This window comes from Styela clava, chromosome 9 (assembly GCF_964204865.1).
Source record: "Styela clava chromosome 9, kaStyClav1.hap1.2, whole genome shotgun sequence".
NCBI classification, from domain to species: Eukaryota; Metazoa; Chordata; class Ascidiacea; order Stolidobranchia; family Styelidae; genus Styela; species Styela clava.
Genome location: NC_135258.1, coordinates 15,817,504 through 15,961,682, shown reverse-complemented (window position 1 = coordinate 15,961,682; position 144,179 = coordinate 15,817,504). Strand labels below are relative to the sequence as shown.

The 144,179-nt window shown below is 36.5% G+C and overlaps 10 protein-coding genes and 1 long non-coding RNA gene across 15 annotated transcripts in view; 6 read left to right on the top strand and 5 right to left on the bottom strand.

Annotated features, from left to right (window-relative positions):
- Positions 1-43,395: 43,395 nt before the first annotated feature.
- LOC120338768 (somatostatin receptor type 2-like) lies at positions 43,396-46,607 on the top strand. The gene is made up of 8 exons (XM_039406713.2): positions 43,396-43,659; positions 44,000-44,162; positions 44,323-44,498; positions 44,964-45,161; positions 45,343-45,499; positions 45,631-45,825; positions 46,028-46,137; positions 46,362-46,607. The coding sequence occupies exons 1-8, from the start codon at positions 43,427-43,429 to the stop codon at positions 46,453-46,455; spliced, it is 1,326 nt and encodes a 441-aa protein (XP_039262647.2). The 5' UTR covers positions 43,396-43,426; the 3' UTR covers positions 46,456-46,607.
- Positions 46,608-47,078: 471 nt separating this feature from the next.
- LOC120338773 (uncharacterized) lies at positions 47,079-50,271 on the bottom strand. Its single transcript, XM_039406719.2, has 4 exons — positions 49,874-50,271; positions 49,311-49,515; positions 48,945-49,107; positions 47,079-48,702 (listed from the first exon to the last, which is right to left on the bottom strand). The coding sequence occupies exons 1-4, from the start codon at positions 49,916-49,918 to the stop codon at positions 48,351-48,353; spliced, it is 765 nt and encodes a 254-aa protein (XP_039262653.2). The 5' UTR covers positions 49,919-50,271; the 3' UTR covers positions 47,079-48,350.
- A 2,084-nt stretch (positions 50,272-52,355) lies between these two features.
- On the bottom strand, positions 52,356-56,313 carry LOC120338774 (uncharacterized). The gene is made up of 4 exons (XM_039406720.2): positions 54,859-56,313; positions 54,320-54,524; positions 53,955-54,117; positions 52,356-53,705 (listed from the first exon to the last, which is right to left on the bottom strand). Exons 1-4 carry the CDS (start codon positions 54,901-54,903, stop codon positions 53,354-53,356), a joined length of 765 nt encoding a protein of 254 aa, XP_039262654.2. The 5' UTR covers positions 54,904-56,313; the 3' UTR covers positions 52,356-53,353.
- A 150-nt stretch (positions 56,314-56,463) lies between these two features.
- On the top strand, positions 56,464-57,867 carry LOC120338775 (uncharacterized). The gene is made up of 2 exons (XM_039406721.2): positions 56,464-57,057; positions 57,744-57,867. The coding sequence occupies exons 1-2, from the start codon at positions 56,661-56,663 to the stop codon at positions 57,770-57,772; spliced, it is 426 nt and encodes a 141-aa protein (XP_039262655.2). The 5' UTR covers positions 56,464-56,660; the 3' UTR covers positions 57,773-57,867.
- LOC120338771 (solute carrier family 35 member E3-like) lies at positions 57,866-62,334 on the bottom strand. Of its 2 annotated transcripts, XM_039406715.2 has the most exons (5): positions 61,790-62,327; positions 60,617-60,814; positions 59,786-59,896; positions 59,203-59,358; positions 57,866-58,697 (listed from the first exon to the last, which is right to left on the bottom strand). In XM_039406715.2, exons 1-5 carry the CDS (start codon positions 61,961-61,963, stop codon positions 58,311-58,313), a joined length of 1,026 nt encoding a protein of 341 aa, XP_039262649.1. In that variant the 5' UTR covers positions 61,964-62,327; the 3' UTR covers positions 57,866-58,310. The 2 variants fall into 2 exon arrangements, with proteins under 2 accessions (XP_039262649.1, XP_039262650.1); XM_039406716.2 differs by lacking the exon at positions 59,786-59,896 and having other exon boundaries at positions 61,790-62,334.
- Positions 62,335-67,868: 5,534 nt separating this feature from the next.
- Positions 67,869-91,216, top strand: LOC120339237 (uncharacterized). The gene is made up of 26 exons (XM_078115855.1): positions 67,869-68,828; positions 70,506-70,643; positions 71,078-71,189; positions 72,456-72,591; positions 73,085-73,185; positions 73,476-73,630; positions 74,277-74,453; positions 74,998-75,157; positions 75,587-75,827; positions 76,527-76,663; positions 77,485-77,634; positions 78,818-78,932; positions 80,027-80,243; positions 80,835-80,933; positions 81,587-81,759; positions 82,178-82,373; positions 83,179-83,340; positions 83,981-84,119; positions 84,697-84,800; positions 85,675-85,804; positions 86,605-86,779; positions 87,756-87,887; positions 88,221-88,305; positions 88,884-89,179; positions 89,889-90,173; positions 90,901-91,216. The coding sequence occupies exons 1-26, from the start codon at positions 67,967-67,969 to the stop codon at positions 90,943-90,945; spliced, it is 4,722 nt and encodes a 1,573-aa protein (XP_077971981.1). The 5' UTR covers positions 67,869-67,966; the 3' UTR covers positions 90,946-91,216.
- A 928-nt stretch (positions 91,217-92,144) lies between these two features.
- Positions 92,145-103,056, bottom strand: LOC120338826 (fibronectin type 3 and ankyrin repeat domains 1 protein-like). Of its 4 annotated transcripts, none has more exons than XM_039406789.2 (12): positions 102,901-103,056; positions 102,320-102,434; positions 101,954-102,013; positions 100,866-100,990; positions 99,669-99,750; positions 98,881-98,955; positions 98,458-98,523; positions 97,911-98,076; positions 97,087-97,308; positions 96,044-96,088; positions 95,607-95,643; positions 92,145-94,023 (listed from the first exon to the last, which is right to left on the bottom strand). In XM_039406789.2, the coding sequence occupies exons 1-11, from the start codon at positions 102,983-102,985 to the stop codon at positions 95,638-95,640; spliced, it is 1,047 nt and encodes a 348-aa protein (XP_039262723.1). In that variant the 5' UTR covers positions 102,986-103,056; the 3' UTR covers positions 92,145-94,023; positions 95,607-95,637. The 4 variants fall into 4 exon arrangements, with proteins under 4 accessions (XP_039262723.1, XP_039262722.1, XP_039262724.1 ...); XM_039406788.2 differs by having other exon boundaries at positions 95,615-95,643; XM_039406790.2 differs by having other exon boundaries at positions 95,623-95,643.
- Positions 103,057-104,645: 1,589 nt separating this feature from the next.
- Positions 104,646-106,789, top strand: LOC144427303 (uncharacterized). Its single transcript, XR_013477863.1, has 3 exons — positions 104,646-105,159; positions 105,791-105,885; positions 106,647-106,789. It is a non-coding gene; the product is annotated as an uncharacterized LOC144427303 (long non-coding RNA).
- Positions 106,790-118,914: 12,125 nt separating this feature from the next.
- On the top strand, positions 118,915-120,033 carry LOC120339422 (methyltransferase-like protein 27). The gene has a single exon (XM_039407546.2). The coding sequence runs from the start codon at positions 119,145-119,147 to the stop codon at positions 119,733-119,735; it is 591 nt and encodes a 196-aa protein (XP_039263480.2). The 5' UTR covers positions 118,915-119,144; the 3' UTR covers positions 119,736-120,033.
- Positions 120,034-122,391: 2,358 nt separating this feature from the next.
- Positions 122,392-129,721, bottom strand: LOC120339636 (selenide, water dikinase 1-like). The gene is made up of 12 exons (XM_078116158.1): positions 129,576-129,721; positions 128,345-128,465; positions 128,045-128,164; positions 127,584-127,687; positions 127,186-127,335; positions 126,998-127,110; positions 126,401-126,594; positions 125,567-125,779; positions 125,019-125,123; positions 124,745-124,860; positions 123,948-124,178; positions 122,392-123,195 (listed from the first exon to the last, which is right to left on the bottom strand). The coding sequence occupies exons 2-12, from the start codon at positions 128,415-128,417 to the stop codon at positions 123,118-123,120; spliced, it is 1,497 nt and encodes a 498-aa protein (XP_077972284.1). The 5' UTR covers positions 128,418-128,465; positions 129,576-129,721; the 3' UTR covers positions 122,392-123,117.
- A 12,789-nt stretch (positions 129,722-142,510) lies between these two features.
- The window catches only part of LOC120339011 (haloacid dehalogenase-like hydrolase domain-containing 5), a 13,029-nt gene continuing 11,360 nt past the window's right edge, over positions 142,511-144,179 (top strand). The window contains exons 1-3 of the mRNA XM_039407049.2: positions 142,511-142,853; positions 143,300-143,503; positions 144,012-144,179. The exon at positions 144,012-144,179 is cut by the window's right edge and continues 36 nt beyond it. Of these exons, the coding sequence (XP_039262983.2) occupies positions 142,755-142,853; positions 143,300-143,503; positions 144,012-144,179 (471 nt within the window). The 5' untranslated portion in view covers positions 142,511-142,754. The remainder of the gene's footprint in view (positions 142,854-143,299; positions 143,504-144,011) is intronic.

Below are 144,179 nucleotides of genomic sequence, written 5' to 3'. Positions count from 1 at the left end.
TAACGGCACTATATTCACGACTCGATCGTCAACACGAACTTTACCATCTTGCGACTAACTTCCATGTGTTATACTGGTCGAGTATGCCAATGAGAGGATTCAATCGTACGTCGACAAAACATGATTGGAGGCATTCGTAACTGTAGGCTAGAATCTCAATTGGTAATCAATAACCATAATTAGTGGCTTAAAAATGTGCTACTAATTAGGCTACTGATGGCATCGGGTTTGGAGTCAATGTTTTTAAAATTTTAACAGGCCATTCGATATCGACGTATCTGAGTTCTCTTCCACAAACTCATTCAATGTCGCCTGTATTCCCGTGCAAGGTAAAACGTTGAGGAAATAATCAAATATTTGAACGCATGGTCTTTTTCAACGAATGTTCAGCTATCACCTGCAAATTTTAATCCTACTTAGGTGTATATACAATTTCCATTTACGCCACGGAGAAGACTGAAAAGTCAAAAATATAAGTCGCTCACTCAGTGTAATCCCATCCAAACTATTTTTAATTAAGCCATGAAATGTTTTGTCGTAGCTAGCGTAGTAATATATTTTTAAACTGCCAATCATGGTTATTGTTTACCATTTGAGATTCAAGCCTACATTTACGAATGCCGTCAATCATGTTTTGTCGACGTACAAATGAATCATCTTATTGGCATACATGACCAGTATAACCAATGGAAGTTGGTCACAAGATGGTAAAGTTCAGTGTGGTGATCGGGTCGTGAATAAAGCGCTGTTAGGTCAGGTATTGAATAGTATAGCACTGTAGGTTAAAGATAGGTAAGTTGTGGCAGATAGGGCAGTGGGTCGAGAAGAGAAAGGTTGAGGGAGACCGAGCGGTGGTTCGAGGATGTGGAAAGTTGGGGAGGAGGGTCGAGGATAGGAAGGTTGAGGGTGATAGGGCAGTGGGTCGAGGATAGGAAAGTTCAGGGAGGTCGGGCAGTGGGTCGAGGTTAGGTAAGTAGATGGACATAGGGCAGTGGGTCGAGGACAGTTATCTTGTGACCAACTTCCATTGGTTATACTGGTCATGTATGCCAATGAGATGATTCATATGTAGGTCGACAAAACATGATTGACGGCATTCGTAAATGTAGGCTTGAATCTCAAATGGTAACAATAACCATAATTGGCAGTTTAAAAATGTATTACTACGCTAGCTACGACAAAACATTTCATGGCTTAAAAATAGTTTGGATGGGATTACACTGAGTGGGCGACTTATATTTTTGACTGTTTTTGACTTTTCAGTCTTCTCCGTGGCGTAAAAGAAAAATTGTATATACACCTAAGTAGGATTAAAAAATGCAGGTTATAGCAGAACATTCGTTGAAAAAGACCAAGCGTTCAAATATTTGATTATTTATTTCCTCAACGTTTTGCCTTGCACGGGAATACAGGCGACATTGAATTAGTTTGTGGAAGAGAACTCAGATGCGTCGATATCGAATGGCCTGTTAAAATTTTAAAAACATTGACTCCAAACCCGATGCCATCAGTAGCCTAATTAGTAGCACATTTTTAAGCCACTAATTATTGTTTTTGATTACCAATTGAGATTCCAGCCTACAGTTACGAATGCCTCCAATCATGTTTTGTCGACGTACGATTGAATCCTCTCATTGGCATATTTGACCAGTATAACACATGGAAGTTGGTCGCAATATGGTAAGGTTCGTTTTGACGATCGAGTCGTGGTTATAGCGCCGTTAGGTTAGGTACTGAGTGGTATAGCGCCGTGGGTCGAAGATAAGTAGGTTGAGGGAGGCGGACAGTGGGTCAAGGGTGGGAAGCTCGAGGCAGATAGTGCAGTGGATCGAGGATGGAAAAGTTGAGGGAGATAGGCCAATGAGTCGAGGATAAAAAGGTTGAAGGAGATAGGAAGGTTGGGGGAAATAGGACAGTGGATCGAGGATAGGAATGTTTAAGGAGATAGGGCGGTGGGTCGAGGAAAGGAAAGTTGAGGGAGGTGGAGCGGTTGGCCGAGGCGAGGGAGACAGGCCAGCGGGTCGTGAATAGGAAAGTGGAGGGAGATAGGGTGAATGATTGAATTTTCATGGTTGTGAATATTATCTCGTTTTGTCAGTTTTCGCGTGTTATTTGTTAGATTTTAGTTGTGTTTTGGTAAATATAAGTCCTAAACTCGCAAAACCATTATTGAAATAAGTACCAATAATTTTTCAATGGTAGAGTGTAAAGAGGAAGAATTCAAGAGATCCAAAGTTACTATCTTGTGACCAACTTCCATTGGTTATACTGGTCATGTATGCCAATGAGATGATTCATATGTACGTCGACAAAACATGATTGACGGCATTCGTAAATGTAGGCTTGAATCTCAAATGGTAACAATAACCATAATTGGCAGTTTAAAAATGTATTACTACGCTAGCTACGACAAAACATTTCATGGCTTAAAAATAGTTTGGATGTGATTACACTGAGTGGGGGACTTATATTTTTGACTGTTTTTGACTTTTCAGTCTTCTTCGTGGCGTAAAAGAAAAATTGTATATACACCTAAGTAGGATTAAAAAATGCAGGTTATAGCAGAACATTCGTTGAAAAAGACCAAGCGTTCAAATATTTGATTATTTATTTCCTCAACGTTTTGCCTTGCACGGGAATACAGGCGACATTGAATTAGTTTGTGGAAGAGAACTCAGATGCGTCGATATCGAATGGCCTGTTAAAATTTTAAAAACATTGACTCCAAACCCGATGCCATCAGTAGCCTAATTAGTAGCACATTTTTAAGCCACTAATTATGGTTTTTGATTACCAATTGAGATTCCAGCCTACAGTTACGAATGCCTCCAATCATGTTTTGTCGACGTACGATTGAATCCTCTCATTGGCATATTTGACCAGTATAACACATGGAAGTTGGTCGCAATATGGTAAGGTTCGTTTTGACGATCGAGTCGTGGTTATAGCGCCGTTAGGTTAGGTACTGAGTGGTATAGCGCCGATGGTCGAAGATAAGTAGGTTGAGGGAGGCGGACAGTGGGTCAAGGGTGGGAAGCTCGAGGCAGATAGTGCAGTGGATCGAGGATGGAAAAGTTGAGGGAGATAGGCTAATGAGTCGAGGATAAAAAGGTTGAAGGAGATAGGAAGGTTGGGGGAAATAGGACAGTGGATCGAGGATAGGAATGTTTAAGGAGATAGGGCGGTGGGTCGAGGAAAGGAAAGTTGAGGGAGGTGGAGCGGTTGGCCGAGGCGAGGGAGACAGGCCAGCGGGTCGTGAATAGGAAAGTGGAGGGAGATAGGGTGAATGATTGAATTTTCATGGTTGTGAATATTACCTCGTTTTGTCAGTTTTCGCGTGTTATTTGTTAGATTTTAGTTGTGTTTTGGTAAATATAAGTCCTAAACTCGCAAAACCATTATTGAAATAAGTACCAATAATTTTTCAATGGTAGAGTGTAAAGAGGAAGAATTCAAGAGATCCAAAGTCGGGGAAACATTCGTTACTTAGTTGTTCGCATTGTTATATCCTTCTACGTAGACTTTAAGTTCTTAAAGTGCTCCGTACAGAGCCTCAGGAGACACTTAGGGCCTCCGCGAGCTATTCGTTTACTCGAAAACTGTCCTCGACCCACTGCCCTATGTCCATCTACTTACCTAACCTCGACCCACTGCCCGACCTCCCTGAACTTTCCTATCCTCGACCCACTGCCCTATCACCCTCAACCTTCCTATCCTCGACCCTCCTCCCCAACTTTCCACATCCTCGAACCACCGCTCGGTCTCCCTCAACCTTTCTCTTCTCGACCCACTGCCCTATCTGCCACAACTTACCTATCTTTAACCTACAGTGCTATACTATTCAATACCTGACCTAACAGCGCTTTATTCACGACCCGATCACCACACTGAACTTTACTATCTTGTGACCAACTTCCATTGGTTATACTGGTCATGTATGCCAATAAGATGATTCATTTGTACGTCGACAAAACATGATTGACGGCATTCGTAAATGTAGGCTTGAATCTCAAATGGTAAACAATAACCATGATTGGCAGTTTAAAAATATATTACTACGCTAGCTACGACAAAACATTTCATGGCTTAATTAAAAATAGTTTGGATGGGATTACACTGAGTGAGCGACTTATATTTTTGACTTTTCAGTCTTCTCCGTGGCGTAAAAGGAAATTGTATATACACCTAAGTAGGATTAAAATTTGCAGGTTATAGCTGAACATTCGTTGAAAAAGACCATGCGTTCAAATATTTGATTATTTCCTCAACGTTTTACCTTGCACGGGAATACAGGCGACATTGAATGAGTTTGTGGAAGAGAACTCAGATACGTCGATATCGAATGGCCTGTTAAAATTTTAAAAACATTGACTCCAAACCCGATGCCATCAGTAGCCTAATTAGTAGCACATTTTTAAGCCACTAATTATGGTTATTGATTACCAATTGAGATTCTAGCCTACAGTTACGAATGCCTCCAATCATGTTTTGTCGACGTACGATTGAATCCTCTCATTGGCATACTCGACCAGTATAACACATGGAAGTTAGTCGCAAGATGGTAAAGTTCGTGTTGACGATCGAGTCGTGAATATAGCGCCGTTAGGTTAGGTACAGAGTGGTATAGCGCCGTGGGTCGAAGATAAGTAAGTTGAGGGAGGTCGAGAGTGGGAAGCTTGAGGCAGATAGTGCAGTGGACCGAGGATGGAAAAGTTGAGGGAGATAGGGGAATTAGTCGAGGATAAAATGGTTGAAGGGGATGGGAAGGTTGGGGCAAATAGGACAGTGGATCGAGGATAGGAAGGTTGAAGGAGATAGGGCGGTGAGTCAAGGATAGGATAGTTGAGGGAGGTGGAGCGGTTGGCCGAGGCGAGGGAGACAGGGCAGCGGATCGAGAATACGAAAGTGGAGGGAGATAGGACAGTCGGTCGAGAATTGAATTGGGATGAATAATTGAAATTTCATGGTTGTGAATATTACTTCGTTTTGTCAGTTTCTGCGTGTTATTTGTTAGATTTTAGTTGTGTTTTGGTAAATATAAGCCCTAAACTCGCAAAACCATTCTTGAAATAAGTACCAATAATTTTTCAATGGTAGAGTGTAAAGCGGAAGAATTCAACAGATCAAAGGTCGGGGAAACATTCCTTACTTAGTTGTTCGCATTGTTATATCCTTCTGCGTAGACTTTAAGTTCTTAAAGGGATCCGTACGGAGCCGCAGGAGACGCTTAGGGCCTCCGCGAGCTATTCGTTTATTCGAAAACTGTCCTTGACCGACTGCCCTTGCCCTATGTCCATATACTTACCTATCCTCGACCCACTGCCCTATCTCCCTCAACCTTCCTATCCTCGACCTTCTACGCTATCTCTCTATCCTCGACCCACTGCCCTATCTCCCCAACTTCCCCATCCTCGAACCACCGCTCTATCTCCCTCAACCTTTCTCTTCTCGACCCACTGCCCTACATGCCACATGGTATCTTTCTTTGACCTACAGTGCTATACTATTCAGTACCTGACCTAACGGCGCTTAATTCACGACCCGATCGCCACACTGAACTTTACTATCTTGCGACCAACTTCCATTTGTTATACTGGTCGTGTATGCCAATGAGATGATTCATTTGTACGTCGACAAAACATGATTGACGGCATTCGTAAATGTAGGCCTGAATCTCAAATGGTAACAATGACCATAATTGGCAGTTTAAAAATGTATTACTACGCTAGCTACGACAAAACATTTCATGGCTTAAAAATAGTTTGGATGGGATTACACTGAGTGAGCGACTTATATTTTTGACTGTTTTTGACTTTTCAGTCTTCTCCGTGGCGTAAAAGAAAATTGTATATACACCTAAGTAGGATTAAAAAATGCAGGTTATAGCAGAACATTCGTTGAAAAAGACCGAGCGTTCAAAATATTCGATTATTTCCTCAACGTTTTACCTTCCACGGGAATACAGGCGAAATTGAATGAGTTTGTGGAAGAGAACTCAGATACGTCGATACCGAATGGCCTGTTAAAATTTTAAAAACATTGACTCCAAACCCGATGCCATCAGTAGCCTAATTAGTAGCACATTTTTAAGCCACTAATTATGGTTATTGATTACCAATTGAGATTCCAGCCTACAGTTACGAATGCCCCAATCATGTTTTGTCGACGTACGATTGAATCCTCTCATTGGCATATTTGACCAGTATAACACATGGAAGTTGGTCGCAAGATGGTAAGGTTCGTTTTGACAATCGAGTCGTGGTTATAGCGCCGTTAGGTTAGGTACTGAGTGGTATAGCGCCGTGGGTCGAAGATAAGTAGGTTGAGGGAGGCGGACAGTGGGTCAAGGGTGGGAAGCTTGAGGCAGATAGTGCAGTGGATTGAGGATGGAAAAGTTGAGGGAGATAGACCAAGGAATCGAGGATAAAAAGGTTGAAGGGGATAGGAAGGTTGGGGGAAATAGGACAGTGGCTAGAGGATATGAAGGTTGAAGGAGATAGGGCGGTGGGTCGAGGAAAGGAAAGTTGAGAGAGGTGGAGCGGTTGGCCGAGGCGAGGGAGACAGGCCAGCGGGTCGTGAATAGGAAAGTGGAGGGAGATAGGGTGAATGATTGAATTTTCATGGTTGTGAATATTACCTCGTTTTGTCAGTTTTCGCGTGTTATTTGTTAGATTTTAGTTGTGTTTTGGTAAATATAAGTCCTAAACTCGCAAAACCATTATTGAAATAAGTACCAATAATTTTTCAATGGTAGAGTGTAAAGAGGAAGAATTCAAGAGATCCAAAGTCGGGGAAACATTCGTTACTTAGTTGTTCGCATTGTTATATCCTTCTACGTAGACTTTAAGTTCTTAAAGTGCTCCGTACAGAGCCTCAGGAGACACTTAGGGCCTCCGCGAGCTATTCGTTTACTCGAAAACTGTCCTCGACCCACTGCCCTATGTCCATCTACTTACCTAACCTCGACCCACTGCCCGACCTCCCTGAACTTTCCTATCCTCGACCCACTGCCCTATCACCCTCAACCTTCCTATCCTCGACCCTCCTCCCCAACTTTCCACATCCTCGAACCACCGCTCGGTCTCCCTCAACCTTTCTCTTCTCGACCCACTGCCCTATCTGCCACAACTTACCTATCTTTAACCTACAGTGCTATACTATTCAATACCTGACCTAACAGCGCTTTATTCACGACCCGATCACCACACTGAACTTTACTATCTTGTGACCAACTTCCATTGGTTATACTGGTCGTGTATGCCAATGAGATGATTCATTTGTACCTCGACAAAACATGATTGACGGCATTCGTAAATGTAGGCCTGAATCTCAAATGGTAACAATAACCATAATTGGCAGTTTAAAAATGTATTACTACGCTAGCTACGACAAAACATTTCATGACTTAAAAATAGTTTGGATGGGATTACACTGAGTGAGCGACTTATATTTTTGACTGTTTTTGACTTTTCAGTCTTCTCCGTGGCGTAAAAGAAAATTGTATATACACCTAAGTAGGATTAAAAAATGCACGTTATAGCAGAACATTCGTTGAAAAAGACCAAGCGTTCAAAATATTCGATTATTTCCTCAACGTTTTACCTTGCACGGGAATACAGGCGACATTGAATGAGTTTGTGGAAGAGAACTCAGATACGTCGATACCGAATGGCCTGTTAAAATTTTAAAAAAATACACTCCAAACCCGATGCCATCAGTAGCCTAATTAGTAGCACATTTTTAAGCCACTAATTATGGTTATTGATTACCAATTGAGATTCCAGCCTACAGTTACGAATGCCTCGGATCATGTTTTGTCGACGTACGATTGAATCCTCTCATTGGCATATTTGACCAGTATAACACATGGAAGTTGGTCGCAAGATGGTAAGGTTCGTTTTGACAATCGAGTCGTGGTTATAGCGCCGTTAGGTTAGGTACTGAGTGGTATAGCGCCGTGGGTCGAAGATAAGTAGGTTGAGGGAGGCGGACAGTGGGTCAAGGGTGGGAAGCTTGAGGCAGATAGTGCAGTGGATTGAGGATGGAAAAGTTGAGGGAGATAGACCAAGGAGTCGAGGATAAAAAGGTTGAAGAGAAAGGAAGGTTGGGGGAAATAGGACAGTGGCTAGAGGATATGAAGGTTGAAGGAGATAGGGCGGTGGGTCGTGGAAAGGAAAGTTGAGGGAGGTGGAGCGGTTGGCCGAGGCGAGGGAGACAGGCCAGCGGGTCGTGAATAGGAAAGTGGAGGGAGATAGGGTGAATGATTGAATTTTCATGGTTGTGAATATTACCTCGTTTTGTCAGTTTTCGCGTGTTATTTGTTAGATTTTAGTTGTGTTTTGGTAAATATAAGTCCTAAACTCGCAAAACCATTATTGAAATAAGTACCAATAATTTTTCAATGGTAGAGTGTAAAGAGGAAGAATTCAAGAGATCCAAAGTCGGGGAAACATTCGTTACTTAGTTGTTCGCATTGTTATATCCTTCTACGTAGACTTTAAGTTCTTAAAGTGCTCCGTACAGAGCCTCAGGAGACACTTAGGGCCTCCGCGAGCTATTCGTTTACTCGAAAACTGTCCTCGACCCACTGCCCTATGTCCATCTACTTACCTAACCTCGACCCACTGCCCGACCTCCCTGAACTTTCCTATCCTCGACCCACTGCCCTATCACCCTCAACCTTCCTATCCTCGACCCTCCTCCCCAACTTTCCACATCCTCGAACCACCGCTCGGTCTCCCTCAACCTTTTTCTTCTCGACCCACTGCCCTATCTGCCACAACTTACCTATCTTTAACCTACAGTGCTATACTATACAATACCTGACCTAACAGCGCTTTATTCACGACCCGATCACCACACTGAACTTTACTATCTTGTGACCAACTTCCATTGGTTATACTGGTCATGTATGCCAATGAGATGATTCATTTGTACGTCGACAAAACATGATTGACGGCATTCGTAAATGTAGGCATGAATCTCAAATGGTAAACAATAACCATGATTGGCAGTTTAAAAATATATTACTACGCTAGCTACGACAAAACATTTCATGGCTTAAAAATAGTTTGGATGGGATTACACTGAGTGAGCGACTTATATTTTTGGCTTTTCAGTCTTCTCCGTGGCGTAAAAGAAAATTGTATATACACCTAAGTAGGATTAAAATTTGCAGGTTATAGCTGAACATTCGTTGAAAAAGACCATGCGTTCAAATATTTGATTATTTCCTCAACGTTTTACCTTGCACGGGAATACAGGCGACATTGAATGAGTTTGTGGAAGAGAACTCAGATACGTCGATATCGAATGGCCTGTTAAAATTTTAAAAACATTGACTCCAAACCCGATGCCATCAGTAGCCTAATTAGTAGCACATTTTTAAGCCACTAATTATGGTTATTGATTACCAATTGAGATTCCAGCCTACAGTTACGAATGCCTCCAATCATGTTTTGTCGACGTACGATTGAATCCTCTCATTGGCATATTTGACCAGTATAACACATGAAAGTTGGTCGCAAGATGGTAAGGTTCGTTTTGACGATCGAGTCGTGGTTATAGCGCCGTTAGGTTAGGTACTGAGTGGTATAGCGCCGTGGGTCGGAGATAAGTAGGTTGAGGGAGGCGGACAGTGGGTCAATGGTGGGAAGCTTGAGGCAGATAGTGCAGTGGATAGAGGATGGAAAAGTTGAGGGAGATAGACCAATGAGTCGAGGATAAAAAGGTTGAAGGGGATAGGAAGGTTGAAGGAGATAGGGCGGTGGGGCGAGGAAAGGAAAGTTGAGGGAGGTGGAGCGGTTGGCCGAGGCGAGGGAGACAGGCCAGCGGATCGTGAATAGGAAAGTGGGGGGAGATAGGGCAGTGGGTCGAGAATTGAATTGGGGTGAATGATTGAATTTTCATGGTTGTGAATATTACCTCGTTTTGTCAGTTTTCGCGTGTTATTTGTTAGATTTTAGTTGTGTTTTGGTAAATATAAGTCCTAAACTCGCAAAACCATTATTGAAATAAGTACCAATAATTTTACAATGGTAGAGTGTGAAGAGGAAGAATTCAAGAGATCCAAAGTCGGGGAAACATTCGTTACTTAGTTGTTCGCATTGTTATATCCTTCTACGTAGACTTTAAGTTCTTAAAGTGCTCCGTACAGAGCCTCAGGAGACACTTAGGGCCTCCGCGAGCTATTCGTTTACTCGAAAACTGTCCTCGACCCACTGCCCTATGTCCATCTACTTACCTAACCTCGACCCACTGCCCGACCTCCCTGAACTTTCCTATCCTCGACCCACTGCCCTATCACCCTCAACCTTCCTATCCTCGAACCACCGCTCGGTCTCCCTCAACCTTTCTCTTCTCGACCCACTGCCCTATCTGCCACAACTTACCTATCTTTAACCTACAGTGCTATACTATTCAATACCTGACCTAACAGCGCTTTATTCACGACCCGATCACCACACAGAACTTTACTATCTTGTGACCAACTTCCATTGGTTATACTGGTCATGTATGCCAATGAGATGATTCATTTGTACGTCGACAAAACATGATTGACGGCATTCGTAAATGTAGGCTTGAATCTCAAATGGTAACAATAACCATAATTGGCAGTTTAAAAATGTATTACTACGCTAGCTACGACAAAACATTTCATGGCTTAAAAATAGTTTGGATGGGATTACACTGAGTGAGCGACTTATATTTTTGACTGTTTTTGACTTTTCAGTCTTCTCCGTGGCGTAAAAGAAAAATTGTATATACACCTAAGTAGGATTAAAAAATGCAGGTTATAGCAGAACATTCGTTGAAAAAGACCAAGCGTTCAAATATTTGATTATTTATTTCCTCAACGTTTTGCCTTGCACGGGAATACAGGCGACATTGAATTAGTTTGTGGAAGAGAACTCAGATGCGTCGATATCGAATGGCCTGTTAAAATTTTAAAAACATTGACTCCAAACCCGATGCCATCAGTAGCCTAATTAGTAGCACATTTTTAAGCCACTAATTATGGTTTTTGATTACCAATTGAGATTCCAGCCTACAGTTACGAATGCCTCCAATCATGTTTTGTCGACGTACGATTGAATCCTCTCATTGGCATATTTGACCAGTATAACACATGGAAGTTGGTCGCAATATGGTAAGGTTCGTTTCGACGATCGAGTCGTGGTTATAGTGCCGTTAGGTTAGGTACTGAGTGGTATAGCGCCGTGGGTCGAAGATAAGTAGGTTGAGGGAGGCGGACAGTGGGTCAAGGGTGGGAAGCTCGAGGCAGATAGTGCAGTGGATCGAGGATGGAAAAGTTGAGGGAGATAGGCCAATGAGTCGAGGATAAAAAGGTTGAAGGAGATAGGACAGTGGATCGAGGATAGGAATGTTTAAGGAGATAGGGCGGTGGGTCGAGGAAAGGAAAGTTGAGGGAGGTGGAGCGGTTGGCCGAGGCGAGGGAGACAGGCCAGCGGGTCGTGAATAGGAAAGTGGAGGGAGATAGGGTGAATGATTGAATTTTCATGGTTGTGAATATTACCTCGTTTTGTCAGTTTTCGCGTGTTATTTGTTAGATTTTAGTTGTGTTTTGGTAAATATAAGTCCTAAACTCGCAAAACCATTATTGAAATAAGTACCAATAATTTTTCAATGGTAGAGTGTAAAGAGGAAGAATTCAAGAGATCCAAAGTCGGGGAAACATTCGTTACTTAGTTGTTCGCATTGTTATATCCTTCTACGTAGACTTTAAGTTCTTAAAGTGCTCCGTACAGAGCCTCAGGAGACACTTAGGGCCTCCGCGAGCTATTCGTTTACTCGAAAACTGTCCTCGACCCACTGCCCTATGTCCATCTACTTACCTAACCTCGACCCACTGCCCGACCTCCCTGAACTTTCCTATCCTCGACCCACTGCCCTATCACCCTCAACCTTCCTATCCTCGACCCTCCTCCCCAACTTTCCACATCCTCGAACCACCGCTCGGTCTCCCTCAACCTTTCTCTTCTCGACCCACTGCCCTATCTGCCACAACTTACCTATCTTTAACCTACAGTGCTATACTATTCAATACCTGACCTAACAGCGCTTTATTCACGACCCGATCACCACACTGAACTTTACTATCTTGTGACCAACTTCCATTGGTTATACTGGTCATGTATGCCAATGAGATGATTCATTTGTACGTCGACAAAACATGATTGACGGCATTCGTAAATGTAGGCTTGAATCTCAAATGGTAAACAATAACCATGATTGGCAGTTTAAAAATATATTACTACGCTAGCTACGACAAAACATTTCATGGCTTAAAAATAGTTTGGATGGGATTACACTGAGTGAGCGACTTATATTTTTGACTTTTCAGTCTTCTCCGTGGCGTAAAAGAAAATTGTATATACACCTAAGTAGGATTAAAATTTGCAGGTTATAGCTGAACATTCGTTGAAAAAGACCATGCGTTCAAATATTTGATTATTTCCTCAACGTTTTACCTTGCACGGGAATACAGGCGACATTGAATGAGTTTGTGGAAGAGAACTCAGATACGTCGATATCGAATGGCCTGTTAAAATTTTAAAAACATTGACTCCAAACCCGATGCCATCAGTAGCCTAATTAGTAGCACATTTTTAAGCCACTAATTATGGTTATTGATTACCAATTGAGATTCCAGCCTACAGTTACGAATGCCTCCAATCATGTTTTGTCGACGTACGATTGAATCCTCTCATTGGCATATTTGACCAGTATAACACATGAAAGTTGGTCGCAAGATGGTAAGGTTCGTTTTGACGATCGAGTCGTGGTTATAGCGCCGTTAGGTTAGGTACAGAGTGGTATAGCGCCGTGGGTCGAAGATAAGTAAGTTGAGGGAGGTCGAGAGTGGGAAGCTTGAGGCAGATAGTGCAGTGGACCGAGGATGGAAAAGTTGAGGGAGATAGGGGAATTAGTCGAGGATAAAATGGTTGAAGGGGATGGGAAGGTTGGGGCAAATAGGACAGTGGATCGAGGATAGGAAGGTTGAAGGAGATAGGGCGGTGAGTCAAGAATAGAATAGTTGAGGGAGGTGGAGCGGTTGGCCGAGGCGAGGGAGACAGGGCAGCGGATCGAGAATACGAAAGTGGAGGGAGATAGGACAGTCGGTCGAGAATTGAATTGGGATGAATAATTGAAATTTCATGGTTGTGAATATTACTTCGTTTTGTCAGTTTCTGCGTGTTATTTGTTAGATTTTAGTTGTGTTTTGGTAAATATAAGCCCTAAACTCGCAAAACCATTCTTGAAATAAGTACCAATAATTTTTCAATGGTAGAGTGTAAAGCGGAAGAATTCAACAGATTAAAGGTCGGGGAAACATTCCTTACTTAGTTGTTCGCATTGTTATATCCTTCTGCGTAGACTTTAAGTTCTTAAAGGGATCCGTACGGAGCCGCAGGAGACGCTTAGGGCCTCCGCGAGTTATTCGTTTATTCGAAAACTGTCCTTGACCGACTGCCCTTGCCCTATGTCCATATACTTACCTATCCTCGACCCACTGCCCTATCTCCCTCAACCTTCCTATCCTCGACCTTCTACGCTATCTCTCTATCCTCGACCCACTGCCCTATCTCCCCAACTTCCCCATCCTCGAACCACCGCTGTATCTCCCTCAACCTTTCTCTTCTCGACCCACTGCCCTACATGCCCCATCTTATCTTTCTTTGACCTACAGTGCTATACTATTCAGTACCTGACCTAACGGCGCTTAATTCACGACCCGATCGCCACACTGAACTTTACTATCTTGCGACCAACTTCCATTTGTTATACTGGTCGTGTATGCCAATGAGATGATTCATTTGTACGTCGACAAAACATGATTGACGGCATTCGTAAATGTAGGCCTGAATCTCAAATGGTAACAATGACCATAATTGGCAGTTTAAAAATGTATTACTACGCTAGCTACGACAAAACATTTCATGGCTTAAAAATAGTTTGGATGGGATTACACTGAGTGAGCGACTTATATTTTTGACTGTTTTTGACTTTTCAGTCTTCTCCGTGGCGTAAAAGAAAATTGTATATACACCTAAGTAGGATTAAAAAATGCAGGTTATAGCAGAACATTCGTTGAAAAAGACCAAGCGTTCAAAATATTCGATTATTTTCTCAACGTTTTACCTTGCACGGGAATACAGGCGAAATTGAATGAGTTTGTGGAAGAGAACTCAGATACGTCGATACCGAATGGCCTGTTAAAATTGTAAAAACATTGACTCCAAACCCGATGCCATCAGTAGCCTAATTAGTAGCACATTTTTAAGCCACTAATTATGGTTATTGATTACCAATTGAGATTCCAGCCTACAGTTACGAATGCCCCAATCATGTTTTGTCGACGTACGATTGAATCCTCTCATTGGCATATTTGAACAGTATAACACATGGAAGTTGGTCGCAAGATGGTAAGGTTCGTTTTGACAATCGAGTCGTGGTTATAGCGCCGTTAGGTTAGGTACTGAGTGGTATAGCGCCGTGGGTCGAAGATAAGTAGGTTGAGGGAGGCGGACAGTGGGTCGAGGGTGGGAAGCTTGAGGCAGATAGTGCAGTGGATTGAGGATGGAAAAGTTGAGGGAGATAGACCAAGGAGTCGAGGATAAAAAGGTTGAAGGGGATAGGAAGGTTGGGGCAAATAGGACAGTGGCTAGAGGATATGAAGGTTGAAGGAGATAGGGCGGTGGGTCGAGGAAAGGAAAGTTGAGAGAGGTGGAGCGGTTGGCCGAGGCGAGGGAGACAGGCAAGCGGGTCGTGAATAGGAAAGTGGAGGGAGATAAGGCAGTGGGTCGAGAATTGAATTGGGGTGAATGATTGAATTTTCATGGTTGTGAATATTACCTCGTTTTGTCAGTTTTCGCGTGTTATTTGTTAGATTTTAGTTGTGTTTTGGTAAATATAAGTCCTAAACTCGCAAAACCATTATTGAAATAAGTACCAATAATTTTACAATGGTAGAGTGTAAAGAGGAAGAATTCAAGAGATCCAAAGTCGGGGAAACATTCGTTACTTAGTTGTTCGCATTGTTATATCCTTCTACGTAGACTTTAAGTTCTTAAAGTGCTCCGTACAGAGCCTCAGGAGACACTTAGGGCCTCCGCGAGCTATTCGTTTACTCGAAAACTGTCCTCGACCCACTGCCCTATGTCCATCTACTTACCTAACCTCGACCCACTGCCCGACCTCCCTGAACTTTCCTATCCTCGACCCACTGCCCTATCACCCTCAACCTTCCTATCCTCGAACCACCGCTCGGTCTCCCTCAACCTTTCTCTTCTCGACCCACTGCCCTATCTGCCACAACTTACCTATCTTTAACCTACAGTGCTATACTATTCAATACCTGACCTAACAGCGCTTTATTCACGACCCGATCACCACACAGAACTTTACTATCTTGTGACCAACTTCCATTGGTTATACTGGTCATGTATGCCAATGAGATGATTCATTTGTACGTCGACAAAACATGATTGACGGCATTCGTAAATGTAGGCTTGAATCTCAAATGGTAACAATAACCATAATTGGCAGTTTAAAAATGTATTACTACGCTAGCTACGACAAAACATTTCATGGCTTAAAAATAGTTTGGATGGGATTACACTGAGTGGGCGACTTATATTTTTGACTGTTTTTGACTTTTCAGTCTTCTCCGTGGCGTAAAAGAAAAATTGTATATACACCTAAGTAGGATTAAAAAATGCAGGTTATAGCAGAACATTCGTTGAAAAATACCAAGCGTTCAAATATTTGATTATTTATTTCCTCAACGTTTTGCCTTGCACGGGAATACAGGCGACATTGAATTAGTTTGTGGAAGAGAACTCAGATGCGTCGATATCGAATGGCCTGTTAAAATTTTAAAAACATTGACTCCAAACCCGATGCCATCAGTAGCCTAATTAGTAGCACATTTTTAAGCCACTAATTATGGTTTTTGATTACCAATTGAGATTCCAGCCTACAGTTACGAATGCCTCCAATCATGTTTTGTCGACGTACGATTGAATCCTCTCATTGGCATATTTGACCAGTATAACACATGGAAGTTGGTCGCAATATGGCAAGGTTCGTTTTGACGATGGAGTCGTGGTTATAGCGCCGTTAGGTTAGGTACTGAGTGGTATAGCGCCGTGGGTCGAAGATAAGTAGGTTGAGGGAGGCGGACAGTGGGTCAAGGGTGGGAAGCTCGAGGCAGATAGTGCAGTGGATCGAGGATGGAAAAGTTGAGGGAGATAGGCCAATGAGTCGAGGATAAAAAGGTTGAAGGAGATAGGAAGGTTGGGGGAAATAGGACAGTGGATCGAGGATAGGAATGTTTAAGGAGATAGGGCGGTGGGTCGAGGAAAGGAAAGTTGAGGGAGGTGGAGCGGTTGGCCGAGGCGAGGGAGACAGGCCAGCGGGTCGTGAATAGGAAAGTGGAGGGAGATAGGGTGAATGATTGAATTTTCATGGTTGTGAATATTACCTCGTTTTGTCAGTTTTCGCGTGTTATTTGTTAGATTTTAGTTGTGTTTTGGTAAATATAAGTCATAAACTCGCAAAACCATTATTGAAATAAGTACCAATAATTTTTCAATGGTAGAGTGTAAAGAGGAAGAATTCAAGAGATCCAAAGTTACTATCTTGTGACCAACTTCCATTGGTTATACTGGTCATGTATGCCAATGAGATGATTCATATGTACGTCGACAAAACATGATTGACGGCATTCGTAAATGTAGGCTTGAATCTCAAATGGTAACAATAACCATAATTGGCAGTTTAAAAATGTATTACTACGCTAGCTACGACAAAACATTTCATGGCTTAAAAATAGTTTGGATGGGATTACACTGAGTGGGCGACTTATATTTTTGACTGTTTTTGACTTTTCAGTCTTCTCCGTGGCGTAAAAGAAAAATTGTATATACACCTAAGTAGGATTAAAAAATGCAGGTTATAGCAGAACATTCGTTGAAAAAGACCAAGCGTTCAAATATTTGATTATTTATTTCCTCAACGTTTTGCCTTGCACGGGAATACAGGCGACATTGAATTAGTTTGTGGAAGAGAACTCAGATGCGTCGATATCGAATGGCCTGTTAAAATTTTAAAAACATTGACTCCAAACCCGATGCCATCAGTAGCCTAATTAGTAGCACATTTTTAAGCCACTAATTATGGTTTTTGATTACCAATTGAGATTCCAGCCTACAGTTACGAATGCCTCCAATCATGTTTTGTCGACGTACGATTGAATCCTCTCATTGGCATATTTGACCAGTATAACACATGGAAGTTGGTCGCAATATGGTAAGGTTCGTTTTGACGATCGAGTCGTGGTTATAGCGCCGTTAGGTTAGGTACTGAGTGGTATAGCGCCGTGGGTCGAAGATAAGTAGGTTGAGGGAGGCGGACAGTGGGTCAAGGGTGGGAAGCTCGAGGCAGATAGTGCAGTGGATCGAGGATGGAAAAGTTGAGGGAGATAGGCCAATGAGTCGAGGATAAAAAGGTTGAAGGAGATAGGAAGGTTGGGGGAAATAGGACAGTGGATCGAGGATAGGAATATTTAAGGAGATAGGGCGGTGGGTCGAGGAAAGGAAAGTTGAGGGAGGTGGAGCGGTTGGCCGAGGCGAGGGAGACAGGCCAGCGGGTCGTGAATAGGAAAGTGGAGGGAGATAGGGTGAATGATTGAATTTTCATGATTGTGAATATTACCTCGTTTTGTCAGTTTTCGCGTGTTATTTGTTAGATTTTAGTTGTGTTTTGGTAAATATAAGTCCTGAACTCGCAAAACCATTATTGAAATAAGTACCAATAATTTTTCAATGGTAGAGTGTAAAGAGGAAGAATTCAAGAGATCCAAAGTTACTATCTTGTGACCAACTTCCATTGGTTATACTGGTCATGTATGCCAATGAGATGATTCATTTGTACGTCGACAAAACATGATTGACGGCATTCGTAAATGTAGGCTTGAATCTCAAATGGTAACAATAACCATAATTGGCAGTTTAAAAATGTATTACTACGCTAGCTACGACAAAACATTTCATGGCTTAAAAATAGTTTGGATGGGATTACACTGAGTGGGCGACTTATATTTTTGACTGTTTTTGACTTTTCAGTCTTCTCCGTGGCGTAAAAGAAAAATTGTATATACACCTAAGTAGGATTAAAAAATGCAGGTTATAGCAGAACATTCGTTGAAAAAGACCAAGCGTTCAAATATTTGATTATTTATTTCCTCAACGTTTTGCCTTGCACGGGAATACAGGCGACATTGAATTAGTTTGTGGAAGAGAACTCAGATGCGTCGATATCGAATGGCCTGTTAAAATTTTAAAAACATTGACTCCAAACCCGATGCCATCAGTAGCCTAATTAGTAGCACATTTTTAAGCCACTAATTATGGTTTTTGATTACCAATTGAGATTCCAGCCTACAGTTACGAATGCCTCCAATCATGTTTTGTCGACGTACGATTGAATCCTCTCATTGGCATATTTGACCAGTATAACACATGGAAGTTGGTCGCAATATGGTAAGGTTCGTTTTGACGATCGAGTCGTGGTTATAGCGCCGTTAGGTTAGGTACTGAGTGGTATAGCGCCGTGGGTCGAAGATAAGTAGGTTGAGGGAGGCGGACAGTGGGTCAAGGGTGGGAAGCTCGAGGCAGATAGTGCAGTGGATCGAGGATGGAAAAGTTGAGGGAGATAGGCCAATGAGTCGAGGATAAAAAGGTTGAAGGAGATAGGAAGGTTGGGGGAAATAGGACAGTGGATCGAGGATAGGAATGTTTAAGGAGATAGGGCGGTGGGTCGAGGAAAGGAAAGTTGAGGGAGGTGGAGTGGTTGGCCGAGGCGAGGGAGACAGGCCAGCGGGTCGTGAATAGGAAAGTGGAGGGAGATAGGGTGAATGATTGAATTTTCATGGTTGTGAATATTACCTCGTTTTGTCAGTATTCGCGTGTTATTTGTTAGATTTTAGTTGTGTTTTGGTAAATATAAGTCCTAAACTCGCAAAACCATTATTGAAATAAGTACCAATAATTTTTCAATGGTAGAGTGTAAAGAGGAAGAATTCAAGAGATCCAAAGTCGGGGAAACATTCGTTACTTAGTTGTTCGCATTGTTATATCCTTCTACGTAGACTTTAAGTTCTTAAAGTGCTCCGTACAGAGCCTCAGGAGACACTTAGGGCCTCCGCGAGCTATTCGTTTACTCGAAAACTGTCCTCGACCCACTGCCCTATGTCCATCTACTTACCTAACCTCGACCCACTGCCCGACCTCCCTGAACTTTCCTATCCTCGACCCACTGCCCTATCACCCTCAACCTTCCTATCCTCGACCCTCCTCCCCAACTTTCCACATCCTCGAACCACCGCTCGGTCTCCCTCAACCTTTCTCTTCTCGACCCACTGCCCTATCTGCCACAACTTACCTATCTTTAACCTACAGTGCTATACTATTCAATACCTGACCTAACAGCGCTTTATTCACGACCCGATCACCACACTGAACTTTACTATCTTGTGACCAACTTCCATTGGTTATACTGGTCATGTATGCCAATAAGATGATTCATTTGTACGTCGACAAAACATGATTGACGGCATTCGTAAATGTAGGCTTGAATCTCAAATGGTAAACAATAACCATGATTGGCAGTTTAAAAATATATTACTACGCTAGCTACGACAAAACATTTCATGGCTTAATTAAAAATAGTTTGGATGGGATTACACTGAGTGAGCGACTTATATTTTTGACTTTTCAGTCTTCTCCGTGGCGTAAAAGGTAATTGTATATACACCTAAGTAGGATTAAAATTTGCAGGTTATAGCTGAACATTCGTTGAAAAAGACCATGCGTTCAAATATTTGATTATTTCCTCAACGTTTTACCTTGCACGGGAATACAGGCGACATTGAATGAGTTTGTGGAAGAGAACTCAGATACGTCGATATCGAATGGCCTGTTAAAATTTTAAAAACATTGACTCCAAACCCGATGCCATCAGTAGCCTAATTAGTAGCACATTTTTAAGCCACTAATTATGGTTATTGATTACCAATTGAGATTCTAGCCTACAGTTACGAATGCCTCCAATCATGTTTTGTCGACGTACGATTGAATCCTCTCAATGGCATACTCGACCAGTATAACACATGGAAGTTAGTCGCAAGATGGTAAAGTTCGTGTTGACGATCGAGTCGTGAATATAGCGCCGTTAGGTTAGGTACAGAGTGGTATAGCGCCGTGGGTCGAAGATAAGTAAGTTGAGGGAGGTCGAGAGTGGGAAGCTTGAGGCAGATAGTGCAGTGGACCGAGGATGGAAAAGTTGAGGGAGATAGGGGAATTAGTCGAGGATAAAATGGTTGAAGGGGATGGGAAGGTTGGGGCAAATAGGACAGTGGATCGAGGATAGGAAGGTTGAAGGAGATAGGGCGGTGAGTCAAGGATAGGATAGTTGAGGGAGGTGGAGCGGTTGGCCGAGGCGAGGGAGACAGGGCAGCGGATCGAGAATACGAAAGTGGAGGGAGATAGGACAGTCGGTCGAGAATTGAATTGGGATGAATAATTGAAATTTCATGGTTGTGAATATTACTTCGTTTTGTCAGTTTCTGCGTGTTATTTGTTAGATTTTAGTTGTGTTTTGGTAAATATAAGCCCTAAACTCGCAAAACCATTCTTGAAATAAGTACCAATAATTTTTCAATGGTAGAGTGTAAAGCGGAAGAATTCAACAGATCAAAGGTCGGGGAAACATTCCTTACTTAGTTGTTCGCATTGTTATATCCTTCTGCGTAGACTTTAAGTTCTTAAAGGGATCCGTACGGAGCCGCAGGAGACGCTTAGGGCCTCCGCGAGCTATTCGTTTATTCGAAAACTGTCCTTGACCGACTGCCCTTGCCCTATGTCCATATACTTACCTATCCTCGACCCACTGCCCTATCTCCCTCAACCTTCCTATCCTCGACCTTCTACGCTATCTCTCTATCCTCGACCCACTGCCCTATCTCCCCAACTTCCCCATCCTCGAACCACCGCTCTATCTCCCTCAACCTTTCTCTTCTCGACCCACTGCCCTACATGCCACATCGTATCTTTCTTTGACCTACAGTGCTATACTATTCAGTACCTGACCTAACGGCGCTTAATTCACGACCCGATCGCCACACTGAACTTTACTATCTTGCGACCAACTTCCATTTGTTATACTGGTCGTGTATGCCAATGAGATGATTCATTTGTACGTCGACAAAACATGATTGACGGCATTCGTAAATGTAGGCCTGAATCTCAAATGGTAACAATGACCATAATTGGCAGTTTAAAAATGTATTACTACGCTAGCTACGACAAAACATTTCATGGCTTAAAAATAGTTTGGATGGGATTACACTGAGTGAGCGACTTATATTTTTGACTGTTTTTGACTTTTCAGTCTTCTCCGTGGCGTAAAAGAAAATTGTATATACACCTAAGTAGGATTAAAAAATGCACGTTATAGCAGAACATTCGTTGAAAAAGACCAAGCGTTCAAAATATTCGATTATTTCCTCAACGTTTTACCTTGCACGGGAATACAGGCGACATTGAATGAGTTTGTGGAAGAGAACTCAGATACGTCGATACCGAATGGCCTGTTAAAATTTTAAAAAAATACACTCCAAACCCGATGCCATCAGTAGCCTAATTAGTAGCACATTTTTAAGCCACTAATTATGGTTATTGATTACCAATTGAGATTCCAGCCTACAGTTACGAATGCCTCGGATCATGTTTTGTCGACGTACGATTGAATCCTCTCATTGGCATATTTGACCAGTATAACACATGGAAGTTGGTCGCAAGATGGTAAGGTTCGTTTTGACAATCGAGTCGTGGTTATAGCGCCGTTAGGTTAGGTACTGAGTGGTATAGCGCCGTGGGTCGAAGATAAGTAGGTTGAGGGAGGCGGACAGTGGGTCAAGGGTGGGAAGCTTGAGGCAGATAGTGCAGTGGATTGAGGATGGAAAAGTTGAGGGAGATAGACCAAGGAGTCGAGGATAAAAAGGTTGAAGAGAAAGGAAGGTTGGGGGAAATAGGACAGTGGCTAGAGGATATGAAGGTTGAAGGAGATAGGGCGGTGGGTCGTGGAAAGGAAAGTTGAGGGAGGTGGAGCGGTTGGCCGAGGCGAGGGAGACAGGCCAGCGGGTCGTGAATAGGAAAGTGGAGGGAGATAGGGTGAATGATTGAATTTTCATGGTTGTGAATATTACCTCGTTTTGTCAGTTTTCGCGTGTTATTTGTTAGATTTTAGTTGTGTTTTGGTAAATATAAGTCCTAAACTCGCAAAACCATTATTGAAATAAGTACCAATAATTTTTCAATGGTAGAGTGTAAAGAGGAAGAATTCAAGAGATCCAAAGTCGGGGAAACATTCGTTACTTAGTTTTTCGCATTGTTATATCCTTCTACGTAGACTTTAAGTTCTTAAAGTGCTCCGTACAGAGCCTCAGGAGACACTTAGGGCCTCCGCGAGCTATTCGTTTACTCGAAAACTGTCCTCGACCCACTGCCCTATGTCCATCTACTTACCTAACCTCGACCCACTGCCCGACCTCCCTGAACTTTCCTATCCTCGACCCACTGCCCTATCACCCTCAACCTTCCTATCCTCGACCCTCCTCCCCAACTTTCCACATCCTCGAACCACCGCTCGGTCTCCCTCAACCTTTTTCTTCTCGACCCACTGCCCTATCTGCCACAACTTACCTATCTTTAACCTACAGTGCTATACTATTCAATACCTGACCTAACAGCGCTTTATTCACGACCCGATCACCACACTGAACTTTACTATCTTGTGACCAACTTCCATTGGTTATACTGGTCATGTATGCCAATGAGATGATTCATTTGTACGTCGACAAAACATGATTGACGGCATTCGTAAATGTAGGCTTGAATCTCAAATGGTAAACAATAACCATGATTGGCAGTTTAAAAATATATTACTACGCTAGCTACGACAAAACATTTCATGGCTTAAAAATAGTTTGGATGGGATTACACTGAGTGAGCGACTTATATTTTTGGCTTTTCAGTCTTCTCCGTGGCGTAAAAGAAAATTGTATATACACCTAAGTAGGATTAAAATTTGCAGGTTATAGCTGAACATTCGTTGAAAAAGACCATGCGTTCAAATATTTGATTATTTCCTCAACGTTTTACCTTGCACGGGAATACAGGCGACATTGAATGAGTTTGTGGAAGAGAACTCAGATGCGTCGATATCGAATGGCCTGTTAAAATTTTAAAAACATTGACTCCAAACCCGATGCCATCAGTAGCCTAATTAGTAGCACATTTTTAAGCCACTAATTATGGTTTTTGATTACCAATTGAGATTCCAGCCTACAGTTACGAATGCCTCCAATCATGTTTTGTCGACGTACGATTGAATCCTCTCATTGGCATATTTGACCAGTATAACACATGGAAGTTGGTCGCAATATGGTAAGGTTCGTTTTGACGATCGAGTCGTGGTTATAGCGCCGTTAGGTTAGGTACTGAGTGGTATAGCGCCGTGGGTCGAAGATAAGTAGGTTGAGGGAGGCGGACAGTGGGTCAAGGGTGGGAAGCTCGAGGCAGATAGTGCAGTGGATCGAGGATGGAAAAGTTGAGGGAGATAGGCCAATGAGTCGAGGATAAAAAGGTTGAAGGAGATAGGAAGGTTGGGGGAAATAGGACAGTGGATCAAGGATAGGAAGGTTGAAGGAGATAGGGCGGTGGGTCGAGGAAAGGAAAGTTGAGGGAGGTGGAGCGGTTGGCCGAGGCGAGGGAGACAGGCCAGCGGATCGTGAATAGGAAAGTGGAGGGAGATAGGGCAGTGGGTCGAGAATTGAATTGGGGTGAATGATTGAATTTTCATGGTTGTGAATATTACCTCGTTTTGTCAGTTTTCGCGTGTTATTTGTTAGATTTTAGTTGTGTTTTGGTAAATATAAGTCCTAAACTCGCAAAACCATTATTGAAATAAGTACCAATAATTTTACAATGGTAGAGTGTAAAGAGGAAGAATTCAAGGGATCCAAAGTCGGGGAAACATTCGTTACTTAGTTGTTCGCATTGTTATATCCTTCTACGTAGACTTTAAGTTCTTAAAGTGCTCCGTACAGAGCCTCAGGAGACACTTAGGGCCTCCGCGAGCTATTCGTTTACTCGAAAACTGTCCTCGACCCACTGCCCTATGTCCATCTACTTACCTAACCTCGACCCACTGCCCGACCTCCCTGAACTTTCCTATCCTCGACCCACTGCCCTATCACCCTCAACCTTCCTATCCTCGAACCACCGCTCGGTCTCCCTCAACCTTTCTCTTCTCGACCCACTGCCCTATCTGCCACAACTTACCTATCTTTAACCTACAGTGCTATACTATTCAATACCTGACCTAACAGCGCTTTATTCACGACCCGATCACCACACAGAACTTTACTATCTTGTGACCAACTTCCATTGGTTATACTGGTCATGTATGCCAATGAGATGATTCATTTGTACGTCGACAAAACATGATTGACGGCATTCGTAAATGTAGGCTTGAATCTCAAATGGTAACAATAACCATAATTGGCAGTTTAAAAATGTATTACTACGCTAGCTACGACAAAACATTTCATGGCCTAAAAATAGTTTGGATGGGATTACACTGAGTGAGCGACTTATATTTTTGACTGTTTTTGACTTTTCAGTCTTCTCTGTGGCGTAAAAGAAAAATTGTATATACACCTAAGTAGGATTAAAAAATGCAGGTTATAGCAGAACATTCGTTGAAAAAGACCAAGCGTTCAAATATTTGATTATTTATTTCCTCAACGTTTTGCCTTGCACGGGAATACAGGCGACATTGAATTAGTTTGTGGAAGAGAACTCAGATGCGTCGATATCGAATGGCCTGTTAAAATTTTAAAAACATTGACTCCAAACCCGATGCCATCAGTAGCCTAATTAGTAGCACATTTTTAAGCCACTAATTATGGTTTTTGATTACCAATTGAGATTCCAGCCTACAGTTACGAATGCCTCCAATCATGTTTTGTCGACGTACGATTGAATCCTCTCATTGGCATATTTGACCAGTATAACACATGGAAGTTGGTCGCAATATGGTAAGGTTCGTTTTGACGATCGAGTCGTGGTTATAGCGCCGTTAGGTTAGGTACTGAGTGGTATAGCGCCGTGGGTCGAAGATAAGTAGGTTGAGGGGGGCGGACAGTGGGTCAAGGGTGGGAAGCTCGAGGCAGATAGTGCAGTGGATCGAGGATGGAAAAGTTGAGGGAGATAGGCCAATGAGTCGAGGATAAAAAGGTTGAAGAAGATAGGAAGGTTGGGGGAAATAGGACAGTGGATCGAGGATAGGAATGTTTAAGGAGATAGGGCGGTGGGTCGAGGAAAGGAAAGTTGAGGGAGGTGGAGCGGTTGGCCGAGGCGAGGGAGACAGGGCAGCGGATCGTGAATAGGAAAGTGGAGGGAGATAGGGCAGTGGGTCGAGAATTGAATTGGGGTGAATGATTGAATTTTCATGGTTGTGAATATTACCTCGTTTTGTCAGTTTTCGCGTGTTATTTGTTAGATTTTAGTTGTGTTTTGGTAAATATAAGTCCTAAACTCGCAAAACCATTATTGAAATAAGTACCAATAATTTTTCAATGGTAGAGTGTAAAGAGGAAGAATTCAAGAGATCAAAAGTCGGGGAAACATTCGTTACTTAGTTGTTCGCATTGTTATATCCTTCTACGTAGACTTTAAGTTCTTAAAGTGCTCCGTACAGAGCCTCAGGAGACACTTAGGGCCTCCGCGAGCTATTCGTTTACTCGAAAACTGTCCTCGACCCACTGCCCGACCTCCCTGAACTTTCCTATCCTCGACCCACTGCCCTATCACCCTCAACCCCAACTTTCCACATCCTCGAACCACCGCTCGGTCTCCCTCAACCTTCCCTTCTCGACCCACTGCCCTATCTGCCACAACTTACCTATCTTTAACCTACAGTGCTATACTATTCAATATCTGACCTAACAGCGCTTTATTCACGACCCGATCACCACACTGAACATTACTATCTTGTGACCAACTTCCATTGGTTATACTGGTCATGTATGCCAATGAGATGATTCATTTGTACGTCGACAAAACATGATTGACGGCATTCGTAAATGTAGGCTTGAATCTCAAATGGTAAACAATAACCATAATTGGCAGTTTAAAAATGTATTATTACGCTAGCTACGACAAAACATTTCATGGCTTGAAAATAGTTTGGATGGGATTACACTGAGTGAGCGACTTATATTTTTGACTGTTTTTGACTTTTCAGTCTTCTCCGTGGCGTAAAAAAAAATTGTATATACACATAAGTAGGATTAAAAAATGCAGGTTATAGCAGAACATTCGTTGAGAAAGACCAAGCGTTCAAACATTTGATTATTTCCTCAACGTTTTGCCTTGTACGGAAATACAGGCGACATTGAATGAGTTTGCGGAAGAGAACTCAGATACGTCGATATCGAATGGCCTGTAAAAATTTTAAAAACATTGACTCCAAACCCGATTCCATCAGTAGCCTAATTAGTAGCACATTTTTAAGCCACTAATTATGGTTATTGATTACCAATTGAGATTCCAGCCTGCAGTCACGAATGCCGTCAATCATGTTTTGTCGACGTACGATTGAACCCTCTCCTTGGCATACTCGACCAGTATTTTAGGGATAAATTCGTTATTTCAAGTAAAATTTATAAGAAGACTGAAAATTGCTTATTTCGAAATTCTCCAAATTAATAAATTAGATATATAAAGGGCCCGTTGTAATTATACAACAGATGACACACAAAAATATAATTGGATTGATGACACCAGATGCTAATTAGTATTGCAACCCGAATCGATAACCCTAATCCTAATGGAATCGATATCACCATACGCGCATATGTATATATAAGGTTTCAATTGGATATTTGGGGGAGGTATTGAAAAGGTCTTGTATTAGGAGTCAAGTCGTCTGAATCGGTGTCGTGTCGTCATGTCTTTATCGTTTGTGCTCCGTGTATATCTACAATATTAAACTACATCAACAAAGTTCAACAACATGTTCCTATATGCTACATGTTCTTAACTGGCTAAAATGGTGATCCCGAACAAAGAATAGCAAACCTTCAGATGTGGAGTCGAAATCGATAAAGGTGACCCAACAAAACAACAACAGCGCATATCGAAGAAGAAAAATATCAACAACAGTAAAGATGGTACAGCAATGAAGGTATCACCGCACGAGAGAACAAAGGTACGGAATCGGAAAAGAATCAGACGACGGATAAAGTCCACACAATGAACTTTTGTTTGAAATAAAAAATACAAGTTCAAAAATTGTATCAGGCTAAATTAAACTGATGGTATAATACAACGAACGATAATCTTTTATAAACATACAAAAGAAGCGCACGCCTTTAGATATTCATAAAGATCACAACAAAAAATGATCGAGCAAGACAATCGAATGAAAATATTATTCATCAATTTGTTTTACTTTGTTATATATACATATGATTTTTTTCTTACTGGGACATTTATCGTACTACTTTTTTCCTCAATGTATAGTCCTTCTTTAGTTTTTTTGGCGATATTAATTCGGATCTTAATTTCTATGAATTGCTTGAAAACAGACTTAAGAGTGTTTACTCAAATTGCAAATAATCTTATGGCCAATTGATTATGCAATGAAGGTGAATATTCAATTTCAAATTTCTTGTCATTTATATTAATCAAAATTTGACGGATTCAAACTATTTTGATTAGATAGATTTCATTAACACTGAACTATTTTTAAAAGATGACTCAAATGAGTCACTCTCTTAAACGTTTATAACATCGTTATAAGAACGGTGCATAAATGAGCTCATCAATATATTCGTCAAAACGAGTATATGACAATTTTTTTTAACAAACAAAGCGCTATTTTTTTTATTTTTATTCAATGCCCGAAGCTGGCATTCTCAACATATCGCAACAAGCGAATTTACAATGCGCTATTTTCACCCAACTAGGGTTATTCAAACACATGAGCTATCAGTAATTCAGTGTGACGAAGTATATTGGATTGAAAGATCAGTTTTATCTGTCGAAATCAAATTTAAAAAACAATAAAACGCCTTTTCTTTTCTAATCTACACTCTCAATCTCATCCTACTTCTCTCTCATTCTTAAATCTTCTCGTCCCATATTTTTGAATTTCAGTATGTATATTTTTCAATTGTGTTTTTTGTCATTTTCAATGTTTTTAAATTTACGTATAAACGTTAGGTGACAAATATGCCCAAAACCCCGATTTCCAATCTAAAGGGCGTAGATATATTTAGGGATAAATTCGTTATTTCAAGTAAAATTTATAAAAAGACTGAAAATTGCCTATTTCGAAATTCTCCAAATTCATAAATTAGATCGATAAAGGGCCCGTTGTAATTATACAACAGATGACAACCAAAAACTTAATTGGATCGATGACACCAGATGCTAATTAGTATTGCAACCCGAATCGATAACCCTAATCCTAATGGAATCGATATCACCATACGCGCATATGTATATATAAGGTTTCAATTGGATATTTGGGGGAGGTATTGAAAAGGTCTTGTATTAGGAGTCAAGTCGTCTGGATCGGTGTCCTGTCGTCATGTCTTCATCGTTTGTGCTCCGTGTATATCTACAATATTAAACTGCATCAACAACGTTCAACAACATGTTCCTATATGCTACATGTTCTTAACTGGCTAAAGTATAACACATGGAAGTTGGTCGCAAAATGGTAAAGTTCGTTTTTACGATCGAGTCGTTATTATAGCGCCGTTAGATCAGGTACTGAGTGGTATAGCGCCGTGGGTCGAAGATAAGTAAGTTGAGGGAGGGCGAACAGTGGGTGAGGGTGGGAAGTTTGAGGCAGATAGTGCAGTGGATGGAGAATGAAAATGTTGAGGGAGATGGGGCAATGAGTCAGGGATAAAAAGGTTGGAAGGGATAGGAAGGCTGGGGGAAATAGGACAGTGGATCGAGGATAGGAAGGTTGGAGGAGGTAGGACGGTGGATTGAGGGAGCAGCTGGCCGAGGCGAGGGAGACAAGGCAGCGGATCGAGAATAGGAAAGTGGAGGGAGTTAGGGCAGTTGGTCGAGAATTGAATTGGGATGATTGTATATTATGTATAACTTCACTGGCTCTAAAGTCTAAAGCCGAGGTCGGCAAACTTTTGTCGTTCGCGGGCCAAAATTAAAAGTTGCAAGTCATTCGCGGACCGAACGTATTTTTAGAAAGTTAAAAACCAAAGGAATGGCCAATGAATATCATTTTTCATCCAAATTTCAGTTAAATTTCAAGCAGTGCGCGAAGATAGATCATTTGAATATTTTCAGCGTCATTAAACCATTTGCGCTCAGCATCAACTTTTTTACCTTTCTGCTGCTATTTCTCCAATTATAATCAATTACAACATACTTGCCGATCGTGATTGATAAGTAATAACACGCGAAACCACGAAGACGAGGCAATGTTAACAACCTCCCTGAATATATGTCTGAGCGAAAGGAGAGCCCGGGCGACTAGATGGTTTGCAATTGTTACGTCATCGTCGATTTCTCGCTAATTGTGCCTTGTTACGAAAATAAACAAGTAAATCGACGCTCGGGAAACATCCATTACCGTTTGTTAAACCAGTTAGTTAATTCGTTGAAGTCAGAATTTCCTACTTCCAAGTTCCAACGATGATAAAGTCAACATTTTCCAAATTTTTTTTTTTTAGAAACCCTAAAAAATTGAGCGAGTTGATAGATAGTCATGAGTCAAGAATGATTAGCAATTCCTTGCTATTGAAAAAATCGATACTGACGGATAGGGGGGCAATAATCCACGCATAATATCTACATTGTCTTATGACGTAAAACGGCAATGCTCTTTCACAAAACTGAATAAGCTCAATTATTATTATGTTGAAATTTGATAGTGACGAATAAGGAAGTAATAACCCACGCATATATCTTCAGTACATTATAACACGTCATTGATGAATAAACGTAATTATTCAGCTGTTATTAACGTATCAAGTGGGAGCGTTATAGACTTATGAAGATGTGTTCAATGTTGAGGACATTGTATCTGAATTGAAGCGACCCGGAAGAAAACCTGTATAAATGTATAATGAGTGAGTACACTTCTAATCAACAGCTAGCTAGTCGCTTTAGTTTTAAAGCTGGTCTAGTGAGAACCCGGGTATGATTTAGCGACAAAGCCGCAGCTAAAGTGCGCAGTTTGAAAGCTATAGTTTGCAGGCGGTAGTTGCAGCCTGATTGACTACCATTTATTCAGAATGATAAAAAATTTATTGAACATTTTGTTTATAGTTATATCATCATAACAATCCGATAAAGACGTCTAGTGTGACTCGGCAGTAATTTAGAAAAATGGATCCACTTTAGTGATCATTCCAATTCGAATCGAAAGTTCCGAAATTTTGCGCTCTTATTCTGTCGCGGCATTCCTAAAACAAAATTTTTGGTGTTTTACGTTATATTATATACGTAAATATACAAAAGTATATACGCCCAAAAGTAGGTATACAGTTATTAAAAGTAGGGTTTAGGTCCAAAAGTAGGTTTGTAGTTCTCATTTAGGCACTTTCAAAGTTCAAGAATGCTAGCTATATCATAGACAGAAACTGTTTAATCTCACAAGTGCTCACTCTTCACACCTGTTCAAAACACTTTGGCACACAGTACGGCACAAATTTTGATCTTCATCAATTTTTCTGAATGCGTCATGAATGTAATCTTTTAATTCATTCATTGTTTTGGGATTCCTCTCATACACCTTATTCTTTACAACACCCTAAAAAAGAAATCCATTGGTGTCAGATTAGGTGAGCGTGGTGGCCATTCAATGCTTCTTATTTTCTTCATCTTCATTTTTTTAATATCCATTTTCTTTGTACTTCATTTAAATTATTTGCAATTAACCCTCAAATAAAATAAAGATTTACAAAATGTATTACCTTCCAAGCAGCTAGAAAAGTAATGTAAAATTCACACTAGATTTATTATCTAAAAAAATAAGCAATTTAATAAGTAAATTGCTATTCTAATAGTTGAATATTCGAATATATGCCAATCCCTACTCAGTATCTAGTAATTATTGACTCGATTAATTTTATGTGAAAAAAAACTTGCTTTTTATGTTTCATATAAATTCTAACGTAAGTCGTAACTTGGTTGATGGTTAGGTTTCGCAAAAACGTTTGTGGCCCGCAGTGAATTTCTGGCTTGTTGCGGGCTCATTCAAACGCTCCGCGGAATCATTTGAGACCGCGGACTCGGGTTGGGAAATAGTTTCTCAAAACAAATTCTGGCACGTAAAGAATATATTTGTCAATAAAACTGTTTTGTTAATATAATTCAGTGAAGCGTGGCGGGCCGAATCTGGCCCGTGGGCCGTAGTTTGCCGACTCCTGATCTAAACCCTTCAATGAAAGTTTGATCATGTTACTGTGTCGGCCGATATTTGTCCCATCACTGAATCTAGAAATCACTGATACATTCATGCATAGACTGAATTCGATATGAAGGTATCAAATATAATTGGCTTCATAACTGCAAACTCTCCCTTAAAGACGAAACATTGCGATAATCGTAAGTGCTGAAAGAGCAACTCAAAAACACGATTTCAATCCATTCTTTGCTAGTAGACGGTTTAACAAGTATTTCAGGGTTGCCGTAGTATATTAGTCAACTCAAAGGCGAGCAACGATGAACACAATTGAATTGATTTGACAAGACATTTTAAATTCTTGGGTCGGCCATGGATTGAATATTTTACGCGACAGAAATCTCGTTATCCGCTGAAAAAGACCTTTTTCAAGAAGTGGTCTAATCGCGATAAGTGTTGCTCGGGATTTTTCTATTCTGAACCCCCTCCCTTTTAGAAAACCATGGCTGCTGCGCCCTAGTTATAGATAATGCTATATATGAATCACTACCACATTTCGACACCACCATCGTCAAAATTTATTAGTGACGTTAATGCCTCTTCACAGATACAAAACTAACCAAGTCAGTTTTTCAAGTGAACGAATATCTCGCGGAGCCCTGAGGCTTCGTACGGAGCACTTATAGCAGTGGGGATCAACGCCCGACAAAAGATTCATCTTCTCGCCCTCATCGGATAAAAATACACCACTCAAACCATACATAAAAGCGGAATAACAGCGAATAATTTATAAAAATTGGTTTCACGTGTATTCTTATAAATGATGATTCACGTCCTCAATGTGTTGTTTGTTCCAACGAACAAACGTTACTCATGTTCTTACCAACAAACGCTTGACAGCAGCGATATTGAAACCCCATCGTACAGCAAAGCATCCAAAATTTATTAAAACACCAATACATTTTTTCCCACCTATTAGCGTTTCCATACATAAAATACAATTACAGATCAAGGCTAGAGGTAGAAAAATATCTTCGAGTTGCCGTCTCCCAAATTAAATCTCGATTTGATATGTTGTGTATTATACACAAAGCCTATAATTTGCATTAGTCATAATAAAAGCTATTATTCACAATTTTATGTGCTAAGTTTCATATAATTTTGTGCAAGAAAAATGCTAGTGTCGACAATAGTCTTAAAATCGATAACAGTTCTAAATTGCTCTGCGTGTCCATATATTTGAGCATTGATCTCTTGCTTAGAAAAAAAAGCCAAGGGCGTCGTGTAGTTTCGTACCAAAATACCTTCTAGTGGGCTTGGCGTAACAATTTTTGATATGTCATTACCAACCCCACCTGACTACGTCATCCAAAATATCGTCACTACAACGTCACAGTGAGGCCCGCCAAAATATGCGGATGGTCATCAAAAACACGCAGACGATTGTCCGAAGTCGAACAAGCTATTAGTCTCGTTTTCTCGTCATCATATAAATTATTTCCACATGCCCAAATGCATCATTGTTCTGATACGTTTGAAGCTATTGCCATTTCATAATATTGTATTTGCAATGAAGTCTATGCAGATTAAGGCCGTTTCGTGTAAGAGATTCGTTTACGAACGATCAATTCCAATAGAAAGTTTTTATTTGCTTCATTTAGCCGACTCATGGTGGCAGGCTTTTGAATCGGGTTTGTACGGTGGTGGCTAAATTTTATTGTACGGTCATACTTCCCAGATTCACATACTTTTTGCATGTTTGTCTTATCCACAATTTTTGGTTATACTAACGTTTTAACAGAAGATTTCAAATATAAAAAGCGTTTCGCATGAATGAGTTATTTTGGCGACATCAAATTAATTCGTTTTCATATTTGACCGTAACAGTAGTTTAATATTGTTAAGTAAATAAAAGAATGAAAGTACTTGGCAGAATAGAGAACGAATCGAACACGTCCAAAATGTTTTACATTGCATCGAATCTGAAAAAAATGCCAAGCGTTATAGCATACACAATACAATATATATAAAATATTTCAAATTTGCTACGATCACTATTTACTATACCAGTTGCACAACTTTAATACTGACATCCTCAAATTTGCCTTTGTGCTTTACAGTGGTTCTATTTATTAATAATAAATTATATATACGAAATTTTGTAATTTTTTTTTCCAATCTGAGATTAAATTTTGAAGATCACAACAAAGCTAAAGAAATTGAGATATAAAAGTATGGAGTATCACCAGCCTTTTTTAATAAAATGGAATACAGAATCTGGTTATATTTCATTGTTACGATACGGTTTTGCTACAGGTCATTTTACCGCAAAAGTAATTTGGATTAAACGCAAGCGATAATCGAATGATGGCGTTTGATATATGATCTTTTTTCAAAACTATTATGTCGATTATACTGCATTATTTTATGTATTGCTAAATGACTGTTCTTTCTGATTACAATGTACGCTTACTCATAACCACGTTTGATAAAACGAGTATGTATTGATTTTTATTCCATGAGAATCTAAAAGAGCAAAATTCATATGCATACTTCATATGCACAAAGACATTACAAAATGTATGAATTTGAGATGGACACACATCTTCGCCGCACCTTGCCACTGCTGTCGTCAAATTTTAGATAATTATCTACCAAAGATAATAAACTCAATACGTACAATAGTTCCTCTATATCCCACGAGTAACTTGTGCGTCATTATATAAAAACACACTGACTAAACAATAAGCGTACATGATTTATTGACCTTTGAATGTAATAAGTCACCAATTCTTAGGCGTATCACACCCACCAGAAATATTTTAGAAAACAGCTACAGTAGACAATATACCAGAATCTCGTTACATTAGTAGATAATACATTACATTACAGTAGATAATACATACATTAGTAGATAATTTTCCAAGATGAAAATTATAGAATACGTAATCGCTTTAGTATAATCATCGTTTACTAATAGCTTATAATTGGTGCAAAATCCTAAATCTAGCGGGAGCTGACTTTGATGAACGCATATTCGTATCGCCTCCTCCAGTCTTTACCGGAAACATTGGTCTTACTGCTTTATTATTTTTTATTTTACTTACAACTTTTTTTTCTGGCAAACTTCATAAATATCTCTCCCCCTCCTCGATTTCAAATTGCGAGGCTTCCCGTAACAAATTAATGCACATTTCCTTGACTGTTTCCGTTGAGCTGTTTTGTTCCAAAGGCAGGCCGTCGTATGTAGAATACCATATCAAAAGTTGTATAAAGTAAAATATAAATACAATTTTTTATTAGAATCTCGTGCTTGTGTTTTAAGGTTTCACGTTTGTTATATTATAATATATATATATATTTCTACACATTAATTTTGATTCATATTCCAATTATGGAAGACTTCCATAAACTAATGAAAACGTTGAGGGAGAACTTATCAGATGAAGCTATGAAACGTATCGATCAGAATATCTCAAATCAACTTGCCTCCGATCCGAATAGCAAACTTCCGCCAGAAGAAAATGAAATATTGTCGGGGATAAAGTTGATTTATGGTTCCAGCAAGTCAAGGATTTTTCGAGTTGCAGATAAAATAAGTAATGGAGGTGTTTACGGTGACGATGATATAAATTTCACAGAGGATAAAAAAGTCCCAATTCCGACAACAGAGTACTGGGATTTCAAACTAGGTGACAATGTCAGGATAAAATACCCAATACGAGATTTTAAATCAATACAAAAACGTACACTCGGGTGGAATGTGCGATTAAATACAGTTCATGGCCATATCGGTATCGTGACCGGTATGCTGTCTAAATACAACAATTCTGTCAGTTTGTTTTTTCCAGAAGTATTCAGCGAATGTTCGCTATTTTGTGGTGTATTGGAGAAAGTTGAAAGATATGACTTCCCATCGAAATGGAAACCAGGTGATATGGTACAAACTTGTACAGATTTGGATATAATAATTATGTTGCAGCGAGGACTTGGTCTAATAGCACCAGAGCTTGTTGGCAAAAAGGGGAGAGTTATCGCTACAACCCAAAGAAGCGTTGAAGTAACCTTTGATGAAAAACAAAGCAATCACGTTCACTCGGCATTGCTGACTACCAGTGGCGATCAAACCCCAATCAAGAAAATAGATGTAAGTCATCCACGTGGATTCAAGGTGGGGGATAAAGTAAAAATGATTTCAAATATCAAAAAGCTTATAGAAGACCAGAAAGAATTTGGAGGATGGAGTTCCGACATGACTATGCTCATGGGTAGCCAAGTTACAATTTTAAATATTCAGGAAGATAAGAGTCTGAACGTCCAATTTGAGGACAGTCGAGCCTGGAGAGTAAATCATGAATCAGTTCTTAGCGCTACAGAAAAAGAAAGAGATTTAACCGAATTGCCATTATTACCTAACACTGTTGTGAAAATTAAGATACCAAGGAAACTGAATCAAATTTTAGTTGAACAAAATATTCCGACTGTCTTCATTGAATATCTCAGACTCACGGGAACGATCGGGCACGTTCTTGAAGATTTTGATTATATGGTACAGTTTTTTAACGAGAAATATATCCAGGTGTGCCCCGCTCTTTTGCGCGAAGCTTCTGAAACACAGGCAATAAAGCACAAAAATGTGCTGAAGCGAGGAGCTACACTAAAAACTGGAGACACCGTACATCTTGACGTCGGACCTCCAAATTACGTCCAAACCATTCTCAGCCCACAAAATCTGAATCAGAACATAATGGAAGCAATGACAACATCAGCGACTCTTCTTGGATTTATTGATGGATCATCCACAGCTGTGATACAATACCAAAGTGGCAGAAAGTACAAGATCAATAAGAAATATCTGACTGTTCCCGAAAGGTTTTTCATCGAAAAAGAAAAAAGAGGCATTGATTTTCAACAAGTCATGTCTATTCAAGAAACCATGGGTCGGGCTGTTAGTGCAATACATCAAGATAAAAATAACTCTGAGTGGAAGGTTGATATCATTGGCACCTCAATTGGAAATCCCCCAAGAGTAGACTCTAACATTTTATCATCGCTGGCAAATCATGATCAAGTTATTCACTGGTTACGTGATAACACTGACTGGATAATTGAAGACACTTGCGATGGACAAGTGTTTTTGCGTGGTGTGGCTGGAGAAACGGAAAAAATTAAACTTGGAATATCATTCAATGACGAGATGTATTCAACAAACGAGTCAAGTCTGAACACAAAAACCGACATCACCTTCAATGTAGAAGGATCATCCAGTGACGATAAGGCTACGCCGTTCGTTGACGATCAGTCCATCCAACGTCCGTCATCATATACTCCTGTTGTGCAAAATCTTCAACAGTTCAGATATATGCGGTTGTTCGATCAGGCTTTGGGACGGGATGTATATTTTCCGTACGTTACCCACGGACCAACACGGGAACCGGGGCCAACACCAGATCCCACACAAGTTGCTCTTCATCCGCAAGTTCAAAACCATTTTAACTTTGTAAATTCTCATATAAATAATCTAACGAACACTGGCAATGAATTTCATAGGATGCTGTGAAACCAGCAGTAAATAATTCACTGCTGAATAAGTATACACTATATGTTAGCAAATTGATCGAATTCAAAACCAATTTAGTTACCATTGCTCCTGTTTTGATATATAAGGATATGTTAGATTCAAAGGTAACTGGATACATCTTTTTAGTTAATTTAGTTCAGAAAGTGTCAAATTATTAGCTTTTGTTCTTTAGAAATTTTACAACGTTGAAATTTTCAAATTAATATTTTGCAAATAATTTGTCAGCGACTTGATTGTTCACAATAGCAGGTTGTCGAAGCCGTTTTGAAGATTATGTAAACATGTTTTCGCTATGGAACCTTCGAAGCTTTTGTTTTACAAAGCAAAGTCGTTCAAGTATTCGGAAAAATATTTATACGTCAAAATTCGAATACTTGTTCTATTGCGATTTCTTCTTCTCTCGAGTGTAACTTTAAAATTTTAATTATGTTCTATCTTTTGTATGAACTAACATCATTAGTGTGAGTATTGGGCACGTATTGTGCACGTGAATTGTTTAGCTGGGTGTTTGTTGTTGTTGTTGGACATGAAGTGTACATATTGATCGCTTTTCTAAATTGTTATTGTTGCTGTTGTAAATGAAGCGCTTTCTCCACAACTTATGAAACAATCGATTACAAAATTTTAGTATTCAAGTATGATTTAAAACCACTAGAATTCTTTTATAGCCTTTTAAATTTTTTCGATTTCTGTGTTTTATGAGACCTAATATTTCAATCAAAGTTTTGCTGTTTGGCTTTTTATTATATTATGCTTATTATTATATATGAAATATGGTAACACTTTATTCTGTTACGCACAAGGTAACCATGTTCAAAATTTGTGTTCACTCTTATGTTGATAGATGTACAGGAGGTGTGATTATTGGCCATAATCCATGAACACAAATGGAGCTATCCCAACAACATTGGAACCAAGACAATGGCCTCTCATTATGTACAATCGTAAATTGATTTTAAAATATTATCTTCAGAATTAGATTTGTATCAGCTATGTATGTAGTCTATAACTATATTCCGTTCTATCTATTCTCCGTCTATAACTATATTCCAAAATTTGTGTCCATACTCATGTTAAATCGATGTATAGGAAGTGTGATTATGGTTATGTGCCATAATCCATAAACACAAATGTAGCTATCCCAACAAAATTGGAACCTACACAATGGTCTGTAATTATGTACAAATGTAAATTGTTTTTAAAATGTCTTCAGAATTAGATTTGTATCAACTATATAGGGAATATAGAAAATTATAATTGAATAAAATATACAATAGTGTGATTGTTGCTTAATTTTTCAGAGTTGGATTGATAAGGATGCTACAAGCAAATGGTTGGTAAAGATAAGCATACAACATTCACGCGTGTTTACTTGTAGTCCATGTCAGAGAGTTGGTTTCTTTGTTGAAATCAATGTTGTCTCAATTTCAAAGGTTTATGGATGTCCCATAGCATTTGCGACCAGTGTATCAAACCTGTGATTTTTCCGTGTTGGGGCAGTTGTTTTATTGAATTTCAGTGGAGCGCAACCGAACGCGAAACTTTAATACAAGATCGGGCAAAAATATCTGCCAATTTTCATTTTTTAAAGAAATTGACAAGGTAAGTCCGTGTGAAGTTTTAAGTACATTCTTAACAAGGCATTCTATTGCAATTTTGTGCAAACTACTTTTTGAAAACGTCTTCAAGATGGCCTCATACAGTTGCAATATATTTTTGTAAGCATAAGCAAGTTTTTCTTTCATTGTTTTGAAAAACAAGCTTTCGGCCCATCAATGATTGTTGGTCTTGGTCGATGCTTGTAATCACAAGGTGAAAGGTTAAGCGAAGGTGCTGGCCCTACCATATCACTATACAAAAAAATCATATGCGTTGGAATGGGACCTGGAAGAATATCTATTGATATTTTACCGATTACCGTATGAGCTATTTTTTCAGTTTTGCGCGTAACGATCGGAAGCAATCGTAACTGCATTTCCCTCCTCCTCGACAAAGCAAGGATCTTGAACTCCAAAACTCACAAATATCACCACACTATTACTCACTCGCTATGGTGAAGTTTTTTATGTAGGGTTACTTCCTGCCCCGTACCAACAAGTTTGTTTATTGTGAAAAAAACAGATGAATGAAAGTTGACTTCGTCTCTGGTAATCAGAATTTAATTTTCAGTTAGATATTCATTTGTTACTTTGTTACTGAGAACACATTCCACAATGAATTAACGGCGTTTGTCTGACCAAACCATATTTATGCATCAGAGATTTTTATAAAATTTATGATATCTTGTTGTTGGAATCTCTAAAAATCGAAAGACGAAATGGCAGTTCATCAACATGAACTTTCTGATTCTGAGTGATTAAACTGCCTCGCAACTTTCCGAATATTTCTGTAGATTGTTGAACATGAACCAATGCAGGACAAAGTCCGGTTCAAAATCGGAAATTCCCAGTGCCGTCTGTAACAATCACCACGATGACGCGCTCGTTAGTAGATCCGCCTTTTCAGCATATAATGAATTTTCTGTCGCGTAAAATATTCAATCCATAGCAACTCCGAGATTCTAAAATGTCCTTATATATTAATTTAATTGCGTCAAACGTAACGCGCTGTTGCGACTTCTTACGTCAAAATAAAAATATTACTGCGGTAAAATACCACGGCGATCTGTGGACATAAAATATGAGATAAGCTATTTAATTTTGATACGTATTTTTGCACTCTTGCGAACTGGTTATCGCCGTTAGTAAAATCTCGATATCGATCTGATATAAAATTACGTTTTGTACTTTATACTCCTTACTTCATACTATGAAAATAGATATAAAGTATACCAGTAAATCAAAAATACAAATTCATTTCCTCGAAAATCAGGCGAACAATCGCCTCGATTAGGCCACTTGTTAAAAGAGACAACTTTTTCAACGAAAAATGATTTTTCTCTTGTGTAAAGTAATCAATCTATGACCGATACGGGCATATTTAAAATGTCTTGCTTTTAATAATTCAATTGTTTAGCCACTCATAAACAACACCGCAATCCGCGGGCATATAAATAAAAATGTGTGGTAAACTGCCCGATAATATATTGTTCTGATAGGTATTTTTTCTATTTTGCGAATTCGACAAATTTGAGATGTACTTGTAACACTGACTGCGTTCAATGGCAATACTGCCATTCCGATTATTTTCAAAGAAAAAAGCTTTCGAAAAATCCGTTAATCTGCTGTAAAATCTCTCGGAGTAAAATTCATTTCAGTACAATAAAAATTGATCGAATATACCTCAGATTAATTATCTTATATATCATCACGAATCGGGGAAAAAATCGCGTTTCTAACCTTGTTCAGTGATGACATAAAAATTTTTGACGACAATTTTGAAGTTATGGATAAAAAGGCAATTCCCGCCCACAATTAACCGTGTTTCGATTTTAGTGACGGTAGGTTTCTAAACAGCGACCAAACATAATGTGTGCCGTAGACACGAAATTTTGCGATTTCCAATGCCTGGAAAAGCGTTTCTAGACTGACGCGGGACTCAACAAAACTTATATTGTTTACGGATTTATGTTCAGTATTTTATATTGCCGCTTTTCAATCAAAAAATTTAGATAGCGGATTTACTCCTTCATTTGTCTTTAGGACCTCGCCGCCGATGAACGTATAAAAACTCTCACCGAATTCACAATTCCGTGCAAGTACAAAAATAAAATAATTAACCAATCTTGTAAATGCGTTTACGGCCTAAATAACACGCTAATGAAAACAATCGGTGATTTTAGCAGAAGGCAATTGCAAGCGTTATTGTCGACTTTTTCAGTTTTCGCAATTCCGTCCGAGTACAAAAATAAAATAATTATCATTGTTACTGTGGCCCAAATTTGCGATTTAGAGAGAATAAATACCGATGTAAAGGCGTTTACGGCTTAAATAACACGCCACGCTGATGAAAACAAACGACGATTTTAGCAGAGAGCAATTGCACTGCACGCGTTATCGGCGACTTTTTCAGTTTTCAAAAAAATTCAAAATGGTTTGGACCCCGATACCCCTACCTCCCCCACTTCGTATATTCAGTGAAAATTGAACTTGCTGCTCGATTGTATTAGTTTACAGTTTTTTTCTGTGAAATGGAGAAGTAGAAAGTAAACACAAACAAAAGATGAACCTCCTAAAAACTGCATCAGCAACCATTTGAAAAATTTAGTTTCAGCCTAATCAATTTAATATACTAGATCCAATCCCACGTGCAAAAACAGAAACTGTCTTAAAAATAATATTAGATAGATATATAATGTTTAGAATATGATTCTTATATCAATATAGCGACTTTGTGGTCGTAAGGCAATGACTTAAGAAATTGCATGTATGCATATAAATAGAGAAAACTCGTACGAGCCAACACACATGCATACATGGCACGACTGGGCCTTTATTTTTGTCGCGGTATTCTAATTAGTTGCCCTCAATGTTGATCATAACGGATGCTATTACTAATAACATTTTAATTTAAACCGAAAAATAATTACTCATGGCATGCATATGAATTGTACTTCCCGATAATCAGTTTCAGATTATCCCCACCAAACACCCCTGATGAATTTTCTGGCAGGCTATTCGTTGCACGTAAGAAAGTCGCCATCAAATCAGAAACTGAGAAATAACTTTACAGTAGCACATCGACAGTTATATATAAGTCAACACATTCGGTATAATAGTCGAAGCGATAGATGATGGTAGAAGTTACGTTTGGACGAAAGCGTCAGTGAAATACGAAAATATATAATCGGTTAGAAATAGAATGAAGTAGAGTGGAATAATTTTATTATTTTATGAATATGTTTTTATATATTGCTCCCAGAGAAAATAAATATTATCTTCATATTTTCAACTGTGGAAAATTACATTTAACCATTTTGCAATGCTGTAATTGATTATTTTATTTGTGTATAAAAGTGGATAGTAAGCATCTCAGAAAACAAAAATTCAAACAAAAGTGGCACAAATATGACTTTACAAATGGGAAATGGGGTCAACTTTAGTTGATTTGCTCGCAAGGCATTTCCAATATTCATCAGAAAGTTATTGTAGTAAAGCGATAGTTTGAGTCCGATTTCTCTTTATGTGTTTGAATGAAGCAAACGCACATTTTTGGAACTAGTCAGTAAGCAAATTTGTGGAACAGAATGTCACATACTGTCAGGAATGATTGAGTTATTCCAACAATTTTCCAAATTTAAAATATTCACACTAGGTGTCCTAGTTTCTGACTAAGTCTGGTTCACGGCTTGAACGCAGACCCGAATAATTATATCGAATTTGATTTGAATAACTGTATGTGAATACTTTAGTTGGTTTCAGATAAAAACCTATTTATACCAAATATATTTTTACTGTAATATGTTTCATTCACAATTGTTCTATTGTTTATTGAGTTATCATAATAACAGAAAAATAGCAAAACGATCCATATTTACTTTTCGTGCCCAATTAAAATAGTAATCGAATTGAAATATCGATGAAATACATAACGACAATGCATAATGGAATCAGGCCATTACATCGATAATTATCTATCATCAACCGAAACTCAAAACTAAACATAAATATTGCGTATTACATTGGCAAACAGTTTCGTGTGCCGTTTAGGGGGAGTCATATCACGTTTTACCCTAACGGGATGCAATACGTATATAGGCATCGAGCTTCTTTAATTTGAATACAACTAACTTCAAGTGTTTGGATGAAACAAGAAAGTGGCACCTACTTTCACACTAAGACACTGTCATTGCTTGGAATGTAGATATGAATGAATTATAATATGTTTGAAATGAGTAATACTTTGCTCCGTGTGTTCGAAACTAAAACAATATGATTTGATGATCTGAAAAAATTGTTCTGTAACTACAAAAATTTAAATTAAATGTAGGTAAAGCGGTGTAGCTAAATATACACGGTACAATTCCACAGTGTCATTCAAGCTGTAAAACTTGTTTAGACTATGCAGAGCCTCAGCCCAATTGAAAAATGGTATCTCCTCGATGGAGCCTCGCCTGTAGCTGCTGACCTAGAATGCGTAAACGGAATATAAAATACCCTAAGATCAATTTTGGGAGTACCTAATTCAAAAACATTGTAAAATTGCACTGCGTCATTTATAGAACTCGTATTATACGGTCCAGCAAAGGGAACCCAGGGTGTCTTAAAATCTTAGCTTGGTCGAACTGTCACCCTAGAAAATGTCATATTTTCGTTTTTAGGACAACTAAAGTAAAATATAAGGAGTATATATACTACAATTTAAAACATGACAGAGGAAACATTACTATTTGAAGATTACCTGGACGATGATTTATTTTCTGGAAATAGCAGTGGAATTGGAGAAGGGGGAGGAATTAACACCCCAACTAGCGCAACGACACCACCATGGGGAAGCATTATAGCCCGTATTATAATCTGTGTAATCGGAGTTTTCGGCAACATTCTTGTTATAATTTTCATCATTGCTTTAAAAGAATATAGAAGAGCGGCATCACATTGGTAAGATCATTTAAATTGAAAGCCAATAAAAAGTACGGAGCACTCGTGATATACCGGCGCTCCTATTGAGGATATAGGCTACTCATGATGTAATTATTGCGACTGATACGGACTGTGCCAAACTAAGCCGATGCTACTCATATTCTAATATAGCCTATAATGACTGATTGCCTGAAATTTAATTGATGTAACAAGTAATACATATTGATGTCGCCAATTATCTAATTTTACGACGTAAAAAAATCGTTAAAATTTGAATATAGCAGCAAGAAAATTACAAAAAAAATGATTTAAAAATAGGAAAAATGTATTTTTATTTTTTTCAAATTTCTGTCTCTAGGTACGTCCTTCAGCTTGCAATCGCAGATTTAATATTTCTCCTTACGCTACCATTCAAAATATCTGAAGATATAAACGACGTATGGATATTCACAAGTGGAATGTGCAAAGCTAAAGAAACTGTATTATTTCTCAACTACTATGCTTCCATAATATTTCTCACGGTATGTACTACGTGTAGAATAATTTCTTTCATCAATTACACACTGCGTTGAGTGATAGACTAACTACGCACTATGCCGTCATCTCATGTTGCATACCTAAAGTTCGAGACCTCGTTTGTCTGGATTTTGGTATAATATGAACGATTAAATTTATTGACAGGTCATGAGTGTGGACAGATATGTAGCGGTGTGTCACACTTATCCACCTTTTATGAAGAAATTCAAATTCACAGCTTCTGTAACAGTAATAGTATGGATAGCTTCTCTCATAATGTGTATACCGATCATGATGTACAGCGATGTTATTGGATTGCATCCAACGAAATGTAGATGCGGGTATGTGAAACCTAATTACAATATGGTGATTTGTCTACTTAAGAAAACAAATTCCTACAGAGATGAGAAATCTTTTCAATTTGAAACATATGAAGCAAGTGCTCATTCAAAACTAAGTGGATTGTTGTCATTTTTTAGCACCTTATGGTCAGTTCAATACACAACTAGTTTAAATGGAATAACGCTATTTAGACGTCTAGGTGGTTTTAACAAACATCAACTACACTACGGTATTTTAAGACCATGTACATGACATAGCGACGGTACTAAACCTTACAATTCATTTTTTTTTTTAATTTGAGTCAAGTAGTCACCGAGGTGCTAATATTGGGATGAAATTGTAATTAGTACCCATAGGTGGAACCTTTTAGAAAATTGAATCATACTTTCATGTTGTGATCACAACAATGCTGTTATTTGATTCAACAGGTCATATTTAAGCTAACTTTACTTTATTTCTCGCAGATATGTATTTCCAAAACCGATGCAAACGCCTGAAGAATGGTGTGTTTCAAAAAAATTTGTCTCTGAAGAAGCTTTTGCTGACTGTATTACTTGGGCACCGGTTGGTGCAGAAATAAACAAATGCAAAAGCCTGGACACAAATTCAAACGTTGAAAGCAGTGAAATCGTTTCGAATTTAAAAGAAGATCCAAATTCATGGTACAGCAATTTCGAAATTAATTTCCATTCTACGTTTAAAATATTCTCAAATTGTAAAAACTACATTTTTTCCCAAAAGGCATTTGTGGTACATTTTAACCTGATTATATATCTGTATAACCAACAACGACCAGAATTTCCATCTGCAATAAGCATTGAAATGTGTGTAAAAATTTTGCAGGGGAACGCTATATGAAGATGATGATTTACTTTATGCTGATGATGATATTACAGCAGAAGATGACATAACTACGATCTCTTGTATGACTTTGGAAGGAATAGAATGGAGAGCATATGTCTACTTCAATTTTGTGATCATGTTTCTTGTACCATTCATTGTAAGTGTTATTGGAACCGTCTGTGATATTTACAGTTTTAAAATGTTTGAAATAAATGATAATTTGAAAAGAATTGAAACATAATCATGGCCCTCAACAGTGTTCGCATGACAATTATTTTTCTTATCTAGGTCATATCTCTGTGTTATGGAATGATTGGATACCGGCTAAAACGCACTTTGATGGCAACATCATCCAGGGCAGACAGAGATAGAAAAAAGATTACAGCGATGTGTGCAGTCCTTGTCGCTATATTTGTGATATGTTGGCTTCCATTTCATGCCGTACATGTTGCAAAGATTCGTGGAATAAACGCGAGCATTGAGGTATGGTGGAAATTTCAAAATATTATCTGTTCGTTAATCTCAGTTAGATGAGAATAATTGTTTAATTACAATTTATCAATATTTCAAATTTAATAAAGCCTTTGAGCAATATCCTAACTTTTGAATTGACGGGCAGCAAGTCTAGTCGAATTACATCAGTGATTTACTTTTATATCTAATAGTTTTGTCATTCTTTGTTTAGAGCAACTTGTGCGCTGTCCTACCCGTGATAACGTCACTTCTTGCGTATTTGAATGCAGCCATAAACCCTTATTTGTACAACTTTATTGGAAGTTTTAAAAAGAGATTCAGGTACGTTTTTTGTTTCTGATAAACTCTGCATATACAGTATTAGGTATATATGTGTGTGTGTTCTGTATATTGCAAGTGTCGTATATAGAATATAATAGAGCATTGCAAAGATTACTGAATCTCTTGTGTTCTGGAGTACTGGACGTTTCAATATAAATAAAATGAAAACTAATACATATTTTTTTTATTAAATCTAATAATTCAAATCTTTACATTTATTATAGACAACTTATCGGAAGAGCATCTATAACTTCTTCACTGAGTTCAAGACCGAAAGAAAACTCCCGGAAGCTATCGGCCAGATCGTCAGTGGCATGAATGCAGGAATAACTGATAATCAATTTAGTTTTAGAGAACAACAACGTATTTTGTTGTTTGTTTTGTCGTTTAGGCATAACTCTTTCAATTTGCATTTTAAATATTTTATCATGTATACATTAAAGTTTATTCCAGTCTTATGTACCGTGCTGTTGTTGTTTATATATTGGATGAATGTAAAGGAGTTGAATAAATTTCAGAAACATGCAATTTTTCTTTCATATTTGTGAATGTATGGTGCATACATACAGTATGGTGTCTGCATTTTAATCTCGAATGAAAGATATAAAGAGACCTATTCAATAAACAGACGTGTCCTACCCGACTATATGTTACTCCCAAGTAGAGTAAAATATCTTTGACCCTGATCATAAAACTTTACCTCTGATGAGTTCAAATCTCCGATTCCGACAATGGCAAATTTGACAACAGGACTCTCACACTAGAGAACGAATATCAAACGTCTAATCCAGGGCCTCGATTAGTTTAGACGACTTCAACTTTAGGCAGGTGTTAGGCAATTCGAGTTTAAGGTATAAACTCAATAAATCATTATTCATATCCAATGGCAACCTTCAGAGATGAAGCCCATTCACACAACTTACAAAATGCATGAGTTTTATTCAAAAAGCATTTATTCACTGTAAACTGACTCTTATTATAAAATGACTTGAACTAAATGAAGTTCTATATACAAAAAAAATAACTATTAAATTCCAATAAATATTACAATATTTAGGCGAGGTAGGATGTGTAAAATGAAATTACTAGGATTGAGCGGTTTAATTAAAACACACATACGCTATTAACTAAAACAAATGACAGAATACATCATCCTAACAGCTATGTCTAACAACAAAAGAATGTCACAAACTCAGTTGTGAGTGAACCCCACACAGCGATCACATAAAATCAATATTTAAAATGCTGTGAAAATTTACAATTTACTCATGGTGTTTATATAAAATTAGATATATATTTTTACCAAAACCTTTAAAGTATATTTTTTAATCAAAAATTTACATGTACACCATATTACATATACATCACGTCACGACCACAAGTCAGAATTTTTCCACGAATATGACATTGACTAGTCGCAACCGATAAATCGGAAGCCGAGGCATTTTTTCAATCCATAATTTATTTTCACATATTTACCCTCGCCAAACAAGTTCGAACACATCCAGCCCAAAGATAAATAGTCGATAAGTTTTTGGAATAGAAAAGCCGTGTCGCAATCAAATCGTGTTGGAATAATCTGAAACAATTTTGTGATGCAATATGACATGAATACAAAATAAAAATAAAACTCAAGTTTGTTAAAATTAAATTTAGACAGTGATATTAAAATATTTTTACTAGTCAGATCAGAAGATCTCAAGGCTAAAAGCCATGTAAAAATATCCCATCACGTAAAAAGTCGAATTGATATTGCAAGTCGGAATAATATACAATATTTCATTAGATTCTCCGCATTTACAAAAAATATATTAACCAACTATTAATACTAATTATTCAACCAACTTCAACAATATTCTCAATATTTCCAAATCAAGTTCATTAGGTAAATTTTTAAAAAAGTTATTAAATTATATATATATTTAAAGATCCATTTGTTTACAATAGTTGACAATGCAATTTCCAAGGTCCCTCTAAATCCAAATTTAGTTTCCAATTTGGCAACAGAAAAAATAACGATTTTAATGCAATTACAATGTTGGGTGCAATTTTTAATTCATATTATCATGGCTAAAAATAAAATAAAATGGCAATCATTTAATCCTAGAACAAATGCAATCCTAATTCCAAAATAATGAAACTAATGCGTAATATATATAATATGAAACTAACATATGATAATAAGTGCTTTCTAAATAAATCAATTTAAAAATTTACATAAACTTAATCAACGGTGATGTCATCACCGCAAGTGGTTTCCACACCAACATACTCCAGTGTGCTAGTGGGAGAAAAAAGTATCGTTTGGCATTTGATGACTTCTTGTTGCTGCGTTTCTTCGATCCACTGCTGTCGGTTCCAGGTGATGGATCGGTTTGAGGTGATGGGTGAACTTTGCGTTGACGACGCGGCCATTTCCATTTGCTGGATTTAGAAGGTATTGAAGGTGCTGACTTCGAAAGTTTGGGGGTTTCGAACTGGGGATACTCAGGTTCAGTGATGGTATTCCCCAGCGTTGGACTGGAGGTTGTCATGAAAACGTTTGGTACAATACCAGCATTCGTACTGCAAAAACATAGAAGAAAACTAGAATCCAATACACAGTCTCAATTCGTGATGCAAACTCAACGAGCCATGAGGGAACGAAAACCTTGTCGTGGCCATCGCAAAACTGATCAATAAATTTTATCAGGGAAAAATATATTTTGGTATACATCCCGAGGGTCAAATGTTGGGATTTTAGCAAGTTTTACTGGCGCTTTTGTAGGTAGTTATAAGTACACAAAAAAAGAATTAAGAAGTCTTACCCCTCTTTTTCGTTCATGTTGGTTTCAGTCCATTTTAGGTGCGAGGAAATGGAAGTCATTTTTGGCTGCGAGGGAATGGAAGCCGATTTTGGCTGCGAAGAAATGGAGGCCACTTTTGGCTGAGAGGAAATTTTGTTATCGCCATTTCCACATTCGTCAATTTCTAGAGAAAGATGTAAGGATTACATTACATGAGCAACAATTTTGTATAATGGATTTCAGAAATATGATGTTACCTTATTGTAAATAACCTAACAAGGTTTAGAAGCATTTGCGATGTTTTTACATACATTTTTAGTATGAAAAAATTTCAAAGCTTTATTGCATGACGAGGAAATGTGTAGTAAAGATGTAAACTTTACAAACCCGTTACGCCGAAGCTGCACGCACTCCTTGAACGCCTGGGTTCGAGTATAGTTCGATTCCTTCTTCCTACATCCACACTTCTCGAACGTCGTTGAGTTGTCTTGCGGGGTGGATCACTTGCCGAAATCCTATTTGGAAGAATCTCCCTTAGCAAGAAATTGGTCTTCGCTCCATCATTCGGTTTTCGCGTCCCCTCCACAAATCCCTTAAAACGATTTAGTGTTATAAGTTATTATAACTTATAATTGAAAATCGCTCGCGTGGTTAGTCACGCATATGCCGGGTCCTGTCTGCTCTTGAAAGACCTCTCTCTGGCTTAGTCCCAGCTAATCTAATTACCACTCTACATCGCCACAGTGTCTCGTCAACACATGAAGTGATAAGTTTTATCCATACTGTACTATTTTGAGTATATCGATTCAGGTAGACTAAGGACCTAATCAAAGCCAACACTTTATGCAGCTATCTGGTTTTCCGTGGCGTAAGTGTGAGTTCTCAGCGATTGGTAGAATAATAATACCAAAACGTTTTTAAAATATATATGAAATATAAGCCTACATTACCTGCTGGTCAGCAGTAGTATTCAAACACTCAAAATTGTTTTCCATCTTGAAAATCAACAGGACGTTGCAGGCAATGTCTGTAACGCTGTATTTTTCACCGAAATGAAAATGAAAGTTGATATAAAATCAGCTGATTGTCAACTGGTCGTCAATAGCAATGCTGTTATGACGTAACAATTTCAATCTTCTATTTGTACCGTTATAATTATGGATGTTCCACCGAGCATTGATTTCCTTGTTTACTTCCGTAAGAATGGCCAATGAACAAGAGGTCAAAGATGACGGAACAATGGAAATTGTAAAGTCACTCAGACACTTCCGTCGCTCAGACAGATATTCAAGTATGGGTGTAAACCAGCGCTCGTCAACTGGGTGTATACTGTATAGCAGAGTTTCCCACACTTTTTGGACGGGGGATCCCTGTTTGTGAATTCATTGTTTCACAAGCAGGCTATCCCATGCATTGTGCAGTATAGGTATTTTGAAATATTTTTACTGATATAGAGAAAAACTTGATAAAGCTTCACTATATTCACGATAATCAAGGTTCATTCCCGCTATTGATTGTAATACCACCTTCTTCTACACTACCCAAAGTTTTGATGACTATCTCTATAAAAATTTAGAAGACTGAAGTGTCCCAACACACGGAAAGTGGTGGCTTATTCGGCCCAGGATTATCGCGTTACAGACAGTGAGAGGTGGACAATTAGAGGTGGCATTAGGCACATGAGAAAATCCATATCCGACGTAAATAAGTAATTGAAAAGTGTACCTCAATTTCATTTCAATATTCGTCTTGACACCTGTGCTCCAAACGAGGCTTTGTATAAGCAGTCACTGATACGCAAGTAGTTATATTTTCAAGACGAAACTTTTTTTTTCAATTATACGGAGTATTGACAATTTGACATAAGCTACCCATAATTCTATCGATTTTATAAATGTAATCCAAGACATTATAATTTCATATCTGCAACAATACTCAATATAAATAAATTCGTTTTCCTGGACTTAAGCTTGCTTCATCATCGCCCCCTACCAATTCTGAATTATGTTGTAAAAATCTAATTTTTTGCAAAATTTCCCTTTGAGGCTATTCGATGTCGTAGTAGCGTTTCAAAAACATATACAGGGTGTCTCAAAACCAAGTATACACCTAATTTTGATTTGCTTTTTAGGTACCCATAATATAGCGTTCATCAGAAAACATAGCATAGATAAGTAGTAAAATTTAGGTATTGTTTGAATTTTTCATCAACCCATCAATGACAAGGATAATAACCCAAGAAATGAGGTGCAAAATTGCTGTTTGGCAAAAAACATATAAATCATCAAGGCAAACTCAGCGCCTCTTTAAAAGAGAGTTTGGAATTACCTCGGCTCTATATTTTTTCCTCAGAGCGTCCGTTTCTTGGTCTTCCTGATCTTTGTGCATCAACTACAAATCCAGTATTCCTAAATTTATGATGAATTCCATAACATGTTCGTCGTGTGGTAAACCAAATAATTTCAAATTCTATGTTAAAGTGGCGCTTAGTTTTCTTATCGATCTATTCTACATGCTTTTAGCCAAACAGCAATTTGGCACCTTATTTCTTAGGCTAATCTCCTTGTCATTCTGTGGGCTGATGAAAAATGCAAACAATACCCAAATTTTACTACTTATCCATAATATGTTTTCTAAAAAATTGAACGCTCTATGATGAGTACCTGAAAAGCAAATCAAAATTTAAAAGTGTAAACTTACTTTTGAGACACCTTGTATATATATATATACACATTTCGTGTCCAATAATCAGTAGATGTAACTGGTCGTAAACTGAATCAGTGTGAATAAGATATCAAATAATAATTAAATTCATACACAAGTCATATTATTTATTATTTGTGAATGATAATTGGTTGCAAGCATGGAAAGTATGCTGATGGTCATTTGTTATGTATATTTATATAGGCGAAACATCACGCGGATGGGTAATGCTTCACGTAATCTGCTCATAGAGTCAGTAAATTAGAGATTATTAAATCATGAGTACTGACAAAAATTCAAAGAGATTGGAATTGCTCGCACGTACCAGATTAACTAAACTATTTCAAACTGAGGGCACACTAATTAAAATTGGCACTTTTCCGCGGGCCGCAGTTTGCACACCCCTGGTTTGGACGACTGCAACTTTAGGCAGGTATTAGGAAATTCAAGTTTAAGTCAACCTTCAGAGATGAAGCCCATTCACACAAGTTACAAAATGCATAAGTTTTATTCAGAAAGCATTTATTCACTGTAAACTGACTATAATTATAAAAATGACTGAAACTAAAAATGTTCTATATACAAAAAAAACTATTAAATTTCATTAAATACTAGACTATTTAGATGAAAATCCTAGGATTGAGTGGTTTAATTAAAACCCACACACGCTATTGACTAAAAACAAATGTTAAAATACATTCTCCTAATCACTAACTTAACAAATAAATGTCACAATCCCCGCTGTGGGTGGACTCTACACATCATTTACATAAAATCAATATTTAACATGCTGTAAAACTTTGAAAATTCACAATATATATGTTTACCCAAAATCTTTAAAGTATATTTTTTATTCAAAAATTCATATGACACCATAATACATATACATCACGATCACAAGTCAGAATTTTTCCACGAATATGACAGTGACTAGTCGCAACCGATGAATCGGAAGCCAAGGCATCAATTCAATCCAAAATTTATTTTCACTTAATTACCCTCGGCCAAACAAGTTTGAACACATCTAACTCGAAGATAAATAATCGATAAATTTTTAGAACAGAAAAGCCGTGTCGTAATCAAATCGTATTGAAATAATCTGAAACAATTTTGTGATGCAATATGACATGAATACAATAACTTGAGTTTGTTAAAAGCAAATTTAGACAATGATATCAAGAATATTTTTACTAGTCAGATCAAAAGATCTCAAGGCTAAAAGCCATGTAAAAATATCCCATCACGTAAAAATTCAAAAAGATATTGCAAGTCGGAATATTACACAAAATTTCATTAGATTCTCCGTATTTATAAGTAATATATCTAAATAAATAGTTTGAAAAATACCAATTAGTCAACTAGCTTTAACAATGTTTTCAATTTTGTCAAATCAAGTTCATTAATTAAATTATATAAAAAATTTAAATTTTTAAATACCCATTCGTTAACAAAAGTTAGCTGTTGACAATGCTATTTCAAAGGTCAATTTATCCCATTTGAATCAGAATTTAGTTCCAAATTTGGCAACACAAAAAATAATGATTTTAAAGCAATTACTATGTTGGATCCCATTTCAAATACATATTATCTCGGCTAAAAATAAACAAATGGCAGTCATTCATTCTCAGAACAAATGCAATTCTAATTCTAAAATAATGAAACTATTGTATATAATATAAAACTAACATATGATAATAAGTGCTTTCTAAATAAATCAAATGAAAAATTTACATAAAGTTCATCAACGGTGATGTCATCACCGCAAGTGGTTTCCACACCAACATACTCCAGTGTGCTAGTGGGAGAAAAAAGTATCGTTTGGCATTTGATGACTTCTTGTTGCTGCGTTTCTTCGATCGACTGCTGTCGGTTCTAGGTGATGGATCGGTTTGAGGTGATGGGTGAACTTTGCGTTGATGACGCAGCCATTTCCATTTGCTGGATTTAGAAGGCATTGAAGGTGCTGACTTCGAAAGTTTGGGAGTTGCGAACTGGGGATAATCAGGTTCGGTGACGTCATTCCCAAGCGTTGGACAGGAGGTTGTCATGAAAACATTTGGTACAATACCAGGATTCGTACTGCAAAAATGAAGAAGAAAACATATAGAAGCTAATACACCACCGTCTCTACCCATGATGAAAGCTAACGAGGCACGAGGGAACGAAAATCTGGAGGTGGCCATTGCAAAATTGATCTGCAAATTTGATCAAAAAACTACATTTTGGTATAGATCCCGAAGGACAAATGTCGGGATTTTAGCAAGTTTTACTGGCGCTTCCGCTGGTTGTTGGTTATGAGTACACAACAAAAAAATTAAGAACACTCACCTCTCTTTTTCGTTCATGCTGGTTTCAGCCATATTTGGTTGCGAGGAAATGGAAGCCATTTTTGGCTGCGAGGAAATGGAATACGATTTTGGCTCCGAAGAAATGGGAGCCGATTTTGGCTGCGAAGAAATTTTGTTATCGCCATTTCTACGTAAGTCGATTTCTAGAGAAAGATATAAGATTAAATTACATGAGAAACAATTTTGTATGATGGATATCAGGAACATGATGTTGCCTTATTTTAAATAACCTAACAATGTTTGAAGCATTTGCGAAGTTTTTACAAAAATTTTACTGTGAAAAAATTTTCAAGCTTTATTGCTTGAAGGGGAAATGTGCTGTCGTAAAGAATAAACATTACAAACCTGTGACTCCAAAGCTGCACGCACTTCTTGAACGTCTGGATTCGAGTATAGTTTGGTTCCTTCTTCCTATATCCACACTTCTCGAACGTCGTTGAGTTGCTTTGCGAGCTGGATCACTTGCCGAAATATTATTTGGAACAATCTCGCTTATCAAGAAATTGGTTTTCGCTCCATCATCCGGTTCCCGCGTCCCCTCCACAAATACCTTTAAAGGATTTTTGTGTTAAAATTGGATTGTGTTAGTCACGCATATGCCGGGTACTGGATGTACAGGAAAGACCTCTGGCCTAGTCCCAGCTAATCTATTTATCACTTAACGTCGCCACAGTGTCTCGTCAAAACATGGATTGATAAATTTTATCCATACTGTAAAGTTTTGGATATCTGGATCCAAGTAGACTATGACCTTGTTCAAAGCCAACACTTCATGCAGTTATCTGGTTTTCCGTGGCGTAAGAGTGAATTCTCAGCGATTAGTTGAATAACAATACCAAAAAGTTCCAAAAATAGCCTATATATGAAATATAATCCTACATTACCTGCTGGCCAGCAGTTGTATTCAAACACTCAAAATTGTTTTCCATCTTGAAAATCAACAGGTCGTTGCAAGCAATGTCTGTAACGCTGTATTTTTCTCCGAAATAAAAATGGATGTTGATATAAAACCAGGTGATTGTCAACTGGTCGTCAATAGCAATGCATTTATGATGTCACAATATCATTCTTCTATTTGTCCAGTTTGTTTCCCCGAGCATCGATTTCCTTGTTTATTTCACTTCTGTGCTTAGAGTCTCAGACTGGATATAAATGCTAACACGCCTAGACTGATATTCAAGTATGGTTGGAAACATTGGCTCGTTTTTGCGGTTTAGCGTGCTATTTGTCAATTTTTAGTTGTGTTTTAAAATTTAGTTACAAATCAAATGACTTAAATTGTCCTAATATCCTCCGAATATCCTTAGTTTAATTGCAATAATCAAAAATTGGTCCCAGAAAGCATAATAGACTAATACCACTGAACTGAAATTAGCCACCTGTATCTGTGCGCACATCATCAAATAATTTATTTAAATGAGACACTCCAGTCGTATGTGAACCAAGATGGCGGACACCGGAACGAAGTATATGTAGCAGGTACAAATACTACGGGAGTCACTTGGCTCGTCCCCGAACTCATAAGAGAACTAAAATATGGAAAATTGGAATAAAATTATGGATAATCTGTTTACCCCAGGAGAGTTGTGTCTATAAATCACGCGGCAGTGCAGTCCTCCCTGCGCTCTGTCCAGTTCAACATCTCATGTGTAGTCGTTGAAGGACTTCGCCTTTTGTCAAATTGATATGTTTCTGGCATCGACTTGCTTCTGGTTATTGTAAAAAATTAGCAGACTAAAGTGTCCCAACACACGAAAAATGGTGGCCTAATCGCCCCAGGATTGGCGCCTTACAGACAGTGAGAGGTGGACAATTAGGTGTGCTATTAGGTACATGAGAAAAATCCATATCCGACGTATGCCTATTTTATAACTCTTCATCACTTTACATAAAGGCTGGGTGGGTATGTGAATAAGTAGGTGAAAAGTGTACCTCACCTCTATTTCATTTTGTGTCTTTACACCTGTGCTCCGAACAAGGCTTCGTACAAGCTGTCACTGATACGCAGGTAGTTATTATATTTTCAGGACGAAAAATTGTTTTCAATGATACGAAGTATGGACAATTTGACGTGGGCTACCCATAACTCTATCGATTTTATAAAAGTAATACAAGACATTATATTTTCCTATCTGCAACCACCAATGAAAAAAAAAATTCTGGAGGTAAGCTTCATCATCGCAGCTTACTAATTCTAAATCATGGTGTGAAAACTTAATTTTTGTAAAAAAAAAATCCCTTTGAGGTTATTCGATGTCGTAGTAGCGTTTCAAAACTATATATATATATATATTTACACATTTCGTGTCCTAATCAGTAGATGTATCTGGTCGTAAACTGAATCAGTGTGAATAAGATATCAAATTATAATAAAATTCATACACAAGTCATATTATTTGTGAGTGATAATCGGTTGCAAGCATGAAACGTATCCTGATGGTCATTTGTTATATATATATATATATATATATATATTTATTTAGGCGAAACATCACGCGGAAGGGTAATGCTCTACGTAATCCGCTCATAAAGCCAGTGAGTTAATGATTATTAAATCATGAGTATTGACAAATATCCAGCTATAGATGATGTTTACACTTGAAAGTACACAGGCACTCGACATAAACGAATATATGTTAGATTTTTCTGTGGCTTTTTTATTCTGTATGGCCACTAGCAGTTAGACATGAGTGGGCGCCTCTTTAATAAACGTCGAAAGGAAGAATCGGCCCCATTATTTGACGAAGACGAATTTACTCGATCTTATTACGACATTGAAAAACAGCTGAATGAAAGCAACGATGCAAACAATACTGAAACAGGTCGGCCTGCAGAAGTTATAGGCATGACTTCATCATCCAACGATATGTCTTCAAGGGTAGAGGTTATTCCTCAAGACAATGATGCCAAACATAAGAAGGCACTGATAGGGTTATCGCTTACAGTTGTTATTCTCATCGTGTTATGCGTATGCCTGGTTTACGTTCTGTTCAGCTTGAAAAAAACTAACGAATATTTGAACCAATTCAATCAATGCGTCAGAAGGAATCAATCTGGAGACAGAGCATGTCAGACATGTGCAAGTAAGTTACTGAAATCTGTAATCGCTTGCTAGGGCGTTGAAGGATAACTAGTTTTGGTTATTTATAGGGTACTTTCTAGCTCAGTGGTTCCCAACCTTTTTCGATAAATTCTTACTGTCCATTTTGGACATCTTTATTCCTCCCTCACTAAGCATAAAATCTCTGTTCCCGTTATTTGTTTAATATCTTAATGTGCCTGAAGCTAGTGCTATACACGAATCTCGCACTCTGGCTTTTGATCAGTTCATATTATAACCATTAATACGTATTACAATAGTACTAAAAATGACTAAACACTATTTGTTAAACTACACCAAATACAAAGTGATATTTCCTTCCCAAAACGTCTAATTTCCTCCATGGGGCGAATCCCTCCCCAAATGGGAAAAGTTGTTCCAGCTAGTGACCCTGCTGTAAAGGACTCGCTCTTACACACTGATTTGCGATTTTCTTATCTGATCGTTAGCGATTAGTTTTCAACCCCATGCCTTGGAACGAAATATTACTAATAATATAGCTGTCACCATCGTAATCTTTCATGCTCCTTGAATTGAATACGAAATCTTGACCGCAACAGCTCGTGTTACTCGCCATTTGGGGGGAATATTTTGTGATAACTCTATTTTAGCTAATATTTTATTTCTTAAACCAACATGCAGACGATGTATATATATATTATTCAACAGGAAAATGCCTCACGCCATCCGACGACTGAACTGAACGAACTTATAGCAATATTTGTAAGAAACAGTCGATTAAATTATTAAATCTGTTCTGGACCCACCGAGTCACGACATGAGCACTTCAATTGTAACATACCAGATAAAAACTTTATTTTTCGAGTTTTGCTTTATGGCGGCATAAAAAACGTATGGTGTATGTGTAAATATATATGTTGTAATAAACTAAAATTCATTATTTAAATCATCAATCAAAAATCTATAAATGTAAAAAAACAATTTGCATACCCTGAAAATAGTGGCTAGCTGTTCTGCATACAAGTACATTTTCTCAATTATACATGCAGCCCAAGGGTAGATTTATTTTAAACATATTCTTCATTGTTGTAATTAAACTTCACAGCTTTCGCTGTTCAGCGATCTGCGCTCTGTTGGGGAAACCCCATTATAATCCCACGGGGATTGATTTTGGTATTTTACGTTTTCAACGATCTGCATTTTCACATGCAAACATGAGCTTGTTTATCAGCCAGCTTTTGTCATATCCAGCATTGTATCAGCGCAAGAATCGCATTAAATGGACTTCTCATATTCAGTACTGATTAAATTAGCAATACTTTGATGTTTTTTCGGAATTACCTCTATTGAAATTTGCTTTAAATTTGATTTTGAAGAAGGCGGGTCCTTTTGTGACGCGTCCTGTGAATCGAGATGATTTGTCCTAATATTTCTCAACTTTATAATCGTATAAATTATTGTTCCAATTAAAGTTAGTACAATTCCCAATATTTGAACAGGTTCCTGAGCTTCTTGTGATAATATAACAGCTCCTCCAAGAATCACGACGCAAGTTTTTAATTTCGAAAACACAGCATATGTGACGACTGATGTATGTCGTATGATATAAAACACTGTAATGTTTACTCCACAGGCCATCACCATCGATACGAATACGACTGCCTTAAAATGAAATTTTTGTTTAAAACGATTAATCTTTTTTCTAGTTTCTACTCGATATTAATTAAAAAATATGACGAGCATAGTTATTACATTATTTGTGAGAGATAAGACAAAGTTATAATTGAGTGATACACAATTGCACCCACCATCTAAACAAGGGTGTACGAAATTCTTATTATTTTCAATGCCTGCCTGTTGGACACTTTCGTATATTGCGCGATATCTCACGAAAGCGAGGTTGAATCTGCTCCAAATTTTGTACGTGCATTCATCATATATCGGACCAGAAGCTCATTGATTTTGAATGAATTATGTCGTATAATTAGCGAGGTATTGATTTTAGTCAGACGGAAGGATACACGCCGCTAGATCGATAAGTCGGCGGTCTCTCATCGCTATCTCGTTAATTCATCGTTGGTATCTCTGTGGGAATTTATGTTCCATAACACTGAGCTATTGCGAAAAAATATTTTAGCTTTTTCATTCAATCTGTTTAACTACTTACCACTGATTCATGCAACCCGCATAATATCCCATGTTCTTCCCAAGGTGGTTCAATAAATAAAACAACAGAATTTAAAAGCATTGAAGAAGTGGGAGCTTGATACATAAGTAATTGTAACGGGGTAACTTCTAGTTCTTCTTGCTTTTTCTCAATCCACTGTAAAAATCAGTATAAACATTATTGACATGTATATATATTTAAAGGGTTCTGAAAACCAACGTTAGGCAACGGATTCGCCACACAACAAGGCATAGCGATGATTTGAAGGCGGGTCAATCCTGTCAATCAGGTCAAACTCGAATGATTTAAGGGTTTAGAGGTCGGTTAGCGTTGTTTTCTGGAATGGGAAGCGGTTGCCCGATCACTGGAAACTGTTACGGGTAGTTTTGGTGGTGAAGGCCGTATCCTGTGCCCCCAACCCCCCAGGTGTTGAGGAAACACACTGCGTCGGACAAACTTTGACGATTTGTTCGGTGAGACAAACTTAGTTCGCTAAATGATACATTTAGCCTACATACATACGGATACTGAAATTATTCTGAATACTACCACGCTACTGTTACTGACCCATAATCAGTCTTACCAATATATAAAAAGTAGAAGCAACGACAGCAACCATTGCAAATATGATTCCAACCATGTTGAATGTCACATCAAACATTGAATTAAGTACAATACCACACACCATGATGCCCTAAAATAAATGAATATATATATATAAATGGATAAAATGCATTTAGGTATGTGAGCTAAGTTTCAGGGAAGTGATGTATGCACGATTTTATTTTATTGGAGATGTTAGAAATTGTGATGTTTTATCTGAAAACGACGTTGAATTATTGAGTGCTGGATTCAAATCGTTTTTTGTTACTATTTCTACAATTGATAGAAATTCAGCTATTACTCAGACGACACGCTAATGACCGACTATTTCAAATTAGGATAATATATGAAACTGTTATTTTGACGATGTTCCCCAATATCATAAACAAAGACCTCAAACAAGTAAAATACCTTGCTCGAAATTGACTAATATTTGAGCACATATTTAAATAACGAAACTTTGCCGTTAAAACCATTGAAATTCAGCTTGGTTTGATTTTATTCTATATACTGTATAAACATTAAAACGCAGACTTGGAGATTTTGATTACCAAAACGTATATGGTTGATATTTTATACTTCAAACGGAAATATTTAGTCGTGTGTGCTTATAAGAACTTTCATTTACGTAGTAGGGTATTTGATAAAACAAACGTTAATGAAATCGTATTGAAAAGGGCATAATATAAGAGGTCATCCGACTTACTAATATTGTATAAAGTCATAAAAGAGATTGATTTATAGTGGTTATGTCAATTAAATAACTCTGCAATCAATCAATGCAGAACTTTGCAAGTAATAAATAACTCACCAAAGTCATTTTAATATTTGCTGGATACGTTTTATTATACATAAACGTCTGTAGAACAATTAACATTGGATCTCCGAGACATTTCAAAATCTGGTATGTTCCAACGGAATTGTATTTCAATGAGAAATTTGTGAAAACAACCGAGCTACTGAAAGCAATGGATATGGGAAGTACTTTAATGAACTTGATATGCTTTATCTGAAAATACAGGGAAAATCGGTAAAAAAAATACAATTGAATAATAACAGTTAATTGAAGCAAACTGAAAGTAAACAAAATTTTGCAATATGTAAATATGATTATTTGCAGCACAAGTATTATATTAAGTAAAAATGCGAGTCTCAATCTCAGAGTTTAACCGAGGCGGCTAAATTTGCATTCATTTTCTGGTTTTTATCTCTCCTACAATAAAATTTTATTCCAACTTTTTCGGGCACAAGTCGTTAATGAAAATCGTTTCAGGGAGTATGACTGTTTAATATATATACTACAAATGATCCGCTTGTTATAGATTCTCAAGGTTGTAATTGAGAGAAAACCATGGGTACCAGCATTCTTTTAGCTAGTTTGAAAATGCATTTAGTCACAATTACGCAGTATCGATAAAAAGATTATATTTATTGCATCTATTTGTAATACATATGCAAACATAGATTATGGGTTATGAGAAAATTTAGCTGAATTTTTTCATCATTTAATTTCTTGGATTCTCGAAAATCATTGTTATAAGAAAAATCTAAGAAAACCACTACAGTTTTCTGATATTAGCTTCAGGCAATGCCACACGCAATCGATAGTAAAATGAATAGGCGCAATTATTATTATATAACTGCATTATATATCTATAAAAAAAACTATTCAAATTTGCGATGTCGTCGTAGTCAGTAACGTATTTTGGTGCCACTATACTGGATGTATTTCAAATTGAAAGTGCTCAGCAAGCAGTCAAATAGCGGGGAATTCAACACAGCAGGGGGCGGGGAAGAACTTTAGGATAAACTTTCTTTGAGCACATCAGTCCCAAATCCTATCATTTCTAAGGGTATTGTCAGCAACTGTTAGTTATAAATATCATTGAATATTAACAATCATATCACTTGAGATATATGTTATATTAACAAATATGCATATTACCTAAACACCGATGAAATTAATTCAATGACGATTACTTACTTTAAATCCACCAAGTAACCAGAACGTCGTCAGTCCCGTGAAAGTAGCTGCGAAATGAGCACTGGCAAGTGATATTGGAGGAACATTGTAGTATTTGTATAGAAATTTATTTGTGAAAATAACTCCAATGCTGAAGATGAAATTTAGCACTAAGACGGCCACAACAAAAAGCATTTTATATTCGAATCACTAGAAAATGCAATTTCCTGCTTACCCTAAATTTTTGTGTTTATTATAAGTACCTGTCAAAAACGAAACTATCAAGTTTTTTTTTTACATGAAAAGTCATGAAAAATGTCTCCCGGCATATTCAATTGGTTTTAGACATGAAATGACATTCATTATTATTCTCATAATGTTTAAATAATTCTTCATGAAATATTATTGCACGACTTTTTTATCGCCTTTTTTATAAAGAGATAGAATGGATTGAATTCATACATTTTAATTCGTTGATAAATTTATAATTATTATAAATATAAATAAACATAATACTTTCTACTTTGAAGATAAACCTGAAATACACGAATTCAATAATTTGCTTGAATATTAGTACCGTGCATAATACTCTGGGTCCTGGGAAGCTGATAATCGGATGGGAATTATATTGTCAACTTATATACCTTTGACAGAAATATCACCTTGTTTTTGTCACAACCAAAAAAAGACCTGCGGCATTGAAAGATATTGGATAAAACCTTCCCAGGAGATTGAAATACTGTACTCCCAAACTATACTTGTATAGATAATCCTCACATTGCCTAAAAGATGCAACCTTGAAATAATCGAGCCTCAACTTATACTTTAGGCTTTTTTTGCAGTTCCACTGCCTAATGTCTAAACATAAAAATACACAAGTACTTGTTTGTGAATTTCCCCTAAACTTCCATCTGCTTGTAAATTATGGGTATAACATATCGAGTATGTGACTGGTACGTACGAATGTGCGCCCATTACCAGTCTATCGGGTTTCATTGAGTAGCGCGACCACAGGTGCCCTGAGGGTGTTTTGAGTTGCTTTCTAATACAATCTATTGCATAATACTTGGTGTTAATGATCGAATGTGACGCCATAGTTTAATTACTATAATCTGTTAGAGTAATTTGGAATGAAACTATAATAAAACAGAAATATATTTTGTACGGGGTTTAATAATCGACGTAAATAATTTTGCTTATTTATTTAACGTTATTTTTCAGTTTGATGAAAAAATCCGAATTTTCAGAATTAACATTGATTGCTATTCTTGCGAACTTTCTAAAATGCATCGACAATGTTTCTATTATATTCTAAACATTGAATGACCATTGACATTGTAATAGTATATTCAACTAGCTTTTCGCCCTGCTATAGACATTCTAAATATTATGAAAAGTACAATAAGCGTATTATTTTCCTCACAGCCTGTTCAAAACATACAAATATACAACCTCCATTAGTAAATGCATTCTAATATACCTAGTCCATGCCTACCTGAATATTCTTCGAGAGTAATTTGCGTAGTATTTACATATGAACAACTATTAAATAACAACATTCTTAACACATTTTTGTGACAGTATATTCACAGGAAACGGGCAACATGTATCGCTAAAATATGTATAATACCGTGAGAATTTCTTATCAATAATTGCATATGACCTCTATATCGAGATAATATACTCGAGCGAAAACGTGATTCTGTTATACATTTTCTACGTGTTTGAAAATATCCCCCTAAATTGATGACGTCTGGCGCGACTGATGACTTCTCCTAGTTTTAGAACCGCTTTATATATAGTATTGTTCTTGTTACGAAGCTTATATCTCATATGTGTTTCAAAAAAATATAAAAGCAATCCACAGTTATAGCTCTGGTGGGCCATGGAAGAAACAATTTTCAGAAGTCAGTCGCGTAGAAAAAAAAACAGATCCGCGCGAAAATACACTGGCGGGTATTCCAACAATCCACTCGAATAATAACCTTAGTTAAGTTCAGTTTTTAAAGCCTGCCATTGTGATTATGTGTGTGATGGCGACGTCTATTTGGGCTTGATGGCTAAGAAAGCTGTTTTGTTTTTAAAGTTTTCTGAAGTTCATACGGAGCGTAGTACGAAGTGAACATTCATGCCACTTCATTACATTATTCATGTAGCTACCGTTGATGGATTGCGGCTGCGCGTTGGACCACATAACTGGTTAGCTATTGAAGGAAAAAGGAAAGTATAGGAATGTCATGAGTATTGTAGTAATATAAGAGTAGTTAGCTATAACAGTCCACAGCAGATCAATCTTCCCAAACAGCATTTTCTCCCCGCTTTGAACTGACAGAAATTGACCATATGTCGACGGACATATTCGAAATGCTTAACTTCATGCGCCACCAAACAAGCCATTCATTTGTTTTTCAGTGATTGATTGTGTTTTACAAAAAATTCCACAGTGAATAAAACGGCATCTAATGCTGATCCAATACTTGTATACAGAAGTGATTTCTTCACACCCTCCTATAATGTGCGAACAACACCTTTGGAATTTCAACCTGGGTTACGAATAGTTTTATCGCTAATGGAAAAATATGTAGCCTACTATACACCCTAAATCTAGAAACAGAAATCGAGAGACCATTGTAAATTTTCTTCCACAGTCCTGGCTTACCGCTTACGTGATCCAGGCGGCCTTGGGCTACCATTGGATGATGGCAAATGTTCAAATTTGAGACGATCTTCAGACTCACTTGGGAGTTGGGACACTTCATATCAATTATGTTACGCTAGATATAAAGCAAAACACTGACTCAGGTGAATATCATTTATTCGTATAAGTATATATGAGTATAAGTTTATTTCGACTCCATAATCAGCATAACAATACATTTGACAGATAAAAACAAATAAATAAAAACTGATTATGAAAACAGGGGAATAAATGAAACCTTAGATAAGGTTTATAACGTACAAAATATATGATGGAAGGTTTTGCCAAGAGGAAGTGGTACGTGTTTACTACCTAAAATTATTAAGTTAATTCACACACACACACACACGCAACCACTGAGAGGTTATTTAAGTAAGAATAAAACGCGATAAATTTAGGGTATACTATACAATAAACAAAAAAATAAATAAATACTAGAAAAGAAAAAAATTATTTGCCACACCATATTGATATTTTTGTAATGGTTGCCATTGCTAAATTGATCGATCTTCTAATCGTTAATTAAAATATAAAAGGAAGATTCTATTGAAAACATATTGCCAAGCTGATTGTAGTTGGAGTCAAATGCCAAGTTGCCCAACTAAAGTTGCCAGAATTGGGTGCATAAAGAGGTGGGCGAGACCATTTCATTCCCCAAATTAGAGCCTATCATTGCCAAATTATAGTCCAGATTGTAATAAGTAAAAAAAGTTACCGGTAACAGTAAAATTACTACAATTAAGTAAAGTGGGATAGGAAAATAAATTGGTTACAAAGGGTGTAAGTGAGGTTTTTCATTCTTGGGTATTGATATCAGACAAGGATATAGGAACAAGGTTGTTATTTCACAGAATATCGGAGTCTTTGTTTGATTTTTTCCTTATGTGTTTTACTTCATTTTTTCACTTTGAAGTAACCTGAAAAATAAAAAAATAAAACTGCGAGTAGATGTTTCAATGATTGGGTGAAGGGGAACGCTCTGAACTATTTATTACAGGCAAAAAATAATTGTTTAATAAATGGGATGTATTGTCATTATAAAGCGATGGATAGATGATCTATGACAGGGATGGCGAACCTTTTTCAATGAATGGGTCAAAAATTATAATTTTATCGCGGAACAGAAGAGAGTGGGTCACAGATATTTAATTCACGTTTGTATCTATAAGAAACTTCTGAAACAAATCTTATAAGCTGGTGTTGGTGTAGTTTTGGGCTTTACTTATGCAGCACTTCTATCAGGGACTTTTCATGGCACTCGATTTAATGATATTAGAGTACGAAAACAGACACATGAATTACCAAAAACGTTTAGGATGATGCGTTAAATTATTTTACGGTTCTAGTGTTTGGAGGTAATTCCGCTTTGATAGTGTTATAATTTTTGATCAGCTTCCAACCACATTAAAGCTCTTTTACACTGCCCCATTGTTATATCAGATTTCTAGATTTTTATTTCAAGTCTGAAAGTTTTTGTTTTCACAACGGCATTGTAGACGAGAAACTAATAAAATGCAAAGTAGCATCTAGTTCTCGTATAACCCCTAAAACAGTCTGCAGATGCACTTCCAAAAAAGACAGGCATTGCGAGAAATGAACAGATCAATTGCATTGTTATATCATAAACGATGTCAGGCTCAATAGCTGAATAACGGTGCACAGCGGTGCATACATGCGTACAAGATTAGGGGTTTTGAAAATTACCATACCGGCCCGAAAATCAACATTTTGAACATGAGCGATTGCAGCCCTTCCTGACTGTCCAACTGACGGTACATTATAATAGTTTAGTTATTGTTAGATTAATTTAAGGCCGGTTTTATCAATTTTTATCACTGATATGTTAGCATTTTTTTTTATTTTATTCGTGCCTTCGCTTGGCGGATCACAAATAAAACGCGGTGGGTCACTTTGTGACCCGCGGGTCAGTGGTTCGCCATCCCTGATCTATGATGACATTCTGCTTGGGACAGAGAAAAATTTATCACACCATGCAAAAAACACACAAAATTTTACCATCTATACCTTGGCCAACAAGTCAACTCAAACACCAATACCATGTTAACTCAATGCGAAATTCGGCTTGTTTAAAAGCAACATTTGTTCGTGTAAGTGCGCCGTGAGTTTTTTCCTGATAATTTGCACGCACCAAGATAAAGTTTGGGGACCACTGCTTCATGGGAGTTGGTTACCATTGCAACGACCATTCAAGCGCATCGATGTAAACAAACACGAAACGTGCTTCTTCGCTTCTTCTGTCTCGCGTATAGGTTTTACATTTTCAGAACGCGGCCAGACAGGATAGGATAGGATTTACATATTTATCCCGGGGGAGAGGAAAGCCGATAAGACGGCTTATCCATATGGCGAACCACGGCCTCTCGTCCGGTTACCATTCCAAGTCGGGTATGGGATTAGTTTTTACTGTATTGTTTGTTTTCGGAAGCATGGACTTTGTGGTGGAGGAAGCTGTAACCGACCAGGGGTTACGTGAACCACACAACGACGGCGAGGAGTCCAGCAATCCTCTCGCACATAACCGTCCCTGCATTGGATTCGAACCTGCGAACCCACGCAGAGTAATTAGAGGTGCGGTAGCGAGCGTATTCCTAACGCTTAGCCCGTTGAGCCACACCGCCGCGCCAAACAGTTGCACAGTTTGAGTCTGAGAGTGGCCTGGTGCAATTACCGACATCAGAACATAGGTATATTTATTACATTCTTATGTAAATTCAAATCATGTTGGTTGTATGGTAAATAACCGATGTTGACTGATGATTTCCTCCAATGGAATCATGCCGATGTATCTGAAATAAATCAATTATTTTGCTATTTTTTTAATTTGTTTTACTGGAGTCATTATATCAGAATATAAATATGAGCTCTTTCCTTTTAAACACATGATAGAATATCTGAATATTTCATGTTTTTCAAAGATATGTAAAATTGAGGAGTTCAATTTCAATTATTTCAGATCTTGCTATCTTGAGACTCAGCAAAGCAATTAATAAACTGATATACTGATATATCAATCATCGAAAATATTTAATCCATGGTCAGATAGTCTATTTTCAAATATTTTGTTCATTACATTAATATGTTTGCTTGAGCTCTTGTTTGAAATGGAAACATCACTGTTACGACTAACCATTGATTTCTAAAGAGAATAAGAGGAACATGATACATACCAGTTATCATGAAAATTTCAGCCACTATTATGTAAGATTTAAAGTTTTGGGAATGACTGGAATATATCTGGCTTGTCATCAACTATACCAATTTATTACCGTACTCTCGGGGTGAGGTGATGGACAAAGGATTTGACCATTGGTTACTAATCTAGGATGCCAATTAAAACATTTATGATATAATGATATTGGACATTTTTATACAGATTTAAATAATATATCCAATAATTTTATGTGTTGCAAATTTTGCAAAAAATGCACATCTAATGACCCTAAGGATATTTCGAATCATTTGATGCCAGAAAAATAAAAATGAAGGACAGCATTGCCTTGGATGCTCATCTGATAACAAAGTGTGATGTTGATACAAAATCATCGAAGATTTTATCATATCCTGAATTTCAAAATCACCAAGTTATATCTCCATATATAAGCAGCACATTTGATGATTTCGAAGAAGAATTTAAACATCTTCACACTGATGTATTTCCAAAACTAAATGAATATTGTCAAAAACGTGGTGCCAGATTTGTTCCTGTCGATTTCAGACGGACTGTAGTAGAAAGCCGTTTCTCGTCTGATTTTGCACTTTCGCATGCTTTAGATAGTATTAAACAATGTTGCCCATTTTTTATGGCAATTTTTGGACAAAAGTATGGACCTCACAGATTGCCAACGGACTCTTTTCTTAATGCACCGGCACCATTTGGTCGATATATACAGAATGCTCCATCTAACCTTGACCAGAATTTATTGACGGCTGGAAAACTCGGCCATTCTTGGGTTTTGGAGAAAAAATGGCAACTTTGCAGTTTGATGGAATTGGAAATACAAGCTGCGGCCCTTGAACAAACATCAACTGCCAAATATTGCTTTTTTTATATTCGTGATTTTAAGCATTCATATTTGAAAAAGACAGATAAATCATTTAATGCCACTTCCTATACTGCCTCTGAAATTTCCATAGAAAGTCGCCAAAGTGGAGATGAGCTTGCTATGTTTGAAGCAGAAAGCGAATATGCGGAAAAAAGGTTAAATGAGTTAAAAATGAGGATTGTTAAAAAGGGATGGACCATCAAATTTTTCTCTAATCCAACTGAACTTGGACATGCTGTTTTGCACAACTGGATGAAAGTTATCAATCAGATTTATCCAACGTTGCCAAATCAGAATGGTAATATTTTGATTTAAGTAACAATTTTTATCTACAAGTGCATCTCAATTTTGTGCACAGCAAAATATTCACGTACATTCAGTTCAGTTGTGACATAAACTTTAAATAATGTAAATATTAAATAATATTCTCATTTCAATCATTTTTAGTATGTCCTATATTGTATCAAATAATTAATTATTATAAGGAATAACATTAATAAAGCCATAATGATCAAATGTCAGAAATGACGGATACATTTCCACTCTTAAAGATTTATTAATTCTTTCATATTTATTATTTGACATCATTTAATTCTTCAATTTAATTTAATACTCATCTTAAATGACCTTTTCTATTTACCAAATCATATTCATGAAGGTGAATATGTCAAATATTCATCAACTATTGTATTCATCGCCTGTTATTATGCCACGCTTCATTACCAAAAACTGTATGGATCTTTATCTGGAATAACAAAAGAGCATAACTCGGCTATTATAATGATGGAGGACATTTAAACCATTACTCCCAATTGAAGCTACACTTCAATTGTTAAAAAGCTTGTTGACACAACTTAAATACCCACTGTTATACGATATCAAATGATACAGGTTTGGATTTTACATTTCGTAATGGATATTGTCATCAAATATTAATACGGTGGTATACTATTATTGCCCTAAGGTTGGAAGGCCATTGAAAAACTTTCTGGATTATTACCTGGAATTAAACTGCAAATTTATCACTTCCAAATTAAAAGTTGAAAGTCTTTTTTTAAAAACAAAAGAAGCCCAAATTTAGCAACGATACCATTAAATACATTTTTAACACAGTTTTATTATTAAATATACTACTTGACCTGATTAACTGTATTTCACATTGCAATTGGAATTTTAACTTTAATTGACAAATGCCTTGAAACTATTGAGCAAAACAATTTAATAAAATAGGTACACTATTTTATATATCATTCTGAAAAATAAAATTTTCATGATAAAATTGTGCAGAACTGAATGAAAATTACAATATTTTTAAATCCTATGTAATACATCTTATAGTTAGGTAGTTACCTATTATGTTACATGAAATCTATATTTGTTGATTGTACCACTTGACAAATTGGTTGGTTTGTTTGTAATTCCACTTGAAACTGTTTGCACAAATTATCCACGAACTTCAGATACAAGTGGGATGAATAGGTGAAGTTATCTATAACAACCCACAAGGTTGAATGTTGACAACTTTATTTTATTCTTATGTGTACCCTATGAGATAACTATATAATTATATATAACCAGTGGGCTCATATGAAATATTTGAACTACTTGGTATACATCGTGCCAAATATCCAACGCGGTGTTGTGTTGTACTAGTGCATAATTTGCAATGGTATCAAATTGAAAAAATATAGTTTTTTCAAATTTTAGTGTAACTGTTTCGTAGAGATCATCTATGGGCTTGTTGGCTGGCGCGTTGTGCCAAGTTTGCCGGCAGAACAGAAGCCTATGGGCAGGGGGTATATTGACTTGGCTAACACAGACAGTCCCCTAACTCATGATGGAACTAAAATAGTGAAAATCGGAATAAAATTATAGCCTAACCCCAACCTGGTACACACACTACGGGAGTACTTAAAATTGTGTTGCTTTTCGATCTCTTTTGGCTTTTATCAAATAAATACTTTCTGTATCATAGAGTTCCTTCATGAAGATTGGAGTATTCAATCAACAAGACAAGAATTAGAGGAAAAATATTATTGGAATGATGATTTGAAACGGGTGTCAAAGTCAATGAATCAACATGTTGCCACTTCAGCATTGAATGAAAACATAGGTTTTTATTTACTGTTTGGAGAGTTTGCTTTTAATAAATATAGCATTTCTTGGAGGTATTGAGAAAATGAGGGAATGTCTAATTATTCAAAATACACTCAAAGATAATTGATATTTAATATAAATTAAATAAAAATGGGATTAATGACTTTACCCAGTTTTCTAGTCAAAGGACTTTTCAAAACGGATGAAATATTCAAGCTCAGAGCTGGACATGAAAAATCAGCCTTCACAATGATATGCAATTTGGAAGTTGGTTGTCATAACACACAATCTAAAATATGCTGTGTTAGTTAAGGTTAAAAATATTTTATCGAAATGTATTTAGAACAGTTGTTACCAGTAGTTGCCTTTGTGTATATTTCTAGTATACATCACCAAACAGAGTATTTTTGGTAAATTTTTTATAACAGGCCAATCTTAACAATATTTCAGACAAAGATGCTCTAATTATGAATACTGATGATGAAGCTTATATAAAAGCACCGAAATATGGTGATGGATTGTTTTCAACAACTAAATCTTTCATAGAAGCAGCTCAATCATTGTAAGTTTAAATAATTGTGATTTGGCTTATAAAACTGAAATCCCCTTAAACCTTGGGTTATACATCCTGGGTTCCTGACAAGGGCCTTGCTCGGAGCGAAAGTTGTGTATAAGCATTGAAAAAAATATATATCTGGATTCGTCAATGAAGTGAATATTTTAATGGCAAAATTATCATAAACCAACATTAATGTAGATGCTAAATTTTATGTTCCAAACAAGTCTCCAGACCAGCAGCCATGTATAACATTAACTTTGGACGGATTTTAATCTTACTCAGTCTAGTACCTTTTTAATCATCCTAAGAAAGCGGCTAACTTTCACACTAACACATTCAGATCCTAAGTAGTAGAGTTATCATTAAGCAGACTGCGATGCCAATGACACGAGACATCGTACATCCGAGTATAAACAAGCACTGATTATAGATAAAACAAATATTATCCATCTACCATGCTTGTAAAAGTGTTCCTGGTTAAACAAATCATCAAAAACAATATTATTAAAATGTTATTTTGATCTTGTATTGATTGGTCATTCAAGTAGTCTGAATTTGTCAAATGTCAACACCCTTACAATATTCAAGTATTATTCCTAACTTTCAAGATATACTTAACCTACCACTTCAAATTGTTGTAAGTCCCATCCACATAAAAGAGCGATCTGCACTGAATCTATTGAAGTGGATTAGTGGTCTGATATGTGATAACCGGTGGGAAAATTGAGGTTTTTGGTGGATTTTGGGTTTTTTAGATATGAATTTGATAGTACAAAATTTTTAAATATGGTTAATTGGTCAAAGGATTAGATTCGGAAACAGTGACGCAATTCAATAGTTTTTAAATTTTGTAATGCTTATTTATATGCGTAAAATTATAGCAAAAAATTGAATAAGTTATAATCTTAAGCCTGGATCTGGTTTGGCACAGCAAATAAATTTTGTATGCATAATATGTTCATATATATTTTTTAATAACCTTACAATTCACATATTATAGTGGCAACTGGACTGGTCATTTACAACCAGCTTTCAAAATTTTAAAAATATTTGTCATGTCATAGTTTTTGTACATTTTATTCGCATAAACAGTTAGGCATTGATTTGATAATTCTGACACTGAATAATGATTTGTGGATAAATGACCTATTTATTTAATTATAATGTAATATTAATTTTGTAGCTCAAATACATACATTTTCATTCCTTTTTCCACTTTTTCGCTTTCTGAACCACTTAGGCTTTTTAAAATTTTTAATACTTTTCCAGGCGATATCCTGAAACAGAAAGAGCAGATAATATGAGAAAAGACATATTTGTGGTTGTCGGGGATCCAGGTAGCGGAAAATCTGCTTTGATTGCTCAATGGTTGAAACAATTTGAAGAAACTCAGCGAGATGTTTTGGTGAGTTTTATTTTTATGCAGACAAAAATATAGTGTGGGTTGAGTGGGTATATTTGAAAAACATGTAAAATTTCTATTTCTCTATATCATTGGATTTCTGCTGTAGTGAAATTTGTTGTATGCAAATAGGAGATACACATATGAGTGTAACTTTAAAATTGCAGTCTATTTTTGCTCATTTCTCAATAATACATTATATCAGAATCTATTCTATGATCAAACCAACAGTGACATTATGGTAAGCAAAGCACTCAAGATTACCACTTATTTTATAGCCCATAGTGTAACATAGTGTAACTTGTTTTCCTATAGCACCATTCTCCATATTCAACTACAATGACTCCATGTTTCATCCATATTTAATTTCATTAGCTCTTGACAATGGTTGCCCGTTACTAACCTAAAAATTTCCTTTACTTACATGTGAAAAAATGAAAATGTGAGAATAAAATAATATATTTGTTTCGAAATATATGTATTTAAAATGTTTCAGGTTATATCGGAATTCATTGGTGCATCTCATGTCAGTCGAGATATTGGTTCCTTTCTGAGAAGATGTGTCAAAACAATAAGAGAAATTCGTGGCAACAAAAGGTTAGATATGATATTACATGTTTATCTCAATGAGAGGAAAGTCAATAAGACATCTTAATCATTTGGCAAACCACGGCCTCTCGACCGATTACCAGTCTATGTTGGGTATGGGAATATTAACCAGTTATTTGTTTTAGATTCATGGACTTGACTTGATAATAGTAAAATGATAAAAAGCAACTATTTTCCACTTTACTATAATTCATCCCTTCTGAGGAATAAACTTTTCTGAATCTTTGCCTAAATTATTGAAAATAGATTTATCATTAAACATACTGTTCTATTTTCAGAATGACATATTCAGAATGTTTGGAAGATACGAAAAGTTATTCATCGCTTGTATCTGCGTTTCAAGAATGCATAAAACTGATTCCATGTATTCTCATCATTGATAGTTTGAATGATTTAAAAGCAAGCATGAATGAAGATATTGGATCTATAAAAAGTATGTTTTGAGAAATTTTTAGTTTTGTTTAGCTTATCCAATTTGTCATAATAGTGGTATTTATTTCCTAATTTTACATTAATAAGGGCATAGAACACTATAAATATGTCCAATTTGTGACATAGCATGCTAGCCACTAGGGTTTTGCCCGAGATTCTGAAGAAATTTTAAAATAATGGTTTCGAATATGGAATATCGATGATATTTCGGATTGGATCATGTTCAACCAAAAACAATGACTTGCTAACACTAATATATTTTTGTCACATTTCGTCTAACTTTATTCATTTTCAATCTGGTGATAGCTAGGTGTTTAGCTCTGTCAGATAAGTCATTGCAATACAATTAATTAAGTGATGAAATGATGAAATTGTCTAGATAATAAGCTTACTTAGGTCAGCTTTATGTAGCTAGCCTACTCATTCAAACACCAAAAATTTGAGTACAGTTCTTCGCAATAGGCATTGATACAGGCTTAAATAATTTCAGTTAGGTGTTAGTAATATCTATTTTGGATGAAGTGATAAGTTCATGTATTACATGATGTATTACAAATCTGTCTGTATTACAAGTCATCTGTATGCATCTTCATAGTTTAATCTAATGCAAACGAAATGAACATTCAGTTTATTAACTATTTGTTCAGGGCTTTCCTGGTTGCCAGATAAAATACCATCAACTTGTCGAATTATTCTATCTACAAGAAGATCTGATTTAACCTACAAATCACTCACTGAAAGAAAAGATGTTTCAATCAACTGGATTCCTATTTTATCAAAACCTGACAGAATCAAAATATTGAAAACTCATTTAACCAGGCACTGTAAGTGAGAATAATAATATTACCAACAAATATAATTCTGTTAGTTTTAGTACCCCATGTTTTTGAAGTCAATTAAAACTGAGTTAAATAAAAATAAAAAATAGGTTGGTTTGAAGTCCAAGAACTTTTTCACTCTGAACAAGACTATTTGCAATCACTCACTGATATGTGAAGAAGCGCCATAGGCTTTCTGGTTGGGTATTCACCTACCTAATTTATTTCAATACTATAACCATATAAGTGTAGTGACTAATATTGCCCATTTTAGACTCTCAAAACATCCCGGAATTTTTAGTTTTTTATAGAAAAATTTTTTCAAAAACAAGGTCGCATGCACTCATTCGAAAATATAGGAGATCTCTGAGCAAAGTTACAAATAATCACTGTAGCTACTGAGAATAATAATCTTTATAATGTAGAATTGCGCTCAAAATTTCGCTATTGGAGGTGATATGAACAGAAGTCAACTCCATTGAATTACGGTATACGTATTGTGTGATAATATATTGTAATAATATATTGATATTTGTCGTTTTTGTTATAGCACTGAACATAGGTACAATCAACAGCGAAAAAATCACTGGAAATAGATTGAGTGAAAAACCATTGTATCTGTCAACATTGGCTGGTCTTATATCATCTTGCACTAAACAACAAGAAGTTAATCAGGTTATTGAAAGATGCACTGAATTAAGAACTTTCAGGTATTTTTGAAGCTTCCATTCTATCTGTACCCAAAATGTAAAACTGAATTTTAATTTTTTTGGCGCTTCCATATTTTTTAAATACAACTTGTCAGTCCAATATGCCCTCTGCTGTGCAGGCCATTCAAATGGTGATTAGGATCATATAATCATCTTTACACCTAACTTACATCTTTCATAAATTGCTCAATTTGCACGGCACACCTTATAGAAACTGGCCTAAGTTGGGAACCGTCCCATTTATCAATTAAGGATTAAGTATTTTTAGTCACATACTTGTCACACAAAGACCCAATCTATAACATTTCTCATTTTAAATTTTTTTATGAGGTGATGTGCAGTTTTGCTCAAAACAAAGCTTTAGGCAAGCATTCACTCATATAATTTTTGTGATGTATTGGTATTTATTCCAAACATTCTATTGTACAGAGACTTCTGGAAAGCGACCTTTAACCTTTGGACTCGTCGCTTCAGTTGGACCAAAGGTTCACAAGGTCAACCTGGATCTTGTCGTACAAGGAACACTGTAGCTGGTTGGATCGGCGATTCATTGCGTCTTATAGGATCAAGTAGAAATGGTCTTCTTCCTTCTGAAATTTTGCATGTTTTATCTTTGCTTGGGTATAGAGGAAAAACAGCAGTGAAGCCATATGATTGGATGGTATTTCAGGTTCGATTTATAGTGATTTTATGTTCAGTGTTAATTACTTCAAATGAAACCTAGATTTTAGGAAAAATTCAGATTCTAATATGAATTATGAAATTGAACTATTGTTTTCTTTAATAATGTCTTCCACTTATGGATGATTGCCTAGTGCAGTGGTGGGCAATTATTTTTCTGAGTAGGTCAGTTACAGATAATAGACTTGGTTACTGGGCCGAATACTCAAAACTCAATATGAAACTATGAATAAAAAACAGTTTATTCACAAATAACTAGCAGAACAGCTAATGTGCAACAAACGGTCAGTGTGCCAAGTGGCACATTATATTCAGGTGCAGATAATATATCGGAAATTACGGTCTATATTTCAGCCGACGAAGTGGGGTGGATGAAACACTTTGGTGGTCCGGATCGGGCCAGTGGGCCGCAATTTGCCCACCCCTGGCCTAGTAGTTAAAGCGTCGGATTTAACTAGAATTAAAAATAGTAGCTCATTGCGTATTAGTGGCTGATTGTACAGAGCCTTATCTGGATAAAAGGTCTGAAAAATGCCAGTGAAAAAAATTGAAGAATTTTAAAATGTCCAAACCGATTTCTAAAAGAAGCTTTACCTGACATCTCGTAAAGCATTGCATTTCGTGACAAATATGTAATTAATTTTAAATTATTCAATCAAAAATTATTCAATCATTAATTATTTTTCAGAAAGCTGCTGGTAATGCATTCTCCACACGACCTGAAGGTACAGTGATGCTGGCACACACAGAAGTTCGACATGCAATCAAATTTTTTCTGCTCGGAGCAATATTGCCGACTGCTACTGCATCTGCTGCATCAATGGGGTAGGCTATGTATATTATTTTGATTGTATTTTTCCATGTACGGTATATTGAAGGATAAGACGATAACATAAGAAATGCTTTCCCCCTCCTACCCCCTAATAAAAAAACGCTATGATCGCATATGCTGCATAGTGCAATAAACAACTAAAACACTGATATGCTGATGCATATACTAGGTGACTCAAAATCAGAACCCAGGTCATTTAGAACACATTCTATGGAGAGCATAAGTTTTGTCCTAAGCGTTACTGAAACCTATGGGCATAATCATACACATACAGAAGTTCGGTGTAAAATTAATTTTCTTCATTTTCATAGAAGTAATTGAGAAATCCATGGGGTCTGTTCATTGGGAGTCACCCTGAAAATGCTGTATGAACCTTCATAGAGCGCTGGGCTGGAAGTCCTGGTATCTCATTTAACTGTTGATGCTTTGTATAAGTCAGTTGTACTGTAGCTTTCTTGTTAATCACATCCAAACATAATTGTAGGATGTATGTCAAGTTTATTGGGATGAATCACTTTTTGCACCACATACCTATTAGCAGCAGTGGTTCAAATTTTTTGTCAGCCGGTTCCATCACAAAAGTCATATTTTTCAACCGGTTCTGTTACATGTTATTTTTTTGTAATGCTGACCCGTTCGATGATCTCAGAAAAATTCGGTGAGACGGTTTTCTGAATCCCACCACTGCCTATTAGGCATTTAACATTTGGGAATTCCTATTAATCTAATAATGTATTTTGATGATTGCCAAATTCTAATTTTTGAAAAGTATTGCCTCACTGGATTGTTCAAATCTAATCATTTTGTGTTTTAGGAGTGTGAACCTACAGCAGCATTATCATTCTCTTCTATCATCATATTTCCTCAAATATGGAAGTCAACAACGGAAACTTATTGAGTTACCATGGCAACTTGAGCAAGGGGGAGATCATATATTATTATACCAAGTTCTTAGTAAACCAAGGTAGCTGCTATTTTTTATTAACTTCGAATTGCAGGTTCTGTGAGTGGGCAGTTCTAGGAAGATTTGCCGCAAGAAATTTCGCTGTAGGAAATCTCGCCACAGGAAATTTCCCTGCATAGGAAAATTCGCTATATGAAAAATAGGCCGCAAGAGCATTTTGCTGTAAAACTAGTATTTGTGATAAAAATAGTTAGGTTTTTGAAGTACCTTTTTATTTGAAAAAGATTCATTATTCAAGAGCATACCCTAACCCAGGGGTCGGGAACCCATGGCTCGCGAGCCATATATGGCTCTTTTGGTGACGGCATATGGCTCCCAGAAAAATCTATTATTCTAAGATTAAGCTTACTATTACTACTAGACTTCAAACTATTTTATGGCCAAATTTGGCAAAAAATTCCCAATACGTTTGACAACGCGGGCCCAACGCATGTCTATGTTATGTAAGAGAATTACCAGACAGGCATTGTGACAAAACATGGGATTCTGGAACATATATTGTGACATCACAAAGCGATAGAGTTTTAAAATACTACGGAGATGCCTAAACGGAAAAGGGTGATGAGTATCGTAAATTTCAACTTGGGCTGCATGTGAGCAACCGTTCAAGGCCCGCAGCGACAACATGCAGCATCAGAAGTCACATTAAATGTATATTGACATGGAATGTGTTGACTTTTGAGTAAACGTTTCAGGCCTGATTAAGTGAAGAAATGTTATATGGCTCGCACGGAAATGCAATTGAAAATATGTATATTTTAGGGCTCTCTTGACCAAAAAGGTTCCCGACCCCTGCCCTAACCCTATACACCTAACTGTTTTTATCACAAATACTTGTTTTACAGCAAAATGCTTTTGCGGCACGGTGGGCCGAAGCTTGCAATGTAACTTGCAATATTCTTTTATTCATACATTCATTCATTTTTTAATCAACAATTTTAATGATTTTCTAACATACAGTATTAAGTTTCACAAAGCACATCTATAATGATTACCGGTAGTTCTGTAGTGGTCTCTGTATATTTCCAATTGCCATAAAATTTGAATAATTCATCCATCAAATCATAGCATGATAAATGTGTACTAAAACTGGATCATAAATGTCTCGCATCATTAGATCATCGATTTTTATTCAAAATTACTATGTACCGTAAGTTTGATAATTTGAATTATGCTTTTTTAGGTATTTTGAATCAATTTGTAAAGCGACAGAAGATTATCCATATCTTGATATGGATTTAATCAGATATTGGAAAAAATTAAATAAAGTTGGTTTCAATCCACCACATTACTTACAAGTGAGTAAAATTACAGGGTGGTCGCAAGAAAACGTAAAATTTGTCAAACAGCTATTCATTTTTACAAAGAATAACTTTTACAGAGTTTTTTAAAGGCACATGTTATATTCCATATGTAGATGCTCAAAATGCCGTCCATGCACTTCAGAGCAGTGTCTTAACCCAGAAGTCCAAGCTTGTGTAGTGCTTTAAAGTTTACCGTAACTTGTGGGATATCATTCCAATTCTACCTATGCCTATACGCATCTTATTCATAATCTCATCTGGCCTTCAAATTTTCTGCTTTTCTGGCGATCACCGTGTATTTTGAAATATTTTATTCTTAGTCCATGAAACTATTTTTCATATCAATCTCTTGAGTTGTCCTCGCAAGATGAGTCTTACTACCTTTAATAATTGTGAGCTGCTAAGAAAGACTTTTATAAAAGTATGGGTGAAATGGATAGTAGGTTCTAAAGCAGATAGGCAACACTTTTAACTGCTTCGATTTAGAAAGAAAATTGAAAAAAGCAGTTCGATTGAATAACTATCTAATTCAAAAATCTCTCAAATTAGATAGAATAGTCAATTTTATTCTTGCTACAGTATCCTTGCATAATACGCATATGGATCCACTTGCGCAAGATTATATAGTAGGGAAAAGTAGTTAGTATTGCGTAACCCCAACCGATAGTTACTATTGAACGATATTGCAACATACTCAAATGTACAATGATGTGGTCACAAATTTAATTATAGAAATACCTCATAATACTCTCATTCCCATAATCTCTGTCTTGTATATGCTGTATCTCCAGCTCTGACCCAAATATTTATGGTATCTGATAATTTGTATGGTATGTTTTTTTCGAAATTGAATAGATATTTAATATTAAATCTCATCCAGTCTCAAAATATTGTGCGTCACTCGCCCCAAATTTGTCCCACTTGTGTATGATGTGGGACACATGGTACAAATGATACAAGAAGGACAAGTGTAGGACACACAGGAGAAGTTATACAGGAGTGGGTTTGGTGTTGGAAAAGTGATACAAGTGGGGCACATAGGACAAGGGGTGCACCTGCAAAAAGGTTCATTACTTTTATCATTTTAGATGATGGTTGAAAAATCAACTGGATGCTATGAAAGTGGACTCATGTCTAAGCGTTCAAGTTTGATACCAGGAGCACAAAACTGGCAAGCTAGTAAACTATCAATTACTGCTCCACGAACAACAAGAGCAGCATCAATAGTCAGTTCCGTCTCTCCCTTGAAAAGACCTTCGATAATTATCATCACCCAACATGATGATGTTAGACGTCAAAGCACAAGTATTTGATTCTGTATTACTTTATTTTAGATGGTTTTTGTTTTATTAGAGCAATTTGTAGTTGAAACAGATTAGCTATGAACTTGATGACACAGTTATCACCATATGGTACTTGATTGTGTTGGTCATATATATCAGGGCTGCCCAAACTGGGATGTTGCGATCCTGCAGGGCGGCGCGCAACGAATTTTAGGGGTCTCGAAGAATACACCAATATCACACAAAGCACAATTATAGACTTTTGATTCGAAACACATTTATTAGAATAAGTGCAAAACATAAATCTCACATTTTTAGAGAATACGTAGGATCAGAGAAGCGGCGCTGTTGTATAACAATGCCTATTTAAAGGGGTGCTTAAAATTTTGGGATACCCTGATATATATCATACATTTGGGAATCATTAATCTGATTCTATTTGATTGTTTTTTTTTCAAAGCAAAACTATATAATTCACATTTACAAACTTCTTCCTTTTACTCATTTAAATTTTCTAAAAAATACTCATGGGTATAACACTCTTTTTCAAATCTTATGCAATAGTTTGAGCCAAATTTCATTCTTGTTTTAAAACTACTTTTCACTTTTACAGTTGGCAGCAGATCTGAAACTGGTGATTTTGATATGTCAAGTGAAGCTGGTAGTTGTAGTTTTTTTATTACGGAAAGTGAAGGAGAAATCTTTAATTCAGGTATTGATTATATTTTTTGGTGCTCCCGAAGTATGTGCACCATGATGGCGCACAACCTGAACCCTAACCTGGTACACATACTATGTTCAGGTTGTGCGCCATCTTGGTACACATACTTCTGGAGGTCCTATTTTTTTATTGGACAGAGTTCTTCTGGACTTTCGGAACTTGTTCTTTCAAGAGAGACCTTGCTTTAAGCAAATTTCCTCAAAAAAACTTATCGACATGTTCTATAATATTGTAGTACAAATTTGTAGCTTCGAGAATGTTTACTGATTGTCAAAAATCAAGTAATTTTATTTCTCAAGCAACCAAATTAGATACTCCTAAACATTGGTCCTAGTAAGAATAATTTCAGTGTTTAAAGATTATCAGTAGAAAAGGTGTCTTTAAATACATATGAATATCCGACCAATGAATATCCGAACTAGTTCGAAAATTTAAAAGGTTGGAAAAAAATGCAAATTTGATGATGGAAACGTCCTATTCTATGGACATAGAAGGTTGTGAGTCATTAATAGGATGTGACAAATGCTAAACATGAGTATTAAAACCGAACAAAATTTGCTTGAGAGCTTCAAGAAAAAAATGTAATTGTAAAATATTGTAATGTGACGTGGACCAAAAATACTATTTATTTTATGTGTCCACAGGATGGACACCTGCGGAGGATGATCCGGAAATTCCTATTGATGAGTCAACAATGGATAATGATGAGTCATGTGAACTCAACTACAATGTTTGTATGTTTCTAAAACAACTAGGAAATGAGTTTATTCAAGAAAGCAAAGATGGATTGCTATCATTATCACAACAATTTTTGGAGGTGATACTGAATAGTATCTTTTTTTTTGTACTCTGTTTTTAGTATGGGATTATTTTTGGTCAAGCATAGCCTATTTCTTATCCCCTGGGTAAGGGTGGCCACAAGTTCAAAGTTCAAGTCAAGATATTCTCCAAGAACTAGAATATTTCATCATAAGTGGTTTTTTCGAGAGTTTTAATAGCCACTGACATTAGAGTAGAAGTTGTGGCTCCGAGCAGGTTTTAGTTTGACGGAATGAACGCCAAATTGCTCTTTCAATGCTAAAGGTTGCCGACCCATGCAATAGAGTCCTCCCCCGGGATCTCGTATAGTTCAGGTTGTATAAAGAGAAATGGAACCAGATCAGGCCCGAGAAGGAAAAGCTGGAATGTTGTTTTTGCGAATTTTTTTTTATGCTGATTTTTTCATTGTTTTGCAGATAAAGCCTTTATCAGGAAAACAACAAATAATCCAATTCAAAACATTGTGTAGTTTGGCAATGATGACGAATGATGAAATTTCTGATAATTTACATTTTGCAAGATGTTTGTTTGAAGAAGGATTAGAAATCTATGAATCAATATCAACCAATGTTTCGTCTGCAACATTTTCTCATGATCTATTCGATTTGAAAAGTAGGCAGAATTGTGTTTCTTTTGACACACCGGTAATAGAAGAAAGCTGTTGGGTGTTGTGCTGTATAAAATTTCATTATTTTTAATTGGAGTTTTTCGTTGATGTATTGGTTTGAGAAATTAGATCGCAGTATATCACAGATGAAAAACCACTGATGTGGAATGAAATATGTTAACAAATTGAGTATAAGGAAATGTTATGAATCGAGAGTTTACAACAAGGCAAATTTTGACAAAAAAAAATTGAAAATAAATATTATAATGAAAAGGTGTTCTTTGAGCTAGTATCTGATCATAGTTTGAAGCAATATTCGTAAAAATATTTCAATAAAAAGTTCCAGGAATTAAATAAAATATCTGTTCTCCTAATTTTCTCAAAACAGCTTTTCAAGTTTTGTCTTTTAAAGTTGAAACCCTCAAATGACATTCTTTCAAACGACCAATTATTCATGCCTATTACTCTGAACAAGGTCTTGTACAAGCAGCCATTGATAACTAGTGATATTTATTTATTTAATATTTGAACATAATAGGATTTTCATATTTATCCTGGAGGAGAGGTGTACCAGCGTACCGCCAGCCTCTGGTTACCAGTCCATGTCAGGTTTGGGAATAGTTATCCAGTTATTTGTTTTGGATGCATGGACTTGACGGTGGAGGAAACCATGCAGGATTATCAGATGTGAGATGGCAAGTGTATTTTTACCCTTAGCCTGATGAGCGACAGCCGAGCTATGAGACAACCGATATTGACTAGCCAATTTTAACTGCACCAGGTTTTGCTAATTTCATTATATTTATTTAGTATCTGCTTGTCTTCATTTGGCTCAGATGTGCATTGATAATGGAAATTATGAAAATGCAGAGAATTTATTGAAAGAATCTGTAGATGCATCACAACAATATCAATCTTCAACACAAGAAACAAATGTTGTTTTCATGTGTGCTAAATTATTTGTGGCTCAAGGTGCGTCTATAGGCTGAGTATCCTAAGTTCAAATCCTACATAGATTACTGAAAAACTCATTTCTATTCTCATCATCAAACTACAGATCAAATAAATTTGATTAAATATAATGAATCTAGAAGCTATCAATATTTCTAAATACTGATGTTTGTCTCTTTTCATAAATTTTGATTTTATATTCATTCCTGAGAAATAGAGAGTTAACAAATTCGCTAAATCATGGTATGGTAATCATTGCTGAAAGATTTGTTCACCATAATATCGGTATCTGTAATATCTGAGGGATTCTTGAAAGTTCCAAATTAACATATAAAATTAAGCTTTATCTTGGCAGTTTGTATATAATATTTGTGTCCAGAGTTTTTGAATTGAATTATGTTGGTGCCACAGGTTGAATAGCCTGAGTTCGAACCCCATGAAAACTATCTCACTCAGTATTTAAAAATTGGGTAAGCAATGCCAAACCAGGAAAATATCAATCCTTTAAAAATAGTAGTTCCTTGCGTGTATTGGTGTCTGATTTTTCAGGATGATAAAAGATGTAAGAAGGCCTCATCAAAAATTTGGCAATACTAAAGTAAAATCTTTTGGTAAAATTAACTTTCAAGTAAAATATCTGAAAGCACTTTTGTTGTTCCAGGTTTATATCCGCATGCTGAAACATTGTTTAAACGAGTTTTTACTGAGCGTTTGCAATGGTATGGACCTGCACATATATCTGTTGCTATTGTTTTGTGTGAATTAGGTGATTTATATTCGATTTCATCAAAACAAGGACAGTAAGTGAATTCAAGTATTCTGTATTTTTTGTATAATTTTGATGTACCAAGAAAAAAACTTGTCGTTCCCACTACCCCTTTTAGCAAAAGACTGATAATTTTTATCATATTCCGTCGTAGCATTTTATGAACCAATAATATATGGAGAAGGTATTAAAAATCAAAATAGAATTGCGTATGGCAAGATTTGAGTTTTATGAGTTTTTAAGAAATTCAATAATTGAAGTTTGCTCTATTGCTAATGTAAAATGAACGGATATGATAATACTGAAAGAAAAATTCTTCAAATTCAGAGCAATCGAGGCTTTAGATTAATTTCCATGGTAACATATAGATTTATCCTTTTCATTGCCGATATCCGAAAAAAAGGATGTTGAAATAAATATTGAACCTGGTACTACGATTTAATTTAAACTTGTAGCTTCATGCTAAGGATATGATTGTAAGGAGTCGATAACTTTTCCCAAAAATTTTTTTCACCCATTCTGATTTGATTGGTGTCTTCTCAAATTTATCACATGAGGTAAATTTCTTCATTCTGATTCAGTTTCAAATTGATTCTTTGAATTTATTTTAGGAACGAAGGTCAAAGAATTTCACTTTTGGCTTACAAACAAGCATTACATATATTTCAACATAATTCAGCTAAGGATAGTGAAGCATCTGTTCTGCATAAAATAGGTGAGATTTCATTTTCTCAAAGTCTGTTATGATCAAGAACTTTGACGCACTGTAACACCACAGTAATGGCTATTCATCGGACCAATGGCTTAATAGGTGTGAATTAGCATTGTATGAAAATTTTCTTGTAAAGAGTGCTCAAATCATAAATATTAGTTGATATTGTTCCTTGTCCATCCATCATGTAAATTAAAATTTTCATGTTTTATCAAGATATCTCTTTTAACCATGAATCCACTTCTCAAGAGGACTATTTCAAATTTGCCCGAAGAGTAGAAACCAAGATATATAAAATAGCATCAATAATATAGTAGGGTAATAATAGTATAGATAATAATAATATAGAATAAATAATAATAACTAATATCAGGGGTGGCCAACCTGCTTTCGATCGCGATATTCGGCACGTTAATTTCTTAACCTTGGCAGCGGCAAAATTTTCATTTGTTACTTAATAATATGCTCTATCGGACTTTCCTAGACTCAAATAGTGTACATGAGACGCGATCGACTACTTGAGACGTGGAGATCGACCGGTCGATCGCGATTGACTTGTTGGCCACCCCTGACTTATATGATGTAGTGATCCATTTAGACACAATTACAATTTTTACAGCAACAATATGCTATACGTTACAATGAGTAATATGGAAATATTTTTCGTGAGCTGTTAGTATGTGATGATTATAGTATATGCATTCATCAAAAGCAACATAGTCAAGTTTAATTGCATTTATAGCAATGAAGTAGTGTGTCACAATCAAATTTAATGTTAATATGTACTTTCTAGTTTTCTAGGTACTGTATTATTTAGGCGTAATTTGCATTCTACACATCACTGCATTTTTTTGATACCAGTATTTTTTTAACCCAGGTAAATTGTTGAAAATGGAAGGTTCTCTCTGTTCAACACAAGAAGCCAAAGAATGTTTAGAGCATGCAATGGATATGTACATGACACAAACTAACACACAACATACTAATGATATACCTGAAATAAGCAAGTAAGTTTTGACTGAAACCAATTCAGATTTTGTTTCAACCTGGTGAGATTGAGGACTACTTGAATGCCAAGCTTGTTGAGTGCCACAACTTTTAATTTTATTTTGTCATAGAATTCTTAGGAACAAGTTTATTCTCTGTTGTTAAATAGAATTTGATAGAAATGGTCTTTGATTGAATGAGTTATTACAGTATATTTTTTGTGATGCTTATACACACGCGTCTTTCACTGCCAACAAGGCCCTTATAAAAGCAGCCAATTTTACATAATGATAGGTAGGAGCTACTCATTAGTTGTGAAGAATGTAGTCTTTCCCGTCGGCATTGCCAAGTACTTGGGGTGTGAAGCCGAGATGTCTAATCTGCAATCGTATTTGCACGAAGATAGTACTATGATTATGACTTTGTAACCTGGTTATAACTACCTTCACAGCTTGTTTTAGAATAAGAATATGCTTAACTAGTCATTCAAAGAATTATTTGTGAAGGTATAGCATTTCATGCTTTCCTATTACCCGACCAGTGGCGTAGCCAGGGGGGGTGGTTTTGCGGGTCGGAACCCCCCCTTTTTGAATGTAAAAATAAATAAAATCATTTTTCTGTATGATAAATAGCAATTTTCCGTAGCCTGAAATGCTTTTCAGACCGTATTCCAGCGTTCGGTCAGACCCACTAGCTGTTTCGATCTAACTTGGCAAAAAAAAAATTCAGAACCCCCCCTTTGAAAATTTCTGTCTACGCCCCTGTACCCGACCATAAGCCTTATAACGTGCCTTTCCCTTTTTTTCATTTTTTCTAACAGCGACATTCGAAAATTATCTATAAATCTCAAGAGAGGACAATACAAATATGGTTCTGCAAAACCACCCGATGAAAGAACCTATGATCGTCCATACAGTACATTGTCTTGGCATGAACATGATTTAAAAAAAATTCTGAAAAATCGTCCATGTACTGCACCGGCTGATCTTGAAAAGGTAGATAGGGAGATAGTTCTTATTTAGTCTTAGTGCGCTGATCGAAATATTAGGATGCAACATTATACATGGTTTTCACAAAGTTCTCAACAATCCTAACTAGATTTGTTTTATTTTAATCATTGTTAGGGTGTCACCTGTAGGGGCCAACAATTTATATATTTCATCAATAAATTAATTTTGCAATTTAAAAAATTTCAGCACTTTATCAACATCTTGTGTCCTCATTTTGAAAAAACCAGAATGGCTAATATACCATATATATATTTGAAATGACTGTGATATTTCATCATCACATCAGTACAATCTATTCATTTTTCGCAAGTTGCGCAACTGTGCTATTGTGCAGTACTAATGAAAAATTTGCGCAAAAAAATCTCACGCACTGCAACATTACGTTTCCAAAGCATGGCCTGTCATATTTTCCAACGCCTAATAATGAATCAGCTGCATATCAAAATTCAGCAGTAAACATTGACAAAGTGTATAAACATTGGAAAAGCACGAAAACAGGGAGAAGCTAATATAATTAAATGTGTAATTTGTTTGCATTCTGATAATATATTATACTATTGTAATTTGTAATATTTCACAAAGTTTGTAATTCATTTAGGAATCTGCTAACTCTTCAAGCTCACTAGAACAAACATTTGCTCAGTGTATAGTTTTCTTAGAAGGAACACTGCTTTTAAGCAATGCTAGAAAGTTGTTTCATCTATGAAGTGAGATATAAACTGCTTCAAATCTCGCACCAACCAGTATTTACTGACGGATAATTCTATGCCATGATTCTGTATAGTCTCTGTAGCTCTTTAGTGACTACCCATAACTTCACTCAGATATCAATCTCCTTCATTTATGTGAGTGCATGCGCCCTGCTTTGAGCAAATTTCTTGTAAAATGCAGACGAAAGCAGACAAATTTACACAATAGTAAGTAGTCAGAGTGTTAACAAGTTGAATTTTTTATTTTCCAGAATACGAAATATGGAAAACAATCAAGTTTTCGAGCCATATCAGGAGGTACGAGTCGTCCATACAGTGCTTTCAGTACTGCATCATATGGCAAACGTGTTGCTGTCACGCCGAAAGAAAATACACGAAAAAAGGTGAATAAGATATTTTGAATTTGGCTCTTAATTTGGTATATTGATTTCCTCCTTAGTAGGCACGCTAGTAAATCATTATTTTCCAGCACTTACTCAAATATTTCTTAACAGAAACTGTCATTTGATTTGTTTCCTTGATTGAATATGTTACAAAATTTTCCCCTGTATTTCAACTTTGAATGTTATAAACGAATTCCAAAGACATCTCCGTGTTCTTTGCTGATTGTAATCTAAGACATATTACTTGTAAGCTCAATGTTATAATATTTCGTTTTTGCTTTAATAACACTTCTAAACGAATTTTTTGCATTGAACTATATTTACTTTTTTCAGCCATCATCTGCTTTATTGAAGCATTTGTCTGAAATACCGTCATCAATCCTTTCTGAAGGGAAGTCTTTGGCAGCGCAAGATAAAGGTAGGCAGGAAGTGTGATTTCAATATTGTAATGTAAATCTCCCTTCCATAAGTTTGTGACAGGATAGGAGAGATGGCATAGTGATTAAAGCATTAGACTCAACTATGATGGTACCACAGGTTGATATCTCGGATTTAAATTCCACGCACCCACCTAACCTAGGTGTAATAACTTGGGTAGGCAAGTCCGAACAGGAAAAATACTGATTAATCCAAACTATAGTAAATCCTTGCTTCGTAGTAGCCAATTGTGCTGAGTGAAAAACGTATAAATACATTGCATAAACAAATTATATAGGGTGTCCATAAAGTCTTAAAAAATTTTAAAATCGCAAAGGGAATTTATAGATACTGTATATTGTTTTGACCTTCATAGATGTATTAAATGAAGTAAAAATACTTAAACAATTATTAATATAAAAACAACAAACCTGGTTACGATATATTGAGAACTGACTCCATAACAAAATTGAAATTGTAGAGGGACCTCATGGAAACCTTGTATTTGTATTATTGCTATTTTACCAAATTTGTTAACAGGCGAAGGATTTTAATAAATAGCATTTGCTATTCTTTTAGGGAAAGCAAAGGATTCCACACATGGTCTCACATATGATAGTGGTGACCATTTAGCATTGAAACCCGATGTTACAATCCATGGTGGTTGGATAAATCAAGCTGATGATGACAACCATCTAGATCTTGATCATCATGATGTTGTTACATTTAAAGAAGATGACACAAATGAAATTCCTGTCATGATTATTCCTGCCGGTAGACAAAGTCGATTGTCTGTCAAACTTGAAGTCGACACTCTCAGTGGAAAATCAATGCCGATATCATCTTTGAAAAGGCATTCACAACGTTCCTATAAGGTAAGGTACTTTGGTATTTGTCCTTTTTTTGAGGTGTTATCACTTTGAACATGACCCTACCCAAGCAGAAGCTACTAATTTTGGTTGGACTGTATTCCAGTTTCGGGATTGCCTACTTTACTTTCGGTAGGGGGTCGTAACCCAAAATCTTAAACTTGTGGTGTCAACATAGTCCTATAGCATAGGACCGTAGGCCAAGTGATACTGTCATCAGACAGCGATAGCATAAAAGGATCAAACTTTGATAAAGTCCCCATCATAAGTATATTTGATGTTTGTTGAAGCCTTCAACTCAACAAACTCAAGTATCTTCTAATGGTTGTAGATCTGACATGGGGAAACTACGGCCCACGGGCCAAATTCGGCCAGCTGGCTGATTCAATATGGCCCACCGGATGCTGCCATAAATTTCCGCCTTTATTAAATTCTGCATGAACTACATAGTTGTTGTTATTGAAATTTGTATGGTGCAGTAGGATCGTTAGATTATGATAGCAGTCTGTGTAAGTTGAATTTTAGGTGTTAGCTTACATGGCCCGCCAGTCTAGGTGGGCAAAATTTCTGGCCCTTGGTCTAAAAACCTTGCCCACCCCTGTTGTAGATGGTGTTTGTGACAATTTTGGTTGGCATTGTTCTAGAGACTCATCCAATGCTTCCATAACAAAATTGTAAATTCCCAATTCCTTACATCTTCTTTTTATTTCACAAGGCTCGGTCAGAATTTTCTTTTCGTAGTGGAGACAGCATGATGATGAAATCCGTCCTTCAAATACGACATAATGCACATAAAAAACATTGTCACATTCCATCCGGTCCAAATGCTCTTTCTCTCGCCGTCCATGGATCTCACAGCACAATAGAAACCATTCTTCCTCCACCTAAATCATCAAGGCAAAATGTCGCATCTTCTGGTCTGAGTCATAAAACTGCCTGGTATAATGTTCCTGGTCGATATCCAATGCCTGGACATGTTCTACCATCGAAACATAAACAGGTTAGCAATGAATGTTGTTTTTTTGTCCCCAGAGCCAAAAAAGCCAAGGCACCCATTTTTTAGGCTTCGCATGTGACTATAGACAGTATTTTTGCCTTCTTTGCTTTGTACATTCTCGTTAAAGCTTTAGAAAGTTTCAAAAAAATTTTTAATTGAAATAATTTAAAAATCGTCAGAGTCATTCCATACAGCAGCCATTGTTTACTTATTTTTTATATGATGTTCCAAACAAGGCCACGTATAAGCAAGTATCTACTAATATCAATGTGTAAAGAGCAACTATTAACGAAATCTTTCTAGTTTAGCATTGCCTATACACCATGGGCATGAGATTTCAACCCAAGATGTGTGCCTGTGATGCCAACACAGTCAAGTCTAACACTTTAATGGCTAGACCATTGTGCATACAAATTGCAGCTGTAGTTTATACACCTCCCAACTATAATGCAATAATTAGAGTATATTAGTCAGGAAAGTGAATGTACCCCCTGCCCATATGTTTCAGTCCTTTTACACAACTTGATGTAAATGCGGCGAACAAAATTAGTTATCTACATATAGGTACACTCACTTTTGGAGCGCCCAAACTTATATCATGTCTAAATTTTGAGGACACCCACTCAGCATTGCTATTTTAGTTAACACATTACCATTTCAATACTCCTATCCATATCATTCCCTGATATTCAAATGTACCTAGGTTAATTATACAAAAAATTACTTTTAGATTCGTCCAGGCAGTGCATTCACTTCAAATTCAAACAAGGTGTAAAGATGATGCATTTGATATATTTTTTGCAAAAGAGATTCAAGGACTTTTCATCGAGATTATTTAACTGTTGCAGTATTGTTTTGTATTGCCAGATTTGTTTCTACTTTTTATGCTCTGTGTCTTCACTGATATCAAATCCTTCCATTGAAACTTGCCATATTCGAAATGTCATTAATTTTTTGCCTAGTCGATTTGTAAGGAATCCTCATGCACAAACTGCTGGTTTAATTCATAATGCTTTTATTTTTTAAGTAAATTAGATTTGATGATATCTTTTGGGTTATAAAACTTCAAGCAAAAGGTTACAGTAGGTTTTGAAAGTCAGATCCATGGTAAAATAGGTTATTCGCAAAGAAATTTTTTCCTTCAAAAAACACCAATCCTGTATGAAAGTCGAACAAAGAAACATTTAAACAGGTTGTTTGCAATGAAAAAGTATGTATGTGCTCCATATAGCCTAGCTCAGAGGTTCTCAAACTTTCATGACCCACTTCCAACGTGGCCGCCTGCTCTATTATAATAAAATCAGCCAACTTTGAGAAACCTTGGCCTACTTCAAACTCTACATCGAATAGATGAAAAGTTCTTTTATTTATCACAAATGTTCTTGCTTGTTTACACTGATCTAGACATGATTAGATAGTTTCTGTAGCTTATATTAGCGCTGTCTATTCCAGGAGTAAACATATACCTTTTAAATACTCTGTAATAAATTGCTTTTAATGTTGTAATTACCTAACTGTGAATACACCACATCAGCATTCCATATCTACCTTTTTACATCACCTCTGCTAGCATTATCCAATTGAAGAGCCTAAGAAACCTACCCTATAATTTTTATTTAATATATGCTTGGTGACTTCGGAATATATTTCATGGGCTTGATTTTATTTATTACTCATACTTTAAACACAATATTTTTTTATATGTATTAATACTGTGATTTTATATATCTACTACAATATAATGTATATTATCAAAGTTGCATTTTGCCTTCTCCGCTTATTGTATAAAAAAAATAGGTAAATGAAAATTTTTTCTTGAACTGAAAAGTAAAAAGATAATATGTAGACCGAATTGATATGTAAATACTTTTGAAAATTTAAAAAAATTGTCATCTATTTTGCAAACAAGTTACTAGATGGAAGAATTCTCAGCTCATAATAAATATTTTCTCATATTCAGTCAAAAAAATTCAAATATCTTTTTTTTTATTTTTGAAAGCAGCTAGACAAACAAATGTATAAACAAAACACTTTAATACAGTGGTAATAACAAGACAAGATAAAATCAGTGCTGTGAGTATGTTGAAGAATTATGGTAGTAGTTGTGCATTAGTCGGTCTTAAACTGCTTATACCCAAGTATATAACATGAATAAACAATTGTAACTCTGACAGAAAAACACTTCATACAATTGCATTTAAACGATCAACACAAGGATGATCAAAATATGTAAAACATACAACATTTCAAGAAGGAACATATACTTTATGTGTAATGAATTTATGTGAACATGCGATGTAACACGTGAGAAATAAATCGAATGTGATATATTTGGGTTCAGTTTCACACCATTTCAAAAGAGAAAAGTAAAAGAACGTAGCAATTTGAGGATGTCCAAACTTATGAGGAACCGCCTCTCTTTATAATATCTCAAGGTTGTCTCTAGGGTTGGGTGAATCTACTATCCTAATTGAAAGTAGTACAAGTATACATAACACAAATTATAAAAATCAGTCTCCAACAGAAATAATCTAACAAACACGAAGATGAGAACAGTTCATTGGATACCCTTTAAAATCTCAGTGAAGTGAAATTTCCCCCAATCTCAAGTTGCAATGTGTGTACGAAACACACCTAAATGGTAGACAAGTATCATAACTAATTCATTTTAGCATATTCCTTTCTAATTTGAATCATGGATATATGGAATTATATTGCATAATCAGTTATGCTTCCACTTGCAAATCATGTTTTTGATTTCTCAAAAGTAAATTTTTAATTAGTGTTTGACTTAATCACTGACATTGATCAGTAACCAACAGAGTTGTGAATGATCAACAAATAAGTATTTTACTGCATAAAATTAATTGGTTGCAATAATATAATTTCATTGAAAACGAGTACGACTTATATAATAATATTCAAAAAAATCTATAACACAAAAACTGACTATACTGAGAGTTTAAGAATATTAGACATGTCTAAAAAAGTAACTTCAGAACAACAATTTATGTATTTCTAAACTAGGAAATGAATCTAATACAAAGAATGGTGTTGATGATGAATGAAAGATAACATCCACAAAGATATATTTACAATGTGTAATTCTAAAATGAAATAATTATGATTAAGAATGGAACTGGCTTCCTGTTATTGTTTAGCATTTAGACTTAGAGGAAGCAGTGATGATTATTTGTGTGAACCCTTTTTAAAATGTTGCAATAATCAGCAAACTTATTTTTGTTTTGAATGTAAGAAGACTGCTGCAAATGGGTAACATGCCCCACAGCTGACAACTAGCGCTCGATTTTGTGTTCCAATAGTTATTTATTAGATTTATGTAATCTTATATTATCAAGTTCTTGTGTTTTTATAGAGCTTATAAGTTTTGCATGGTTTTCTGAAATGGAGAAACTTCTTGTTGTTAGGATCAAAGTTCATTAGAAAAGAGAACTTGTTCCAAAAGTCTAGAATCCAATCACTGAGTACAGGGTGAAGTGAGAACATTGAGAGACTTTGTGAACCAAATTCTAGCTACCTCAAGCCACTACAATAAGAGATTGTACAACAAATAGATTAGTTATGTGGAATCATACAAAACAATAATTCTTTTGCCTTTTGGGATCATTTAAAACACATTCAATCACAAAGTATTAATATAAAATCTCAGAATAGGAAAGTATTTTGGGCATCCATTTTATATAATGCTTATCTGAATTTATATATTACAGTAATGAAAATTGAAAGAAAAAAAGTACGTTGAGAATAATAAAAGGTAGAATAGTTGATTGTCTTTGTATTATGGGTTACTTTCCTTCTTTTCCAGTAATTCCTCAAAATATTTCAATATTGGCTGAAAAGAAAAGAAGATTGAATTATACGAATTATTCAGTGAAGGGTATAACAAAGTATGATGGAGTATATACAACCATTGCAGGGGTAGATGTCCCTGAACCTCGAGTAGAGTCAATTTTGCAACTCGAGATACCTTTAGTATTTGATCGGAGTTTGAGTCAATGAATCAAGCCTTCTCAACAATGAATATAAATAACTACAGCCTTCTAGAATTTTTCAAACACATGACTTATTCCAGAGCTAAGTCTGAGGAATCTAGTGAAAATAAGCCTAGGATAGAAGACCTATTTTAAATAAATGAATAGGCAGTGTACGTTGGTTGAGTCACTCAGATATTTTCGATTTTTTCATGGAATGATAGGGTTCAGGTTGTGCGTCAATACTTCTGGAGCGACATAAATTGTTCTTAATAGATTCTTATAGATTTGAATAAAATACAGTGATACAGGTTTTATGGGTTCGGCATGGAATTGAAAATTTGGCAAAACAATTTTTTTTTTTCAAAACTCGTATGTACATAAGAAACTGCAGTTAGTCAATCCGTTCTCATCAAAGATATATGTATAAAAAGTGAAAGATAGTTTTTTTGACAAAAATAAATTCTTGTGGCAAGTGCATTGTTAAAATAAAATGTGAGCGGGATGTGTAGCGTGCTACAAAAAGCAATGTGAAATATAGATAGAACCAGGAATCATTAAATTCAATTCCTAACAAATTCCTCTAGCAGATCAAGTACATTGAGCAAACATTTACATACCGGTAGTTTGTTACTAGTAAGCCATCATATAAAAGGGTGACTATGGTGTTAGACATGTTTGACAATGTAAAGTTTGTTTGCAGTTAATGAAGATGTATCAAAGTAAATATAGGACAAAGAGAGAAGGACAATGTTGTAAAAAGTGAATGTTTGAAATTATTGCTGTAATTCCATAAATTTTGGAACCAAAATTAATTTCATTTACAAGAAATCGTTTAACTATTTAACCAGAATCATAATTTTAAGTGTGTTGTGTTAGTGTGTGTACAAAGTGCGCTACACTTCAGCTTCCGTTTCATAGCCATTGAGGTCTTCGTCATAAACACAACTATGAAACATCTTCTTAAATGCAGTTTTGCTTAAGTGAGACTCAAGACAATGATATGGGGGGTATCAAATATTAGCATAAACTTTAACATAGAAAATTTCAATTTTGAATTGATACTACGTAAAATTATAAGCATAAATGGATTGATTTGTATTGAAAAATATTGATATGAAAAAAAAATCAGATAGTTAGGACTGGAACCACTAAAATTTCTATAGCATCAGCTTCATCTAATATGAAGGGTAAGCTGAGATACAACTCCAACAAAGCATTACGGTTCCGTGGCTTCTCAGCCCTAGATGGCAATACAGTATACTATAGATACTTGCGTATATACAAGATAAAGAAAGCCTCTACAACATTGAACAGCAAAAAAGTTAAGTGAGGCAACCAAAAATAGACCGCTGGTTGTAAGTGCAACACATTTCTAAAATTGACTGTTCTATGGTTGGTGAAGTGAAATAGAGAAAAAATCACTACTAAGTAACTACCGTACTTTCTCACCTAGTCACCACTTTAAATGGATGCTAAACCTATAAATGAAAACCTTAACTAATAATTAGCTAGATTAATTAATTCATGGAAATACTCAAATTATACAATGATCAACTTCCATTAGGCAAACGACTACTAAAATTTTATATCCAAAAATTAAACAAGGTCACCATGAACACCATTTATTCAGAAAAATAACTAAAGATTCAGTTATTTTGTCAGAATAGGAGACTCATAGCATTCACATGCAGCAATTATATTTAAATGTATGTTTAGACACTACAATTAGCATATTATTCTATTAATTAATATTCCAATTAAACAAACTACAGTTGCCATTAAGCAATTTTATTCAGCTGTTGATTAAAACAAGAAATGAAAAATATTTGGTCGTTCATGTGAAGCGAAAGAATAATTTATTTCTTTTACTAGACTTACCCTTCTATCAAAAGACTTTGCCATATCAATTGCACTTTTTCCATACTGAAAATAAATGAACCGAAAGTTAAATATTACTTGGAATTAAGTTAATTATGGTAATTGCATCTATCTCCAGAAAGCTTAATTTTAGGTAATAAACTGTGTGCATGCAAGGATTTCGAACTGAATATTAGACTCAATTTGGAAAGAATTCTATTCAGTATTATAAACTTTTGATTGAAGGGACAATTCAGAAAATATCGTGGTATAATTTGATCCTTCTGAGCAACTTAAGAAATGCAATCATTTCATTTTGAATGGGATAAAAAACAGAAAACCAATCATGTTACTGTTTATCTTAACTCATTATATACATTGACCTTGGGTCCTTTCTTGAATATTGTGTCCCAATCGCTTTGTAGGCCCAATTCAAACAATATATCCAATATTCCATATTCAAAAATTTTATTTCAGAATGTATTCTGAGTAAAATACTCATTCTTCACTATCCCCTGATCTGGCTTAGCAGTCAAAGCTGACATGAGCAAACTACGGCCCGGGGGCCAAGTCCGGCCTGTTGGGTAATTCAATCTGGCCCGACTAATGCAGCCACAACCAAACTAAAACCAAATTTTGACGTTTTAGCTAAAAATAGCTCAAGAAATTTGTTAAGATTGCAGTTAAATTCAGTTTTGGCACGAAGCTTATTGTTATCTACTTTTGCTTTTGTAACACTGTAAATATTGTTCACAAAATGTACGGTAACTTTTTATGTCACACTTACATGGCCTGCCAGTCTGGGAGGGCAAAGTTGTTGGCTTCGGTTCCAAAAACCTTGTCCACCCCTAGGCTAAAGCATAGTTAAATGTGTTGGTATCGCAGGTTACACATCTCTTTCAAATCCCATTCCCACCACCTTATCCAGAGCAAAATAAATTGGGTAGGCAATGCTGAACTGAAAAATTTCGGTCTCTCTAGTACTATAGTACTTCTTTACCTAGTAGTAGCTGCTTGTACAGAGCCATGTTTCTCTAAAAACGGCAAAAAAAATGCAAACAAACCTTATTTTTAGCATCAACATTTGCTCCATAAGTCACAAGTTCTTTTACAAGATCAGTGTGTCCATTTAATGCTGCAATCATGAGTGGTGTTTTGCCATCTTCATCAGATGCATTGACATTTGAACCCATTTTAATTAAACTGTGTGCTATTTTCTTATTGCCAGATAACGCACAACACCTGAGTAATGGCGTCCATCCTGCAGTACGATCTCGAATGCCAATCTAAATGAGGAAGTATCAATAGGAAATAATGACTGACTAAACAGATGTAAAAACAAAATTTAAAAGCTATACACTCTGTTTATTAAAACCAATTTTCATAGAGTTCATGATGAAATATAGCAATATTCTTAAAACACACGAAGAGAATTTTAACTCAGTATGTAATTATATGTGGGAGTTTCAAAACTTTTCGAACTCATTATGCTTTTATTTTTGTAATACAAATAAAATCGCAATGTATAAAAAGAAATATTTTTATGTTCATTTAATCAATAAAATATGGTTTTGTTTTTCTGCATATGATCATAGAGCAACTGATTCAACTAGTTGCAATTCTAGTTTCTAGTTAACACATTTAATCATTTTGAAAATGAGCAGATGAGGAATATTCAAAAAAAGGATTCATCTCAAATCTGGCAACCCCGGACAAAATTATCTAGCACCGCATAATTTGGAAATCCCGGATATTATGGTTATATATGGTAAGTGCTCATTGAACATTAGTTGGTAGTCAGGTGATAATGGAAAATTTTGTAAAAACATTCAATTCAACATTCAACTGACATTCTTCATAGTCACAACTCACAATAGAAAAAAATTACCTTTGCACCATCTGAAACCATCCATTCTACAAGTTCAGGGTTTCCACTATCAACTGCCCAATGCACTGGTGTGCTACCTCCTCTATCCATCACATCCCATGATGCTCCAGATAACCTCAATCTCTTGACAATCTCCAAATTTCCAATGAAACAAGCAAGCATCAAACTGGAAAATATGAATGGTAGAATGCTAACTAAAATCTCATAAAAAAAAATTCCTTTCAAGCTAAGATAAGCTGTGATGCAGCAATCTTAATGCTGTGTTGTAATTTTAAACCTTGTATTCATTCATAGCATAAATATTCCCCGTTCTGGTGGCTCTATATTATCAAATCTGGAAGAAGAATATAAATTAAATTTGGCGATGTTCAACATAAAAATTTTCACAAAATAATATATATAAATAAAAACTGAATAAGACGATCATATGCAATTGCGTAATCACGAAATATTTTCGTAATATTCAATTTGTGCTGTACATCCCCGCATTTCTACTTAATACTAGATACTACTACTAATTTTTGATATAAAGATATCAGTTACAAACCTGTTTTTCCCACTTGCATTCTTAGCTTCAACGTCAGCACCATGTTCAAGTAATATGTTGACAACACTAAAAAGTAAAAATATTTTAAAATCATGGTTATAAACAATGGATTAGAAAAAGAAACAACAAAAAAGTACGTTATTTTTTATATACCATTACTATTATGCAATGAGACACCCTTGAATTACGAATAGGGGATGAGATTTTCAGATCTCTGACCCTTATTTATACAAATATTAGGAGTGACAGTGTCTGTACATGTAATTATAACACAAAGCAGTTGTTACATACAAAAAATTACCATATAAATTATGATATGAAATGCTCCAGTACTCCGTTAAATATTGTCCATGTTTTAAATCCATAGAAAAATAATGAACGGTATGCAATGGATCTTATTAAAACAACACAAAACCAACTTACTTTAAAAATCCTTTCTGTGACGCATTCATTAAAGGTGTATAACCGAGCACATCAGTAACTTCTATTTGCACTTCCCTGAAATGTGTGAAAAAGAAATAATAATATTTAGCAATGTCACAGTCACAGCTGTATCCTTGCCCAAGTATTCATGAAAATAAGAGGCAGATGCACAAACATTCAACCATTGATAGTGAGTCACCGTTGCCAGGTTAATTCCTACTTTGCCTCTAATCATTTGTGCATTTTAATATCAAACTGAGCCATTGTCTCATCTACGGGGCACAAAGGAGTTCTCTGGGGCCATAAGCGATGGTCTTCACTATGTACAATTTACGATGACTATATTAATTTATTAAGTGAATTAACTGTGACTTATTTTACTTGGTTAACTGGCTTTTCATTATTATTAAGCAAGGTAAATATTATGACTGATGGAAACCCATTAAAAACAAAGCTAGATATTTTTATGAAAGAACAAAGAGCCTTGAACTGTTGAAAGCCTTGGATCATGCCAGGTTGCGAGTCAATGCCCCAAACAAAGTTGTATGTATGTATGTATGTTTATTTGCCTCAAAAATGTAACAGTATCTGCATAAAAATAAACTAACGAGATTTATTGCTTTGTTACATGGTTCACAATCTGTTGTACTAAAATATGCCAAAGAAAAATTCTATGTGAGCTGACTTCAAAGTGTAGCTGGAATTGCTAGGCACTCACCAGCTGCTATTTATATTATCAACCAATTAAAGATGCATAAATCATATGTAGGATGTAGATAAATATTTACCCAGATGACAAAATTTTCAATATTGAATCTTCATTATTTTGCATGACTGCTTTATGCAAATGCTGTCCATTGTATGGTTCCTCTGCGAAGAAAAATAAAAAGATAACATATTAAAAGAAGTAACATTAACAGTACAACAAACGATCTAAAACTCAAGGTCTTCAATTTATGTTGCTAACTATAAATTTCTAGTTAATAAATTTGACGTAATTTTTTTTTACAAAATTAACCAATGTTCTTCAAGGAAAGACTTGAATACTAAATTATTAATAAGATATGGCAATCCACTATTATTAGTGGGATTACTTATATAGGATATATTGATTGACAACCAGCCTTATCATAGCAAATATATTTATTCATAACCAGTAAATTCAAGCAATAAATGGGAAAAGCCAATAATACACGATCTATAATCGGCCAAAGCTTGTAGAAATAAGAAAAGAGCAATTGTGTCAAAATAAATTATTACTGTTTGATATTCCAAAGCACATGGTATGAAAAGATAACAAAGCGACAAAGCAAACATAGAACAGCACAGTCATTCTTTTATCTATTGTTAAGTTTACAATAACATCTGCGTGACTAGTTGACTACATTTGACAATTCAATTTTACTTGAAAAGAAATAAAATAATATTTATTAATCTGGATAAAATATGAAATAAGACTTTATAATTTGGATTGTCACCAGGTAAAAACATAATACCTGAATTAAGCCATATGAGATGACAATTAAGAGATAATCTCTGAAGATGAAAATTTAAAAATAAAGTTATCATTCTGGATGACCCCATTAAGTAAATTCGTAAATATGCTTCCTGTTATAGCAATTTGGTTGCCATATACAAGATTAGACTAAGATCCTACAGGACACAAATAGAATTCATATTACTGTTTCCATAATTACATCACATATTACCAATTATTATGAGTGACAAATATCTGAATATGACTCACACATTACAATATGTTATTCAATAGACTACACATCATGAAAAGTAGGCCTTCGATGCAGAGGAATGAACAAAAAAAATTTATCCTAAGATTATTTTGTCCAAATCCTAGTAGAAGTTAAAAATTATTTGGCTATTGTCACAATAGAGAATCCAACATCACAAACATACTGCATCAATAACATGTTATTAAATTTTATCATTTAACGAAAATTTCATGCAAAAATGAAAATCAACCTTACTTGTTGTACAAACTGATATAAGTGGACTGACCCCAGTGTCACCAGCATTATTTGTTACTTTTAATCTATATTTATATGATTGAAGAGGTTCAAGTCCTTCAATAGTGTAGGAGTCAGCATATCCTCTATCGAAAATAAAATAAACTCCATTATTCAATTGTAAAGTAAGATTATGAAGAGTATGACTCAAATTTGTGTACTCCCGTAGTGTGTGTACCAGATTAGTGTTAGGCCATAATTTTATTCCGATTTTCCTGTTAGCCAAGTGATTATACGCACTGCCCATAGGCTTCCTTCTGTTCCTTTACACAACTTAGGTGTTGTTACAGAATTAGTTACCTCCATATGGTACAGACACTGCTGGAGCACCCAAATTTGTACCTATACAGATTCAGATGATACCGAAATTCCATAATTTTTCTTACAAAAAAAAAGAAATATCACTGTTAAGCATTAGGTAGTTAGAAATGTAAAATACAACAGTGATGGAATTCAAAATTTCAAGAACAGGTTATCTTTTGAGTCAAACTCACTAGCAACAACTTCCCTCAATTTAGAAAACCATGTCAAACTTATAGCTCTATAACACAGGTTCCCATACGAGGATACTTGAAAACCATAGTTTAAGAACTCCTCTGGAAGGCACATTTTCACTATGACCAAAGTAACTTCCAAGTCTACTTCTGCAGTTCACATGACTTATTTTGTCCAACCAGAGCACGCAGTAAAATTTTGAGCGAATCTTGAACTGTCCAAAAGGTAGCGATAAACAGAAAGTTTGGGACTCTCTGATCTATAACCATACAAGAATGTGACTCAGTATTACATGACAAGAATGACTGAGAAGTCACATTCACTGATGTATGTCACTATACAAAATACAATAATATGACACGCTTAATAAATCTAATACAAATTTATTATTATTAATAAGAATTTAGTCATCTAACGTCTAAAACAAGAACAAATTCAATGATAACCATATCATTCCAAAAACGAGTTTGCGTGAACTTGTGCAAATCCCTTGAGTCTCACCACTGATTACAAATAATGTTAATGCCAACTAAGAAACACGAAGTAATATTTACATATAGACTGTTCCAAATCCTTTTGTCTTTTTATCCTCTTCTTGTATTGCATATTTGAGCCTGAAAACAAATCACGACGTTGTATTGAATTTAAAATAGATGATAAGGAAAACAGTGAAAATAAAGAATCATTATTCGAGTTTTAGGCTTTCTATAACGTGACAAGTGAATTTTAAATTTAAAATTTGTAACGTAGCATAGGACTTGATTGTTCCCGATGGGACATAATTTCATCATTTAAAAAAGTTACAGAGTAGTTTCCATGACAGTATTCTAGATATTGTAAAAAACAAGCAAAAAAAACAACATTAATTTTCACATGGTCCAAATTTCAAAGCACACTTTGGATGACCAAATATTACAAACCTGTTGTTGCTTTTTCCATCACTCCACATTGGTCGATCCCATGTAAGTTCAACACTATGATGTGTAACGCTTCTTATAACAGGAGGGTCGGGTCTGTCAAGATTTTGAATGGATACTGCAAAAAATAACGATAAATTGCAAAGAAATACAGTAAAGATTTCAGGACTTTATAGACTCTTGTGAAATACTAAATGTGTTTCAATATTTGTTATATTTATTATTTCTGAAACTTACAGCAAGATACATACAGTATGGCACAGTTCCAATTCCAAGATGCTTGCCTCAATAATTATACAAATTAATCTGAAAATTTCCGAACTCTATGATAAAAATGTTTTCCTTCGTTATATCGGATTATTTTTTTGCAAGAATTCAATGGTGGAGTTTTTTAGATTGCGGTCTTTCTTAGTTTATTGTGCAAAGTTGGTTTGCTGATTTATGCCAATATGGAGGCCCAGACTGTATCATGAAGGAGGGTATCGCAATCACTATTATAAATGAAATCTTTCAATGTGGGGGCATTTCTTGGAATTGGAGAACTATGCCGTACTGACACGAGTTCAAGATTTTAACAAACTCACTGATTTGCTTTGGACTCTTTTTTGCTGGTTCATTCCTTTCAACTTCTGACGGACGAAACGCCGGCTTCGTTAGACGTTGTAGCATATTTAAATTTACTTAACAAAATAAGGACATGAGGTAAGCTGCTACATGTAAATCAACACACAAAAAAATAAACATAAATATTACTGTATTAACAGAAGAGTTGTTCAATAAAGTCAATTTCTGATAATATTCAAAAATACTTTATTGGTGTATTTGTCAAGGTAATTTCATCCTATTTCAGTGTTTCCATGGCTTGAATTCAATTTTTTTACATTCAAAAAAAGTTATTATCTAGATCTGTTAGATTCAATTCAGTCAAAGCCGTGAGTACAGTGACATTGCAATACTGGTAAGTAAGTCAAAAGCAATATATCTGTATAGTCTTAAACAGGGGCATAAACCATTAATACATTAACTGATCAAGGCCAGATAGAAATAACTGGGTGAAACCGCGTGCCGCACATTATCTAACATAGGCTTTCTAGTGTCGCAGGAACAAAAATTCGGGTTATTGATGTTATGACATGTGTTGTTCGCTTCGCACAAGCTAGCTGTTAAACATTGTAACGGCATATAGCTGTATAGGCATAGCCCAGATCAGGGGTGTGCAATCTTTATGACAAGAGGGCCAGATACAAGTAACTGGTTGAAGACGCGGGCCGCACCTTTATTTAAGATAGCCTTTCTAGTAGTTTCAGACACATAAAAATTGTTTCTTTTTGTTATTGATCTTACGGTACCGCCGTACCGGTATGTTAGGGGTCCTTGCAGAAATGGTGAGTTAAAACACTTAATCTTTTAAAGAAAACTGCTATTCAGATTTAGAGACCCCTATTTTAAACGAATTCAGTGAGAAACACGTTTTCATAACATTGTGTATTTCGCTAGCTAGTTTTGCTAATATGACAGTGGCACTCAGGTACTGGTATAGAGCAGGGGTCCGCAACTACGAGGTAGCCACCCAAATCTGGGTCGCGAAGCCCTCCGCTCTGGGTCGCGAAACAATTTAAATTTTCCATAAATATGAGCATCGCGTCTGTGTAGCGTATTTATGTATAACAAGTTTATAAATCTCTGATTATACTTATGAATGTTTCCCCGAGTAGACTAAACACTTATTTATTTAATGCCGTAACATTGGCCAATCAGCATAAGTGCAAAATTGAAGTAACAATAAACGTTTCAGAAGCGCTCAGATACCGGTACTTTTGCCATTCCAGCATTCAGACAGATTTTCATGGTTGTAAATATTACCTCGTTTTGTCGGTTTTCGCGTGTTATTTATATGGGTCCTAAACTTCTTGAAATAAGTACCAATAATTTTGCAATGGTAAAGGGTAAAGAGGAAGAATTCAAGAGATCAAAAGTCGAGGTAACATTCGTTACCGTACTTAATTGTTCGCATTGTTATATCCTACTACGTGGACTCCAGGTTCTCAAAGTGCTTCGTACGGAGACTCAGGACTCCGTTAAAGAAACTTAAGGCCTCCGCGAGAAATTCGTTTACTTGAAAACTGTCCTCGACCTCCCTCAACTTTCCTATCCTCGACCGACTTATCGACAAAACATAATTGACGGCATTCGTATATGTAGAGTGGAATCTCAAATGGTAAACAATAACCATAATTGGCGCGGCGGTGCTACAGGGGTGGCTCAACGGGCTAAGCGTTAGGAATACGCTCACCACAGCACCTCTAATTACTCTGCGTGGGTAATCAGTAATCAGTAATCAGTAATTTATTTTATCACCAAGAAATACACACTGTACATACAGAACGAGATAAGAAAAGAGAGGAAAATAATGCATTTCAGGGTGAAAGGGGACGCGATAAACCAGCATTGGTTATCGAGCAACGACACCTATGAATAGTCTAACATTGGGTTATACAAGAACAAAAATCGAACTAAATACAGTACTAAAGTGAGGAGTCGGACGCCAAAATACTAACATTGGCAGAAATATGTTCAAAAAGACCGGATATTTCCGGACTCACTAAGCAAACGACTCCGAACGCCGACTGGCAGATAACCATGACAACTACGGCACAAATACGGTAACGTCTAAGTGACTGGAGCACCATATTGCAAGCTGAGTTGGACGGTACCGGCACTGTGCTGATGCATGGTTCATAAAGGCTGGGGACGAATTTGTACACGAGGATAATATGAAGAGAGAAAAAAGAATAAAATGTATCTACAGGTTTGGGCAACGGATTAAGAGATCACTAAACCAGGTAATTGCATTGAGTTACATTACTTACAAATAGTCATTTTGTGTGGCATAAATATAACTAATTTCAGAATTTTAAATCACAACGGTTCTGAAGTGCGATCGAATAGGTCATGTAGAATATAGAAATCATTGAATTAAAAAAATGTATATACACAACTGTTCAATAGGACGGTTCATGCAGAATTTATGTCAATAAATTACATAAATTTAAAGTCACAGCAGTACAATAGCCTACTATGATAAGGCAATTCATGCAGAATATATAAGTCACTCAATTATAAAAATGAAAAATTCACAGAATTACAAACATATAAAATAAATATACTAATAGTACTAATAGTATGGGTCAGTCGGACAGCTGTAGTAGCTGATCAACATAATCCTATTTTGGCCTAGACTGTGCTGTCAAATCTACTGGAACCAGAATCCTGGCATATGCTGCCTCTAATTTTAGAGACATTTTGTTTTTTGAAAAAGCGTAAATGTACCTCCACATATATCTGTGAGGGCATAAGTGAGTCAGTATATTAACAATATATATCAATAAAAGTATTTTAAGTAGATATCCGAAAAATTTGCCAAATAAACATTGATAATTCCGTTTATTAAGAATAGTTAAATGTTTATTGCAGGTTACTTGGACTCGAGGACTGTGGATCAAGTCGAGTAAACTCATTGTATGATCAAGTAATCCTGGAGAATTCACTTTGCAAATTCAACTGGACCGGTAGGTGGAAATCATGAGTTTTTTATACTCTATTTTGAAAGCGGCATAAGACGAATCACGTAGGGTTTGGGGTAGGTTATTCCAAATTCGCACACCTATGAATTTGAGGGACTTTTGGGATTTGGCAAGTGAGAAGCGAGGAACAAAGTAGTTACGCCTTGTTGAAGAACGAGTGTTATGTTCATGCACTGAACTTAGCGTGACAAAATAATTGTCAAAAGCTGCTGGTAATTGATTGTTTTGAAATTGATGCATAATTTTTGAGATTTCTAGTTTATGGATGTCAGTCAATTTAAGCACTCTAGTTTTATGGTATGAATAATTTAAATTCGAACGATATGGTGCTCTAGCGAGGATTCTAACGGCTCTATTCTGTAAAACCTCTAATCTATGCATGTTGGACTGAGTTGTAGAGCCCCAAGCAGCTATGGCATATTGTATATGAGATTGAAAAAGTGCAAAGTAAACGGTTCTCAAGGTGGAATTTTGTAAATAATTTTTTAGCTTTCCTAAAATCCCTACGGATCTTGACAGTTTTCTATGGATTTCGGTGGTGTGTGTATTCCATTTTAACTGACTATCAATGTGGAGCCCAAGATATTTATAAGACGAGACTATTTCCAATTCGGAGCCTTTAATTTTTATTGAAAAATTCATATGTCTAATGCGAGAATTTGGACTGAATAACATGACTTTAGATTTATCTATATTTACTGTAAGTTTATTGCATGTCATCCAGTCATGTATTTTATTTATTTCAGTGTTCACCTTATTTTGTAATGTGGTCAAATCTGTCGCACTGGCAAGCAGACAAGCGTCATCAGCAAATAATTTGCTCAAAAGATTTGAGCTGTTAGATAAGTCGTTTATGAAATTCAGAAACGCCTGGTTCGTATCTCATGCAGGGATGATTATGTGCGAGAGGATTGCTGGACTCGGTTACGGCTTCCTCCACCACCAAGTCCATGCTTCCGAAAACAAAACAATATAACTAATCCCATACCCGACTTGGAATGGTAACCGGACGAGAGGCCGTGGTTCGCCATATGGATACGCCGTCTTATCGGCTTTCCTCTCCCCCGGGATAAATATGTAAATCCTAATTGGCAGTTTAAAAATGTGTTAATAATTGGGCTACTTACGGTTTTTTTGTTGGGAATGACAGTTTTCTAAATTTTAACAATGACTCAATAAATCTCATTGATTTTAACAAGCCGTTTTATGCCCTTAATAATTCGTCATTTCGTGTGTTTTATGACAGTATGATGCTGATCAGAAATAAGCAATAGTGCTCTGGTCCGTATAAAGTGTTTTTCTTCAACATTTTGTAGTAAAAGCGATAGGGCGGTGGGTCGAGGATGGGAAGGTTGAGGGAGGTGGAGCAGTTGGCCGAGGCGAGGGAGAGGGCAGTGGGTCGAGAATAAGAAAGTGGAGGGAGATAGGCCAGTGGGTCGAAGATTTGAGTTGGGATGACTGTATAACTTAACTAGCTCCAAAGTCTAAACCAGAGATCGGCAAACTTTTGTCGTTCGCGGGCCAAAATTAAAGGTTGCAAGTCTTTGGCGGGCCGCACGTATTTTAGAAAGTTAAAAACCAAAGGAATGGCCAATAAATCACATTTCACCCAGAAATTTCAAGCAGTGCGCGAAGACTGATCATTTGAATATTTTCAGCGTCATTAAACCATTTGCGCTCAGCATTAACTTTTTTACGTTCTGTTGCCATTTCTCTAATTATAATCAATTATAAGCTCATTAAACGAGTGATTGTGAATTATATACTTGTTAGGTTATGGTATAATTCAGTTTCTCAAAACAAATTTTGTAACGTAAAAAATATATTCGTCAATAAAGCTAGCTGTTTTGTTAATATAATTTAGTGAAGCGTCCGTAGTTTTCCGACCCATGATTTAAACCTTTCAATGAAAGTTTGATCATTTTACTGTGTCGGCCGATATTCGTCCCATCACTGCATCTAGAAATCACTGATACATTTATGCATAGACCGAATTCGATATGAAGGTATCAAATATAATTGGCTTCATAACTGCAAACTCTCCCTTAACAACGAAACATTGCGATAATCCTAAGTGCTGGAAGAGCAACTCAAAAATACGATTTCAACCCATTCATTGCTAGTAGACGGTTTAACAAGTATTTCATGGTTGCCGTAGTATATTAGTCAACTCAAAAGCGAGCAATGATAAAATACTAATTAAATTGAATTGATATATATGACAAGACATTTAAATTCTCGGGTCGGCCATGGATTGAGCAATGAGTGTTGCTCGGGAATTTTTTTATTCTGAACCCCCTCACTTTTAGAAAACCATGGCTGCTGCGCCCTTAGTTATAGATAATGTTATATTTGAATCACTACCACATTTCGACACCACCATCGTCAAAATTTATTAGTGACGTTAATGCGCCCTCACAGATACAAAATTAACCAAGTCGGTTTTTAAGTGAACGAATAGCCCGCGGAGCCCTGAGGCTCCGTACGGAGCACTTATAGCAGTGGGGATCAACGCCCGACAAAAGACTCATCTTCTCACCCTCATTGGATAGAAATACATCACTCAAACCATACATATAAGCGGAATAACAGCAAATAATGTATAAAGATTGGTTTCACGTGTATCTTACAGCAAAGCATCCAAAATTCATTAAAAAAAAGTGTGAAAAGTTGAATAGATTACTAAAGTTTAACACCAGTGCTCATGCAAAAAATAACCAGAATTCAATTGAATTCGCAATTTAGGAATACGCTCGCCACCGCATCTCTGATCACCCTGGTAGTTTCACAGGTTCCAATCCCATGCGGGGATAGTTATATGTAATCGTACGATGTTGCACCTTGCAATCCCTCCCTGCCAGATGATTCCTATCCTAAAAACTACCGACATTGGTAGGCATATTTGCGTTTTAACTTGAAAGAAATCTTCATTAATGGTCAGGGTTGTCTGATTGTTGTCTGAATGGTGTTGTCTGATTGTTTCAAATGACTGTCAAATGATGATTAGTGTTTGATTTCTTTTCAGGAAAAGGGAGAGATAACCCATTTCCAGCTGCTTATAGAAGTCATCAATATTTGAATATTCGCCATCTACAGAGAGGAAAAGAATAGTTAGAAAAAGGGGGATTTTAAAGAAAGGCAAAAGGCAGGACCATTTCAACAAATTATGTTAACTTGTATGCGTTGCAATATCACTTTGCAGTTGTTAGCATAAACATTTAATGTGTCTTTCGACTAGACCTACAACACTTTAAAAGCCGCCTATACCCATTTTCATTAGAACCATAACACTGTAAAATATTTGATAGAAATTACCCCTAAGGCATCATATCTTCCATTTAAAAGGGCTGTGGAGGCAGATACATTTTTTACTCTAAATTATGGAATGTTACTTCCAGGTTATCTTATCCTTGCTTATAGATGAAATCTATTGATCTATCTATTATTCTGAAATCTTGATGTTAGTGACTCCAACTGACCCATGCATGGCTTGCATGCCACACTGAAAATTCTCTTGTGTACCGATAAGATTAAGCAGTTGGAGCCTTCAGCAATCTGAGCACGATGGCTTCATGTGAAACACGTAATATGCATTTATAAGCAAAAATATCCCATCCTGAGCAGCACCGATCCACAACCTCTTGCCTATGAAATCAGAGCATTAGACAAATTGGTGTACTGTGGACATTCACAAATCTTGCGAATCAAGCGTGCCTTTTGACTAAAGAGAATTTAGCATTGAAATGGTCAATGGTCACATTTTTGATGTGCTTTATTTTCCAAATATAATTTATAATACTGTAAAGTGTGTGATACATTTGGTACCATGAATACCATTTGCAAATTAGCTTGGGTTACACACCTCTCGAATGAAAGTTTAGACTCTTAAGTCATATCTCATAATATTCTTTAAACAAAAGGTTGCGGCTAGCCGACTACCCATCGGAATTTTCTTTTAGATCACAAAGTCGCCATATTCCGCCTCGCCAAGTTTCATTGGCCACTGTATTTGGTTGTAGTATCGGTGTCCAAATTTAGACTGAAATCTTCACTACCAGACCCCCCGAAACAAAACAAATTTTCTTGATAGGGTCGTATTAAAGTTGCTTTCGTTCAAGCACAATGGACACTTATCTCCACCAATCCACAGTAATCACAAGTTACTTTGTCATTACGTTAATTAAGCATCAATAAATTGATACTGGGGATGTATTATCAAGTCACGCAAGCTGAGGTCTTGTGCCACTGTGATCTTGTTGCAACCTCTACTTTGCCATCCACTTATTCTATGGTCACACCCATATCTGTAAGATAAAGGATACATAGGCTTACCATAAATCTGAAACAAAAAACCGGGACGGAGCGATTTGGCAAACATTCGGTCGATTGCCAGTCTTGATAATATTGGAACGTCTACCATGCTATTGCGGGTATAAACGGCTGTAAATCTCTACTGATCATTGAATTAGAAAAAACACAAAAAATTAGTTTGTATTATTCATTGACCAAAAGTATTTGTCCGCAGATGGAACCTTTCTCAAAAATTCTTGTTTTGATTTTGTCATAAAACTGATAACAAGAGACATCACCATTAAATTTGCAGGTTACGGAGTGGTTTTATATTTTCTTCTGGCATTCTGCACCTGCTTTCGGACCAACATCTTTTAACAGGGGAAAAAATCCTTTCAACAGATGCCGATGTTCCGAAAAACAAAATCAACCAATTTGCTGCAAATTCGAAATGCTAATATTTCTGTTAGAAAAAACGTTAAACATCTCTGTCCACTTAATTTCAACCGGCAAAGTAAGTCAAATTGCATTTGAACCATGCTCAGATAAATATCTCTTTATCAGTAATCGTCGAAAAGTGCATCGCTATTCAAAACCTGATCAGCTAACCAAACATATCATTTATCAATTTTGCAGACCAAACACTTCAATCCAGTTTATTTCACTCTTCAAATTTGTCCATATGTGTGGCCTGGCACCATTGTAGGCTTCATCGCGCAGCTCTATATACGATAGACATTTCTCGTAAAAATCGCAAACATTCTTTTTAAATACAAATTTTTTCCCTGCAAATTTAGCTTCACCTCTGACAGAATATTTGCAACATCTACGGCAGGGATCGGCAACCTTTTGTCGCCCGCGGGCCAAAATTAAGGGTTGCGAGTCATTGACGGGCCGCACATATTTTTGGAAAGTTGAAACTGAACGGATGATACTTTTTATATTAAAAATCAAGCAGTGATAAATCTCTCGAATAGAATATAGATTTATTTCCTCATTGCATCTCAAAAAATTCCATTTGAATATTTTCAGCGCCATTGAACCCTTTGCACTTAGCATCAACTTTTCTGCGTTTTGTTGCCATTCGAGCTTGGTGTAAATCATCATTAAATTCAGAGGAGAACAGCGGAGCAATGCACCAACTCTCATTTATTTCTGGCTAAACGTGCAAAATCAGCGAATCCGCTTATCAGACAGCGGACATCAGAAATTCTAACTGTGTATATTTACAAGTTATGGCAAAATTGGTCAGTCGAGTCGATGCCTCAATGTTTTGTGCTTCCTGCTTTGGATATGATCGTTGACATCTGAACGTCCGCCCTGACTAATAGAAAAACAGATCTGCAATGCGTACAGTGTACCTTTCCTCCTTCAGTTTGCTTCAAATAAGGAAAATCTTTCTTCAACTCATCAGAAAACTTGTACTTTCTTTTTGGCATTTCGACAACTTAACGACATTGCAGTTACCGCCAGAAAACACATTAAAACATATACCAATTTTGACATAACAATAAAGCGATTTCTCTCTCTGAACTAGCAAAGTGTGTCGCAAAACAGTGGTAAATGGGCTGTCACCGTTAAAAAAAAATTTGTAATAATAATGAATTTGAATTTTTTACCCATGAAAACCGTGCTGACAAACCGGGACATTTGAGTCAACCGGCCGGGACGCCGGGACAGCTTGTCAAATCCGGGACTGTCCCGGCTAAACCGGGACGTATGGTAAGCCTAAGGATACAGATTCATTCGATATCATGATCCTGCACTAGCTTTGTAATAATTGTAGAGTTTTCATAAAATCTAACGATCAAGTGGTGTGAAATTTATGTCCATATCCCACCACAAACACTAGTCGTAAATGAATTTGATTCCAGGTAGCATATATCTTTTTTACGAATGACAATAAAAAGACATTTTGGGACAGTTGTAAGCACCTTTAGGATAGGATTTATCTGTTGACTTGATGGTGGAGGAAGCCGTAACCGACCAGCGGTTACGTAAACCACCCTGCGGCGGCGAGGAGCCCAGAAAACTTCTTTCAAAATGTTTTCTTCAATTAACCGGTTGCCATTTAAAAGTACCGATATCTAATTTTAGCCTAGCCTAATCTATCTCAGATTTTTCGGGACCTTTTTCACCATCACTATCACGCCAGCTAAATGCTAGCCAAATATCAAACTAGTGTTCCCTAATTTCACATTAACGTGTTTCCATGTCAAAAACAATTGGGGCACAACACAAACACGCTTCGGGGGATAAATTTATAGAATATAGATTCTGATTTGGAAACACAGAGCTATGCTCAAATATGTGGAAACGGGAGGCAAAACGAAATATTTTATCACGAATACCGGTACCTTTATCGGGGTGCCGTGATATCCTGTTCGGTGAAGTTACCGTACCTCTCTGAACTAGAAATATATATATATCTATCTGTGAGTTCCCCCCGCAGACATTCCGAATTTTTGAATGCGACGATCGCTGTTGCCAGAACATAGATTTCGTTTGAGCGATGCGGGAGACGACGAAAAAGTCTTCCGCAGAAAATAAACTGATGCTTTATATGTAGCTAGATTAATCGGTCAAATATGGAATAATTGAATGAGGGCTCATAACAAAACTTCACCAGACAATATGAAATATACGCATTCGCAAAACAACAAGGACGGCATTATTCAGAAATGAAGCTCTTGATGCCAAATTCGTGATAAGGATTCACGCGTTCATTCACATTCTAACTTTGCACGCAGGCCAGCTCATTAAAATATGCCAAAAAAGATGCCAGTTCTCAACCAAATATGAATTTTTCTCACAAATACGTCCCCCGTTTTTGAGGGAATACCAGTAAAAGTACTTATAACATGAAGTAAACACAACAAATTTAACAAAGTTAGGATGAGTGCAAGATATATCTATGCTCGTTTAAACCTGCCCTTATCGTCAATTTATAAAAATTGACAGTGAGACATATTTCGTCCCAAAAAATAAGTGCATTGCATTTTCTAGTAAAATAAATGCTATTTAAAATGATTACTTTGTATTAGTAATTTGATTTTTTTTTGCCATAAAGGCATTACAATGCGTTTAGTATTTGAGCATATCCTTGGGTCGCGTTGATTTACAGAATTTATTTATAAATAAAACACCAACCTACCATGTATATCGATTCTTCAATAGGATTAAAATATTTCAACTCTTTTATAATAGAATCGGTGCATGAAGATGAGATTAGTTCTCAAATAATACTTTGCGTAAATATGGCAAACTGATAAAAACTGCAAAACAAGGTACAAATTAAACTTTAAGTTAATGAACCGCTATTGTGATTTGAGTTATATCTTGAGTCGCCTGTTGATTCAATCCGTAACCTATTTATTTCAAGAGTGTTCCTGTGAACTAACACAAATGTATTTCAATTGGCCTGACTTTGGCTAAACGAAACGTATCAAAAATCCATTTGTGTTTGTGCGATTGCACGAATTTATCAATACTTGGTATAATAACGTGCCCTCAACTTGCAAAGTACCATCGTACTATCGTGCATGGGCTAACACAAAAGACTGAGAAAGTTTTTGTATTTTTTTCTATTGATTATGCATTTGTTTTACGTGTGAAGATGCCCCGTCTGAGTTATCGGAAGCAAACGCAATTCGCAAAATGCAATATATTTACAACACGACGCGAACGTTTACAGAATGTTTTGACTGTCTTAAGATAGAGTCGAAAAACTGCAATGAAATATGGAGAAATTATCTGAAATATGTGCGTGTAGAATTACAAGAATATTTACAGCAATTCAATACAAATCTTTTTTAGAAAGGTATAGGATGAATTTCCATGGGGTCAAAGGTCGGGGAAATATCTATTAGACGTTATTTGCGTGATGTGATGTAAAAAGATTTACTAATTAAGATGTAACAAAACATAAATCAATCACTAGTTTAACCAGAGAAACTGGACTTTTTGTACCATAATTTTATTTTAATAACAACCGGAACGCAAATGCAATAAAGTGTCCAACAAGTTGAGGGCACGTTATTGGACACTTTAGTGGACATAATGATCGTTTCAATATTATGTTGTTGTTATTTTTCTTATTTTTGGACACGTAGTGGACATAGCGATCGTTTTTGGACACGAAATGGACATAACGATCGTTTCAATATTATGTTGTTGTTGTTGTTGTTCTTTGACACGTTTTTAAAAAGTCGCTTTTCTCTTTGATTACTGGATCAATTGCTTTGAAATTTTCAGTGGTTGAAGATGAAATTTTTCTCCAGAAGGGTATTACTTTTATTTATTTCAAATATTTCTGTTAGCTCTGTGAGATTTGTTTTTGTTTGCAATGACGTCACTAAACGTCTGCGGAAATCGGACGCCATTTTATGTCCAACGGACCATCTTGCAATTTCAATTCACGCTGTCACAAGACAGGAACTCTTAAAGATAGAGAAGTTCTGGTACCGTAACACAGCGCGGTGACACTGAACCAACTCGTAGCTGTCAAAAGCTTGAAAATCCATACAAATATGAGAAATAAAAAGATGAAACTTGGCAGGTGGGTAGAGTTGTGTTTCTTTTAACCATATTTGAAGGTTTCGCGTTTCTACATTTGAAGGAGGGGTAATAGGGGTGTGTGCATTTCCCATACGTCAATAATATCTTTGTCAACCAATTTGCGACCAGTATGTTTTCGTCTGTTTGATTGCTGTGATGTGGTGCTTTGTTTATAATTTAACGAGTTTTGTTCGAAATAACCGTGTTCTTAAAATATATGACTGTCAGAAATGCAATTAGAAGCCCAATGTTTTCACGCTGTCACAAGACAGGAACTTCTAAAGATAGAGTAGTTCTGGTACCGTAACACAGCGCGCGGTGACACTGAACTAACTCGTAGCTGTCAAAAGCTTGAAAATCCATACAAATATAAGAGATAAAAAGATGAAACTTGGCAGGTGGGTAGAGTTGGGTTTCTTTTAACCTTCTGTGATTTACCATTTTCCCCTGGGATAAATATGCAAATCCTATCCTAGTACGTCGATAATATCTTTGTCAACCAATTTGAGACCACCGTGTTTTGTTTGTTTGATTGCTGTATGGCTGCGTATGCAATAGTCTCAACGCAGCAGAAACGATGTTCAAGGCTTGAAATCCGTGGTCGCACACTGGTCGCAAATACGTCTTCCGAGTGCCGTACTTTGGGGGTTTGTATAGCTTCAACCCTTGGTCGTAGAAAGTTAATTCGAGGTTTAGCGTGTAGAATAAATGCCACGGTAAAAAAATTAACGGGTTAGAAATATTGGTTTTTGTTTTAGAGCGGTTTGAATGAAATCGTCCACAGACTTGCTACACCTCCCTCGGTCGAATTGTCCATTAGCCCTAAACGGCTATGACAGTCACTGTACCGAAATTTGTACCCCGATTTGAGTTGATGACATTCAAAATTTCGCTGTTCTAAAATTTACTCCCGGGAACACTTATTATTAAACTTATTTCAAGCGGTTGCGTGATCGAGCCGTACGGAACGCGTACGGGACCTCTGTGAATTACGCTCTCATCTTTTGTTACAGTTCTGATGTAAACAACATAAATCATTACCACAGGACATGGAAGAGCTATGACAGCTCCTGTACCGTTATTTGTACCCAAGTACTAGTAACTCAGTTACTATAGCCATGTAGCTGTTTCACTGTTCAGATTCGTGCGAGATACCGTACCGAAGACGTATTATACCCTATGGTTTTCGGTGAAGTGATGATAATATATTTCGTTTTATTCTAAGTGTCCATATATTTGAGCATAGCTCTTTTGGTTTACCAAGTATTAATAAATTCGTGCAAGTGTCCAAATTATCAAAATATTGCAAAAAAGCACCTCGAATGAGCTATAAACCATAAAAGGCAGGTATATATGAATTCTCTTATATGAAGGGTTTCCATATCGTGCTTATTTTTGAGTTGCGTGCTTATTTTGTCTTAGAAACATGAATGACACGTTCATATTTGCGTACAAAGCTTCCATGGAAACAAGGGACGATGTATATCATTATACGCGACGCGTATTCGCGCTTCGTTGTGTTATTATCGTGACATATCGATTAACTACGTTCCACCGTAACCTCATGCCTCGGATTCGCTCACGCTCAGCGCGAACTGTTTCTGTTAGCGGTAGGGTTTGCGGTATTTCCAGGCAAACTGTGAGACAGTTGAAATAGTTGGTGTTAGTTTTTATGGATACTGTTTTGGGGATAAACTATAATTTAGACAATGAGTGAACACGAGCACAAAGTCGAGTTGAGCTCACTGCTGCTATTGTGATAGCGATATCAACCTAGAGGTCACGGGGAAAACAGCAATTAGTGCCCACAATACTACATAAAACATAAGAATTTCGCAAAAATCCTTGCGGGAAACCAAAGTATGATGACTTCAGCAGTGTGTCCCCCTTCTAGAGGCGTTTAGCACTTATGGCCCCTTGTTTACCAATTCTCATTCAATAGTGTTACTTTGATTGGTAGATTCCTAATCTCATTGTGCTCAGACAATTTATGTTCAACAAAGTGAAAACACCCTGTGAAATAACTTTATCGAGCAATTAAACTAGGGAAAACGAGAATTAAAAAAAAATAAAATGTAAAATCCGTTTTGCGCCTGGCATGGTGGCCCCCTCCAACTGCTCTGTGGCCCTCTTCGTGAGCCACGGGCCTCCGGTTGGGAACTACCGCTTTACAGGTTGCGTGTGGCTGTGACTTCGTGCCTTTCCATGGAATTCTTGTTCGAAGCGACTTCTAATAAACGAAAACTTGAGTGGATAAAAAATTGAGAGAGCGGAAGAGACTATTGGATGAGACTATTCAATCTCATTTTTATACTGCGTTTCTGCCGTTGTTGAGTAGGCCACACCCCAAAATACCCTTTTGACATCCGTGCTTATTTTTGGCTATATAGGTAGATGGTAACCCTGCTTATATGCTAAGTCGCAAACCACAGTGTCTTGCCGAAATAGAATCATGATTGACAGTATCTAACTTTACAAGAAGATGAGACAGATAAACTGAAAAATACGCATACGGATCTACCAGTGCAAAGGCATAGAGCGGGTGTGTAACAAAAGGATGAAAACTGAAAAATATGCTACAATTTAAATTTTATATAAGCGACGGACAAACTTATCGGGTTAAGGTTATGTATATGCTAAATTGCAAACCGCAGTATATCTGCCTTGCCGAAATAGAATCATGATCGACAGTATAACTTTGCATGAAGATGAGATTAGTTCTCAAAGAATACTTCGCGTAAATATGGCAAACTGAAAAATAAGGTGAAAATGAAACTTCCAGTTAATGAACCTCTATTGTGATTTGAGTTATATCTTAAATCGCCTGCTGATTCAATCCATAATCTATTTATTTCAAGAGTGTTCCTGTAAACTAACACAGATATATTTCTGTAACGTTTCGTCTCACCGAGGTCTGACTTCTTCAGACAAGCATATTTCGATCAATTGACCTGACTTCGGCTAAACGAAAGGTATCAAAAATCCATTTGTGTTTGTGCGATTGCGCGAATTTATTAATACTTGGTATAATAACGTGCCATTAACTTGCAAAGTATCATCGTACTATCGTGCATGGGCTAACACAAAAACTGAGAAAGTTCTTGTATTCTTTTCTATTGATTATACATTCGTTTTACGTGTAAAAGTGCCCCGTCTTAGTTATCGGAAGCAATCGTACACAAATTATGAAAATATTGCAGAAAAGCACCTCGAGTGAGCTACAAACCATAAAAGGCAGACCCGAATTCTCTTATATGGTAAGTCGCAAACCACAGTGCCTTGCCGAAATAGAATCACGATCGACAATATATAACTTTACATAAAGATGAGACAGGTTCTCAAGTAATACTTCACGTAAATATGCAAAAAGATAAAAACTGGAAAATACGCATACGGAATTACCAGTGCAAAGGCAGAGGTGTGAAACATTTTGTCAGTGGGCCATGTAACCAATTTCAGACTTCTAACAGCGACACACAAACAATGGCAGTAAAGGCAAGAGAAGGGAATGCGGACTACAGTAATAGGTGCCCCGGGCAAAGCGACAAAAAAGATTTAACTCAACGACAAGGGAAAAAGAAAACATGTATTTTTATCCATGTGTGCGCCTTTTCAAACACAAACTGTTGGATTAGAATTTTATGCTGGATGAAAACATATGCGTGTTGATAGGGGCCACGCTAGATTGCTTGTCGGGCCGGGTCAAGGCCCGCGGGCCGTCTCTGCACAACCCTGGCATAGAGCAAGAAAATTTAAATACTCTTGCCAACCCTACCTATAGTATGTATAGTTACTATTTATATCATGACAAATAAAATTATATGCGACTGTATATCAGTATTATTGTAATACAAATAAACTATTCGAATTATACTGAGTACAACATGCACGTAACACTAGCTAAGGGTTCATTGGAGATTTAACAAATAGCAAAAACAGAGTTTTTATCCATGGAGAGAGAGAGAGAGAAATAAAGGAATTCAATATAGGAAAATGAAGGAATATAATAAAAAAGGTTTGGGAAACAATACGCTCGAACTTTTCGGGTTTGATACATTGTAAACTATTGTATACTCTTATACATTGTGTACTCCTGGGTTTACAGTATATCCGGATGAGAAGTAGGCTACTGGGTGCAAACTCAATCGAGCTGCTCCCATCTAAAAAATAATTTGCTCTATATCAATCGTAACATTTTTCTAATCTGTCTCTTATTATTTTTGTAAAAGAGCATTAACTAAAAATTTATATCAAGAATTACGGGCTGTTACTTACTAACAATGGAAAACGAAGCTTCGCTGGCTTTAGGAAAGTGCAATAACGTATTTGATGAAAACAATGGCGGCGAAGCATTAATGGACGCGTATAATGCATGAGCCGGAAAATACGATCCCGATATGAAAGTTCTAAATTATAGCGCGCCAATGCAAACTGTGCGAATTGCGCTAAAATATTTAGGTTGCGATGAATCCATCAAAATACTAGATGTTGCTTGTGGTACTGGACTAGTTGGGTCATTGTTACGAAACAACGCCTTCAAGGGCCTACTTCATGGAATTGACGGCAGTCAAGAAATGCTTAAAATTGCACGGAGAAAAGAGACATACGATGAATTATTTACTCAATTTTTATCGCCTGGGAAGCCAATTATGACAAGTCGTGGTTTGAAATATGATGCAATACTATGTGCTGGAGGGATAACCAAGAACCATCTGGATCCTGAGCTTTTGATAAATTTCTTGGAAGTTTTGACAACAGGGGGAATAATGGTGTTTGCTTTAACTAAAGGTACATACAACGTGGAAGTGGAAAAAGCCGTTGATAAGGTCTTAAAATCTCTCATTATTTCTGGAGAAATTGAAGAACTTGAACTATTCGTAAATGGAAATACATTCGAAGTTGGTGAAGATGCTGTACCAGAGAATTTTAGGAAGGAAGATTCGTCTTCAAATTTCAACTCTTGTATTTATTGTTACCAGAAAAAATGAGTAACACTCGCACAGTAGGCATACTTGCATATGTGCCAGTATTCGGTACAAAAGGATTATGTTGCGTTGTTTCATGTTCGTGCATTGCTATTAAGTAAATTATATAGAATTAATGTCTAACATGCGTATATGTGAGGCCGATGTTCTTGTTAGGATGCATTGGTGAAATAAGTCGCGATAGCGCTATTTATTTTTCCAAGCTCCCGGGTCCGATATTTCAATCCAAATATCTGCTTTTCGGAATTCATAGGATCACATTTTTCTGAAATGTTTCAGATATCGTCATTTGACTTTCGTATAGTTCAGGGGTGGCCAACACGTCGATCGCCACGTCTCGAGCAGTTGATCGCGTCTAAGGTTGAGTGAATTTTATTGAATTACCCCCCAAAATTGCCTCGAACCAGTTGTGTGTTTTACAACAGGAAGAATACAGTAGGCTGCCATGCATGCGCAAAAAACACATACAGTATTTGAGTCTGGGCAAACCCGATAAAGCATATTATTACGTAACAAATGCAAGTTTTTCCGCTCCCAAAGTTTAAAAATGAAGTGCCGGATATCGCGTGTCTAGACTGACAAACGATCCTACAATAACTTCCGCACTATGCGAAAATTATTGTCTCACGCCAAGAGTGGTGTGACAAATTTTATTCGCAATGGTAGCAGTGGTGTTCTAATTCTAAGCAAGCGAAGAATAGCGTAAAAGGAAAAAGTAATGCACAATAGATTAGTTAACTTTTTAGAACAAAAGAATTTTTTCTACCACCAACAATTTGGTTTTCCTCTGAACCACCACATAACAGATTGCCAACTCAGATCAGTCAATTCCTAGTACAACCTACAAATAACTCTCCTATGGTTCATTCGCAAATATTCAAGTTTCATATCCGCCATGTTAATATGGGCGTTGGTAAAATGATAAGGTCCGATCCCGAAATTCAGTATTTTCTTCCGGGAACATGACCTTCATGATAGTTAATCGCCTCGCCGCCGCAGAGTGGTTTACGTAAGCGCTGGTCAGTTATGGCTTCCTCCACCATCAAATCCATGCTTCCGAAAACAAATAACTGGCTAAGTTATCCCATACCCGACATGGATCGGTAACGGGACGAGAGGCCGTGGTTCACCATGCGATTAAGCCGTCTAATCGGCTTTCCATTCCCCCAGAATAGATATGTAAATGCCATTCTATATTATCCATTTAATTAGGGTTACCCTATTTTGTGCTCAAAGCAGGAAGTCCACAAAGACCTTAGCAATGATTTCTTCAACTCTAAATTTACAGATTTTACATTTAAAACCTACCCGACTGTTTTCATTGACCAAATTGTAGCAATTATCCGCTAACAAACAAAAACCACGCATCCACCTTCTGTAAGTATCGGTACGCTGCACAGCAACAACAGTATCGAGAACATGCTAATTGGTGTCGTTCGTGTATTAAGCTGACTGGCTTAACGCAAAAGCCGGACTTTTGGCTGACCCGTCGGGACGGAGACGTTGAAAAGTGGGACTGTCCCACCTAAAACGGGACGTATGTAGGATAAACTAAATGCTCCTTTAAACTGTAACAATAATAGTGGCAAATCTAAGAGGCATTGGATGTTTATTCTATACCAGCGTTTCCCAACCTTTTTTGGTCGTGGACTATTTTCTCACCGGCGAAACCCTTTGCGGACTCAAGGTGCGTTTATTGCAACCGTATACTCTGTGTAAACAGGCAATAAAACCGAACACAACAGAATTTTACGACGAGAATTTAAGATGTATTCCTATTTTAACCTAATTGTGTTCATGATAATTCGCGGTTGCGTCGAATTACGACAAGATGAAAGCATTACTTCTCTAAAATACAATGGCAATCTGTGAACATAATAATGTGAAAATATATTGCCCGATTATACTTAGATTATTACCCATTTTTTGCGATCTTGCGAATTTGTTATCGCAGTTAGAAAAATCCTACTATCTACTATGAATTTTTAGAAAGTACAACTTGATTTAGTACTTAATAAAATATATTCAAAGTATATCAGTAAATTAAAAAATACATATTCATCGCCATGGTTTATAATTAATTTTATTGTGATCATTTTAATCTGACAATTGCACCTGCATACTATTGCACCTATGTAATTTTTTTGTGTTTTACGGATATTTGAACCCATACTAACCCTAATCCATGGGTTTTAGCACCCGCATATAGATTGAACCCGCGGATATACTCGGATTAAGCGCAAACGACCTATTGCATCACCTGTTACCAAATTTTCAAATAGGAAATTGCTATTCTAATAGTTGAATATTCGAATATATGCCCAGATATACTCAGTAACCAGTAATTATTGACTCGATTAATGTTATGTGACTAAACTTGTTTTTTTATGTAAATTCTAACGTAAATCGCAACGTGGCTGAATTTCTGGCTCGTTGCGGACTCATTCAAACGCTCCGCGGACTCTGGTTGGGAAACACTGTTCTATACACATACTAACAAATATTACTGGATTTGAATAGCAAATTGTGGGACCCATGGATTGTTAATTATGATTCCATATTTGGCCATCATGATGAATCGCCTCACAAATGACAACCTAAAAAATTCAGGCTCTGCTAAGCCATGATGCCCACAATCATTCATAAAAAGTCCAAAAAATATTACATGAAAAGTATATTGTAGCGGAATTAATCGACTCATTATCAACACTTAAAACAGCACCTCATATGAAACAAGATCATCCTCAACATTTACCAACGAAACCATTTATTTTTTTTTAGGCAACAGTATTGGTAATTACTGAAAAAGCAAAAATCAGGACTAAAAAGCTGAAAGTTTGTATAATTATTCAAAGTTGAAGTAGCTTGTCTCTCCATTATCCATATTGCACTCATATCCACACAACCCTGGATTGTAATACAGCTGAGACCCCCATTGATTTAAACCAATGTCCAAAGCACAAACACATGGCTAGTTTTACTAAAGCCATGTTTCTTTTTGCCATTTAATTTGATACCATGATTAGTTTGGCAATCGTCACTAGACTAAAAGTCATTACCAAACTGTTGAATGTAACATTTCATTTTGTTTTCAAATATTATACAGTGATCCACTCCATAACGCAGTAATTTTCTATACATGATTCATTTAATCTTGCTGCATAATATTTCTCCATGTTTTCTTTGTTGAAAATAATCTATGACTATTTGTACCCACAGACATGTGACACGGAATCATCCATCAGCCAGTATAATGCCCAATATTCTGACCGTGGTATGTGTCCATGAACGTGGATCCGTTCATCCCATTTTAAAGTTCTTAAAATCGTACAACAGAAAAAGTGTGCCAGGCTAGGCGTCATCTGCAATATATCACAATGCTTTCTCAAGGTTGATGCGGTCGATATTGGGATTGCTGCTGTATTTGTTGTTGATGATACGACTGAGAATCTTGTACTCCAACCTGGAAAACATGGAAATTTTTACATGGAAATGGAAATGTGGGACTAAACTAATTAGGGCTAAGTATTACATAAAGAGCAATCCTTCTCTAGATCTCCGATATTTATTGTTAAAGGTCTCATGGGGTTAGTAGTTTCTTACATACTAATGAACAAATCAGGTCAGGTAAATTAGAATTTATATATATATTAAAGGTGATATTGTTATGAAGAGCATATTATATAAGTAGATCTATTTATCAATTGATTACATTTTAAAAATATCAAAACAAAATTATCAAAATATCAATATTAAAGAAATTTAGTTCAATGGGATAATATTTTAAAATAGTTGTCATTATAAATTGCCAAATGTGTATAAAATATTGATTGATAGATGAACCAAAGTAGATCAATTGATCCCATTGCAAAAGAAAATCCGTCTATATGCCTAGTATACCCAAATTGCATATTATCATACTTAAATGGCTCGGTGGCGTAGCGCATCGTGCTAAGCGTTAGGAATACGCTTGCCCACGCACCTCTGATTGCTCTGCGGGGCATCGCAGGTGCGACTCCCATGTGGGGACAGTTACGTGCGAGAGGATTGCTGGTTCATGTAACCGCTGGTCGGTTATGGCGAAAACAAATAACTAATCACATACCCAACATGGACTGGTAACCGGCCACGTTCTCCACAGGCTTAAGCCGTCTCATAGGCTTTCCTCTCCCCGGGATAAATATGTAAACCCTATCCTATATTCAATCAACAAACCTGCTGCATCTGTACAGTTTCATGCTGAGACACGTCTGCAATATGAGCGATATGATGATCTTGAATTGTAGCAGCGTTGGTCACACTTGGATGGGATATATGATGGTTATTAGTGGGTTGTACTTGTGATTGACTGATCTGAGTTGGCAATCTGTTATGTGGTGGTTCAAGTGATTTCTGATTGTTCAGCCTATGATGTTGTTGAAGTTGTGGTGATATAGGCGTTTTGAGCTGCAGATAAATGCAACATGAGTGAGAATTGAAATATGCAGGTAATTCTCGTCAAAAAATATACAATTATGCGTCGACTAGTTATGTAGTAACAGTTGAAAACTGTGTTCCTTGCATAGCATAGATATACAATTTCATTTTCGTTTGGTTTCAAAATTGTTATAGTAAAAATTTATCTAAAAAGTATAATCGTGTCCGGAAATTTCGCCGCATCGGAAAATTCAGCACATGAAAAATCGCTGCAAGACCATTTTGCTGTAAAACAAGTATTTGTGATAAAAACAGTTAGGTTTATTTAGGGTATGCTCTTAATTTATCACAAATACTTGTTTTACAGCTAAATGCTCTTGCGGCGATTTTTCCTATGTGGTGAGATTTCCTACGGCATAATTTCCTGTGGCCAAGTATAATATATGTTGGCCATTTGGTACCCATTCATGACAAATTGACAATACTGGCTTATTAATTACTCAGTAAAATTCCAGAATGTAGCTTCCAAAGTTTCAGAATGTATTTACAATAGCAAATTACTCAGTTTCATCTATCACAGGCAATGAATCACATACCTGCGTTGAGTTTCTTCTAGGAGTCGATGTCGGCGGTACACTCTGCACTGTTCCATCTTCTAAAGTCTCTACTTCTATGACACGAGGTTTATCTATTATGCGAGCTGTTCGATCACCTACAGAAGCAAGTAATAGAATTTTAATTCATTTGTATATATCTTTCACTCACGCTTACGGATCCAAACAATGTACTCCATCCACTGGCATAACAATGTGGATTATGTTAGATAAATGGGCCAGTCAGTAAAAGTATCATCAAATGAAATATACATACCTTTCTCAACAACGCCAATAATCCAAGCCTGATGCCCCTCAACTCTTTTTATTTCAACACAATATTTAGCAGCATCTTCCCTTGGCATACAGATTAGCAAACCGCCTAATAAAACACATCAATACAATTTTGACATTCAAACAATGGAAATACCAGTAACTAGTTTGAAAAAAAAAGTTTATTTAAACTTGTTAATTGAAACTTGCAAATATTTATGGCAGTCAAGGAATTCAGTTGGAATAAATGGCTGCTCATTTCTCAATTTGGCATAGAAACAATCATTAGCACACTGAAAAATACAGTGAATATTAGGTTTCTAAATACACAGTTGCTACTTGAAGTTATGGCAATGGTTGACCAGAGAAGGCAAATAACTTTAAACATATTAAAAGTCCTGTCGGTCTAACTGTAGCAGTGTCATGAAGATTTTTCCTCATGTCACTCATGAAAGTCAGAATTACCAACACTGTTTACTTTCAACAGTTGCACGGGCAATGATCCAGGTTTCCATATCATACCATCTTATTTTTAACAATTCAAAAACATACCTGATGTTTCTGCAGATGTGCCTTGTAATAATCCAAACATATTCCCACATGCTCTGGCAATAGATGCCATTTTGTTGATACATGGTAGATTATGAATGATGAAATTGACTTCATTTCGTTGTTGTTTGACAAGGTTTTTAGCATGGCCGAGTATTCCAAAGCCTGTTACATCAGTTGCACCGTGACTGCCATACTGATGCATGAGCTGAGCAGCTGTAAATAATTTGAAAATTATCAATCAATCTCAATTGAACGTTTTGCTTTTTTTTATCAAGCGTTTTGATGCCATCACTGCAAACAAGGTTCTATAGGCCTACAGGCGGCAAGGAATATATCCAGTTCAGCATCACTCAGTCATATTAATTTGCCTCAAAAAATGTAATAGTATCTGCATAATAATCCAACGGTATAACAGAGACTGGATAAATGTTCAAGATCTTACTGGCCTAAGACACAGATGTGAGACATGCACCCCAACAAGTACAACTGCAGTTTAGGACTGCTGCGTTATAGTAGGACAACAAACATGAAATATACAAATAAAATTCCAGTACAAAGAGGTACGGCACAACGACGATATGTAACCTGCGATGCTAACATAGTTATGCACAACGCTTTACTACCGATGGTGATCTTGATTACAAATAGTAGGATGAGATTAAGATCACATCTGGTTTTTCCGCTTACAAAATTATGCACTAATTGTGACATAACAAAACATAAAATCATTAGGTGGCATCATTAATAAAGAGCATTATTGTTTTAAAGACTGCAAGACAAGTTTGCATAACATTTTCCATATTATAGAATAATAGTTTTTGAAAAATTACTTACCGGTTCTATTAAGTCGAGACATAATAAACATTGCATCTTGATATGCCTTTTCAATGTCTTCTTCTGTAACTATAAGTTTTATTCTGTTCCATTTATCTTGCACTTGTTCCAACCATTGATGAGCATTGCACGCAACTTGTGTACCAAGTGGTTTTGTCAATACCAGAACATCACCAGGAACTGCATTGTCTGGCCTGATAAATGGTAAAAACAATACCAATGATATGAACAAAACTTAACCAAAATTGAAATAAGGAATAGTCAATAATCTACAAGAATGTGAGCACAGTAGCCCACTAGCGTTAGAATCAGCTAGGATGACATCGCAGATTGAAATCTCTGGTTCAAATCCCATGCCCTACAACTCACACGGGGTAGGCCATGTCAAACTAGGAAGATTCTGGTTATTCCAAAAAAAATAGCCCCTTACATACTAGTGGCCACTTGCGCATAACCTTCTTCGGAGCGAACGACACATGAATATCATATAAAATAAATACTAAATAGCAAAATGAATAACAGAACAAATGTATAACTAAAAAGTCAATTTTGCTATCGTAAGAACAGTTGGATAAATGATAACAATACAAAACTTACATTATGTATTCGTTAGGTTGACAAACAGCAGTTGCTACACCACCAATAAGACACCATGGATTTAAGACAGTTTGGCCTCCAGTTACAGATGTTCCAGCTTCTTCCGCACAATCCTTTAAATATAAAATTTAAAAATTCACAATTCCGTGACTGACTGTGACGAAATCCGCAAGTATTCGAAGACTTACCCTGAAACCACGGATGATGAGAGGGACAATAGTATCTCTCTCCTTTTCTGAAAACTTTGAACTAACACCGAGCAGCATTAACATATTGTCGCATTCAATTGCACCCATGGCGTACATATCGCTCAACACATTGGCACATGCAATTTTGCCCTGTAAAAATGAAAACATACAGTCACTGTAAATCACGGTCCTCATCATATCTATCTAAAAACAAAATTAGCTGGATGTGACGTGATATAGGCTGTACTAGAGGCATTCCATGCTCGAAATAAAGGAAAAAAGTTTCAACTATTAAATTTGATCACTTATGATATTCCCTCTGTTGTTAAGTTGACAATAATATTTTCTTTTAACAGTTGAACAAAACGTTTGAAGTGAATTATTATGCTGCAACTTACCATCATGTACGGATCATCGACTAATGGATAGAAAAAATCAGTAGTTTGTAGAAGCGATAAACCTCCAAACCTTAGTGGTATCACACAAGTATCCATGCCAATTCCTGCCAAATACAAGCATATTCAAAAACAAAAATGATAACTTACCTAATTTCTAAATGGAATACCAAATGGCAATTAAAACAAGTAAATGCTAATACCAAGAAAATTAATGTAATGCGGATAGTTAGAAACCTATCAGATACAGGACTGAAAGTAACGAAAATGAGAGAAACAGGAATAAGAACGGAAACAACTTGGGTGTCCAATAAAGCTTGATTCAAAAGAAATGTGCTTCGCTTTTCAGGATCATAAAATTTCATTCATTCAATTCATTTGTAATTCAAAATCATGGTAATTTTAATTCTCAATGAAATTACCATGATTTTTGGGATATTTAGAAAACATTAGTTAAAAGTTACCCAGACGAGGCATAATCATTCCTCCCATAAACTGCTCTTCTTTGTATTGTGATTGCCCCAAGTCTTCAAGTAATTTATGCAAAACATCATTGGGCACTTTGCAACCTCCGCCATGAAGACCTACAAATATAATAGTTTAGCTATTAGAGAATAGACATTGAAATCTACGGATTCTAATTTATTTCAAACAGACCGATATCTCCTGCTTTGAATTGCATAAAATTCCATAGCATTTTACTGATTTGATACTCGGTTTCGATGTTGACTTAAAATTGATCAACACAATGGAAGTTTACTTACTAGTATATTTTGTTAATCTGAAGTTTTTGTCCAACCCTTGAAGAACTGGATCAAACTTTGATCGCAAAGCCATGGGGTGAATATAGACAATTGTCTATGCTTTGCGATGGATAGAGAGCTGCTGAAAAAAAAAATGTTAAATATTAGAATTTTGTTCAAAAAGATGTGTAGAAGCATCAAAAAGAGAAACTTGAAACTTTTAAGAATTTGCATGAAGCTCAGGATTCACGTCATGAGCATGTGTCTTGCGACATTTAACTATACAATCATTGAATAGCAGTCATCCTTATTAGGGGATTATTCTAACTTGTCATATTTCATTGATTAACAGCATTTGAGTCTGATCAGTTTAAAGCCAGTAAGGAACAAATATTCCTTGCGAATTTGTGGAAACCTGGCTGTGAATATCATGAATATCCAATTGTGAATTACCTAACAAATGGATTTGTCAATCAACACACAACTACAATATTAGAACAAGGCATCGTAAATTGTTGTGAATATGGTGAATAATAATGACGTCTAGTGTCTGTACATTCTTGATTTTGGTGGAGTAGGTTCACATTGACTTATAATAGTGCTTTTGACCAGCGAACTGTACTGTATGACTATGGTACCAGACCCCGCAAAAGTGGGGTACGGTATGACAGTACGAGGGGACGGGCGAAGAAACATCTGGGCCGACTGATTAGCGCAGCAAAAAGTTTGTAAACCGAAATTACAGAAATAAGATTATTTGAAAATGGTCATGCAAGACGCTGGACTGTCACCAGCGCTCCCAGAAAAAACCCAACTTACAGACTTACCTTGAATACTTGAAATGTACGCATGCGCTAGTAATACCGGTATTAATTTGGTAGATTTCAGGATTTGGTGGTGCCGTGGTGTGGCAGTTGAGTTTCATGGTCATGTCAGCATGCTGGCATGTGTCTAGCGTTCAACGATACAGACTATAAAAACCCTGCGCACCCCCAACCTTGCCTGGTGACTTCCGCATTGCGACCATTATCAGCATACGGTATTATCCAACACAGACTTATGGGCCGTCCATAACGAGGTCCAGAAATCCATGCCAAACGACAGACGGATAAATTAAAGCGTCGGAGCTGTCAGAGCGTTAATTATATTCACTCCAAACAGCAGTCTCCGAATGTGGCCTGCGCTGCCAAACAAACCGACATTACAAACCAATGTTAACCATGCTTAACCCTAAAACAGCAGACACACTTACTTTTTAACAAATGGTGATCCCGTTGAACACCGAGTACCGCTTGAATTTATTTGGGTGCAAATATTCCAGCCAGGACCTTCCTTCGTCGAAAATGGAAAGGCCTCCTCACGTGCGCTTTTTCAACCCACAATGCATTTCCTAGCTCTTTAACCAATCATATTGCTCATAGAGGTTGGAACGTGATCTACACTATCCTAGGGTTTGTTCATCGTCTGGTATGGAGGGGGACGGTAGTGTTTTGATATTAGCTGTTCTAGCAGATTTACACAAAATCGAACTATACGAGGTTTTATGCATCGAAGAGTACTGATCTATGCGCCATATATGTTCAGTTAATCACGATTTATATTATGATGCTAACAAGTTTACTAAATTTAATAGTATATCTGACGACTGGTATGTGTTGAGGAGTTTTTAGGAGAGTTTCCCCGAAGAAAAGTGATACTCTCATTCTCAGAAGCCAGGGTAAGTCACCTCAGGGTAATGCACAGGGACCACTGAAAAAAATTATAGTGCTACAGAAGTAATATTAAATATGAATATATATTTTAATTGGGTGTATAAACGGTATATACAGGCGAAGCTCCCAACCGGGCGATCGTAAATACGACTTTTGAAAACTTAGCTGGATGGAACAGCATTAATTTTCACTGTTTTTGCAAGGTTTTTAACAGTTACATGACATATGACCCGGGCTCATAGAAAAATCGTTGCTTTATTTCAATTAAATTGATGCCAGCACGTTTATTAGGCCGATCAGCAGTTAGAACGTATTGTAGCCTATTTAAGAAATTTCAGCTTGTGTTCAACCAATAATTCTTGGCATCTACTGGCGTGTTTTGATGGGTGACCGTACATTTGAACCCATGCGTATATCCACGGGTTCAATCTATATGCGGGTGCTAAAACCCATGGGTTAGGGTTAGTATGGGTTTAACTATCCGTGAAACAAAAAAAATTCCATAGGTGCAATAGCATACAGGTGCAATTGTCATGGGTTCAAATGTACGTGGGTTCAAATGTAATGGAACCGTTTTGATGACCTATTTCAAGGGAGAGATGCTTAAATATATGGGTACGAAGGTGGGTAACTACGCCAAGAAGCCTAACTTTATGAGAAGATTTTAAGATTCACGAGAAGTTTTTCAACGCCGTTGTGCAATACGCCCTCCTTCCCCAGACAAATATGTGTTTGTTTCTTGGAGAAATGTTAGGTAATGCGACGGGACGTGACATTCATCTGTCCCAAGCGGAGATTTAACTTTTCCGTTTCGCCAGTTGTGTGAGGTTATCGAGAAGATAATGGACTTCATATCTTCCCTATGACATATAAAGTACAATCAGGTGATATCAAGACGCAGTATATAAATTCGACAAGGAGAGAAGGGGTTCCATTACATTTGAACCCACGACAATTGCACCTGCATACTATTGCACCCATGGAAATTTTTTTGTTTGTTGTACGGATAACTATGCTAGGGTTACCATATTTGAAAAAGCAAAATTCCGGACAGCGCATGACTATGTCGCACAACCTTAGTCCTAACCGGTACACAAAAACTATGTTCAGGTTGTGCGCCATCTTGGTGCGCATACTTCTTTCTGGAGGTACCTATTTTCATGAGACCATATATATGCGCTACCGAAATGCTAAGGCTGCAAACGTTGTACGATACTCATGCTAAAGCGCCAGCTACCAAAATGAAAAGTATTGTCTTCAGTCACAAGCAGAATCTCACACCAGGCAGGTAAGCACACTCTAAATATAGCTCGGGCCGTCGACTGAAAAAATCTCAAATTCAGAGTGAAAAATAAGAATGAGAATTAGATTGTGCCAAAACGGAAAAACAGCAATTACATGCTTAAAACGAATTAAAGACAATCACTACAAATTTACTCTTCTGACCATGCATATTTTTCTGAAGATCTCATTCTCTCCTTGTCTGATTTCAAAAATGAAAACAATTCACTACAGTGCATATCTTTGAAATTATATTGGAGAGTCAACATGCCTTTTATAGTCGCAAATTGTTTCTCTCTTTAGTCCACTGACTTTGCATCAGTGAAAAGACTCTCTCTACAATATTGGAATTGTGGGATGTGATAGCAAAGAAAGACAGTTCAATCCTTAAAATTTCGGAGTGGCATGTGATGTTCGTAGACTGATCGAAATATTTGCACCATTTCTTATGCGTTGGCAGTTTAATAAATTCTTCGTCTTGTAGGTAACTTTCCACAAACTGCTTCAAGTTACAGAATTGGTCAAAGCATTTATCATAGTCCACATCAACCCGTTTACTAATCAGATGTTCCAGGCAAGGCTTTACATCAGGGGTCGGCAACTTTTTGTCGCTCGCGGGCCAAAACCAAAGGTTGCAAGTCATTGGCGGGCCTCATATTTTTAGAATGTTGAAAACCGAACGGATAGCCTATGAATCACACTTTTTCACACAGATCAGAAGTTAAATTTAGAGCAGCGCACGAAGACTGACCATTTGAATATTTTCTGTACCATTAAACCATTTGCGCTAAGCATCAACTTTTCTGCGTTTTGTTGCCATTTGTGTAATTATAATTAAATTATAGGGTCATTAAACGCGCAATTGTGAATTATATACTTGTTAGGTTATAACATCATTTAGCCTACGCGTGTCGCAAAATTAATTCTGTTACGTAAAGAATATAATCGTTAAAACAGCTGTTTTGTTACTATAATCCAGTGAAGCGTCGTGGGCCGGATTATATTGCTCCGCGGATCGGATCCGGCCTGCGGGCCGTAGGTTGCCAACCCCTGCTTTACATCCTTTCAACTTGGTATCTCGTTCAAGGTTATCCATTTGAAATAAGTAAACTCTTCCATTGGTTTCATCCATTTGCACAGGTACTAAAAGCATTTGCAAAGTTTGCAACTTTAACACCATTGATAAGGAAAACGCTCTGTTATATTAAAATTTCATACAACCTCGTAGTAAAAATATGCGCACGGTACGAAATAACAATGTTCTGTATTAGCAGTGTGCACATTACCATTGCAGATGCAGTAAAATTCCGGACATTTGAGCAATTTTTAAAATTCCTCCCGGACGCAAAATTTAACCCTAAATTCCGGACATGTCCGGAATTTTCCGGACGGTATGGCAACCCTAAACTATGCGTTTCAGCACCCGCATATAGGTTGAACCCGCGGATATACACATGGGTTCAGATGTACCGTCACCGAGAAAAGGATTTGTCTACTGATCATTTTTCGTAAACAGACAGTTATGGCGGCATGACATAATGCATGCACAAATGATATGGTTAGGATTTATTACCAAATGTAATCCACTCTATTAGCTATAAATACGAGGTAAGAATAATGGATAACTAACTGCCTTAGATTATTTTCAGCGATCTAGCGGAACAATTGTAAATGTGGGGAGGGGGAAGAATCTTAGCAGAAAATTGCAATGGTTAGCATGTGTTTCTAATGACACACTTTCAGATGATGATTCAAATGAGAGTATCGATTATGAATATGATGACGCTGTTCCTGGTAAAAGACGTAATTCCCAGAACGACAATCATAGGGTGGCGCCTCAGGAGCAAGAGCCAAAAGTTATCCAAACTAATACGTGTTTTGCAAGCTCGAATGCGCCACAGAAAAAGAAAAGCTAATTAATTCAACGATCGTGGACCACTGTTTTGTTCTGCTCCAAATTTGTGACAAAATAATAATGGTATTGCAATCCGATCATAAACCAATATAATATACAAATTGTTGAGAAAAGCAATAAATTTTTACACAAAAATGGAATTAGTCTTAACACAAATGCTACAAAAACTACTACTGGCGTGTTTTCATGGCGTCATTCAAAGTGAGGGCATGGCGCCGACCGAAAGAGTAAAACGAAAGTCTGAAGATAAAATAAAATATATATATATATATATACTAAGGCAGCGTTTTCCACAATGTGTTCCGCGTAAATAGGATCAAAATTACGACTAAACTAGTCGCCATGGCGATATCGGGATTGTGAAGTTGTCACCCAACTGGCAGCCGTTTAATATCGCGTCACCGTCGGCCTGAAGCGGACTAACATTTTGAGGGTAATGGCATTTTCGTTAGTCGTCGGCCTAGCTTTTTGACTGACTGTCAAGTTTACGGCAATCTTTTTAGTTTTGCTATATGCAAACGTGTAGGCCTAAAGAATAAAGGCAAAAGGTCAACTCTCCTTCCTCTATATCTGCCTGGTTTTACTTTAAAATTCTGAAAAAATCACTCATGTTCGCTTAACTCGATTCAGCAGATAAATAAAATGCAGCTCACGAAATTTCTGCAAGAACTTCTCTATCTCCATTGTTACGTAATATTAGAGGCAAACACTACGTAATAGAAAGTAAACGACATGGCAGGGTAATATAAATTTATTGATTCATAGGAAACAATAAAACATTTTAATAAATGCAATAGGTAAAATATTCATATTTTAATATTTTAGTTATGTTTAACACATTTCTGCTAGTTTTCGCGACGCATTTGGCAACTCGCCACGGCGCAGCGGTTGGGAATCGCTGCATTACATCATTTTTTCTCATCAGTTTTTTACCCTTTTATTTTTTTGTGTTCCGCGAGGCGAGATAAAGAGAGCGTAAGCATTGCGTTTGGGAAACGCTGTACTAGGGGACAGTCCAGTCAATGCCAGAGTTGTAAAAACCAGCACATTGCCAACTATTTTTCTGCTACTAAATAATTTGCATTCTAAGGTTTCGCAGAGTAACGTGATCAAAATACCTTTCACGATAAAATTTCTTTCTCGGATGAATACATAACAGCAAGTAAATGTAAGATAATCTTGATTCAAAAACTATATCTTTGTATTTCAATAGATATATATGGAAAATCAGAGTTTTAAAATAATTTTGAAGAATGAGGTAAACGACAGATTTAGGGGACAACTTATGTGCATTTTTAAATATTTCAACTGAACAAACTAACTAGAGTGCAAAAATATGTTCTATATTAAAATTTGTTTGCATTTTAATGCGTCTTTTTAGTCATAATTGGAGTCCTGAATTGAGCCATAAAATAAGTTTGACAGTCCCAATAATATTTTCAGGCATCGTGGTATACACGATATACACGTGGTATACCGGTCATGTTACAGAGTATTGCAGATTGAACAAAATATATACAGCCTGGCCCACCCTGTCGCTTACATATATATATGGGATATCTTAGAATTGCTCCTTTCCAGACAGAAGTTGTACAGTGCAACATCTGCTGAATCTCCCAAGGGATTCATGGTGTCGAAAATTTATCAGAAGTGACCAGAAAGTATTGTATTCACCAAAGATCAGAATTTCCTCATTGCTAAAGATAAAGGGGCTAAGATAGGTTAGGAGAAGTAGGTACAAAGTGTGAATACGTAGAGTCTACGTCAACGATTTCAACTAGACCATGGATGTGCAACCTTCAATACAGAAGGGCCACGCACAAATAACTGGGTGGAACCGCGAGCCGTACCTTTATGTACCATAGGCTTTCTCGTAGTTGCATGCACAAAAATTTGGGGTATTGATCTTATGACATGCGTTGTTCGTTTCGCACTACCTAGCTGTAATTGTAACGTCATATGCATTGATATTCAATTGGACTCGAGTATAGGTATAGGCAATGGCGGCGCGTGGTCATTTTGACAACCGGGGCAAGCTACTGCGGGACCAAGTCACCCCCATCTACGGGGACAAGATGAGCGCTGTAAGTTCTCACATCATTTTATGAGTATAAAAACCATTCCATCGGTAACAACCAATCGGCAAAAGCGACAATTTTTGACGATAAGAAAGTGTCTTTAAAACCGGTCCAAGTCAGGGGATTAATAAATATAGACATAGTTTATTTTGAAACCTCTTTCAAAAGGAAAGGCAATATTTACCCAGATAAATACAATGACATATTAACAGAAACTTTGGGAAAGCAGACAAAACCTAAAATAAGGTTTAAAACGTTACTATGAAGAAAGGAAAGCTAATGCAAAGATAAGGACATGCGTCGGTCACTCATAGATATATATGCTGCTAGACTTCTACTGCTTGAAGATATATGCAACACGCCGCGGTTTCTTGGAAGCAAAATGCTCAATAACGCGCTGATTAAAGTCATGCATCCCAGAAATAACGTCTCTGTGAATGGATAAAACAGTTAAGGAATTTAATCTATATTGCTTCATTGTGTTTCTGAGATATGTTTTAATACGCTTCAGCGTGCTGAATGTTCGCTCTGCGTCGGCGGAAGAAATAGGCGTCGTCAAAATGATGTCCAGAAATTTTGCAGACGCCGCAAAGGTAGTTACTAGAGTGTTATCTATGAGGAACCCATAGAGCGCGCAAGTTGATGTGATATTCAAAAATGTTTGATTGGTGTATATACATCGCAATTCATTTTCCAATTTACCCACGTTTATCATGGGGTAAAATTTGGAGACAGTAGCCAACAAATGGATGGGAAATTGACGTGCAAATTTCGGAAAATTTTTGGGGTTCATCAAAGAGAACGCGGCAAGGTGTTCAGTGCGCAGACGATCGCCTATTTGATTCATCAGAATGTCACAGCATTCCTTTGCAGACAAAATCAAACGCTGCGTTGTTTGCCCGCGGCGTAAAGAAGCACTCCATGTGTCGTCGTATTTTATTGTTTCCCGGATACGAGATACAGCATCGCAGAAGTCTGAAATACACGACTGCACAGACGCTCCATCCATTAGCCTTGACTGCAATGCGCCGTATAATACATCCACGTGATAGAATATTGTGGAGAAAAAAGCGAGAAAAAATGAAAACTCACCATCTTCTAGCAGACGCGTTAGACCTGCCGCCTCCCTCACAGAGCGTTCGTCCCAAACCGGAGAGCTCTGAATGCCATTGAAACACTCAATGAGCTCAGACCTAATTTCGGACACGCCCCGCATTGGCTACATATCTGGCGAAGGAGGTCAGAGCGCTTCGGCGAAACGGAAAAAAATGAAGAAAACCCCGAAACATTTGCAAAAAATATACGTACGAGAGGGGTATCAAGACACATATTTTTAATAACGAGGTTAAATTGGTGTGCATAACAATGTAAAAAATGCGCATGAGGAAAATCTTCTTTTATATCAACTTGAACACCGTGTTTCGACCCACTCATGACTGCCGCGCCGTCATAAGTTTGAGCTATCAATTTTGACTTCGCGTTGTAAGGCTGTAACACTTCTTTCAGTACAGCCGATATTTCGCAAGCCGTGCGATCAACGATTGGTACAAAGCTGTGAAATCTCTCGGTAGGTTTACCATCTTTCACAAACCGAAAAATCACAGCCAGTTGGGAAACGCACGTGATGTCAGTTGTCTCGTCAGACTGAATCGAAAGGAACTGGCAATTCTCAATTTCCAGAGCCAAATGTTGTAAATAAATTTTATACATTGAGTCGAGCAAATCATTTTGGATATCCTTAGATGTCCCTTTCGAAACAGTTGCGGCATCAAGATGATCTCTCAATACTGTATCTAGGGATGCGGTGTATTCCACCATATCCAAAAATACCCCTCTATTAGAAGAGCCAGCCCGTTCATCGTGCCCACGGAGGGACAGCTCGTGACAACCAATGAACTTCAAAACATCTATCAATCGACCGAGAACATGGCGGTTTTTCTCGACGTTTTGGTTGTGCCGACGAATAGAAACCGCGCGTCCTTCATCCAACTGTGCTGCAATAATAACATTTCCGAATGTTCGGTATTTTACTGCATTGTCCAGATGCTCCATAGAAGATTGATGATCCCTGGCACGCTCGGAAAGATATTTAAGATATCTAAAACCAAATTTACACCAACGTGAGTCACGGGCGGTAGCAAAAAGTAGGCAATAAAAACAAAAAAGTGCATTTTTGTCCTCGCTGTAACACAACCATTCGTGTTTTTTATACCAAGTTTCTGCGCAGAATGTACGCCGACGCTTTCCTCCGTCATGGGATTGTTCCAGTGAACAATTTTTTGGTTGATAAGGCCCAAGACGTTGTACCTCTAATTTTCGTTCCAGCGGCAGCTGCGAAAACGGAGTGCGAAGTAGTGCATCTATAGCATATATGATTGGTAGATGAATGTGATGTTACCGTATATTGCTATTTCGTAGATTGTCTCAGAACTTGCAAGTCACCCGTTCACCCTTCAGCTTCAACGCCCACGTGAATGAAGATGCGTTAAAAATCTCTATATGTTTTTATTCGTAAATTTCCACAACACACAGAATACTAATCTTAAAACATTTACCCACACTAGCTTTGAATGGTTTACAATTTACATCGTCTTCTCTCTATCGAAAGATATCGGAGTCGTATTTATACGTTGATCATAAATCCAATTAAATGCTGTAAACGTGAGCTCGTGATTCACGTTATAAACAGAAATTCCTATTATCTCAACAAGGGTAATTAGGTACATCGTACGGATGGGAACTTAGAGATAATTATTTCAATCAGTGCCAAAGGTCTTGAGAATATAGATTTTAATTTGATAATGACTGGGTGGAACATGTTATGTTTCTTAAACTGGTGTAATTTGATTCCTACGAAAGTCTTTGTTCGAATTTTGGGAAAAATTAACTTTGTTTTCATATTTTTAACATGAAATGGGGTACATTTGGGGGTTAGTTGCTATATTATCTCCCCATCTTACTAACTGGAAGTTTAAAGATTTGGCACCCTCTAATAAAGTGGAAATATATCGAAAAATACAGTACACAAAGCTAAAATTAATGATATAAGTAAAAAATATTTATATGTATATGATCTACTATGAGACAAGACATTGAAATAAACAGGAGGTTATAGCAAAGGGTAAAAGTTGTAAATTAGAATTACAGAGGGATGGCGTATTTTTATTTGAAAAATTTTGGTTTGGACGGTTAAAACATATTTTCAATTTAATGTATTTCGCTAAGTTAAAATACTTATACTCGCTTTATCGCATTGTTACGATTTTGTAGACCTAGTTAGTCAATATATGCTTGTCCCATGTCGGGAAGAAAAAACGCGTTGCGACCTAGTTGGTCAATATATGCTTGTCCCATGAAACGCATTTTTAAGTTTATGCCATCTCAGGGCTTTTTTGAAAAAATAACGCTTTTGGATACAATTTTTGTTTAACGAGCTTATTATTTCACCGTTCTATATGACGGCTTTGTAAATAATTAAAAGTATGACTCGCTCGAATCTACTTTTAGAGAGCATTTTAATGATAACGAAATCTATTTAATCGAAAAGGAATGCTAACCACAAATATTCAATAATATAAATCTCTTTAAAGGTATTTGAAATTAGAATATTCAAAGTTTTACCATTAATTAATTTATAAAAATTGAAAGCCGAATGAAACGCCATGTATATACGTAATAAGAAAAAGAAGTACTTTACCTTAGTGATAGTGGAAGAATGAAAAATGTCTGTCTCAATGAGGAGAAAAACCTGCAAATCATGAAACAAATTGTAGATTTACATGCTCCTGATCTGTATATCCATTAGATATGCGCGACAATTTCTCTATTGTTCGGAATAGAGCGCGTGATTTACCGTAAAACAGTCTATATCGTTCATTGTTTTCAACAGTTTGTTTTTGATTAGGTTTTTCATCTCGAACATATACCATGTTCTAAAAGAGTTCATTTCGATTGTTCGACAACACAGTCCTTATTCGTAATTTTAACGTTTCCAGAGTCCGTTACCATAGTTCAACAGTTTTCAATTGAGATTATTGTCTTTTCATATTGTTTTTGATTATTTCGGCTTGTCAGCAATTTGCTACTTCAATCGTTGTTCCAGGCAATTTGAATCTCCCCGACGTTCGTAAGTTGGTCGAATTTGATTTTCGCACGTATTGTAGAGACGGTTTCTCGGCAATTGTTGATAGCTTTCGCTTGGTCAGCTTTTTGGTTGATTCCGTCCAATTGTTGCTTGTCCTGGTTGTTGTCCGTTGATCTGGTCCGTTTCAGAAGGTTAATTCAAGTCGGTTTTGTCACCATTTATAGCATAAATGGTTGTTAAATGAATGTGATGTTACCGTATATTGCTATTTCGTAGATTGTCTCAGAACTTGCAAGTCACCCGTTCACCCTTCAGCTTCAACGCCCACGTGAATGAAGATGCGTTAAAAATCTCTATATGTTTTTATTCGTAAATTTCCACAACACACAGAATACTAATCTTAAAACATTTACCCACACTAGCTTTGAATGGTTTACAATTTACATCGTCTTCTCTCTATCGAAAGATATCGGAGTCGTATTTATACGTTGATCATAAATCCAATTAAATGCTGTAAACGTGAGCTCGTGATTCACGTTATAAACAGAAATTCCTATTATCTCAACAAGGGTAATTAGGTACATCGTACGGATGGGAACTTAGAGATAATTATTTCAATCAGTGCCAAAGGTCTTGAGAATATAGATTTTAATTTGATAATGACTGGGTGGAACATGTTATGTTTCTTAAACTGGTGTAATTTGATTCCTACGAAAGTCTTTGTTCGAATTTTGGGAAAAATTAACTTTGTTTTCATATTTTTAACATGAAATGGGGTACATTTGGGGGTTAGTTGCTATACATCAAGCTTATTCATTATGAGGTCTAAGGCTAAGAAATGCGAAGCCGGAAAGAAGTGAGGAGCTCAAAAGGATAGTGGAAAATCGAAAGCAAATGGACTAAAGGTCTCTAACTGATTCAAATAGCGAAACAAGCGACAAAAACGAAGGCGAGGAAACTATCAACTCTTCAAGCAACCAACGAACGGGAAGGAATGCGTGAATATGTCAACACGTTGTCGTGAGAAACGTCGGCATTGTGTCGTATTAATTTCGGGGCTAGCCCCGATGATTTAGTAAAAGAAACAGAAAACAAACGAGACAAACGCGGCGAGTGGAAGATAAAAGAGAGAATACGATATACAATGAGCAACCGGGGCAAAATCGGCGTCGCCCCGTCGACGTTCGGCGAAGGCTTTGCGAGCGAAAAATGACTCATTTCAAAATTGGCACTTCTCCTCGGGCTCGGACTTTGCCTTGCGGGCTGTAGGTTACACACCCCTGACGTCCACAATAGAGAGGTCGAATGCCTCAAAACAGGGGCGTAGCCAAAAATTTTCAAAGGGGGGGTTCTGAATTTTTTTTTTTTGCCAAGTTAGATCGAAACTGCTAGCGGGTCCGATCGAACGTTTCAGTAGTCAGTGAGTCTTGAGGGTCTAAAAAGCATTTCAAGCTACGGAAAATTGCTATCTATGATACAGAAAAATAATTTTTTTTTTTTTTACATTTCAAAAGGAGGGAGGGGGGGGTCGACCCGGGAAAAAACCACCCCCCCCCCCCCCCTGGCTACGCCATTGCCTCAAAAGAAGTATGAATTATAAGAATGAAGATTTGGCTAGGCTAGGTTAAGTATATACTGTATGTGTAAATGTTATTAGTATATTCAGCGGATCACACGAGAAAGAATTACAAGAAGGTTCGGTTGTTCAGGAACACAATGAAGATGTTGTTTCTATAAATATAATATACATTTGGGTGAAAAATCATAATTTGGTATTGAAGCAATGATGCAGCTATACGCATGTCTCAGATTTTTGAATGATGCCGACGCTTAAAAAATATAGAATTTGTCGCCATTTTGCACTTTATGACATGCTTATTTTGGTAGCATTTAATCATTTTGATCACTTGAAATAAAGTATCCATTTATCTAACTGAGTGTCCTTGATATTGCCAACACAATTTCGATACCTGCTGAATAGCATTTACAAGTATGGCCTTATTTAAATAAACAAATTTGTAAATTTGAGATGACTTTCAATGTTATTTTATTGCATATTTTTGAAATTCAATACGCTCGTTTATAAAAACCGAAGTAGCCTATCACTACCAACATAACTTTGTTAAATGCAAAATCATACCGAATGAGAAAAAATGACATTGTTAAGGATTACCGTTTTTCCAATGTGATTTCATATTCGAAATGTGGATGAAAGGAATCCTAGTAATTTTAAAGTTTTATATAATAAATTTATGTTTTGTGCATTGAATTCTGCCTTTCAACTCTATCAGGTGTTCAGCCACTTTCAGTGAAACCATGAAAACGGAAGAAAACAAGGCTTGCCGAGATTGAACTTTTCCGTTCTTGCCTTTTTCATTTGAAATGACGTGTACGTAGTACGTACATACACGTTTTAGTACGTAGTCTGTTATAAAATCGACCTTATCAGTGCATAATAGTCTGTGGCACAGGCAAAAAGTTCGTTTTTATATGCCTTTTCTACATTTTTGTTTTCCAACATTTTTACATTTGGTGATAAAAAGAGGAAAGATTTAGTATAAACTTTACATCTAACAAGCGCTTTAATATCCCTCGACGTATTGTGTGTTCATCCCATTTTGTTGATTACTGCCATTTAATAGCATCCTACGTATCTCGATTTTGGCTGTGAAACTGAAAAAGTAGTTTATATTTAAATAGTGAAAAGTTTTGCTACATGCCAAGAAAGCAAACAAGGAAGACAGCGTCAATACCACTATCATTGACCGGATTCACGCCTCTGCGCAGTAACCAATCGACAATGAGGACGTCAAAGGCGTAAAGAGCCGGCTTTTTTCATTTGTTGCATCATTTAGGTTAGGGGGAGGATCTAGTTTTGTACGTGATAAGTCACAGGCGATCAGACCTGTGGCCTAGATACAGTCAGTGTTGTTTTGTTAGTGTTGAGGAAAGAAGGTGATCACTAATAGCAGAATATCGTAAAAACATACCGTGCCGCTGTACCGCGAAAACAACAGAACTGCAGAATGAAAAACATAAAACTAAATACTAGAACCGTGGATTTTAGTTGTTCAACTTGAAGCTAGACTCGCGACTTGACTGTAATGGCTTGAAATTTTTTTTCTATTATAGACTACCGGTACTGTATGAAAACATATTTAAATTTTAATAACAGGTGGAAATATACTTTAAAAGTGATGAATTTCTGCTCCGGTACTAATTTTCAATATTGCAAGTTATTTAGTTATCGTTCTTCTTGACGTTGGCAGCTTGGTGTTTTTATTTTAAAGGATATCTGCATATGTTGCTGTGTGGACAATATTAAAGTTGCTTTTATATATTATACCAAGAACAAGCAAATATGAGGTCAAATATTCTTTGTAAATTGGCTCATAGAGCTGTCCGAAGTTCTTCCTTTGTTAAAAATAACACCAGGTCTTCATCATCATTCAATCAAAAGGTAAACCATTACTTTATCTTTGCACTTTCAAATTAGACTAGTCAAGCTTTTTGTTAGTACTGTACTGTCAACCATGACTTTACATGGATATTTTGAATTCTCATTATATCAATAATAAACCAGCCAGAATGGGTGATAATATTTTAAGCTCGATAGCTATTAGTTTAATCCAAATTTTATTTTTTTCAAGTTTTGCGAGCAAAGCAAAAAACCAATATATACTATGAATATGTGAAAAATTTAAAATAGTCAAATAGTGATTATTCCGGTTATTCCCTAGCACATATTATAGAAAATACAGTTTTTTTTTTTGAATCATATGCATATTTTTCATCATAGTAAGTTTTGTTTTCACTAAACCAAGTAATTATTGTTATTGCCAATTTTCCTGTGTTAGTTTCAATATCTCATCCAATATTTTATTTCTCACTGCTTTCAATTTGCAGCAAGACATTCATTTTGGGTTACTCTTCGACATAGACGGAGTGGTTTTGCGCGGCAAAAAACCCATTCCTGCAGCACAAGATGCTTTCAAAAAGATTGTCAATAATAAAGGAAAATTTCGCGTCCCCGTAGTCTTTGTTACCAATGCGGGTAATGCGCTAAGAAAATGTAAAGCCGAACAGCTGAGTGAAGCACTTAATGTGAAGGTAGTTGTTCCTATTTGAAAATGATTTTCAGTTTTTCTACAGTGCCATGTAAAATTTCTCTGCTACCCGGGGCAAGTAAGAGTATATAAATGTTTGTAATATTGTTATTTAATTCAAACTAAACAACAAACTCACCCCTATAACGTGCTGCCCCTTTGGCCCCCCTCCAGAAACGCCACTGTTTTTTTATCTCCTTACATTTACTCAAAATAATGAACAAACCAGTTGCATTTTTTTTAAGAATCAGAATGTTATATTATCTATTCCGAACGTCAAGTATCTTATTTGTGGTGCACAATCTATTTGATTACAGAAACATTAGAAAAAAAACATAGCCGACTAATGGAATTCTAGAATTGAGAGTTATTTTCTGTTTCGTGTTGAGTCATTTTATTTTAAAATAAATTATTGAAACGAATTATTATGAAAAATATATGAAATTTGCTTACAGCGAATGAACTTTTGCTTCCAAAACTGCATTATAAACAGTTAACTTTCTATTTTCCAGGTTTCAGAAGAACAAGTGATGCTTTCACATAGCCCACTGCGATTATTTAAACAATTTCACAATAAAAGACTTCTTTTATCGGGACAAGGCCCTGTTGAAGATATTGCAAAAAATCTAGGTTTTACTAATACTGTCACGATTGATGATGTGAGAGATCATTTCCCAATG

Excerpts from the sequence above, each read along its gene's own strand:
- LOC120338775 (XM_039406721.2), top strand. The coding sequence starts at position 56,661 with ATGAGTGGGCGCCTCTTTAATAAACGTCGAAAGGAAGAATCGGCCCCA. Across the intron at positions 57,058-57,743 it reads AGCATGTCAGACATGTGCAA|GAAAATGCCTCACGCCATCC; the intron begins GTAAGTTACTGA and ends ATTATTCAACAG.
- LOC120339422 (XM_039407546.2), top strand. The coding sequence starts at position 119,145 with ATGAAAGTTCTAAATTATAGCGCGCCAATGCAAACTGTGCGAATTGCG.
- LOC120339237 (XM_078115855.1), top strand. The coding sequence starts at position 67,967 with ATGAAGGACAGCATTGCCTTGGATGCTCATCTGATAACAAAGTGTGAT. Across the intron at positions 71,190-72,455 it reads ATAGAAGCAGCTCAATCATT|GCGATATCCTGAAACAGAAA; the intron begins GTAAGTTTAAAT and ends ATACTTTTCCAG. Across the intron at positions 72,592-73,084 it reads AAACTCAGCGAGATGTTTTG|GTTATATCGGAATTCATTGG; the intron begins GTGAGTTTTATT and ends AAAATGTTTCAG.
- LOC120338773 (XM_039406719.2), bottom strand. The coding sequence starts at position 49,918 with ATGGAAAACAATTTTGAGTGTTTGAATACTACTGCTGACCAGCAG. Across the intron at positions 49,108-49,310 it reads GTGCAGCTTCGGCGTAACGG|AAATTGACGAATGTGGAAAT; the intron begins GTTTGTAAAGTT and ends ATCTTTCTCTAG. Across the intron at positions 48,703-48,944 it reads AACATGAACGAAAAAGAGGG|TACGAATGCTGGTATTGTAC; the intron begins GTAAGACTTCTT and ends ATGTTTTTGCAG.
- LOC120338771 (XM_039406715.2), bottom strand. The coding sequence starts at position 61,963 with ATGCTTTTTGTTGTGGCCGTCTTAGTGCTAAATTTCATCTTCAGCATT. Across the intron at positions 59,359-59,785 it reads CTTCTACTTTTTATATATTG|TGGATTGAGAAAAAGCAAGA; the intron begins GTAAGACTGATT and ends TGATTTTTACAG. Across the intron at positions 58,698-59,202 it reads GCGGGTTGCATGAATCAGTG|GCAGTCGTATTCGTATCGAT; the intron begins GTAAGTAGTTAA and ends TTTCATTTTAAG.
- LOC120338774 (XM_039406720.2), bottom strand. The coding sequence starts at position 54,903 with ATGGAAAACAATTTTGAGTGTTTGAATACAACTGCTGGCCAGCAG. Across the intron at positions 54,525-54,858 it reads ATACAACTGCTGGCCAGCAG|GTATTTGTGGAGGGGACGCG; the intron begins GTAATGTAGGAT and ends AATCCTTTAAAG. Across the intron at positions 53,706-53,954 it reads AGCATGAACGAAAAAGAGAG|TACGAATCCTGGTATTGTAC; the intron begins GTGAGTGTTCTT and ends TCATTTTTGCAG.
- LOC120338768 (XM_039406713.2), top strand. The coding sequence starts at position 43,427 with ATGACAGAGGAAACATTACTATTTGAAGATTACCTGGACGATGATTTA. Across the intron at positions 43,660-43,999 it reads AGAAGAGCGGCATCACATTG|GTACGTCCTTCAGCTTGCAA; the intron begins GTAAGATCATTT and ends TTCTGTCTCTAG. Across the intron at positions 44,499-44,963 it reads CCAACGAAATGTAGATGCGG|ATATGTATTTCCAAAACCGA; the intron begins GTATGTGAAACC and ends TATTTCTCGCAG.
- LOC120338826 (XM_039406787.2), bottom strand. The coding sequence starts at position 102,985 with ATGCTACAACGTCTAACGAAGCCGGCGTTTCGTCCGTCAGAAGTTGAA. Across the intron at positions 100,991-101,953 it reads GGATTTGGAACAGTCTATAT|AGGATATGCTGACTCCTACA; the intron begins GTAAATATTACT and ends TATTTTCGATAG. Across the intron at positions 98,956-99,668 it reads TTGAAAATTTTGTCATCTGG|GGAAGTGCAAATAGAAGTTA; the intron begins GTAAATATTTAT and ends CACACATTTCAG.
- LOC120339636 (XM_078116158.1), bottom strand. The coding sequence starts at position 128,417 with ATGGCTTTGCGATCAAAGTTTGATCCAGTTCTTCAAGGGTTGGACAAA. Across the intron at positions 124,861-125,018 it reads TATTGGCGTTGTTGAGAAAG|GTGATCGAACAGCTCGCATA; the intron begins GTATGTATATTT and ends TTGCTTCTGTAG. Across the intron at positions 124,179-124,744 it reads CTAGAAGAAACTCAACGCAG|CTCAAAACGCCTATATCACC; the intron begins GTATGTGATTCA and ends ATTTATCTGCAG.